Genomic DNA, 138,038 nt, shown 5'->3' with positions numbered 1-138,038 from the left:
AAAAACATAAATGAAATACAAAATACAGAATTAATAGTTTTAAGAAAAACATGAGATTTTGATAGTAAAACAATCGAAGGGATTACAATATAGTGTTACAGATCAATTTCGAATGCTAAAATCACAAGTAAAATATGAGAGAAAAGAAAAACTGATCTGAGAAAAATCCAATAAACGAAATATTAAAAAAAAATAACGTATAAGTCCGAATAGCTCAAGATGCAGAAAGCCGAAATTAAGGAAGTTGATGTTGAAAGAGACTTAAATGAACTGGTCCTCTATACACTTAAACGCTTCAGATCAGTCACCTTCGACCTTACATTAGCTTCATATGGATCAAATCCATTGAATACACAAATCGAGAGAAATGAATTACTAAGAAATAAAATGCAAAAATGAAAGCGCGGAAGTACCTTTGGAGGTCCAGGACTGATCGGACGGTTTGGACAAGAGGAGATCGTCAGGCAGATCGAGCTTGCCTTCCGCCATGGAACGGTCGAGAAGTGACGAAGTAGGGGAGGGAGGGAGATCGAGAAAGGGAGAAGAAGCACGCAGTGGATTGAAGCTCTGCTGCTACAAAGCCAATAGAGAGAGATAGAGAGCGAGATGCTTAGGTCTGGATTAGTTTTGAAATTTCAGAGAATCTAGGGTTTCGAAGAACAGTTTTGTACAACACTGAGAGCAGAGAGAGATAGAGGTCTGGGAGAGGAAAAGGGTGAGGGTTTGGGTGGTGGTCAGAACAGCCAAATCAACTAATCAAGTATAAGATTTCAGGTTGCTTGTTTAGTAGAATAAAATATTGTTATATAAAACTATCAGAATTTTAAATTAAATAATAGTAAAAAGATTTTTAGTTTTAGTTTTTTAGCTTGCTGGAGAGAAAGGCCTTGTAGAAAGGTTTCATAACAGAAAAAGCTCATGAGGTCTATTTTTTTGTTTGCGTTTAGCGGCCGTCAACTGGATAGAAACGCGATACCGTCCATGAAGTCAATGGGTCGGGTTGGTTTGGCTCTAATTTGCAATCCAAGCCCAACCTCTAATACGGCCCATGAGCTTTAATTATAAAGTTACAATTGTTGGGCTGATTTGTTATGCAACACTGTCTTAGGACTACTTTGGCATTGCTGTGCTATAAAAATAATCACTGTCAGATTTGATGTAAGAGAAATCAGCTGTAAGATAAAGCAGTTTGGTGTTTGGTAAACTTTTTGTTAAAAGTGTTGTTGGTACTGATTCCTCATATAATAAAAAAAAGATTGCCGCATAATCATTAAACATAACGCATCTTCAAAACTGATTCCTACATAATCAGAAAATGAAAGCACCTCATTAGTTGATTTCCCTTATAGCTTTCTCTCATAGTAATTTTTAACAATAAGTGATTTTTTCATAGTTTACCAAACAGGCTGGGCTTTTCAAAATTTTTTAAAAATCACTTATCACCCCAAATAAGTAATGCCAAACTGGCACTTAGCATGGATTAAGCTTAGAAATTGTCCTGGATTGACTTAGCTTAGTCTAAATTGGATAACACTTGTCCTGTGTTTGGTGTATATTTGGACGGGATTGGGACTAGGTTATTATAATTTTAAAAAATATGGCATATGGATTTATTTTTTCTTTTTCTCTTATCTGCATCTTCTTCCTTCTCTCTGCCCAGGACTCTTTCCTTCTCTTCTTCCTCCAAGCCAACTTCTTTCTCCTAGCTTGGCTTGCTCAATCCTTCAACCTCCTCAAGACTCGTGCTTCAAAAGTTTCCAATTTTACCCTTCAATAACAAGACCTCGAGGAACATTTCCTCTCTATCGACAATTCCATCCAATACAAACTCCACCAACTCCGAACAAATATATATATATATATATAATCAAATGGACGCATCACACTCCCACTCTGCAATCACAACCAAGTTTCAAAGAAACTGAATTGAATTTCTATGATAATTCTAAAGAAATCAAATTCAATCCCACTGACCCCCAAGATCTGTAAATCCATCAAACCAAAAATATGGGAAGAGTTTTTAGATAAGGGTCACTTTTGTTTATAATAGGATTAAATTACTCAAATTTTGTTTTGTTTTTTTCTGAGTTTAAGTGTGGGTGGTGCAGAAGGTTGAAGAAGATACAATGGACAGAAACCCAGGAGAACACAAAAACAATAACAAGAGAGGCCACTGAAAAGCACCCTAACTCAACTCAGAACCTGACAAAGAAACTCTTATGAACAAACAATAGGCAGGCAGCAAAACAGATGCTAAAATCGAAGACGAAACCCCTCAAAGGGCACACCACCACATCCTAACAACTACCACCAGTGTTGCTACTGTCGCTACCGTTGAAACATAGACAAAATATCAAACACCATGTATCACAACTCTACTAAAGAGAGACTTGATCCAACGTCATTACTGTCGTCGTCACCTAAACAGAGACAACACCAGTCACCTAGACCATTACAAAAACAACCAAACAAAACAAAAACACAAACAGACCTATATCCAAACAAATCAAGGTTAAAAACTCAAGATCTAAGTAGATCTAGGGAGGAGAAGAGGAATGGGAGAGAAGGGCCAGCAAAAAGCCCCTGGAAAGTGGAAAGAGAGGGAGGGAAAAAGATGGGAGAAGAGGAGAGGAAAGGAGAAGATGGGCGGAGGGGAGGAGGGGCAATGGCCACCTCACCCTAACTTAGAAAAAATTGGTTGTCGACAAGGAAAAAGATGGAGGGTTTCGGCTTGGGGTTTTTTGGCAAGGAGAAAGAGTTTCCTTTGTCAACAATTTTACTATCAAATTAATCTTATTTTTGTTTTTTTTTTAAATAATTATTTTTGCGATCTAATATTTGACTACATAGACATCATATTAATCACGTGAATTAACAGTTGTTTTATGAACAACAAATAAGATTTTCTTTAAAGAACACTCAACTTTCTAAATATAGAACAATTTAAACTTGACATATGTCTACATAATTAAAATATAAGTTCATCAAGTCTATGAAATAAAATATTGTTGTATTTATTTTTTTTAAGTGAAATTATATTATATTTTGAATTTTTTAAGGTTAAAATATTTAGAAAATTAATTCACAAAGGTTGAAATAAAAATAATATCAAAAAAAAATTTGGAGTTAACATTTTTTAAACAATTTAATAAAGGTACAAACTCATATTATGAGTCAGCGTGGTTGAAAGAAAAAATTGTTTGAATTTGAACAATACATGAATAATTGTATTTTGAATTTTGAAGAGGAGAAATTTGGTGGAGATGGCCTAAGTGGAAAATGTAATTAGCCCAAAAACTAATGGTTTCAAATTTAATTTGGTAAAAATCCTCTCGTGGCAAGCTAAATTAAAGCCACAAAAACCTCATTACAATACACAAAATGTTGCTAAACAAGTAAATGAATATTAGGACTATGGTAAAACAATAAACAAAATAACAGTGGTCATAATCGGGCTTAAAATTTGAGTGGATTCAGCGGATTGGGTTAGGACCCAGTCAACAGGGCCTTGTTTTGGATTCTTCTATAACGACACATGCGTTAGTTTAAGATCACAAGTCCCAATTGAAAACGCCTTACAGGTTAAGGGTTACAGAACAAGATCATAACTTGATCCAATCAACTTCACAAAATCAATGTAGCAAAAAACATTAACAATTTTCAAATCCAAGAGCAACACGAGCAACTTACAATTACAAAACCGAAAGAGAAAGAAAGAAAAAAGTTTTAATTTATTGTTTTCTTGCATTATTATCTTGGGGTACGAAATCTGCAGCAGCAGCAGCTGCTTGCCTCTTCTTCCTTCTCCTCAACCTCTCGCACACCAGAGCTCTCTCTAGCTGCTCCACCCTCTGCGACAGCGAGCTCAGCATCCGAGTTTGGATCTCATTCCTCTCGAAAAGCTCCACCATCATACCCATCATCTTTTCATTGTCCTCCACCATCCTTTCCAGAAGCTCTCTGCTTCTCTTGTTCTCCTCTCTGTCTCTAACCCCAAATCCAATGCCATTGCCTCCCTCATCTTCAGCTTTCACAATCTCCATACCATCCTCCTCCTCCTCCTCTTGCTTCACCAACGGATTTTCCTCAGCATCCTCTATCATCGAATTCTGTGGATTATACGACGACACAGACTGGCTCTCACTTTCACCTTCTTCTTCACTTTCATCTCCAACAATTTCTCTAATCTCATTCACATTTGTCACTCCATCTGTCTCAGCAGTTTGTTCCAAAGATGGCAAATTCAGAGTTCCATTCAGAGATTTAGGGGCTGCATTTGAATTGCAATCTTCTTCACGGGCTGCAGATTGCAAGTCCTGGGTTTGATCCACTGGGGCCGTTTTACCACCTTCAAAATCCTCCCCTGAATCTTTATCCTCCACGGCTCCTCCAACTGTTTCAGAAATTGATTCCCCATTATCAATCCCTGATGCTTCCCCAACCTCACCCAGAGTATGATCATCATCAGCAACCGCAGCGTCCACTCTCTCCTGCAAAGCAATCGCCTTCTTGATCACGGCCCTCCTGAAATCCCTAACTCCAGGGTCGACGCCCTTCACCGAATCCAACCTGAACAGCAAGCTCATCAGCGTCTCGTTCACCTTCAACCGCTCCTTGGCCTCCCTTTTCATCAATTCCACCGTCTCTTTCTTCGAAATCCGCTTCTCGATCTCGTCGACGTCGCCTTTGATCGCCGCGATCTTCTTCACGCTTTTCCTCACCTGGAAGCCTCTGAACGCCTTCTGGATCTTCTGTGCCGAGGCCGACCGGTTGCGCTCCAACCCGACGAATTGGACCGGGATCGAGACAACCTTCGGCGACGGCGTCGCTTGGCGCTGGACTGGGACTTGGCGAAAGCTCGGGGAGTAGCCATGGTGTGGCGCGAAACTATTCCAGTGTCTTTTGAAGTACGAATTATCCATGGGTTGGACAAGAATCTTCAAATCTTGAATCGAATTACAACGACAACTTCGAGTGTAGAAGAAGATAGTTTTCTAGGGAAACTTTCTAATTTGGCGATGAGGAAGGAAGTGGGTTTCGGGTATTTATGGAGAAAGGAGGAATTTGATCGGCGTCCAGGAGGGGCGGGAAAGTTCCAGAAGGTTCAAGTAAGATTCTAGAGAGTGGGCTTTTGTAAAGGAGAATATAAGTTCTAGCTTTCTTTCGATTCTTCTTATTTGCCGCGTCAAATTTGGACTTCACGTGATCACGTGCTTCCTATATATACCCTGCCACGTAGAATCTCTTTACCAAGGGGGATTAATTTTCTTCTTTCTTCACCCAGAAGAAAAAAAATAGGAAATTTGTTTTCTATGTAAAGGCTGGAAAGCTCTTCCTTTCTCCTTCTCCTATACAAATCCAAAATACTTATGTGGTAATTTTCTGACCCCCAAAAAAAAAAAAAAAAAAAAAAGGTGGTAATTTAAAGTAATTTTAATACAAGAAACCCAACTGCTAACGTAACCAAAATCTCTCTAAATTTTGATATCTTAAAATATTGATTTACACACATAATTCTTCGGATCAGAAAATAATAAGGGAGATTCACTATTATACCCAATATAGGGGCCCAAATTATAAAAATACCCTATATAAAATGAACTTTAGAAACACACCCAAAGCCCATTTACAACATAACAAAAAAGCTTTTAACTTCTTATAAATTACAAAACTGCCATCAATTTCTTAAAACAAGCCCAACCCCAAAATCTCATAAAAATACCCAAAGCACTCAATAGGGCATCAAAGTAATTTAATAATCAATATTAAATTCAATAAGGCTAGCTATCATTTTTTGGGTTTTTTTTGGGTTTGTTTATAGGAATTCAATTGTGTAGGGTTTATTTATAATATTAGTGCTAGAAATGGGTATATCACTAAATATCTCAAATAATTAATACAAAACTAGAGGGATAATGTTGAACTTGATCAAGTGACATTTTCACATCATGGGTCGTTAACTTAGGTCTCTGTGGGTTTTGATAGAATATAACATCAAATATCAAAATCATGCAACAGTTGGTTTTGAGGAAGAACAGCAATTAGAACACCGTTTCTACAGTTCTAGCATTATAGAAAATTCATTCTGCTTGGTATTTTGATGCCTGCCCGTTTTAAAAGTTCTGCCGAAGCATCCTTCGCCTTTGAAAGAACTTCTTCCTGTTCAGTTACAAGAGAGAGAGATGAGATGTTGTAGTTTATATAGTCGCTTGCAGAAAATCCAGTTGCATCGTAACATATGGATCACTAGCATACTATTTCATAAACCAAACTAGCAAACATAGCTAACTTTATTGTCTAGCACATTCACAGTTAATTTTGTGTGGAAATTGGGCTTGGCTATCCACAATTGGTCTTTATTCAACCCGGATCGTTTAATAAGAGAAAAGTATGACAGAATACCTCATCCACATTCAGAATCTTCTTGTCCTGCATAATCCACTCACCGTTGCACATTACAGACACTACATTTTCAGTTCGCATACAGTACACGAGGCTGGAAATGCTGCATATGTAGTATGGCAAAATATTAATCTACCTGAATAGGTATGTTGCAGGAAAAGAAATGGAGCTAAATTTTATGAATTTATCGCTTATTAGATTGGAACCATATCCACTGAAAACCCAAACAATGACTTAGAAAAGCGTAATCCTGACTGATGGCCACACATTAGTCCATAAATCTTGAACTATCCCATTGATCATGAGTCATGATAATGGAAACTGTCAAAAAGTCTGTATAAGAATATTAGACACATGCATAATCCGCAACATACTAGGATACAAATTGTTAGAAGCCAGTTAGAAGATCTTTCTTCATATATGAATTTTAAGGATCACTCCTTTGAGGAAGGTTCTTACCTGTCATGGAGAGGAACCATGGTCCAAGAGGAAGGATTGATAACAACCAAGTCAGCCTGCCATATCATGGAATAAGGAAGCTAATCAGCCTTTTTAAAAATATTAATTTGTTGGGAACTTGGGATATAACGAATGCATATGTTGTGACTTAAGTAAAAGAGAAAGTTGTATGAGAGATGAAGAAAGACACGAGAAACTAAACAGAGCCAAAAGTCCAACCTTTTTCCCAACCTCAAGGGATCCTATTTCATCATCCCAGAGTACTGATTTTGCCCCATTTATAGTCGCCAGCTTGAGAACTGTTTCAGCAGGAAGAGCGGTAGGATCAGTTGTCCCATTTGTATGAACTTCCCGTCCTTTGTTAATCAGAGAAGCCAGGTACATCTCATCAACTGGAAGGAAGAAAATTCAAGCATGAAATTCCAGGTCCAAACATTAAATTTTCCAACGTTCAAACCCAGAAATAAGGAAGAGGTGCAAGAATAATCAGGAAAGCAACCTATGCTCATTCTATTATTTGAGGGCGCCCCATCTGTTCCCAAAGAGACACAGATGCCAGCATCAAGCATCTCTCTAATAGGTGCAAATCCAAGCATTCGCATTGCAGCAGCGGGGCAGTGAGATACTTTGACCCCGCCCCTTGAAAGGCAATCAATCTAAACATACAGAATAAGAGTTACATACCAATTTACAATATAAGAACAAGATTTTAACCAATATAATAGCATAAATAACACTTCACAGGCTTGAAAACTCATAAGGTCTAACTGTTAGACAAACACAAGCCTCATCCTACTCTTATTTTGTGTATAAGACAGTACAAACAAGAAAAACCATTTGATGAGTTCTACCAAATTTGCATTAGTTCAACACAAGAATAGAAACAGCAACTCACCTCAGCATGGTTAACCCAAACTGTATGAGCCGCTAGCAAATTGTCCTGAAGAAACTGTATCTTCTCCAAGTGCGTGACTGTTCCATGGTCAACTTTTCTCGTCTCTGTCACAAATTGATTCTCATATGCTATCTCTGCAACATGCTAAGCATTGGAAACATGAGTTTAGTGAATGTTAAATTTCAACATCAACCATAATGTATCCTAGAAAGTAGAGAGATAAATGAGTAGTACCATGTGAATGCCAGTTTTCAGTTCTTTGGCAGTATCTCTTGTTGCAAGCAGTAATCCATCAGTTGCATTCATAATTTGCCTAATTCCTAACCACACTCTGATGCGTCCATCTCCCGTATTATGGTGCTTCTTGTAAAGCTCTTTTTGAGACTGTGCCGAGTGAGTGAGGACATTAATTTCAGTGAGTGAGTGAGCTCTTCTTTTAAAGTGTTTGAACAGTGAGTGAGTGAGTGAGAACATTAATTTCAGCTAAACATAACCAACCAAAACCGAGTAACTTAGAATACAAGTTATGTCATTAGTCAAGAAGTATATGCTCAAACCTGGATACAATCATCGGTGCTCCGACTGGCCCAAGAAGCGGGCAAGCCGTCACCGGCGTCCATGATGGATTCAGCCAAACATGCCCTTAAGCCCAGTAACTCCACTGCCCTTGCCATTCCTGACGCATGTTGCCCTCCTGCTTCAGCAAAACAAGTAACCTAAATTCAAACAAGGAAAGCCAATGACAGGCCTTCAAATTCAGCATTTGTAGCTCACTAGTTTGTGGCAACTCAAAAACAAAAACAAATTAAAATTAAAAAACCTAATAGAAAAGAGAAAGCTTACACCAGAGTGAATGAGCTCAATGCCACAAAGCAGAGTGGAAATATATGAATCTTCCTCGCTCATATTGGACTCGTACGGCCAAATCCGATGGTGCAACCAAGTCATCAAATCCACATCATCGGCTATCCCTCTTCCCAGCTGCTGAGATGTGTGCACGTGCGTGTTGATCAATCCTATTTTAAACATTTTCAATTATTTCAGTATTTTGAAAAATAAACATGGAAATTATGAACCAGTGGGAGGGAGGACCAGGGAGGACGATTTGGCCGTTGAGATCGAAAATCTGATGGGCGAGAGAAGAGAACTGGTGAAGAATATCGGAAGATTGACCGACGGCTACGATTGCGTCTCGCTCGATGACGACCCCACCGTTGCGGAAGACTCGGGCGTCGGGGTCCATGGTGACGATGGTGGCATTGTGAAGTATAGTTACTGCAACTGATTTGGTCTGCTGCGCCTCCATCGCTTTCTCAATCTTACCCGCCCTCCTTATACTTGTGGATTTCTTACGGCGCCTTTCGAATTAAAAATATGGAGTCTGCGATTTTGTTGCAAATGTCAAAGTAGAGTTCAATTGAAAAGGAAGGATCACCTTCGAAGGCTCCATATTTTCAATTCGTTTAATCTCATCTGTATAGGAAAATCTGCACCTTTTTCTCCCCAATTGCTAAAAGCAGAAAGGTATTTATATTATTATTATTAAACAAATGCCCAATATTAGCTCTTTCAATTTCATATATTTTTTGTGTAAATCATTTTCATAATGACTTGAAGGTTGCCGCTGGTTACCCTGGTTTTGGTTTGTTGGCTGTTGGCTTGCTGCCCTTTCCCGGTAGCTTTCGCTCTTTTTTTGTTGGGCCCCTTTCTCTTGTTGGGCTCTTATCCCTCTCTGTTTCTTTCTTGTTTTTTTTTCCCTTTTTTTTATTGGAAAAGATGTTTTATTCAAAACCAAAGAAAGTATGGCGTCTTTGGTCTTGTATGGAAGTCTTGGCTGAATCAGTTGCTCCTTCCATTTTTTTTTGACTTGATCACTCAATAATTTATCCATAATCTATCTTCTAAGAATAATATTTGTCAATTATATTTACAACTAGCCTCCCTACCTACCCTTATAGGTGTGCCAATATGCCTTTTTTTATATATATTATATCTTCATCTATAGAGAATTTTGTTTGTACATGTACTCTTATGTTCTTTTTTGTTCTTTTACGCAGTTGACACTTTAAAATGAAATAGTTGTGTTTTGAATTGTTCAGAGTATAAACATATTAGACCAAGCACTTCATGCATCTTACCGCTTGATAAATGTCCTCCAATGAAATTAAGCTGTTTTGGGACGTTTGCTTTTGGCAACTAGTCAATTTCCTATCTTTGGACTTCTACCTAACAAACAAATAAAAGATATCCATATCAATTTAGTGAACGGATAGAGCAGCACCTGGTCGTGTAGGGCATCAAGTGTCAATTCTCTGGAAGCAAAGGAGTACATAAAACAAAATTTTAAGGCTCGTTTGATAATTATATATTTTTTTTTAGCGCTAAAAAATAGAGGAAAAATAGAAAGAATGGAAGTGAGAATAAAAATAAAAATTGGATTAAGAGGGAACATGAGATGGGAGGATAGGAGGGAGAAGTAACAAAAGTGAAAACAAAAACTAAAAACTGAAATATATTTTAAATTATTTTCATTTTTGTTACTCCTCCCTACCATCCTCCCCTCTCATCCTCTCTTTCAATCTCATCCTAAGTCCTATTTTCACTCTCATTTTCCTCTATACTCTAACACAAAAAAATAAAAATTTAAAAACTAAAATTATAATGGTTATCAAACGAACCTTAGTTGTTTATTTTATTATTATTATTATTATTATTATTTTTCGGCTGACAAACTATAGAGTGAGTAAATTAAAAATGTTTGTTTTGACAAAAAAAACAAAAGCATTATTGTTACTAAAGAAATGGGTTTACCAACTCCACCAGGCCTGAACCAAGTATTCTGGCACAACCAAACAAAATGAGAAGAAGAATAAAAAGAAAAACAAATAAAGAAAAGTCTAATGTCAACTTTGATGAATGGCATGCGTGGTGGTGACATAATGGATATGGGATTGTAGTATACACGTATTTTCAATGGTGTGTGAACTGTGAAGTGGGTTCATTAGCTAGCTATTATTGCTGATTAAGAATTAAGACCAACTTATCTCCAACTTAATTAAAATTAAACACCAGTATTCAACGAGATTGTTAATTAAAACCCTTCCAATTTGCTGCGTTCATACCCAACCCAAGTTATATATATTATTATATAACCAATTACCAACTGTAAATAATGATTATATACAATTAAACAAACACATACGATTAAACAAACTGTAAATGATATTCCCATTTCTTCCGTCCTCTCTCTCATGCATTCATCACACCAATCACGTACAAAAACTAATAATTAAATGAAAGTAAAAAAGAAGAAAAACTAGTGGCGTAACTATATTGATTGAAGAAGAGGAACGGCATGCAATCAACTAATATTATATTTTAGGTGATTGAAATATCAATCATGTTATTTATTTATATTATAATACGTGAATCAATAATATTACGTTACCAACAAGTGGCTGTTACACTAGATAAATTCTTCTCTTGAACACAACAAGTGGCCGCTGATCCCACCGCTAACAACCAAAGTTTCTCTCCGACCCACACCAGAACTAGATTTACCTGGTTCCTTACATAAACTGCTGAGATTAGCAAAAGGAAGATAATGAAATATAACTATCAATCAGGACACCTATGTATTACCGACCTTAAGGTGGCTAATCAAATTGCAAAAACAGTCTGTGTCTTGATAATATTAAGTTGTAATGAATCATTTGGACTGTAGCGAGGGGTCAATTAACGTAGGGTTCAGCCCTCTTCATATCCCAGGCATAGCTTGGTCCCTAAAATATTCGTGATCTTATCTTTCCCCTTTTCATCAAATCATATCATACAAGAAGATGACATAATTACTTTTAGCATATATTAGCCCCTTGTTTGCAAGTTGCTACCGACTTGCTCCTAATCTCTATTATTTATAACATTATCAAGAAACCTCCTCAATTTCTTAATTACCCCTAATTTGCATATGATAATTTATGCTTCATCATATTGCAAGCAGCACGATGATTGAGATGGAATCTAAAAGCTCAAAATACAAATACAAAAATTTATACCAACCGCTATATTACAACAAGGTTCTTGACAGACTGAAGAAAATTTCAATCCCACAAAATTTATTATTGCAAACGCAAATACATACAACCCAAGCAAGCTACACCATTAATACACATTATAATCAGAACTGATTTATAGCAACCATCCGAGACGGGCTAAGAAGATGGTAAGAGCCATAACGCTTAGCCAAGCCACACCCTTGAGGAACCTTTGGGTTACCACAATCGTCCATTTCCATCAGCACCTTGTAGAACACTTCAACGTTACAAGGCAGCACAAGAGGACCTTGGCTGTCGTACCCGAATTCCGACTCAGCTTCTTCAAGTAGCATCTTGAAGAGAGGATGGTTTGCATATTCGGTTTTCACCACGAACCTTTGCTTTTGGGGTCCCACGTAGACGGAGAAGCAGCCCTCGGGAGCGACTTGGCGCCTGCTGGCGCGCTTCTCTTCCCTTTCGGGGACCCCGAGGTTGATATGCGGGCAGGACCTGCTCTTGATTGTCAGAGCAGGCACCATAGTAGTAGTAGTAGTAGTCAAGTTGCGGCCACGGCCTATTGATTTGCATCGCTCCCAGGTTTTGACTATCAAGCCCTTCTTACCCTTTTCCTTCATCACATCCAAAGATGACTGGAAATTACAATGAATAAAGAAAGAGAAGATGTATATGGATGTTGGGTTTAAAAACCACACACAACACCACCCTCTTCCATGAATTTAATTGCAAGGAGAAATCTTCTTCTACTTTGTATTATGAACAAAATAATAAAGGGCACACAAAAAAGTTGTGAACGGGTCGGATCCAGTTTAACCCCGGTCGTAGACCAAATAAACCATGACCTTCACTCTTGGGATCATTGTGTTACTCATACTTTCTCAATGAACAAAAACAAATGGATCATGCAAAAAGAGGGACTGCCTAGCCCCCAAAATAAGGAAAAATATGGATGAAGCCCGCCCCAAAAAGAATCACAAGAATTTGATCAAGTTGTAGTGGTGGTTAAGGTGGGCATTAGAAAGAGGGAGTGTTTTGAAGAATGCCAGAAGGGTAGGGAAATTAAAGGGAGGATATAAAGGGGAAGAGGAAGGAAGCAGAGAAAAGCTTCACGAGATAAGCTTTGCGTCTTTGATGGGGCAATCTCAGCATGGAGAGGCGGTATATAAAGCCCACATGTATCATAGTTTATTCTTAAATATACCCCCTTGTCAACGCCACACAGGCCCTATTTTTCTCTCTGTTAAATAATTCTTTAATTTTATTCGATGTAATGACATTAATAAAGAGAGCTTCAGTATTTTATTAATTTCAACTGTTTATTTTATAGATATTCATTTAATGTTTATTTTAACAAAAAAATCATTTGAATTCAAAATTATTTGACCAATCAATTAGATTGTTGTTATTATAATGTTTTCTTAAAGCACTGTGTTGGTCTTTAATTAGATGCCAAGCTTTTTCCTAAAAGTATTTAAGAATTTCTCAATAGAAGAGGACTGAACATCAATATATCCGAAAAATATAAAATGAGTAATTTATCAAAAATAACTTACATTATTGAGTGGTACTATATGAACACATCAGGGGTGAACAAGTAGCAGTTTACACCATTACTGGCAGTAAGAATTTTTTTGTTGTTGAGAAATTCTATGATTGCATTTATAATTCAGCCAAAAAAGTCACTAGTCACAAAAGGTCCATTACAATAACGGAGCGGTCTAATATCAAAATTAAGACAATCTGGTGTATCTCCATTAACGATCAGGCAAGATCGAAGAAACTCTGGCATAGGCATCCCAACTAAGATTGCAAACTTAGAATAATAAAAAAAAGATAAATTTTGAAAAAATCAAACCATAACAATACAAATAAAACTCTCACAAAGATGAGATGAAAAGCTCTCACAAAGTCAACTTTTCTATTTTCATAATTGTAATTGAATTGACCTATTCAGTGTTCATATATGGCAGAAGGCAATTCGCTTGGTACTTGCATTAATACACTACTCATTATGGATTTGTTGACAGTTAGTAGCATTTTCGTTAGTGCAGATATATATGAGGGCTGATCGAATCAGAAAAACCTGTGCTCAACCAGAAAAACCTCTATTATTCAATGAACCTAACCCCATTCTATATGTCACGTGAAAAATAAGTATACAAAACAAGCCTACACTACAGGGCACCAACTATATATAATGGGTCAAGTGGCCAATAAAGAGTACCTTTGGCTTTCACGCGTATGTGCCTTTTCTTTTTATATATATTCTTGTGAATTTTATTTCAACATAATAATGCTCATACGTGTGCCAATGGATTTTATTTATTTATTATTTTATTTTAGAATATAAAAAGATAATGGATAGTTGTGTTTTATAAAAATAAGATTTATTATCTGATTTTTTTTAAAATTTTTTAATATGAAAAATTGTGAATTTACCATATTATCTTCATTTAATTAATAATTTCAATTCTTAATGTTTGTATTAACAAAGGGTATTTTCTAATATTTTGAATGTTTCACCATTCTCTACCTTTTGTTTTATAGATGGAGATGAATATATATGCTTGCTTTATAATTTTATAAAGAGTGTTACTAAACGAACCCTAAAATTAACTGAGTATACCATAAGATATAAGTACACTATAATATTTAAAATAAAATATAAAATTAACTAAGTACACCCTATTTCACTACCAAAAATACCCACAGTACTCCCTATACAAATGAAATAATTGAAAATATTTATTCATAAAACTAAAATATTAAAAACCAACCCAGTCCCTCACTCTCCCTCTCCTCCCACAATCACCTCCACACCCAACCCCCACCCGTGGCCCGCCCATTCCTTCCTCCACCACCACCCATCTCCAAGTTCTACACCCTCCCTCCCACACATCCCTTTGTACCCAACCCCATACCCAAGGCCCCGAAAATTTATCAAGGTACCCAACCCCCTGCCGTACCCCCAGATTATCATCTTGATGACCATCGTACATCAAGTGGGCTTAGCACACTTATATTCTTTTATTCATCATGTCAACTAAATCCATGACAATGTCATTTCCATCTCGATCAATCAAAAGAGCTTTCCTACTTATATGAGCCAAATTCATGTCATCGTGCTCTTTGACTTTCCTAGGTGTGTTCCCATATGAAAGATGAATGTTGCCCTCTCTTGAAATTAAGTATAAATGAAGCCAAGGTGGTGGGGTTTCTTTTGTTTTTTTTTGTTTTAGTTATTTTTCTTTTATTAGTTGCATACTGGAATCAATATGTGACAACATTTCTTTTATTATGGTTGAAGATGGTGAGGAGGGTGTATTTATTAAAATTACATTAGTTTCACAATTAAAAAAAAATATATATATATATTCTTTTTGGTCATTTTATATTAGGGTAAATTAGTAATTCAATAAATAGTTTGGTAGTAAGGTGTATTTAGTTAATTTTAAGGTTCGTTTAGTAGCACTCTTTTATAAATTAAATCTCAAATTTCCAAATATAATCGTACTTGTTTGTGGCGTCAGTACTGATAATTAAAATGTTGGTTGGCTGCTGACTTATCCCTCACATAAATCTATAATTTTATTCATTTTTAAAGAATTTGTTGTGACATTATATGGATGTGTTGAATCACTAATCATTTTATTCCTTTTTATATATAATGTATTAATTTGTGGAAATATAAATATATTTGGCTAACATGTAGTTAGATACGGGATTTCGAGCTTATGCATTAGAGAATATACATTTATCTGCATTTCATAAAATCTCAAACATTCAAATCATCTAACAACTTGAAGCAAGCCACATAAGCTACAGGATAGATTTGTAATTTTCTTTGAAAATTGACGGTAACAATCCCTCCGTCTCTCAACCCCAGTATCCATAATCCTCATCATGACTATAACTCCATTAAGGGCTACGCAGCCATCTTCCAACACTTACCAGATTTCCTCCTTTCGAGCCGCATCTAATTTCTATTCCTATTCATCCTCCTCATGATTGCTTGTCATCAGCTTCCGTGGCCACCCCCCAATATTTCCATCCTCCTCCATATCCCTAATATCTTTTCATGATAAAAATGAATTTATTTATTTATTTATAATTTCACTCATATATTCTTTTTTTTATTTTTTTTATTTATGATGGTAGATCCCCTCACCCTATCCTTTAACAGATTTTCCAACTTGAGATCAGGAGGATTATTATAAAATTGGTATTGTGAAAGTGACCTTCTATTTGTGTAAATCACATAGTCAGTTGAGAAGCAGGCTTGGTAATCTGAAATAGGTTGGTGTTTCTCAGGACCGAGTTAGGAATTTCTAATTATTCATTAGAAAAAGAAAGGAAAAAGATTGAGAGTGACGATGAAGTTGGTTCTGAGGAGAAAACAAGGAGTAACGAATGCCGTTATCGTTAAAAAGGCAAAAAAACATATTTAGCTGATTTGGCTTACTTTAAGTCGTTAGATGATTTAAATATTTGAAATTTTATGAAATGATGATAAATACGTACTCTCTAAATTCGGGATTCTTAAATATGCAAAGGCGGAACATACCTCATATATTTAAACATCAATCTTTCTCTTTAAGAAAATAAATAGAATTTTATTTACATCTAAGAAACTATAAAAACTTATCCCTTATAGATATGATGTGATACAGTACTATGGCGGCACTAAAGATTAGTCTGGACTGGAGAGTTTCATGTCATTAGGCCATTAAATTAACTTACAGTACCTGTAATTTCAACGCCAACTATTCAAGTGAAAGTTGAAATCTCCACCAGCGACAAAATAAGTGGAAAATCCTTCTACCCTGCGACATCACTGAAAGCTTAATTTTGTATATATAATATATTTGTCGGTCTGAAAACTGAATTTGCCAAATTGTCCATAAAAAAAGTTGAAGTGACAACTTAATAATTATATCTAATTAATAGACGAAACGACGATTAAGAAAGTGACGACTTATGTTGAGCTAGATATATGACGATTAAACCTCATCCATGTGTTGGATTCATATTAGAAAAGTACCTCAACAAACTAAAATATAAGCACTACTAATAGTAATAGTATCGATGCATTTTGAGATGCTACTACTAGTTACTAATTATGTTGGGGCAATATCTAACATTGGTTCAAGCTCTCTTCTGGTTGCTGAAGTTTATGCCTTGTTGAAAGATTTGCAATATCTAATTTCTAAAGGTTTCAAGTTTGCCAGGGTGAAACGAGATTCCAAGTTTCCCAGAACATTTCCTTTGTGCAAGATCAATTTGAACACCTAAGCTTTCATCACGTTTTGCGTTAAATTATGCTCTTGCAAGACTAGGGATGCACTCTCTTCTCCGTCAAGCTTCGGAGCCCTTAGCTTTGGATCGTTTTGGGGGTGGGGGTTTAATTAGAGGTGACTCCCTTGAGTCTTGTGAGAATATTATCATGATATGTGACAATATTCAACGAATCTTTTGTCTGAATGCAATAACATGGACCAAATTGATGTGTAGACTAAAAGATGAATGATCATATTAATTTATTTGAGAGTTTAAGGACTAAAATAAGAACTTCAAAAAAATTAAGGGATCGTTTGTGATAAAAATCTTTTTATTTAATCACTGCACATACTTTACAAAGTGGATAATGCTTCCCTCCTTGCCCATAAGGAGGAATTCCTCCTTACCTACTAATGTGGCTCAGCCACAATCTGACACGTGTCTCTCTTTTTAAGAATAGGGCTAACAATAAAAGACACCCTGTTGGTTTAGGTTGGTTCTCAATATGGACTCCAGGTATCAATTTTATCAATTTACACCCTTACGTTTGCAATATAGTCCAATTTCATCATTACGTTAAGTTGACCGTGTAGTCAATCGTTAAATGCTGACGTGTCAAATGTAGGATCCACCTACCTACAAAAAAAAATAAAATAAAATAATAAAATAACATTCTAACCAAAAAAAAAAAAAAAACTTTAAAAAATCAACTACATAAAATCCCAGCCCCTCTTAAAACCCGAAATGATGTGTAAAATAACATTCTAACAACAACAAAAAAATTTTTAAAAATCAACTTAAAAAATCTCAGCCCTCTTGATCCATATCGTCTTCCTCTAATTCTTTCCTCTTTTCTATCTTCCACCACGAACAGGATCTCCAACCGACAGACCCAGCATTGCCGCCAGCCGCCGGAAACCAGGGCAGACTACAAATCTGGAAAATTTCCAGCCGCTGCCATTGTTAAGTTTTTTTAAAAAAAAATTAAAAATTAAAAATTAAAAAAACCCAACCCAGCAGCTCCCCCCTCATCATCCTTCTTCCACTTCCTTCTCTTCCATTACACCCACCTCCAGAACAGATCCGTCATGGCTGCGCTCACAATCGCGCCTTCGAATGTGGATACCAAAGAATAAGAGTCACAACGTGCAAGACCCAGATGATGTCAAAGACCCAAAAAACCTAGTGGTGAAAATGCAGATGGAGGAAGAGAAATTGAACAAAGGGATTTAAGCCCCAAAAGGGCCCTTGCAGATCTGCCCAGAAATAAAAAATGGAGCAAGAGAAATTGAACAAAGGGATCTTAAGCCCCAAAAGGGCCCTTGCAGATTTGCCTAGAAATAAAAAATGCAATGGCTCAAGTGAGGGAAAGGGGACCAGGAATTGGGCCACTGTGTCATTCAAACCTCCAAATATTTGCACTGCAATTTCAGAAAAAATAGGTGGTGGTGCATGTGGTTTCAAGTTTCAACAGCTTATGTAAACATGAGGATGAAGGACAAATTGTTTGCCAGTGCCCACAGAATTACACATCCATTGATACAAATGATGAGTGGAAAGGATGCATGCAAAACTTCGTTCCCCAAAATTGCGATGAAACCTCAACAGAAACACATCATTTCGGGTTTCAAGAGGGGCTGGGATTTTTTTAAGTTGATTTTTTAAAGTTTTTTTTTTTTTGTTAGAATGTTATTTTATTATTTTAAATAATTTTTTTTTGTTAGTAGGTGGGTCTCGCAGTAGACACATCAGCATTTTACGATACTACACGATCAACTTAATGGAAGGATGAAATTGGACGATGTTGCAAACGTAAGGGTGTAAATTGATAAAATTGATACTCTAGAGTCCATATTAAGAACCACCCCTAATCAGCAGGGTGTCTTTTATCGTTAGCCCTTAAGAATAATTAAAGTGCAAAATAAACTTTTGAGAATATAGGACGAGTGTTAGTTTGTGGGAATTGGGAATTGGGTTTTAAACTAGTAAGTGGGAATTGGGATAGTCGAAGAGAGGGAGGAGGGAGACAGAGAGATAGTGAGATAACAGGGATAACGTCAATTTAGAAAATAAAAATTTTGATGTGTTATATTTTAAGTCGTTAGGATAAAGATATGTTAATTTTTCATATATATTGTTTGTGCAAATATTTACACGAGAGAATATTTGAGAGAGATTCTTCCACAGCCTCCTCTTTCTTGTTCATCGGTTTATGTCAAATAGATTGGAGTCAACGGACCACGCCCATGTGTGAGGGGTGGCTTGGCCATGTAGGGGAGAGAGAGAGAGAGAGAGAGAGAGAGAGAGAGAAGAATTTTGCCAGGGTTTTTAGAATTACCTTTTGTGTGTTGCATAGCCATCTATTTATAGACTCCTTGCTTGACTAAAGTTTGAAGAATAATTCCTTATTTAATTAGGATAATTCTTACCCAAAAATAAGTGATATGATAAATCAATGTAATTAATTAGGGTAATTAGTTGACCTAAGGAATATTCCTTTTTCATGTGTCACCTTCTTATTGGTTGTCGAAAATATGTATTTCCACATGTATTAAGATATTTCAAATATTTCTTTTTTTATTCTTCTTCAATATGAAGGTATTTATAAAGAAATATAAAGATGTGTTAACCATAAATACAATAGGAAATAAATCTCAATTACAATAGAACTAAATAAATGGATAAGAAACCAAAATCTTAACTAAATAATTACTTGCCAACGAAGTGTACATGCTAACTATTTTGGAGTCCTAGTTTCTTTATAGAAATACATGGAAAACGACAAAAGCAAAACGATACAACCAAAGTTAAGTAGATTTGAAGACCGGATATCTCGTATGAAGATATAACCAAAACTTAATAAATTGGAAAGTCATATGCCTCGAAATAAGAGATATGAAAATAAAAAAGAAGAAACGACCAAACGATACAAACAAACTTAAATAGTTATGGAAACGTCACTCTTTATCGGTCCGTATTCCCTCACACCCTTTTTTGTTTACTTCATGTTGTAACTTCCATTACCCTTATCAAGTTATAACTATTTCCTTTTTTTTAAAAGGCTATAAGAACTGATTTTAATTTAAACTAGCCTCTCCGTACACTCTTTTGGGGAGAGGCTTTTTTTAAAAACTTTTAAATTTATTTTAGAATTAAAAAAAATAATGGGCAGTTGTGTTCCATAAAAATATGATCAATTATCTGATTTTTCTTTTAATTTTAATTTTTTTAAATATGAAAAAGTGTGAATTTATCATATTATTCTTATTTAATTAATATTTTTAATTTTTAATATTTGCATTAACCAAGGAAGTTTTATAGTATTTTGAATATTTTACCATTTTCTGTATTTTACTTTATATATATAATTAAATACGATTTAAAATATGAACTAAAATACAATTTAGAAAGAAAATTGTTATTGTGCACCCCCTTAAAATACAATTTATATCTTAAGATTCTGAATAACACCTTCTTCTTTTTTTAAAGTGCTTTCCTCACAAATCAAATGTCGTTTTGAAAATCTTGGACAATTATTTATTTATTTTTAAATGAGAGAAAAAAAACCTGGAGTGCCAATTGAGCGAGTAACCGCCGTACACGAACCCGATGTGCATGCAAAATTAATATCCACGTGCAAAACTAGTTCTTTCGGCTATAGACTTCCTATTCCTACTCTATTCCTATAACAGAGTCGCGCCACTTCGCCGCATAAACGTCTGCGAGCCAGAATATATCGCTTCATCTTCTTCTCTCTCTGTCGTTCTATTTATCCCTTCGATTTCAAAATCCTTAAAATTCTCTCCCATTCTTTAGCCCCCCAAAGAAACCCTAAACCACCCAAAACCATAATTCTCCGTCGCTGTAAATCTCTCACATTGTCCTTCAAACCATGGCTGCCGCTACCGTATCCGTCAAGCAAGAAATCACGGAGAAAACCAATCAAATTCCCAATCCTTCGCCTATTTACCTAAGCAGCGATAGTAGTAGCGCTAGTTCCGTTAACTCTTCGGACGTTGAAGACCTAGACAGCGGTTCCTTATTGGGTTCCGTAGCGAGCAAGTTGAAGAAAAATCGTGATTTGGCAGGAGGCGAAGGAGCTCCGGCAACGAAGAAGCTGAAAAGTAAGGGAAACGCGGGTTTCACGTTCCCTCTAGGGTTTCTGCATCCTCTTACGCCTTTGGAAATTGCCAAGGCGGTGCCTCTGGCTCAGGTTTCGGCAGAGAACGTTGCGAAGAGTGTTGGTGTAAATAGTAATAATAATAATGATAACGAAGTGGGTCTGGTTCTACGGAGTTGCAAGCAGTTTTGGAAAGCAGGGGATTATGAGGGTGGCAGTGAAGGCATTGCCAATTCTGGGTTCTCTTCTGGTACAAAAGTGCTGCACGCGTTGTTTTGTTTTCCAAGTGTTTGATTGTTTGTTTTCTGCTCTGCATGTTTTTGCATGTCTTTGTTTGACTGTTTTAGGCTTTTGGCTTTGTGCTTTTGATGTTAATCTTCTTTTTGTGCTTTTGGCTTTTGCAGTTGGAATGGACCATGTCAGGGTTCATCCCAAGTTTCTCCATTCAAATGCCACCAGTCATAAGTGGGCTCTGGGAGGTACATTATCACTAAAGTTGAAAGTTGAATTTATACTTATTGGTTCTTTATTGGCTTTGCTTTTAAATGAATAGAAAGAATGCGACTAACTGTGATACTCTGTTTGCAGCTTTTGCAGAGCTTCTAGACAACGCCTTGGATGAGGTAATTGAACATCTTTTATCTTGCTTTCAGAAAATTGAAGGAATATTGATTTGTTTTTCAATCCTAATGTTTTTTTTGGGGCCAGATTTGCTATGGAGCCAGTTATGTTCACATTGACATGCTGAGAAATAAGAAAGATGGCAGTGAGATGTTGATGGTTGAAGGTACATTACTCCATATGTTTTGTCATTCTTTCCTAATAAACTAGTGGCATCGATAGCGTGGATGTCTTTTCGTATTCACGCAGTCCCATCTGTGCTGTTTTTGCCTTCACAGTTGAATTTTACCATTCCCAAATTCTTTTGCTTTTACTTAGAACATGACCCCAACTCTGTTATACAAATGCTAATGCTTTGTTTTTATTTAACCCTTTGAATACAGATAATGGTGGTGGAATGGCTCCTGATAAAATGCGACAATGCATGTCTCTTGGGTATTCCGCAAAAAGCAAAATGGCAAATACTATTGGTCAATGTGAGCTGCAGCATAACTTACATGAGACTATAATTTGAAAATTTTATAAGTAAAGGGGTAGTGAATAAGTATTATAACGGAAGATTGTTTCAATTATCATAGTCTCATTGTTTTAATGATTTCAATCTCTCTTTTTCTTTTAGATGGCAATGGGTTCAAGACGAGTACTATGAGGCTTGGAGCAGATGTTATAGTGTTTTCTCGTTGTCGGGGGATTGATGGGGGAAGGTTTGGTTTTCATCAGTCTAAATTAAAATCTGGCTTTAAATTTTTTGATTGTTTTCGGTCTTAAGTTTTGCATGAGACTTTTGTTACTGCCCGTTTTACGTTTTTCTGCTGCTTCACATATGTTTGATTGTCTAAATGAAATTTAACTGACTTGTCTTCTTTTCTCTTAGCCCGACACAGACCATAGGAATGCTATCCTATTCATTTTTGAGGGATACTGGAAAAGAAGATATTGTGGTTCCCATCGTAAGAACAGCAGTTCTTCATTTTTTTTTGTTTTTGTTTTGGTAAATAATGGCAACAACAATTTCAACCATTCTTGACTTATGTTTTGTAATTGTATTTTTGTTACTTAAATCAAAAGAAATCAAACTAAAAGTAGCTTTAAATTTCTTACAGATTATTATTAAAGGACTCAAACTCTTTACATCTCCTAAACGCTTTTCTCGTTTGTTTGAGTGTCGTGAACTCAAGGATTTGATTGTTAGCATAAGCTGTGATGTTTTTTCAGAAGAAGATTAACAAAAGACGTTGTAGTTAATTGAGGATGAATATTTTATAGGAGAAGCTTATCACTAGGAAAATTGGAGAAATTATGTAAATTGATCAGTTGCCACCACAAAACATTTATTTTGCATGAATTCCTTTGAAGTATTCTCTTAACTATGATTCAATTTTACGGTAAGGTTGACTACGAGAAAACAGGTCAAGGATGGAACAGGATGGTGCGGGGTTCTCTAGATGATTGGGAGAGAAACCTAGCGACCATAGTGCAGTGGTCTCCATATTTAAGCGAAGCAGTTCTTCTTCAGCAGGTGAGTCTATTTCTTGTTTTGATAAATCACATGTCATTTCATAGCTATGCTTCAGGTGACCAAAGAAAAAAGTGTTATTTATCTCTTTCTTTGTTGTGCTCTGTAGTTCACGCTCTTTAAAGAGCATGGTACGCGTATCATAATCTACAACCTTTGGGAAGATGATGAAGGACAACTGGAACTTGATTTCGATACTGATCCCCATGTGAGATTTTGACTCTGAATTCATATAAACTTAAAGGGTGCCTGCACTGTCAGATTTGGGTTCTTATCTTTCATGTTTGAAATGACAGGACATTCAAATTAGAGGAGTCAATAGGGATGAGAAGAAGATTCATATGGCAAAACAATATCCCAACTCTAGACACTTCTTAACTTATAGACATTCGTTACGGGTATGTTTGAAGAGATCATTCAACATGAATGAATGTTGGCATTCATTGTGATAGAACTGCAATTCTTGAAGAGATTTTAACATACGGTCTTACATCAGTAACCATACCATCTTTTTCATTTTTGCCAGAGTTATGCATCAATTCTCTATCTCAAGCTTCCATATAACTTCAGAATTATTCTCCGTGGGAAAGATGTTGAACATCATAACATAGTGAATGACATGATGTTAACTAAGGAGGTAACATACAGACCTCTGCATCTTCCGGAGGGAATCCCAAAAGATGTAAATGTAATGCTTTCGAAACTTAGTCTTGGAATTAGCATTATTTTCTGTTTTCGAGTTTACAAATATGCTGATTTTTCTCTTATTTTTACAGATGATTGCCAATGTCACTCTTGGTTTTGTAAAGGATGCGCGATTTCATATTGATGTCCAAGGGTTCAATGTTTATCATAAAAATCGACTGATTAAGGTTTGCTGTCTGTGTCTTCTTTATCAATTTGTAGCATTTATTCCATGATAAAGCCTTCAATTTGTCCCATATCATGGTTGGTTTTGGTAGAATAATGCACAGGAAGGACTTCGTTCTTGTAATATTACCAGTATATTCTACCTTCTTGTCTTGTTTTTCCTAAACTAAAAAAAAAAAAAATCTTATTTTTCAGCCGTTTTGGAGGGTTTGGAATGCTGCTGGCAGTGATGGTCGTGGAGTTATAGGTATTTTGTAAAACATTTCTTGTGTTTTCTTTTGGTGTTGCAGTGACTAATCATAATATGGATAAGTTATGTTACCCCACTCTTGTCATCTCTCTGTAATAGGTGTGCTGGAAGCTAATTTTGTTGAACCAGCTCACGACAAACAGGGCTTTGAGCGGACAATTGTTCTTTCAAGACTTGAGGCACGATTGGTTGCAATGCAGAAAGATTTCTGGTTTGTTCTTTTCCTTCATGCCACTTAAGTAACTTGATGTTGAATGTATTTAAGTTACTGTGATCCGTTTTTCCTAGGTCTAAAAATTGCCAGATTGTTGGGTATGCTCCAAGAAGACGTTCGAGTGATTTTTCAGAAAGAGAACCTTTAGCATCTAATCAAGAGAAATCCGCAGGCACAAAGCAGAATTGCCCTGGTTCTAGTACTGGGGGAGTTATGAAAATGTCCAGTGAGAAACTTGAAAAAGGATCATCACCTACGGACGCTTCAAGTGAAGATGAGGCATCATATGCTTCTATTGAACCTCAGCAAGACCCTGCTTCAGACGCAAGGGGCCATCAAATGCTTAGGCATTCACACTCCAAGGCATTTTTTTTCCCATTACTTCTCACTTTGTCGTGGGCTGGGCACAAATGAAAAAATAAATGTCGTGGATATATTGGCACTCCAAAAAAGTCATCCTATACTCCTCCATGTGCAATTTCTCCCTTACCTTCTTATAAAGGAGAAGTGCATGAGAACTTTTTTGGAGTGCCAATAACCGCTCCCTATATAAATGGTTAAGTCTATCTGGTTTTCTCTTTTTTTAGTAATAACTCTATATCAATTGTCAAGCGTTAGACAGTCAAAAGATTGTTGTGTTCACTAATATTTGCTAAGCACTACCTCAAGCTGCTCATATGCCTAATTGTCTTGCTAATTATTTCTCAACCATAGTTTATCTGTATATGATGTTATATTTCTTGGCACCAAAGAAAGAGTCAATAGCCACTCCATACTCCATCCATCTCAATAATCAAAGAACTGATTTGTGCTTGTACCTAAAAAACAACTGACTTGTGCAGTATTTTTTTTGTTTTCCAAATACTCCTTTGTCTTTTTATTTTTTCTACCTGTATTGCTTATATTCTCTCCCATTAACAGACACCCGCTACAAAAGGAGCGGAGCAAGTTTCTACTGCTGGAAATGTTGAGTGTTCAACTAAGTCGAAAAAAAATTCTCATGAAGCCATCGAAAGGTGGTGTCAACAGTTCTATGAAATTAAGCTTCCATGTTGTTTGCCTGTGCCAGTAGTCTTTATATCCAAAATCGACCATTTGACTGTTTCCTTTTCTTTTTGCAGATTGAAGGAAACTGGTGGTCCGACAATGCTTAAATTGCTAAAGGACCTCAGTTCTGAGAAAGCTAGGTGTAAATCACTTGAAAATGAAGTGAGTGCACGACGGTTGCTTTAAATAGTTATCTTAAATTTGTATTTGCATTTGCATTTAATATATCGTATATTTATGATATACTGTTGATCAACGTTAAAAGAGTACCAAGATCATTCCACAGATTGGATGCCTTGAAATAAAATTTAGATCACTAGGACTTATGAAGAAATGAAACTTTATATTCAGTAGAAGGGCACGCTGCATCATTTATTATATGTTGCTTTCTGGTTGTAGATTATATTATTATTATGACTTACTGAATTTTTATACTTTATGCTTTTGGCTTGTCTTCAAAATCAGCTTCAGCAGGAAAAACATAAAACAGAAGAGTTGGAGAAAGAGCAATCAGCTTTAATTGAAATATTAGTGGCAGAAAAGGCTGAGCGAGAAAAGGAGGAGGAAAGACTGAGGAAAAGTCTGACAGTGAGGATTTCTCGCCAACCATTTTAGCACCTTCACTTGTCTATTCTCTGAGATAATTTTATTTATTTATTGTTTTCTGTCTGCAGAATGCGTCTAACACCATCGATCACCTGCTTGAGAAGGTGAGAAAGCTAGAAGGAACGAAGCTATTAAAGTGCAAAGTTGAAAGCGAATGAAACGCTAGCAGCGTGAGAGTCCGGTCTCAATTTTACATGTACATATATTTATAGTCAGAAGCAGTAAATTCCAATGAATAGAAGGCTAGAGTGTACTTTACCTGGAAACAATTGCAGGATTTGTGCAGTTAGAATCTTAGAATTGGAAAGGAAAAAAAAAGAGTTGATGCTGACAACTGAATGAACTCAAGCCCTGTATATGGCATGTGGCATGGTAGGACTATGATCAGCAACTTTTCTATGACCTAGAGATTAGTTTTAGTCTTTGTTTCCTCCCTTTGCGTACAAGTTTTTCATTTCAGCATTTAACGAGGAGCCTTTCCTCAAAACAAATGGAGTTTTGACACGTGCTTCTATTCAATTTTAAAGAGCAAAGCTATGCTTTTAACATATCTGTAATATTCATTTCAACGTCCAAAGGGGCTTTTGAAATTGTCGCACTCCGGAAATTCAAAAGGAATTATTATTATTTGTTTTTTGGGATAGTAGAAGACACATTTTTGGACTTGGGTTTTGTCCTTTCAAGGCTTAATTTAATTTTAATATGACCTTATCACCTTTAAACAATCATTCTAATTTGCTAGTGGTGGAGGGGGGCTCACTAGTCACAAGCTAACATAATAAAACAGATGTTTCTGCCTTTCTGGGCAGGGGATTTATGTAAAATATTGTTATATCCAAATGTTTTCCATCTCATACATAAAACAGAAGCTTTTCTTTACCATGGAAAATAAGCTTTTTTGACCATGGTAAGCAATAATATATGGAACATAGTATTATTGTAGATTTGTGAAGTAAAACAAATAGTGAGACTAAAACTATGGTTTCTGGTTTTGAGGGCTACCAGGAGGGGATGGAGGAATGTATGGTGGTATCCAAGTTCTGGGGTCTCTAAGATTGAATGCAGGTGGTGGAGGAGGAGCAAAGACTTTAGGGATATAAGGTATCCAAGTTCTTGGGTCGCCTAAGTTAAATGCAGGTGGAGAGTTTGGGGCCAAAGGATTTGGGGATGGAGAAAAAGGAGGGAATTGTGGGAATGGGAATGGCAAAGATGGTGGGAATGGGAAAGGCAAAGATGTTAGAGGTGGCAAAGGAGGAAAGGGAAGTGATGGCAATGGTGGTAGTGGAGGGAATGGCAATTGAGGCCAAGGGAAGAAGCCATATGGTGGGAAGTAAGGGAGAAAGAACTTGGAAGAGTTGAAGGAACTTGCCAATTCCTCTTTCTTATCTCCACATAAGCTCACATTCTTCTTAGATGGCCTGAAACTCAAGGCATTCATGCTGTATATACACAGATTGTCTTGCTTTGACTTCACTGATATCTCATCTGCTGTTGTTTTTAGACCAGGAACATTGCAGGCTGAGGATGAGCTTCCTATCAAGTTTGCCTGGCACATGGACTTCATTGCAAAGCCATCTATGCAGTTAACTCCATCAACAACAGGTATTTCCAACTTGTACACTCCATACTTATCTGTGGTTCTGTTGACCTCAAAATTGATATCTTCTGCTGTTCTGGGTGAGTTTCCTCTGAATTTGCATTTTATAAGAACATCCACTCCTGATCAGTTAAACACAAGCAATTAAAGCACTAATATAAAACAATTAATTACTTTTTTTATTTTATATACAAGCGATATTGGGGGAGGGGGAACCGAATCTAGGACCTCGTGTGTGCAAAAGTAAATGCTCTTAACCACCTGAGCTACAAACCTCTCTTACGACAATTAATTACTTAAAAGACTGCCAGCTAGTAACTTGGAATGAAACTATGCTCTGTTTTGGGGCCTTGAAGATCATTAATTTTACCTGGCAGAAAGTAGCTGCTTCTGGAGAATGTGTTGGTTGAACAGGTATCACAATAAACTGCTCCCACAACCGTGATCCGGGCTTTTGGTGTTCTTGATTGAGCTGCAAGAGCAAGTGACTGTGTAGCAAGATATGTTAGAAGGAGGAAAATAATTGGATGATCCATGGAAGAAAACATGGGAGAGGAAGAAGGAAGCTTCCAGTAAAAGCATGTATTGCCTATGGACTATACTAGGTTGTACTTAACCCAGTGCATCTAAAGCAAATATTATATAGCTGGAGGCTCAAGCTCTGTGTGCATATAATGTGCCCGTGAGTATTTGGTGTTAGGACCAACTGTAATCATAGAGATGAAATGCTTTATCTATTCAGAACAAAACAAAGACATGTGAAGAACCCTTTTGGCAGATTGTCAGGTAAGAGGGATAGAGGCCGGGGGGGCTTTTAATTCTGTTGCAGATTTAACAGCTAGTGGAAATTGAACTAGGGCTTACATGATTTTCTCGATGGCAAAAAAGTCCTAAGGTTTTTAAATGGCTCAATTGCTGGTTGTGGGGGCACGGGACCTGTCTCTTTTTTGTGACAATTTTGCATTCGACACTACTTTTTTGTGACAATTTGAAGGAAATTTATGTCATGCACAACTCTCCATAACTAGCCTTAGCTCACACATCACATGATATGGTGCCTCTCATATTCTCAAGGCTTCAAAATTGTTTGGGTTTCATAGTTTTGTCTCTTTAGCAAAACAGATGCTTATTAATGCTTATGCATGGACCATGGTTAAGGACAAGTTCTACTATTCTTATTGTTATACGTTTAGCATTCTCGTTGGCTTAATCATCGCTGGAATTAGATTTTGTGCATATTATTTTAGATCTTGAAATCGTCCTTGAATCTGTGCTGGTGTACGTTTTTTTATCTGCCATGGTGTCCTCTTTCATATATTGTCTTATTAAATTCCAAATTTGGTTTTTTGGTTTTATTTTGGTGGTAAATAACATCGGTTTCATGTTATCTTGGTAATAACAACAGTTCTCAGTGGCTTCGCCACAGCAGTAAATCAAAGCCTCTCTCAGTTGCTTGGGCTTTGTTCCCGAAACAAGAATTGGGTCCGATTGTAAACGTTTGTTCGAAAAGCCCAAAAGCAAAATTTCTTTTCGTCTGTTGTTTTTGCAAATTACAAAACAGGTTTTGGATGACGTAGCAATCAGTGATAGTTGTTGTGGGTCAGGATTTGGCCATGGCCCGCCATGGGACATACTGTAGCCGACATCATCACTGTGTGCAGTGCAGCAGCAGGAATGTAGGTGGCCGATCAACAAAACATTATAATTGTAAGTATTTAAGTTTGAAGAGCCACTTTACCTGATCGATAAAAAACGACATTAATTCCTGGTAGAAAATTATTCACAGCGGCCAAAACTACAGATACCAAAACAAAATGCCAAAATCATGTCGATTACAGGCTTGATTATCCTCAACTAATGGCTGAGAATGTCCATATAGAAGACCTCAAAATCTGAACTTTTTTTTTTATATATATGGGAGAATTTCCATTGGAGTAGAAAATGCAAGTGAAATTAACATAAAGCATTCCAATGTATTTCAACTGGACATCATCATGAAAATCACTTCTGAAGCTCACTCCTTCTTCTCTTCCTTTTTTTTTTTGTCTTTCTTTCTTGTGACATGTCAACTAGAGGTGCTAATCCGATCAGAGCCAGAGGGCCCCAGCCTCCTTGAGAAGTGGGACCAGGGAGCCATTGATATGGGAAGCCATGACTCTGTCCATGGTGCCGATGAGCTTACCGCCAATAAAAACCACCGGAACAGCCGGCGAGTTGCCGAGCAACCTCATGAGAGCCCTCTCGATCTCCTTCCCTCTGGGGTCCTGGTCCAGCTCATACACCGTCGGATTGACCCCCATCCCGCAGAAGAGCCTCTTGACAGCATGGCACATGCAGCAGCTGCTCACACTGAATATTACCACCGCGCTCTTCGCCGCCAGCCTCGCCACCCGCTCCAGTGGGTCCCCCATGCTCATCCTCACCGGCACATAGTAACCCCACGACGCCTCTGCCTGCTGATAATGCATCATTATAATAATATTGCACTACTCTTACTCTCTCTCCTCTCAATTAACAAAACTCACAAACCAAACTTGAAGATTATTGAAAAATGCTCACAAAACCCACAAACCAAACTTGAAGACTGTTGAAAAATGCAGAAGACAAGAGAAGAAGAGACCAGAGAAGTTGTTGTTTGAGACAAAAGAGTGTGAGAAGGTGTTGCACAACTTAGACAAGTGAAGAGTGGGATGGGGATTTTATAGGGAAGGTGATGAGGGGTAATATGGTAATTGCGAAGGGAGGGGGGTTGTGTTTAAAAGGGTTAATTGGTTTGTCTGTTTGTTGTCGCAGGGCGTGCTAAGGGGACCTCGTGGATTTTGCTTTAAAAGGATTGTTGTCTGTACAACAACGTACAAGGACGAGGAGCGTAGACGTAGACAAAGTAGAAATACGTCGTAGGGGATGGTAGTAGAAGCGGCGGTGTCAGGGGAGGAAGGAGGCGTATGGGGTATTTTTGTCTACGGTAGGGTGTAGGGGAGGGCAATTGGCAGCTCCATTTTAAGCTAAAATTAAGCGCTTTTTCAGGTTTTGTTGGAAACACAGGCTTTTTAGTAGAAAAGGCAAGGCATCCACACACAGAGCAGAGAGATATTAGACGGCTGCGTTGGTCCTTGTTGTCGGGTGTAGTTTATATATGACCAAAACTGCTTTTACAATTCTGACGTGACCCTTACGCGCATGTCTGCCTCTTTTTTCTTTCTTTTCATTTGGATTTTTGGATTTTGGATTTTGGATTTGGATTCGAAGAAGAACAGAGAACATGATGATCATGATCAACGGTTCTTGGGTTTGTGAATTTTCACCTCTTCCAGCAACAGTGCAGTTGTGCAAATCCCATCCCATGAAAAAGTAGTGCTGCAACATCTAGCATGCCATGCATTATGCCAGTGTGTGTGTGTCAATTATTTTTTTCCTTCTTTTTTTGTGGAATTGTGTCTGCTTAATGAATTAATTATAGTTAATGGCTTTTACTTTAGTTTTGATGAGGTTCTGGTAACGCATGCAATTGCAATACCCCAAAACACTTCAACCCTCCTGCATGCGTTATTTTTTGATACTAGTGTACATATATATATATACATACTTGATTACTATTAACTTTTAGTTTTCATGTTCATTTTTACCTTTTATATACGTTACATATATTAAGATAAGTTTGATTTGGGTCAATTTGGGATTGAAATATTAAAATATATGTAAATGTAAAAACAGCGAGAACAACACCAACAACAAAACCTGGGATTTAGTAGTGTCCAAGTAAGGCAATGACAAAGCAACAGTTGACTTGGATATCGATTTTAGAGAGAGAACAGAAACAAAACACAAAAAAGAATAGAGAGCAAGGCGTGGCCTGCTGCAGAGCAGACTCACAGTCGGGCGGCGGGTACAGTTTGCACATGCAGCGGGATGTGGGCGTATTTTTACTCTCTCTCTCTCTCTCTCTCTCTCTCTCTCTATTATTCTATAGATTTTGGGTTTAATTTAGTTGGGGGTTGGGCTGGGGTCTTTAGGTCTCGACCACAAAATTTACTTTAAATTCTGTGCTTCTCTCTTCTTTCACGCTTTTAAATTGCAACAACAGTGGTAGCTAGTTAAGCCTTAAGAAAGAATGCAGAGGCAGCAGAACGTTCCCTTGGCCTGGCTCCTCAGTTTACTCGAAAACTCATTACTTTTTACAAGTCAATAAGTAAGTAAAGGATTTCGCATTGTTCTCAGTCCGAACATTGATTTAGATGTAGAATAATAATCTTAGATAAAGGAACTATTCAGAGCATGTTTTATCATTTGGGGTTATTTATTGTAGACTTCCCTGAATTTGGCCCCAAGTTGTAATTGGGTCCGTGAACTTTTTTTTTGAGGTAATTACATCTACTAACTAGATAAATAGTTCCAATTGGGTCATACCGTCCAAGTCTGTCAATTTGTCCGTCAAAATGAGGGGTAAAAGCATCATTTTGAGCTGTAGAGGTAATTGTTTCAAGGGTTTTTAACTGTAGATGTCCCTGAACTTTGCTCCCAATTGCAATTGGGTCCGTGAACTTTTTTTTTGAGGCAATTACATTCTTTAACTCGACAAGTAGTTCCAATTGATTCTTGCCATTACAAAGTATAAGAGCTAAAAACTTAGAAACCACAAAAAAGACGGTCTTGTTGGATTTGGCCACATCTACCAAAGTCGTGGCGTAGCTGGCTGCTGTGGTGGCGTTCATTATGGCTCCAAGGGCATCGTCGCTGTTACGGCTGTAGCGGGGGAGGAGAGCTTAAGGGGATGGGGTTGCGGTTGGGTTATGGGTTTTGCAGGTTGGGAGATGGGAGGTGGGTTGCAGGTTGGGTTGAGATCTGGGTTTTGAGGGGGTGGGCTAAGGAGGAGGGGGAATGAGCTGTGGGAGAGAGGGAGAGACAGAGAGGGAGAGCTGAGAGAGGGGGACAGATTCTGTTACGGCAAGACTCAATTGGAACAACTTGTCGAGTTAAATGATGTAATTGCCTCAAAAAAGAAAGTTCACGGACCCAATTGCAACTGGGAGCAAAGTTCAGGGACGTCTGCAGTTTAAAATCCTTATAACAATTACCTCTGCAACTCAAAAGGACACTTTTACCCTTCATTTTAATGGAAAAATTGACAGACTTGGATGACATGACCCAATTGGAACAATTTGTGAAGTTAATTAAAGGATGGAATTGCCTTAAAAAAAAGTTCACAAACCCAATTGCAAGTGGGGGCAAAGTTCAGAAACGTTTACAGTTAAAAATTCTATCTTTTGTTGTCCAAAGATAATATATATTTTAAACTTTTTAAATTACACAAACAATTACGAATAAGCAATATGGAAGAAGTTGGAAGGGAAGTATGAAACAAGGGATGGGATGGAAAGAGAAGTTCATAACTGTCTACATTGCTAATGATACCTTCATTTGCACCTTGCCCCATAGACTGCATCTGATTTTTTTAATCTTTTTTTGTTGTCAAAGGACTGCATCTGAGTCTAATCTGTACTATATTAATTGATAAGATATAATTTGTCAACTATTTTTTTCAAAGTTTCCATATGCTTGTATTTTCATTTTCTTTTAGCAATGGCGATATTCTAAAACTATTCAAATGTATAAGAAGGGGTTCGAACTTGAGTGGAAAAAATTGAGTTTGACACATTGCTTTGGCAAATTGAAGAAATGAAACACATTTCCATTATGCCCTTCTTTACCTTGACATTGAAAGGAAATAGACACATTTCCTTTTCTTAGCCCGAGAGAGAGAGAGAGAGAGAGAGAGAGAGAGAGAGAGAGAGAGAGAGTACCTTACTGACTACGATGGGCTGAAGCCTAGGGAGAGTTTTGGGGATTAAAAAAATCAAACCTATATATTTAACTTTTTTTAAACATAGCCAATATGTATGAGTTTGTCCATAAAAGTTCAATTTTTCATGAGTTTAGTTGCAAGACATCAATAAAAATACACATTAAAATATGTACAATTTCACTTATGTTGTCGAACATATTTTTTATTTTATAATATGTGCCTTTTGGTATTATTATTAATATGTAATTTTTTTTTAAAATGTTAAACCTTATCAGAAATTATCATGTAGTCATGCATTCGAGGTCTTAGGTTCGATTCCTCCCCTCCACAAATATCGCTTGTATAAAAAGAAAAAAAGCGTACTGAAATTTAGTCAATGAAATTATGAATTAGCGTGATTTATATGATTTAATGTATACTTTTATTTCTATAAAGACTATATAAATTGTAATATATATATCATTAGATTTTAAGGTAATAACTTTAGCTAGTCACCGTTGAAAAATTCAAATTCATGGTTCCGTCCTTGATTAAGAGAGAGAGAGAGAGAGAGAGAGAGAGAGAGGACAACTACAATGAGGTTTAAATAGTAATTAACAATCATTTAAATAAACAAATTAAAATAAAATACTCCCTTGATTTCCTATCACAATATATTGTTATTCCACATTTGTGGAATTTCTGATATACATTAATGTTTAACATTTTAAAACAAAAAATATCGTATCTATGATTGGCATATGAATGCAATCTTCCCTTTACATCACCAAATTTCTTAAGAACATTCACGTTGAATTATAGGAAAACATGTTAGAAACCAACCTGTTACAATAGAAAGGCTCAATAGGCTAAGTTTAGTTCACGAAAATGGACTAACATAAGACACAAAGTTCAAAATCACAATCCACTCTTGCCAAGTCAGAATGATTCTATAGCGAGAGCCTTATATTATAAGCCAGGGCAACAATGACACAAAACACCAAAGCCAACACAGCCCAACATACGTAACACACAACAATAGAAAGCCCAAATCAAATCAAAAGTTCCTAGCCTAACGCTGGTGAGCTTTCATTTGATTAAGAAGACAAAAACATTAACCTAGCAGATTGAGGGAATTCAAATGTAAAAGATAAGATTTTGAAGGAAAGGAGAAAGATTTGAAGAAATCCCTTATTGGGTTTTTGAAATTTGGCGCTCTCCTTGCAAACCGATCAAAACTTGGTGTGAGATTTCTATACGATCAAAACCCAAATAAGTCCAACATATAGTTTACAAGATACATAAATCCCGATCTGCCAAAACTGAACAGAAAGGAACACAAAGAAAACAGAAAATTTGCTCAAAATTAATCCATCTCTAGAAAAAAAAATTCCGCCAGCTGGCATGATTTAATCGATCAAGACATTGGGAATTCGTTGTTCAAAATTATCACGTCCTCCTCCTCATCATTGAAGTAGGGTTCCCATCGAACAAGTCATCAATCAAATTCTCAATATCCTCCGGTTGGTACTTTATATACTTCTCTGCCTGCTTCGTCCCCTCCAAGTACTGCCTGAACCTCCCCCAGAAGGACCGGTACGCAGGGATCACCACCGCCGAAACCGAAACCCTAAGCTCCGACTGCAGCTGCTCGTCGCTCACCACCCACGTGCTCTGCGTCTTGTGTATCTCGTCGAACAGCGTGTTGAAACACTTAAACCTCTCCTTGATCACCGTCTTCGACACCTTCCCGCTCACCTGCAAACCCTCATGGTTCACGCACTGCAACACCTTCCCCCACGTCTCCCGCTGGTAGTTCTTGTGGTAACCTCTCAGGTCCGTTGACCGCTTCCGGCACCATGTGTCGCCCATCAGTTGGTGGATCTCAGTGGACCCCTTCACCTTCTGCATGATGTACCGCCCGTTGTTCATCAAGAAAATGAAGCGCAGCGCCGGGTCCCTGTACAGCCTGGACTTCATGTCCAGGTTGCTGTCCAACATGTCCATAACCGTAAGTAACTGCATTTGGAACGGGGACGACGTCGTTCCGGGGGTCCCGTGCGTCTTTTCGAATTCCACGAACACTTGCTCTAGCGAGTCCTTGTACTCGCAGGTGTATTTTAGATAGTTCATGACGTAGCGCGTCAAGGGGTGCACTGCGCCACTCGGCACCGGAGTTTTTCCGTTGTCGCTCTTGATCGAGTTTTCGAGATCGCATAAGATACTCACGGCTACCTCGCCGAGGCGGTTCCTCGCCGCCTCGGCCTCCGAGATCAGCTCATTCCCGATGTCCTCCGGGTACGAGTCTCGGATCGCCGGGACCAGATCCCGGAGCGTCTCGTACATGTCAAGCATCGTGAAGAGCTTCTCCGGCGACCGCTTCGTCAGGACGACGGCGTCGGCGAAGTTGAAGAGCTGGATCGCGACGGCTCGGGCGAGGTTGCAGAATAGGGACTCGGATAGGGATTTGTGGCCGGAGAACACGGCGTCGCAGAGCTTCCGCTCGCGGGAGAAAAGGATGGAGGAGCAGAGCTTGACGACGCTGATCCACGTGGCGATCTCCGCCTGGAGGGACTCCCACGACATTCTCTGGACCTCGTCGATGCTGATGCTTTCGTAGCCGATATCGTTGAGCGCCGATTTGAAGGCGTTGCGCCGCGAGATGCTGTAGACCATGCAGCACTCGTTCTCGTAGCCGGCGGCGATCATGGTGGTGGCGATTTTGTTCATGGTGGAGATGCTCTCCTCGGAGAAAGAGGGAAACTCATCAAGGCGGTCTGGTTCGGGTTGTGGTTGCTGTCCCCGAACTGAATCGTGACTGGAGCCGCTGCTGTTGCTGTTGAAGGAGGATAGCTTGGAGGTGATCTTGCTGGAGAAGCTCTGCTCCAGATTATAATCGGATTTGGCAGAATTCGCATCTTGCTGATCGAGGAGGAGGAGGTTACGAAACTCCTCGTCCAATAGGGCCATGGCACGTTGCAGGACTGTGCTGGTCCGGTTCAAGGCCGAACCGGTTTTGGAACTGGAAGAGAAATCGTCCAACATTGTTGAAATTCTGGAAATGCGGGTCACGGCGTTGATGAAAGATTGGTCGTCGTCTTCGTTCTCGCCGAACCTGGCCAGGCTGCGGCCGTATTTGTTTATCATGGACTCGACCGTTTTGGATAGCGACTCGACGGAGTCGGGGACCTCCAGCTCCTCCGTCGGGTCGGTGTTGCCATTTTGTTTGGCTTCGGAGAAAGAGCCCAGGAAGCGATCGACTTCTTCCAGAACCTCGGAGAGGCTGAATTCGGTGGCTGTTTGATTGGAGGAGTTGGGGTCTTGATCCGGGTCCTGGGATTCGGGTGGAGCTTCTTCATCAATGGTTTCGTAGCGTCTTGGTGTGATTGGACTCGAAAAGAGGATGTTCTTCTTGCTCGAATGTCTTGGAAAACTGACGGACTTTTCAGGCGCCGCTGCGTTTTTCTCCATCAAGTCCGTTCCCACCAAGCACTGCCTTAAATCAATTCTCCAGACAGATAAATTGCGTTGCAATGCAATTGGGCAAGCTTTTCTTCTTCCTTTAGTTTTTATTTTTTTAATAAAATAAATTTAATTTCAGTTAATTTTGATAGCTGCCCTGCAACAAAGAAAATGGAATTTTTGGAAAAGTGGGAAAATTAGGATCCACAACAAGAGCAAACCAAAATTAGTGAAGGAGAGATATGCGGAGATAGGAATGGATTTTGATTTTTTTGGGGGGAGATGTTAATGTTTTTCGGGAGGTGGAAGTTGGTCTGTTGACCGTTAACCTGCACTTTCTCATTTGTGCTTCCCACCACTATTCCACTCTTCTTGCATCAATCACTCTTGTTTATAATTAATTTATTCCAAAATATGTTAAATATTATCCGACCAATCCAATCGTGCATCCTCATGTTGAATTAGTTGCACAAAAATAATAATATCGTGTGCAAAAGAAAATTCAGGTTTGGAATTGGGAGGAGTGGGCACGTTCTCTAGTTTACCAATTTCAATGTTTGTCATACGGGAGCTTTCGATGTTTCTTTTCAATGTAAGGCAAGCCCAATGTACAATTGAAGGCTTGGCCTAATATTGGGTTCTCCTGGATGCATTCATGTTAATGTTCAATGTTTCTCCTGAATATATTCTTATTACGGGATCGTCTTTGAAAAAAATATTAAAAATTCAAGTGATTCTTGAACTTATGTGCTTTTGCAAAAAGCTCGTTTGGGAGTGTTTCTTCTTGAAGGGCTTATGCTAGTAGCGCCTTATACTAGTAGCGTTTGTGACATAAGCGCTTCTACAAAGAAGCAGTTTGTCGTTTGGATGTCACATTTAAATGTGTTTTTACACTACATAAAAGCGTTATTGATATTTTGTTGAGTGTTTGGTTTTCTTTGTTTGGATATCCTTCTCCTCACTGTCTTTCTGTCTCTTTCCCTTTCCCTCATGTATAAAATCATTCATTTTCATTCATTTTATTATATCATGTCTATGGCCATGTGACATTGCAACAAAGATTTTCGACAAACCCAACACACATTTGGGCTTACTTCTTCTTCTGCTCCAACCTCAGAAGCCGATAACATTCCATATAAAATAGCAATTAACGTAAGCTAACCCATCTCTTGTTACGCTTGTTCATTTTGGTTTTTCATTGTTTTTCTCGAAAGATTTTGTCTTTCTTACATTGTTCTCTGTTCTAGTTGTTAAAGACAACACACAGTTGTGCTTACTTCTTCTTCTGCTTCAACCTCAGAAGCCGATAACATTACATATAAAATAGCAATCAACGTAAGCTAACCCATCTCTTGTTACGCTTGTTCATTTTGGTTTTTCATTGTTTTTCTCAAAAGATTTTGTCTTTCTTACATTGTTCTCTGTTCTAGTTATTAAAGACAACACACAGTTGGGCTTACTTCCTCTTCTGCTTCAACCTCAGAAGCCGATAACATTCCATATAAAATACATAAGCTAACCCATCTCTTGTTACGCTTGTTCATTCTGGTTTTTCATTGTTTATCTCGGAAAGATTTTGTCTTTCTTACATTGTTCTCTGTTCTAGTTGTTAAAGACTAATCTTGATGTATCCTTTGAGACTGAACTTTCAAGAAGCAGAGGTTGGTTGGTTTCAATCAATTATTATGTTCTCTCTGTTTTGCTGCCCTTGCACTCGTAATTTTCCTTGTTCATTTTAGCGGATCATAAATATGATGGCTTAAAGTTGCAATTTTTATCATTGGTCCATGATATAGATGTAAAAGGGATGTCAAATTAATGAACAACAGTATTTTAATTGGGGTGTTTATTAGATATTTTCAGTTTAATAAAATTAAATATGGGTATTTTCGGTATTTTAAAAGTTTCATTAAAGGGAGCCAAGTGCTTCCCGTGTTTTTGTCCTGCAACGCTTTTAAGAAGAAGCACATCTCATCTCAAGTGCTTCTTCTAAAACCACTCCAAGTGCTTTTGGATCTCACCCAAAGCGCTTTTATAATTTTTGCCAAACACCATTTTTAAAAGACAGAAGCGCTTTTATCTATTTAGAAACGCTTTTCACTGTTCTAAAAGCACTCCCAAACGAGCCCTAAATGTTACTAGAAACTTTTTTGGTTGTCAAAAAATGCTTTTAGCCATTTAGAAACACTCAAATAAGCCCTAAATTGGACTAGTGTTTTAATTATGAATTTAATGGGATGAACTGAATGACAAAGGCAAAAAGAGGAAAATAAATAGCATTCCTCTTGGACTGAAATCCGAAATAACCAAGCCCCACTGTCCCTGGCTAAGACATGGGTCTCAATGAACATGACTCAAAGGTAAGTAGACCGGCCCACCAAACGAAGCCAAAAATCCTAAAATGGCCTAGCAATCTAGAAGAATTTGTGTATTTGTCTAGACTCTAGAGCTGGGGGAATGCACCAACCCCCCAAGTAGGAGTTATGTTGTCATAATATCATCTAAAGACTGCAAATGATACACGTTACAATCCCATGTATTTAATCCCAACGAGTACCATACTTGACTATGGAGGAGTATTAATATTAGCACATGCGCATAGGGAGGGATGCCCCAATCTCCCAGCATTTCTATCATCCATTTCGCCTACCAAATTACCAATGCATTATGTTCATTTTCCTTTTTTTTATTTTTATTTTGCTTAAACAAGCAAGATCGAAAGAGACGATAATTGACTACATAACATATTCTTAATCACTTGAATTATAAATTTTTAATTATTAAAATCCAACAACTTATGTTCGCAATGCCATAGCCGCCTACGGGGAAAATTAATAAAAGGTTTTACCAAAAAAATAAGTTGGAAATTCTTTACGTATGGGCCAAGGCCCAATACACTTATTTTTGCAGCCGGTCATGGATGGCCATAAAGAAAAAAAAATAAAAAAAAAGAAGGGACCTTCCTATGTAAAATCTGACAACGTAAAAAAGGAACCTTCACTGTAGTCTGACAGGAATAATAAAAATTGGGATGTATTATCACGATTTAGAATCTTAGCTACAGCAATCAATCATGACCCTTCATTCCCATTTTGTTTCTGCATGCCGTTCGAATATTGTCGGTGCTATGCTATTTCTACTTCTCTACCATCCATCCATCATCATCATCATCATCATGGGATACGTACAGCACAAGTCCAAAATTTTATAGACCAGACGTGTGGCATCTCTTAAGTGTGGAACATTTTTGTTGAGAGAGATATGCTAATCAAATCTGACCAAGGGAAAAAAAGAGAGAAAAGGAACATTTTAGATGGAGTCAATCCTTCTTGTCATCATCTGAACTCTTTCACAATGGTGGATTCAGAAATTTTCCTTCTATGGATTAACGTCTAAAAGGTTAAAAATATAAAATATTATATACAAAATAGACCAACAAAAAAAAAAATGAAATGATAATATTATAATTTACAATTAATAGAAAAAAATCACATTGCAATTGTCCACGACGAGTTTTCATATTCTGAAAACGTTGCATTATATAATCATTATCAATATAAACAAACACATCTTTCTTAATATAAACAAATAAGCTATTACTCAACCATTGATTTCCCATTCGGTTGTGAATTGGACCTTTCACAATATTCATAGCAAAAAATGCTTTCTCCACAGAAACTGTTGCGAAAGGTAAACTTAAGACTAATATGATAAGCAAATAATCATATTAAATGTTCTATGCAATCATTTCTCCATCATTTTTCTTACAAGGCTGCCAATCCTTTCAATTGAGAAAAATTGCTCATCGTATGAGTATGATGAATATAAATCACAAGTTGATCTTCAAGTGCCAAGAGGTCTCGATGAGTAAAATCTTGAGAATAAAATTTAGCAAAACGAAGTAGCTTTTGAAACAAAAGCTATGAATGAATTATCTGAACTCAAACATGCCAAATAAAGAAGTAACTCAGTACTTACCTCACTAAAGCGATGATTTAATTCTGCAAGTTGCCCCTTAATGATTTGAACAAAGATATCCACACGATAATGATGGAGGCGTGTTATTATAGGAGATGGAGGCGTGTTATTATAGGAGCTCTCCAATGTGATCTCCATTCAGCTACATATGCATCATCCATGTTTGAAACCTCAATATCATGTTTGCCACAAAAGGAAGATACTTGATCAAGCAAGGCTTCAAATGCATTCTCTCTCATGTGTTGTAGTTGCTCCTTGAAATCTGTGACTAAAGTCATTGCATTCCCAATATCTTAGTCTTTCCTTTATATGCTTCTAACTAATCATTTGTGGCTCCCAATATAGATCGTATGAAAAATAGGTGAAATACGAACTTAAAAGATTGTATTTCTCTCAATGACCTATTTGCTTCACCAATATTATGTTGGAATTTTAAAAAAGGTTTAAAAAATTTAACCGTTTTGATTGATTTAATTGTAATAACCCAAAACAAAAATTCTTAGTTAATTAGTAATTTATTTAGAGAAAAGATAATTTTGCCCTCGGAATATTTTATTAAGAAAAAGGTGACTTTTTGATCGAGAAGGAATTTGACAATTCCACTTACACCGTTGCGTAGAGCACGGTGAAATGAGTTCATAGACACGTAGTGGGCCCGAATCGGAGTTGTAACGAGAGAGTTATGGTCAAAAGAGTCTCAGTGGCACAACCGTAAATATTTCGAAGTTGGATTTATAAAAACCAGCTCAGCCTTCTCTCTCCTCGTGCCGACCTCCCTCCCTCTCCCGCGTCCCTCTCCTTCGTATCTCCGGCCACCGACCACGGCTGTGGACGGGGCTGGTACCAAAACGACCGGGACGACGTCCTCTTCCTTCCTCGACCGTTCCCCGCCGACGACGTGACCTCTGTTTTTCATAGGGGAATCACAACAGGCATTGATGATTTGATCCATAGGAGGCAAAACCTCTGTTTTTCTCTCCGTCTTCCAATGCAATGAACCTAATTATCTTAAACAAAACAAAAAATAGAGAGAAAAATGAAAAGAATGGGGAGGTTGAGCTGGGTCTCCATCTAATGAGTTTTTTTGTTTAAAATAATTTTAGCTTTTAAAAAAATTCAGATTTTTTTAATAAAATTATTGTTTTAAATTTAAATATTACAATAAATATTTTTTAGTTCGACGACACAGTACCAAATATAGGTCTTCACTATTTTTACAATCCAGCTTCTTAGTAGGTCAGTACTTAATCCAGCTTAGGTCAATCCGAGCTAATCTGAGACAGTCCCAAAATTTAATCCAGTTCATAACAGTCCGCTATGCCAAACGACCCCTAAAAGGACTAATTTGCCCCTCATTTTAATGGAAAAAGGTAACATAAATTAGTCTAGGACTTTTGTTACAAATGAAAGTAGAATTGAGAGACTTTGAAAGCCACTTAAAAAGTTGAGGGACTAAAGCTCAAATGGCTCCTAAAAAGCCTTTATTATATTAAGTAGTTGATAAGTTAAAAAAATTGATCATCTTCTTCAACATGCTTGCTTCCATTGCGTAATGGACGAAACCTCAAGTTGGTACTAGGTGCGAAAGTGTGTATACGGAGGCACACACGCATGTCATATTCCCGCGTGGGTGTGGGCCAACCCATGAACCGGACCCGTTTGGCACAAAAGCCTACACTGGTACAGTCTTTGTGTAGTCCGCCAATCCCGCCATTTGACACGTTTTTGCGCTTAACCGGCTCCCATCCCATCCACACCACTTGTTCTTGAGCATTTTATTTTTCTTACTTTTACAACGTTGCTGGCCTCTCCATCTGTCTGAAAAACTAAACACCCTAAGATTTACCTTGCTCGGTTAAAATTTAACTTTTTGCGAAAATCTAGAGAGAAGAAAGATACAGAGTTGCCATTTGTATTTTTTGGTCAAAGTCTCCTCAGAGAGAAAGAGGGAGGGAAGTGTTGTTGTTGTGCGTGTACAGTAGGAGGAGAAGACAAAGCCGGCTCTTTTTGTTTTAGTTCTGTTTCACTACCCCATTATCAGATTCTTTTACGCACCAAAAGGATTGGGATTTTTTTTTTTCTTCTTGCTCATTCTCTTCCTCTTTGTTATCGTTTTTGGTGTTTGTGGACTTGGATTCGTTTGCTTTTTGTCCTTTAGATAGCGTCTGCATCTGCCTGATCGCTTCAACAAAGAGGAAAAGAAAGACAGAGAGTTGCCCAGATATTTGAATGGGCCTCGGATTGGGTTGTTGTAAAACTGGGATTGGAAAACCAAACTCTGATTGAGCTTTGGATACATCTGGGATAAATTTTCTTTCTTTTTTTTATCCTTCAATTTTTGGATTGGAAACGAGTTAAAAATAAGTGTGCTTTTTGATTTGGGGAAATGGGTTGTTTCCCTTGTTTCGATTCGAAGGAGGAAGAGAAGCTGAATAATCCAGTGAATGAAATTGAGGACCGGAAGCAGGGTCAACCAACGGTCTCTTCTAACATTTCCAGATTGCCTTCTGGTTAGTTGTAGGCAGTTTTCATTCTTTCATTAAATCCTTATTATTTGGTAATTTCAATGTCTTGTTGCTTGATCTGATCTGGGTATTTCTTATTCATTCGTTTTTATGAAGAACATGCTGCGGATGCCTTCTTCTTTTAGTTATTTGGTTTTGTTGTATATTACTTTGCTGCATGATTGATTGTTTGATTAAGTTTGTGAGTTCTAAATTTGATATGTTTTAGGTAGACCCCACCAGATTTTGACATAGTTCATAAAGACTCTTCCTATCTTTTGTAAAATTAGATCTCATGATGACTTTGATTGTTCAGGTCAATCTGATTGGTAGCCAGTGGTGGTGTCCCAAGTTGTAGCTTATTTGCATAATTGAAGAACTAACATAGATATTCATAATTTCATCCAATTGAATACAGTACAACTGAATTTTATAACATGTCCTTTATATGTTTTAGAACATGCCAAATTTCGATCATTTCCTATTGGGATTGTGGTTTCATTGAGTTTCCTTTGTTGCAAATCCAATGGATCTTTGGCTTTGAGTGTTTTGTTGAACTCAGGGAGGTCAAGGGGAGACTGATATGATACTTAGGGATCTACACTAATTTGTTACAATTGTATTTGCAGGAGCAGACAGAATGAGATCAAGAAGCAATGGAGGCTCCAGAAGGGACCTGGGGTCTAAATTGCCTGATCTCAAGGATGTACCTGGGGTACAAATTGCTGCTCAGATTTTCACTTTTCGTGAACTTGTGACTGCAACAAAGAATTTCAGGCCAGAGTCTTTCATAGGGGAAGGAGGATTTGGGCGTGTATACAAGGGGCAACTTGAGAGTAGTGGTCAGGTAAATTATTTTGCCGTTGCATGATCTGTTATTTATACGGAGATCAGGTATTACAGGATTGAGTTTTTGAAATGAAGCAAATGAGGCAATCAGTACAGGAAACATGAGTGAGATATTGAACATTAGTAAGCTGGTGGAATCAGTATATCAAAATAATAATAAAAATTTAGCAATTATATTCTATAGCTGTATGAAGTACTAACAAAGACTGCTAGGTTTTGCTTTATTATTTCAACAACAAAAAGAGAACTAAATTACCAATGACGAGGCTATAATGTGAGCTAGATTCTAGAGTTTTCAGTGTCATAAGGATGGTTATTAGACACTGTTAGAAAACAAAAAAGAAAAGCACGGTTGTTAAACTTCTCATTCAGAATCTAGAATGCTATAATTCTCGGTCCCATATCATATTTTCCAATCCATCTCAAAACGCCAAGGTTACACAATGCTTGTGATATCCATCATGAATTATTAAATATTTGCAAAAATTGCAAAAATTCCACCTCGACTTTGAGGGCTATGTGCCGGCAAGCCACCTCCCCTCAGCCAGCCTGATTTCTCCTTCTCCTGGACAGCATGACCCCTGCAACCCACATTCTCTCATCCCATCCAACCCATTCCCCCTGCCCTCAGCGTTCTTTCCCTTCAATCTCCCATGGGGCTGCACTTTTATCTTTTCAGTTGTTTATTTATTTATATTATCTCAAGTTTTTATTTATAGATTCTAATAGATTTAGAATTTATTTTATTTTATAATTATATTTTTTCATGGGTGAGGTATTGACGAGAATGCCCCTGAAAATGCGTCCAGTTTAAGTCATGTGATGAATTTTGATGTAAATTCCCACATAAGGTGACAGAGGTGCCACATTAGCGCAAAAAGTAAAGTTTGGATGACAAATTGTTGAAATTTTTTTTTTTTTCATTGGGTGGCTATTGCACAGCCCCCTCCAGGGAGCATTTGTGCTATTTTGCAATTTTGTCTATATATTTAGACTGCAGATTCACTCTGACATTTCTAATAGGTCATGTATGTGCAGCATGATTTCACAGTATTTACCACATGTGACATGTTTGAGATGATTTTGGATTCTTAACTTTGTTTTATGGCTTTAACAGGTGGTTGCTGTTAAGCAGTTGGATAGGAACGGACTTCAGGGTAACAGAGAATTTCTGGTTGAGGTTCTCATGCTCAGTCTTCTGCATCACCCCAACCTAGTGAATCTGATTGGGTACTGTGCTGATGGAGATCAGCGGCTTCTTGTTTATGAATTTATGCCCTTAGGATCATTGGAAGATCACCTTCATGGTATCTTTTCCTTTTTGTTTCCCCTCTTCTTTTGGCTTATTGTCTGTTTCTCGCATTACGAGCTTTTTACTTTCTAATTTCTGTTTCATTAATGGCAAATACATGTGATGCATGCTATGTGGAAGTGCTTTTTCAACAGTTTCTTTTTCTAAAAAGGAAAAAATGTGGGAATATTTACAACTTTGGAATGAGTGGTGAATTTTGAAGTATTACATATAGAAATATAAGTATTTTCTTTTATCAAATGTCGTCTCAGTAGGAAAAAGAAAAACATTTGTTTATATTGCTTATGGTGATTTACTTATGTTGATTTAAAAGATGCAAATAATCTAACAGAATTGTATCCAAACGATTTGAATGAATCACCTTTAATAGTATGTTGATTCCTGTGCAGATCTTCCACCTGATAGGGAACCATTGGACTGGAACACAAGAATGAAAATAGCTTCTGGTGCAGCCAAAGGATTGGAATACCTGCATGACAAGGCAAACCCTCCAGTTATTTACAGGGACTTCAAATCATCCAACATATTGCTGGAAGAAGGATTTCACCCAAAGCTTTCAGATTTTGGGCTTGCAAAGCTTGGTCCCACCGAAGACAAGTCACATGTGTCGACCAGGGTGATGGGCACTTATGGTTATTGTGCTCCCGAGTATGCAATGACTGGACAATTGACGGTAAAGTCTGACGTCTACAGTTTTGGGGTAGTCTTTCTGGAGCTGATTACTGGACGTAAGTCCATTGATAGCAACCGGCCCCATGGAGAACAGAACCTTATCACATGGGTAATTTTTACTTGGCATAATTGCCTGAAACTTATCTTCTTGTTGTGCAGGCTGTGGGGCTGCCAAGCATGGTTTCTGTGTTGGTGAAAATAACTGAACGGCAGTGGTTTTATGTCTGTGCAGGCACGTCCGTTGTTCAATGATCGAAGGAAGTTTTCAAAATTGGCAGATCCAAGACTGCAGGGTCGGTATCCAATGCGGGGTCTCTACCAAGCTTTAGCTGTGGCATCCATGTGCATCCAGGAACAGGCTGCCACACGACCTCTCATTGGGGATGTGGTCACTGCTCTGTCTTACCTAGCCAACCAGTCATACGACCCTAACATGGCTTCAGGGCATGGCCACAGAGGATCTGGAGAAAAGGATGAGAGAAGACACAGAGATGAGAGAGGTGGAAGGATATTGAAGAATGAGGAAGGGGGAGGATCTGGACGCAGATGGGATTTAGATGGTTCTGAGAAGGACGATTCCCCGAAGGAAACTGCGAGGATGCTAAACCGGGATTTGGATAGAGAACGAGCTGTTGCCGAGGCCAAGATGTGGGGAGAGAATTGGCGAGAGAAAAGACGACAGAGTGCACAAGGCAGTTTTGATGGCACTAATTTGTAGTGCCATATTGTACAAGGCACCGTCTTTGCCATTAGTTCCTTGCCTCCTTTCTCAGCAGACCAACATGTTTTCTAGTTTAACCATTTTTATTTTCCTTTCCTCTTATCCAAACATGAAGAAGAAGAAGGAACCCATAAATGGAAATTGTACATTATCTTCTAGGAGAATGAGAACAGAAGGAACAGGACGTATTTAAAAATTTTGAGAGTAAACACGTCTGGGTAATGCTATATGATTCTTCTGTCTCTTGTGCTCGTAGTGTTTTTTAAACAAAAAAATTGAATATCTGTGGTCTGTCTCTGCACTCCAGTCTTTTTCAACCAGAGTTTTATCGAGTATTTTACATGTTTCTTTGGTGATGCGTTCATGCATGTGTTCAATTACTTTATGTCCAAAAGAAACCGGATTAATTTGCACTTTATTCTTCTTTCCTGCCTTTCTTATCCTTATTAAAGTATTGCTCTTCGCCACGGTTAAAACTTATCTTTTTATGTTCCTTTTTAATTGAACTTCCAAAAAAATTAAAGTATAGAAAATAATATACAATTTATCTTTTTTGGATATTGAAAGAACTCTCAAGTTCGAATTTTGACAATCCTTGATGTTAAGCCGTGGTTAATGTCCGTGGCATATATAGAGCCAGGGCATGGGCCATGAATGAGAGAGAAGGTGATGCACCTTTAATTTTCTAATTTTTTTGTTATGAAACAGAAGTTTAGGGAGATGGGAGGGCTAGAGTAATGCACCATTAATTGAAGTACTCTCACATGTTATATTAATTAGAGTAATTCTAGCAGGATGACATTTTTAGACGGACCACATTAGCCAATGCATCACATCACATTATACGGCATGTGGTAATTAATTCACTTATCAAGTCAAATTTCTGGTTAATAACTTGATCATAGATTCATAGGCATACTCTCATATCACAATTAAGTATTATTATTATTATTATTATTATTATTATTATTATTATTAATATAATTATGATAATAATAATGAGTAGAATTGAAGCCAAGCCAAGCGTACGGTATAGTATAGCTGTAGCTTTCTTCCCACCCTCGTCGGTTACTTCTTAATACATCGATAGCACTGCCCACAGTTCCACGCATGGACACAGCGAATTAATAAGCATTTAGCAGAGACAAACATTAACAAAAGGGACCAAAGCACATGTGAAACGACATGCATTACTGGCCTGGAGCGGGCGCTACCTACACTACACACACACACACACATGAAACGACGCCGGATTCATCATGACTTGTGTGTATATAATTATGCACATGATGCTGCAGCAGTGTTATCCACCTCCACGCTTTTGTCGTGGTCACGCGGAGGAGGATCCACCGGATGAACCTCGGACGTTGCTAATGTGGTTAAACCGACAACGTTTTTCACGTGCTGATCAGCAGCTGGTATCTTTTTCTCATCATCTTCTATGGGTTTGCGGTTTCTGTAGATTGCATAGAGCAGCATCTGAAGTAACCCCAGAATAAAACCCAACACGTTTGGAATCTACAAAGAAAAAAATCAGAGAGGAAAATGATCGATCATTAAAATGATATACTAATTAAGTGAATAATATAAATGGAAAATAAAATATGTTTACTCACTGCAATACAAATGTCCTTGAGGAAAAGACCATAGGAAAACCACATTACGGCACTCAATGTAAGGAAAAATGATAAGCTAAATGGCATGAATTCCACACTCCTTGTTCGGATGACCTGTGCCTGCAATTTATATATACTTAAATTAATAAATTAAAAGAGAGTAATTATAATTTATATGGGATTGATATTTAAGTTAGGTAAAATTACCACAATACTTAAGGGGGCAGCAAAAACAATGACAGAAATGGCGACATTGATCCAGCCAAGAACTGGGACCCGGTATTCACTTCTCACAGCAAAGTGTGAAAGGACAAGGATCGAGCAGAAGAGCCCCACGTTCATAAAACCAAATAGTTTCAGGGTGAATTTCTGCCAAAAACAAAATAATATTTGTTGAATCAGAACCTAATTAATTAAGACATTAATTACGTTACGTTACGTTACGTTACGTTAAATGATTAAGTGTCGTACCCTAGCATCCTTTGGTGCATAAAAAATGAACATGACGATGTAGATTGTTTCTATCACAGTTCCGAAGGAGTTAATGGTGATGAGAAGCATAGCATTCTTTTTCAGCAACGCATAGTAGAACCAAAGCATCCCACTGAACAATGCTACCAGATATGGCACCGATTGGAAACCTTGAGTTGATTTTTTCTTGTAAATTCCATAAAATGTGGGCCTACAACAACCACCAAAAAAGTATAAAGATATTTAATAAATATAACTGTGTGTGTATCCCTTTCTAAATAAATATATATATGTGTATGTGTCACTTACACTGGGGCTAGGTAAACCAAGAACGAGATTACATTTCCTGTCATCAAAAGAAATTATATTAATTATCAACCGGTCACACTTCTTTGTAAATTGTTAGATATTTATGTAAGTGTGGTCATTCAAATGGAATTTCTAAACTAACCAAGATTACAATAGAAGAAAGGGAAAAAAAAAAAACAGTTTAATTATCTAAGTGATGAGGAAAGGTTGATCATCCAAGATAACACTGCTTTGCAATGTTACTTAAATATAAAAACTTACCCGTAAAGGAACTAGAAGAAAAAATTGGACAACTAATTGTCAAATTTATAAAATTTATGGTTGTGTGGATTTAAATTCCTCCTCTGGATTTTGCCAAAGATGAACGAATGCCAATTAAGAAATAAAGATGACTCATAACCGAGAAGAATATGACAATAACAAACAAGTGTATGTGACACTCAACAAATATATATATATATATATATATATGACGCCTGCATCATATTTTTGTCTTGCTCTATATCTCAAAGAATGAAGATGTGAATTATGCCAATTGGCCAGGCAGTTTGAATTCCCCTTCTCCTGCATTAGAGATATGACCTTTGCCAAAATAAATATATATCTCAAAGTATAATGCATGTCTGTTTACCTAGGATACCAAATGTGAATGCCCAAGGATGGTGGCTGTCTGCTAGTGCACCCATGATAGCAAACTCAAAGTGAAACTCTCTCTCTCACAAAATGAAAACTAAAAGGATAGAAGAAGAAGCTTAGACTCAGTTGGTGATGATATGAGTAACCCTAGAACTCTCTCTTCCTCTCTCTCCCTCTCTCAATTCTCAATTCTCAATTCTCAATTCTCATGCAGAGAGAGAAAATGAATGGAGAAGTAGTGAGTGGTAAGGAGGATGGTTGATGGGTTTGCGCAGCTTTGTTTATATACACACATAAAGTGGGAAAGAAGAAAATAAAAAAGATAAAAGGAGAGAGGAGAAATAAGTAAGGGGTGTGCGTATTGAACTCATTCTGGTTGCATGACAGATGGAGGATTAGTAGGTGGTGTACCATAAACTCATTCACTGAACCACAAATACAAGGCCCACGTGCCCCACCCCATCGCGTGGCAATAGAGCTAGCACTCACTACACTAGCTATGCACTTTTGATAGGAATTAGGATCACCCCCCATTGTTAATTGTTTATTAATATCACCCTAAAATGAATTAGGAAGAGATGATTCTTTTTTAATATAGGCGATAATTTAAATTATTATAAATTTATATAATTTAGGGAGAGGAGTACCCGAATTAAGGTGCAGAGTGAAGGACTCACTACTCTAGTCAACTGGCCTAACCCATGTATATAAAAAGAGATGATTTTTAAGTTCAAGTGTTTGGTTGTTTATTAATTAAGTTTAGAGGGGCTATTAATTTTACCATAACATGAATCCCACGCTCGTTGAGAAAGAGTAGTTAAACTTAATTAGTGGCTTTGCTCTAACTAAAAGAGGAAAATGATTTTTCACGTTACTTTCCTCCTCATAGCGCAAAAGTTAAAGCTATACCATTCACGTGACCTATCTCATCTCTCCATTTCCAAACAGAGTGTGCCTTCCTCTGCCTTTGAGAGCCGTTTCTCCATTTATTCTGAGGCATTAACGAAACACGCCTTGCCGCGTCAGCCCTAGCTGTCATTTGTATATTTCTCACAAGTCACACACAAATGACAATGTTGTTTTGCAAAGCTTTTGATCCAGGCCGTTGATGTTTGTTTGGTAGCGGGGGTAGCTTCTTCACTGTTCATGCAATTAACCAGGTTTCGTGTGCATCGGGGATCTCAGTGTCAGTGTGCATGACTTTTTTCCTCTTCAAGTAATCAAATTTCCAAGGGCTGCCCAGCTTTTTCATATTGTTTGCGGTTATGAGAGGGAGCGAGATTTTAAGTTAAGACAAAAATATTAAATTATGATGTTGTTGTTTCATTCTTGCCTCTATTATTTGCTTGGTGGATGGGAGCCTCTGGACACACAGATATGTACCAGCTGGTTTATTATAGGACGTGAATATATGCGATTTGATTGCCATGTTTTCTTCTCTAAGAATAAATATATAAATCGTGTATATGCTTTATCCTTTTTAGTAATATTATCATGGCTAAACTTGTTTATCAAATTACGTGTCAGTACATATAACCGTATCCCAAAAGACTTAGTACGTAATTAAAATAATAAGCAAGTTAATTACGTGAATATTTCAATTTTGAACTATATTTTCAAATAAAAATCTAATTAATTGAGGTCTACGAAAATCGGAGTCGTTGGACAATATAGCCTACTAAAGGATATGAAAAGGAGAAGTTTCTTTCTATCTCCTAAAAGCCAAATGTTAAGGTGAGTGTGGTGGCTTTATGACGTAAGAGTCCTTGCCTCCTGATATGATTTGGCCTTTTTATCTCATGATCATGATCATGAGACACCAATAATGCAGTGATATAGACACATTCATTCATGCGTTGCCACCAATATTGTTAAGCAATCAAATATGACAACGTTTTTATATACTAGCAGCTGGCTCGCTCTCTCTCGCTAGCTCCTTACCTTACAGAATAGATCGACGATTAAAGATCAAAAGGGATGTCAATTTAATCTTGAATTTGCTTTTTTTTTTTTTTTTTTTGGGTGGTATTTATCACCCACCATATTAAAATTTTGCCTTATCATTTCATGAATCTTCAGAAAGGAAAAGAAGAAGAAAAAAAAAAAAAAAAAAGGCTTGGATGTCGAACACGGGGGTATGAATGATTGCAATTTGTTATCGATCTCATCAATGAAATTAAAGCTGCCATTAGTATGAAAAAGAGAATGCTTACATGTACATATTGACAAACATGAAGAATATTCCTATGATTTTTCTTCTTCATGCATTGTCGACCTTGAAATGAAGTCAACCTTTTCTCTGAACCAAAAAAAAAAAAAAGGAATTAAAAATATAATTATAACGCCACCTACACCCTACTTGAAATTAAGTAGTTGTAGGGTGGTAAATTTTTCAATGATAGGAGGTAAAATAGGAGAGCTACCACCTAAGCTTTTGGGGTTGAATTTTTATGAAGGAATTATAAAGCTTCATCATGATAGGTGATTAGGATAGAACTCTTGGATGATCGTGATTCGTCACGATTACTCATGACTAATTAATCAATTAATTTGTTATTAATTTGTGGTTGATCGATGAGAAGCCTCATGATTGGACCAAATGTCTTCATTTCTTCATTCAAATTTAGAGTATTATTCATTCCAATCCGATCCTAGCAACTAAACGAAGCCTTAGTCTCTTGTCAATGCATTTACGACATTTCATTTCTGATTTTCAGTCAAATATATCTTAGATAGTGGCGATGGTGTTGCCTTCATTTCGTGCTATTGGTGGGAGTCAGTTCGGCAGGTCATAGCAAACCAAAGAGATAAGGCAAAGGTACACCATGACGAATGAGATAATCTTGAGGAATAGGAATGGGAAGGAAGAGGGTTGAGCGCTTTTGATCATGTTGGGGTCAAATTGATTATAAAAAAATAAAAAAAATTTCTTTTTGTAGCTGTGTGTGCCCAACAACATTGGATTCAAATCACAAAAGCCTGCCCTCTAAAGATGTTGAAATTATTTGATTACGTGAAGTGCAAGCAGGGGGTCTTTGTTGCGCCCTAATCTGTTTACTGTAAAAGATCTGAGTCCTCAATACTGGAATTACGTGCATGGCACATAATATACTCTCTTTTGGTAGCTATCCTATTTCAATTCATGACTGGGTCCAACGTAAGATGAGAGGTCCGACTCCAAATTTTCAAACAAGGCTACCTAACTAATTTAAATTATTTTTGTTGACTTTGAGTTTAGAAGTGCAAAACTTTTGCCTAAATCTTTATATTCTTATTTTCCTTCAATTTTGTTGGCCTAATAAGAGAGGGGAATATTGTGAGTTGGTAGCAAAATAATAAAAAGAAAGATAGCGAGATTCGAAAAGAGTACCAATATTTTCAATTACATTTTAATACTACATGATGTAGCAATAATTAACTTTTTGGGATATAAAATTATTAATTGACATGATATATACAAATCACTTGACATACATGTGGTATTAAAATGTGATTAAAAAAAATATAGCTTGCTTAATAGTTTAATTTTGATCAGTTTTACTACCAAAATAAAGAGGAAACACAAACCGAACCAACCCACTATTGAGCGAATTGGCGGGTTAGACCTAAGTCCAAAACTCTTTTTATCCTTTGTTATGTTTGCCTTAGTTATTTATCCCGATTACCAAATACCAAGATGTAACAGTACAATTTGGTTCGGTTCAATTAAAGCGCTTCGATATATACCAAATTGAACAAAACTAATTTTGATTTGGTTCATTCATTCCAAAATTACACTTGTTTAGGGTATTATGTTGGGGAGTGTTTCTAAAGGGCTAAAGCGGTTCCTAATAACCAAATGCTCTTCTAATAGTGCTTAGCATAAAAACTTATAAGTGCTTTTTGTCATAAAAGCGTAGCACTCATAAACCACTTGCAAGTGCTTCCTTAGATTTTATATAAATAAATTTACATATTCTAATAGGAAAAATGCTAGGCTTACCACATTTTTCATACCACCTCTCTAATAGAGGTGAGCCCCATTGTATTGGTGGGCTCCACCTCTATTAGAGATGTGGTACATAATGTGATATAAAAATATGGTAAGCCTAGCATTGCCTTTCTAATAGAAGTGCAAAAGCATTCCCAAACAAACTCTTAGTATTATTAAAATTGAATTACACTACTCGAATTAGTTTGAATTTGCCGGTTTGAACCGTTGGAGCGGTTTTTTTTCTCACCTCCTAATTTAACATGAAGTAATTCAATGCATATTACAACTTTCGGAATGGGCAATGTGAAACGTACATTGTTATAAAAACTGATAAAGCACGTTTTCTAACAATATGGTTCTATGGTGTAGTGGTTAGCACTCTGGACTTTGAATCCAGCGACCTGGGTTCGACTCCCGGTAGGACCTCTTTTTTGTCAAAATTTCATTTTCATCCTTTTCTCTTAAAATTATCCTTTCCCATCGGGAATCGGGATCATTTAATTCTTTTGACCTTTATCTTCATTTCCTTCTCTCTCTCTCTCTCTCTCTCTCAATTCTCAATCTTTAGCTAGTGTATTGACAAACAGAAATGGCGAACTACACAACCCTAGAAATTGTTCAAGAAAACCCAAACTCAGCCGTCTTCTACCTTTACCTGAATCGCCCAAACCATCGAAACGCTCTATCGCGCGACTTCTTTACCGAATTCCCCAGAGCCCTCTCATCCCTCGACCAAAACCCAGACGTCAACGTCATCGTTCTCAGCGGTGCCGGCAACCACTTCTGCGCCGGAATCGACCTCAAAACCCTAACATCGATCTCCGACCAGTTCGTCTCCGGAGACCGAGGCCGTGCCGGAGAGAAGTTCCGTAGAGAAATCAAGGAACTGCAGGAGGCGATCACGGCGATCGAGCGGTGCCGGAAGCCCGTGGTCGCATCAATCCACGGGGCGTGCATAGGTGGCGGTGTTGATATCGTGACCGCCTGTGACATAAGGTATTGCAGCAAGGACGCGTTCTTTTCGGTGAAAGAGGTGGACTTGGCGATCACGGCGGACCTCGGGACGCTTCAGAGGCTACCCAGCATCGTCGGGTATGGTAACGCGCTTGAATTAGCGCTTACGGGTCGGACCTTTTGGAGTTCGGAGGCTAAGGAGCTGGGCCTGGTCTCTAGAGTGTTCGGCTCCAGGGAGGAGTTGGATAACGGCGTACGTGTCGTCGCTGAGGGTAAGTTTGTCATTCCTGAAACAATGAAATTATGATTAGTAATTATTGTTTTTTTACTTTTAAATTTTAATTAAGTAAATTGTATGCAGGAATTGGGTTGAAATCTCCACTTGCGGTTAGAGGGACGAAAGCAGTGTTGCAGAGAAGTAGGGAGCTGAATGTGGAGCAAGGCTTGGATTATGTTGCCACGTGGAATTCGGCGATGTTGTTATCTGATGATTTAAGTGAGGCGGTCTCTGCCTACGCGCAAAAGAGAGAGCCTATTTTTGCTAAACTCTGAATCTGTAGCTCACTTCAATTTTGTTGTTTAATAAATGGAAAATACTTCCTCGCTCCTACATAATATATTTGTATTTAAAAAAATTTACAAAGTAAAACGTGTGACATGCATACCAAAGTCAACTTGTCACTGATATGACTGATTATGTTTTTAAAGTAACTAAGCACTCCCACGAAATTATTTAGATAATAAAAAACTCCAATATCATTCTCGCATAAGATGTGTACCCGATGCAATATCCTTAATAAATTACATCATTCAATAATTTCATAGCATCTACAATCATTCCCTTTATTTTTTAAGTTAAAAATTAGTTAAAAATAGACAAAAGCTATTTTAAAAATTCTCTATAAAATTTGAATTTCAATCATACTCATTAGTTTAGAGAGTTATAAATACTATAATTATTTTTTAATTCAATATAATTGATCCATCTCTATACAAAATAATTAAAAGTTTTAAAATATGTATAAAACAAAGCAACATTAAATTATAGGGAGCTATTAGGAGTCCTTTCTCTCTCATCAGATTTAGGAGCTCCTAAAGGTCTTCTTATTTTAAGAGGTGGATATGGAGCACGGTTGGAGTTGTATTTTTCTAATTTCTCCCTAAAATTTGTCTAAGAATGTGGTTTAGGGAGTTCATTATAAATGTTCTGAGTATAAATTTACATATTTTATTGTTATAATAATTATTTGGTTGGCTATGGGCTCCCATCAAAACTATGGACCCAACAAGTCCACATCACACAACAATCGCCAAGAGATAAATTGATAGATGCCATGCCAGCAATGATTTATTTTCTTGGTCCATTCTACTGCCGTTTATACTATTTTCGTTTCTCCCCTGAACTTAGTCTGCAAAATAAATATTAAAATCCTTACTTTCTTTACAATTTAAAATATGATTGTACTTTATACCAAAAGAAGAAAACAAACAAAGTCCTTATAAAAAAAGTCGTTCTTTGTTTGCAAGTGGAATTTTTTGTTAGTCCACTTCATTCTGACTAGGAATTGGAGAAACCCAAATTAGTTCTCAGGCACTACTTGGTGACGGGGTGTCTTGAGGGTTCAATCAACCGTGGTAATATTTATTACTATTACAAAATTGTAAAATCATGACTCTAAATAGACGATGGTGAAGTTTAAAAACGTCGTGTTTTAAAAGATGATGGTTTTGCAAAACTGTCGTAGTATACCATCTTATACACCACTAAAATTAATTTCGGTGGTCTCGATTTTTAAAACACAACGCTTGTAAATATGACTGTGGACAGCTTGTGGAGGTCTGAGACGACCCCGTCGCAAGAAGCTTGGCGACCCCAAATGCACACAAAGTGCTCAACGAAAGGCCAAAAAGACCTGTGAACAGGGAAAAAAAAAAAAACAACAACAACAACAACTTCAGTAGAAGAGAAGTGGAAGCACGCAGCGGAGAAAGCATCCTTTGCTGGCAACAAAAAACTAAAAAAATAAAAAGTGGTAGACGAGATACTGATGCAGCACTAAGAGCATCCACAATGGGGGGTGTATAATGGGGTGTATGTTAAATATATACCCGTTGTGATCGGAATCACCCGCAATGGGGGGTGTAAATGAATGTATAATTATATCACCACCATGATATGTAAATTTAGATGCAAATGTACATTTTTTTTTACATCTCTTGCAGGTAGGACACAGCTGAGAAAAGGATAGAAAAAATGGAGAAAAGTATTTACATCTTTAGATTTATATCGTTTCCCATTGGAGCAAAAAACGTATTTACACCTCCCCCGGAGGTGTAAAAGGAATGTAAAAATGGCTTTACACCCCCGAAAATACACCCCTAACCCTCTTCCCTCCCCCTAACCCTTTTCCAAAACAAAGTGATGGGCATGTAGTTGTAGCAACAAAAAACTAAATATAAAAAATATAAATTAAAAAAAAGTAGGCCAATGCACACGGGCTGGTCGGAGTCTTCTTTTTTTTTTTTGGGTCAAACGGGCTGGTCTAAGGTGGCATTTGGGGTTGCTGCGATTAATAAAAATTTTGTGCTCCAACCTGTTTGGTAAATCCAAGAAAGGCTGACTTATTTTAAAAGGGATTTTTGTAGAAATGTCGCTTGAATTTATACATCAGTTTTAATTTGTCACCTTAAAGAAAAATTTATGAGAAACGTCACGTTAACTTTTCAAAATCCATGATTTGTCATCTGACTTTAATATCATCTAATTTTCTATACATTTTAAAGGGTATTTTAGTCTTTTTATTTTAAAGGAAAAAAAGAGAAAAAAATATTAATTAATTAATTTACAAAAAAAAAAAAAGTTTCTCTTTCCTTCATACACTTCCACACCTCATCCTGCTCTCTCTTCCTCTCTCCTCTCCATTTCTCTTGATTCATGTTGTGCACGTCCCCCTCTCTCTCTCTACCCCACACCATCTCTCTTCTACCAACAACACCTTACGGCCAAATACCTCAAGCTGCACCAAGCCCCCACCTCGATATCCCCAATCAAAGTGGGTACATTTTGAAAATTTGGGTTGTTGATTTGTAAAAAAACATCATAGTTGTATTCGGTGGATTCTGAAAATTTGTGGCGTGGAGTTTGGATCGAACCTAAACTGGATTGGATGGGGTTGGTGGCTATCTTTGTGGGAATGAGGCCTAGTTTGGGATTACTGTCACTTTTAAAAAAAGTTGATTCTTCTGTACTTTAAAAATAATTAGCTGTAAAGTAAAACAACTCCATATTTGGTAAACAATATTTTTAAAAGTGTTGTTAGTACAAAAAGAAGTGTAAAAATTGTTTGGTAAATTTTAATATGAAATTATTGTATGATGTTGAAAGTGTATGTATTAATCATGTAGTGGTAGTAGTGGTGATGGAATGGAGGTGGTGGTGGATGTGGAGGTTTTGGAGGAGGTGGTGATGGTGGTGGTTGTGGTTGTGGAGGTAGTGAATGTAGTGGTGCAAGTGGTGGAGTTGGATGTGAAGTGGAGGTGGTGTCAGTTTTTAAAATGAATGATGATATTTTGAGATAGAGGTGGTTGTTGAAGAAAGAGAGGAGGAACGAGAGAAGAAGAGGGGGTGCGCGGTTGGTTGGGTGGAGGATAGAGTGGTGATGGTGGGTGTTGAAGATAGAGAGGGGGAAGAGAGAAGTTTTTTTTTTTCCTAATTTTTCTTTTCATTTTTAATTATTTAAAAGATATTTTTTTTTTATAATGAATTTTTCAATTTTTAAAATACCATTGAAAATTAAAAAGACTAAATTACCCTCATAAATAAATGAAAAATTGAATGGTGTTAAAAGTAGATGACAAATCATGAATTTTGAAAAATTAAAGTGACATTTCTCCTCAATTATTCTTTAAAAGTGACAAATTAAAACTAATGTATAACTTCATGTGACATTTCTACAAAAATTCCTTTTAAAAACTCAGGTCAGTGGCACCAGATTCTCAAAGCAGCCCAAGACCTGCTTCTTAAAGCTAATTTGAAAAAAAAATTACCGGTCCTTTAATGAATATTTCATATTCCCCATAAGGCCCCAAATAACTTTCTAAAATGACAACACATATCCTTAGGAAGGAATAGAATCTCGTCCGAATTGGTTCGCCACCGAGTCCAAATTCTCCAGTCCATCTTCTCTTCCTCTGAAGCTGATAGCCTCTTTGCCAAGAACGCCGCTCACGCCATAGCCATTGTCACCAAGAAAGGTAGTAGGTTTATACGGTTGTTCTTATGGCTTTCTGGTTCTTTATCTTTGATCAAAACGAAAGCGTGTGAGATTCTTGGGGCTTAGGGTTCCTAATTTTGGTCATTTGGTAATTTGCGTGCAAAGGTATATTTAAACCTCATAGTAGAATGTGGAGGAGTTCCACCCCTTGTAAAGCATCTGCAGGCACCGCCGCCGGCGAGAGAAGGGGATAATAACAGTCCTTTTTACTTTATAATTTTGAGGCTGGGTTTAGTGTTGAGTGCTTGCGATGGAGAGAGAGAGAGAGAGAGAGAGGTTGGGATGGGGATGGGGTGGCTGGCTGGTGATGAGAGCAGGGACTGGGAGACCTGAGATGGGGGTCGGGGTGGGGGTGTACGGTGGGAAGGGTTTGTTTCTTTTTTATGTTTAGGTTACTTTTTTAATTTTATTTTGTTTATATATTTGTTTACTTAACCCTTATTCTTAATTATTAAATTTTATTACAATAATAATTTAGAATTTGTGGAAAAATATGTGTGCTAAGTGTTAAAAAAAGAACAAATTTTTTTTTAAATTTAAACCCCGTACTTTTTTTTCTTCACCCCATATTCTAAGTTCACCTCAACTTTTAATTCAAATTTTCACAATTTCTAAGAAAACTCCACTATCTTCCTAAATTACCCCTAAATACACACCCAACATAAAAATAAAATAAAAAACTCATCAACCTCACGCCCCGCTATCTTGTCTTTTACCACTCTAAGTTCACCTCAACCTCACATTACTTAAAAGAGATAAAAAAAAAACACTTTTGTCAAATGTGTAGCATCATTATTTTATTATTTTTTATTTTCTTGTTCAACAAAGCAAACCCATGTGGCAATTTCCAGATTATATATCAATCAAAGGCTTAGGCAGCCATTGTTTCTTTGCTTCGCAGTCAAGGTCTAGGTTTTTTTTCCCTCCAGTCTTGTTTCTTTGATTATGATGATGATTATTATTATTTCTGATTTGTTTGTTTGATGATGATGATTATTATTATTATTTCTGAAGATGAGAGTATAGTATATTTCTTGGATTGAAAGAGAAGAGTATTTGGCAATAGGGTGTAGAGGAGTTTGTGGTTTTTTAAAACTTAATATGAAGAGTGGTGGGGTGTATAGGGTGTGTGTCTAGATGTACTAGGGTTAAGTATTATGTTAGATGACCTTGTTTTTTCTTTTTCTTTTTACACAATAATAAAACTTAATAGCTTAATGATTTAAGTATTGGAGTTAACAAAGAAACATGTGGGGTTTAAATAGAAAAACTCAAAACAAATAAAAAACAAAAAAAGATATGTAGTGAAGTTGGTTTCTTTTTGTTATTAAAAGAAAAAGGGAAAAGGAATAGTTTCATCATCATGTCCTCTTTGGTCATATACACACTAAAAGCACTTTTGATAAAAATTTACCAAACTCTTTGACTCTTCACAGCACTTTTTCTAATACACTTTACCAAACGCCTAACTGCTTTTATTAACATATGTTTATTCTCACAACACAGCAGAAACAGTTTTTTTTTAAAGCACAGCAATACCAAACTAGCCCTAAGTCTCTAACTCAAAAATATGGTCATTTCTTTTTTTGGTAATTAAAAATATGTTTATTTCATTAAGCAAGCAAGCACAAAAATCCAGGTTTTATTGTTCGTTGATCCTTTAATTAAATTATTGCTCTAATTTTTTGTTGATCGCTTAGACTACAGGGGTCCAAGAGATTTGTGATCACTCACCGTTAGATGTAAATTCAACGGTTCACTCACTCTTGCACTCCTTTTAAGAAACTTTTTTGAACTATTAGATTAATATCCAACTGTGAGTGACCACAAGCTCTTGAACTCCTGTTGTCGAAGAGATCGGGACTGTATTGTTTGTAACCTTATTATGTGTTGATGTGATTATTGCGATTTTTATCTGGAAATTGTAAAAGACAAAGAAAGAAAAGGAAGAAGAGATAGCTCAAAATCTTAAATTTTAGTGATGAATTTATCTATGAAGGGGTTCTCCAAAAAAAAAAAAAAAAAATTTCTTCTTCCGCTTATTAGATAGAGGGTATCTAGGGTAGGTTGGAGTTCATGGTAGAGTATTAGTGTGTAAAAAAATTATTTTTACATTTAAAAATAATTATTATATAGGAAATGACTCATTTGTCCTACAAAATGCTTTAATAGTTTAGCTTAAAAAGTTTCGACACTTTTATACTATGACCCTATAACCCATGCCACTGCTTCCAAGAAAGACTTCTGTCGAAATCGATAACCCAACTTCGTCGTCACATATCTCTCTTCCCTCGATAGTCGTTCGTTACTGGTACAAGACCTGGCGGTTTCGATTTGAAATCCTGAAACGACGGCATTATATAAGCGATTGTAGAGAAAAGTTAAAGCACAAGGCAACAGTGGTTGTTTCAGACCTGGCGGCTGCCGCTGTAGTCTGAAGCATCAAGCTTTTCAATCTGTCGGTGCAATTCAAATGTCGTCGGCGTGGCAGTGGTAGTGGCAGTTGGAGACTGTCATCGTCAGCACCGTCACTGGGTTTGCCACCATCTCCGCGATGCATCCTCTGGATGTCCGTACGAGATTTCAATTCCACGATGGTCGAATCTCCAATCTTCTAACTTACTAGAACACGATTCATGCCATTTATGCAATTTCATTTTTAAAAAAAATTATGATTTCACTTATGGGTCTTAGACTTATGTTGATTTACGAATTTTTGAAGTGTTTCATTTATTTTCCTGTTAATGACTTAGGCTCCGTTCAGTAACGTTTTAAGGGGTTGTTTTTATTTTCAGAGAACAAAAATGAGGCAAAAACACGTTTGGTGGCCCAAAAACAGAAAATACTGAGAATGTTTTCATAAAATGAAAATAAGTTCATGTGTCCTTGTAGAAAACAGAAAAAAGTTGTTTTCATTCTCATGAGAAACGTTTTCATAAAAATAACTCACATATTATTATTTCAAATTATATTATCAGACACGTTTTCATTGTTTTTGTTTTCTGAAGATGTTTTCTAATTAATCTACTAGACGCATTTTTATTTCCTGAAAACGCAAATTTGTTTTCTTGTTTTCATTCTCTGAAAATAGTCTAACAAAACATTCTCCGAAAACGTTACCAGACGGGCCCTTAGTTTTTCTATGCCATAAAGTTTCACATTGGCTTGGATTTTTGTGAAGCGACTTTGGGAACAGGTTGGTTGAAAATTAAATTCATTACTTCTATGTGTTTTTCTGTTTCTGTGGATTTTGGGGCTTCGGGGATTTTACTTTTGGGTTTTTATATAATCAATGTTGTTTTGTTCCTTAGTTTTGAGAATATATACGCAAATTTTCTTTGGTTTGACATTTGCCATAAATAGGTGCTTGGGAATCGACTATCGAGAGAGTAACTCTGAATTTGGGAAAGAGAGTCAAAACAGATGAATAAGAACAAGACTGTAAATTTCGTCTTGTGTTATTCACAGTGCTTGCTTATGTAGCCCGTGTCTATGAGTGTAGGTATTTTGATTGTCGTCGTAATACATTTCAGATTTAAGTATTTGGTTTCTTGAAACTTTGTTTCTAGTTGTGGTTTCTGTTCTCTAGCCCATATGTGATCTATAATTTCCTGATACGCATGCCTGCTTAAGACAGATAAAAGAACGTAAGTATAGGTGGGTGTGGGTAGTGGAGGATTTTGAAACTTTGAATTCTTAGATGACCCCTGAAGTAGAGTTTTCTTCCCCCTTCCTTAATGTAGTAGTTATAGTGTTTTATGACTGTGATGTTTGAAATATAAATGGACTTTGTTTTAAAGTCTTTCATTGTTGCTTGTGCGTGGGGTTGGTTTGGAGATGAGATGCGCAGCAAAGAGCAATTTGTGTAATTGTGTTTCTGTATTCATTTGCATATGTATAACAACAATGACATGATGATGATGGCGATTTGTGGACTCGGAGTGTTTTCTAAGAGTTGGTTTTGTTTTCACTCTCAATGTCATTCCTGCATTTTATCTTGTCTTTTAACTCTAGAAAACAAACACATGAACCTTGAAATTTTTTTATGTCTATGTCCCTGAATTTGGCTGACTTTCTTTTTCCCTTATTTGTTTTTTTATGTGCAGCTCTTTTGAACTATAAGTTGAGTCAGAGTATTTCTTTTACTTGATCAAATAAGTCTCTCCAGGAATTGCAACAAAAAAAAAAAGGTAATGGCTCTAAGCTTTAGGATTTTCTATTGAAAGCCTACAATATTTGTTGTATTATAAGTCTGGAATGTATTGAACTTGGTGTTCTAATATAAGTATGTCACTGAATCTCTGCTTTTCTGCAAAAAGTTCATTTCAGTAACTTTGAGTCCCAGAAAATTGAGTTCTCATAGAATTCAAATTTCTTCATTACATTCAGTAAAAACGGTGGTATCCACCACTTGGATTTTGTTCCTCCTGAATGGTTGTTTAATACCTTGGCTGCTGATGCCAAGGTCAGCATTCGGTTATAATAATATTAGTTCTTTTCTTGGAATTTTTTTTTTTCATTTCTTAGTCTTTTGGGAAGAAGTAAGAGAGATTTGAATCCTGTTTGTTCATTGCTCAAACAATTTCTAATTAGAAAGATGTGCTATGTATTGATCCTAATCTTGTTTTCCTGTAGGATCTTGAAAACAAATTAACAGGTTCTTTGATTAATTTTTTTCACAAGGTAATTTCATTTTATTCACTTAAGTAATTTTGTTATTGGGTGCTTCTTTTTTTTTTTATGGAGCAGGGAAGGCATTGAAAGAGAGGGAAAAAGCTGCCGAAAAGACTGAGATTTTGGAAAAGATACAGGAGAAGGGGCATTGGACTATAACGATTAAAGGGAGGAAGAAAGGCTTTGCTATATGTTGAGTACAGAACAAGAAAGGAAAGAGAAAAGGTTGATATTAGTAACCGTGTAATTCAGGTATCATCTATGGATGTGGTAGAATTTGTGCGCAATCACATGTCGTTCCGTTGTTTCTAATTCTATGTAATAAAATTGAATCTTCAAGTTTTATGAAAGAAATAATTTTTGAGTATATATATTTATTAATAAAGTGTTATAATTAGTTTTCTAGTTAAAATCGTTGTATAGAATTATAGGAAACAAAAAACTAAAATGTAATAGCTTGGGAACTTATTACACGATATATTTAAAGATAATAAAACGATGGTTTTATGGAAAAAACTGTCACATATAATCAATGACCCTTTTTAACACAATATTGTTGTCTTTAAATAAAATCAATGACGCTTTTTAACAAAATACCGACGACTTTACTCATAAATGACGACGGTTTTAACAAAATACCGTCGTCTTTATCCATAAATAACGACTTAACCCATAAACAACGATGGTTTTTAACAAAAGATTGTTATCTTTACATCCGAACAACGACGGTTTTACTAAAAACCGTTGTCTTTACAGATAAACAACGATGGTGAAAAGCTGTTGTAGTTTGATACTACAAAAGATTGCGGTCAATTTAACAATGGTTTTCAAAGCATCACAACAACGGTGGATCACCATCATCTATTTCATTTTCTGTAGTAGTGTATGTAAATGATCTGATAGCTATTAAAGGTTCTTTCATTATAACTCATCATTGTAATATTTCATTATAGTCTTTCTGCTAATCAGTCATTCACTTATGAACTTAACCAGTCCAATAATGTTCGGATAGGGTCATTTCGCTTTCAAACAGAAAGAGAAATCATACGTTTTCCTCACCACTATGCTTTGTGTGCAATACATATATAGGAACAATAGGAAAACAAAAAGGAATGCTTATTAGAGAAATGCCTCATATTTTATGCAATCCTTCTACTTGAAGTCTTTTAGAATTCTAATTGACCAGTGTAGGAGTCTTATCAAATATTGAAAGAAGTCTCAAAGTGTCACAGATCGATATTCTGCAACAAAATTTTGTCATTTAAGTGTCAAACGCACATTTTTTTTAGATGGTAGGCGAGGGGGTAGTGTGTTTTTCATGAACTCTCACCTAGACATATCTTGATTCTCTATATGTTTCACGTGAAATCAGTTGCACCAATAATCTTGAAAATAATTGGCGAATAAAGTGAACGAAAAGGAAAGAGAACGGATCATGTTTGCAAAAGTTGTTGGATTTAAAAACAAACAAAAAAAAAACAAAAACAAAATTTTGAGGCAAGCATTAGTGCTCCACTCACACCAAGCCTTGGTTGCTTTGATGATGCATTGTCATTTTCCATATAGCAGTGAGCTACATCACTTTTGTTAGTGACCATTGATTTTTTAATTCCAGACAGTTCCTTCTTTTGTTTTGTTGGTTTGAAAAATCCAGACAGTTCTACACTATCCTATTCCCGTCAAGTCCGGGGTTCCCCAACATATGACAATAACAAATATTCTGGTCTGCATTTATGGAAGAAGTTTTTGTTAATCAAGGGCGAAGAGAAAGGGGATGAGAAGAAAATATCGTTAGGCTAAAAGTTAGTTATTATTCACGTGAATGAATTTAGATATGAAAAAATTTGAATGATTCTCTTTCGAATAAGGGTGGAGCTAAGCTTAGGCTAGAGTGGGCTTCAGCCTAGGAGAAAATTAATAAAATATTGAACATGGTCTTATTATTATAGGGTTGTTCCTACTCAAATAAATATTAGCCCACACATGCATTGTTTTTTATTTATTTTTAATAAACTAAAAATAACTCAATCTAAATAAAGTAAATAATAGTTCAGTCCTCTATTTAAAATCAGTCCAATCCTTAAGCATATAGGAAATAATAAACATCAATCCAAACCTATATAAATTTAATTAGAAGCAGAACTCATGCTAAGGCTCTACCAACTTGAGCTATTCTAATCGTAGTGATATTGGGTTATACCCATAAAGAGCAAACATTATAAATAAATAAAATCTAGCCACCCAAAACACCATATTTGAACCTTGTGAGCCTAGAGGAAATAGCTCTCCTCCTCTAAAAAATTGTACCAACCCATCTTCAGTGGGTTTTTCAATCTTGGTAAGTTTTTCTCTTTTTTTCTTTTTTATATTCAATTTCTAATTTTAATTGTTGTTAAATTTTTATGATTTAGGATTTGAGTGAAAACTTTTGGAGATTGTTGATATATGTTTTTGCAACTTGAATTATTAATTAGCATATATGATTTTTGGTGTCTAGTATTTCTTGTTAGGATATCATGTCACATTATGATAATAGACTGGTAAAGAAAGGAAAAACTATTTATTCATTCTTCAAAAAAAGTGGTGACGATAACAAAGATACACCTTCTGCATCTAATGTTGATACTTCAATTTCTGAGGAACTTACTAAACTCGGAACTCATTATGATTCTTATTCGGATTTATTAAATATGTTTAATGCATCTTGTACAATTGTTGAGAACTTGATTAAGGATGGAGCCACTAATTCTATACGTGGGGAAGCATCTTGTACGTTCAAAGCGATAACATCTTACGAGTTCATAATATATCTCCTCTATAAAATAAAATAAAATTTAGTCCACCCTTATAAAAATTCCTGAGTCCGCCATTACTCTCCAACTGAGCAAAACATACCATATCTATGAAGAGTGTGTGTGGGTGTATGTGTATTTCTTCACATACAATTTGAACACTGTCTTACGCATTATGTGAAATGAAAATCTTCGGTTGAGATCTAGACGAGTCTCGAACAGTCAAACCTTAAACCCTGGCCAAGAATATGATAAACATCAGCATTCCCTCATCAACAATGAAATGCTAATTAAAGTTGCCGCGGTTTGCGAATATCTTGGACATGCATGGTCAAAGTTGACTCGGAGCAAAACAAAACAATTCCTAAGTACGCAAAATTAGAAAAATACTAAATGAAGTTTAAGCATATTCCTTTGAACTCGAAAACCCCAAGCCGCAAAAATTTAGCGAAATAAAACAAAAACCAAGATTCCGCGCGAATTCCTCGTTCTTTCAATGAACACAAAGAAAAAATTAAAATTAAGCCCCTTAGGAATGGAAGATTCTTTCTCCTTTTTTTTTTTTTTCCTTTTTTTTTTTAAAAAAGACAAAAAATTAGTTGGCAATTGGGATGTGTCTGTTATTTTAGTATCGGTGAACCTTGTTAAATACGCCCTATCACTTTCCAAGCTTGTGTGTTCTGTGGACCAAGTGCCAATTTTCTAAGCGTCCCCATTTCTTGAATTCGAAAGCTTGCTTGCAATTTTGCAAGTTCGCAAATTTGCAAGAGCAAATGTCTCTCAGAGCCGTGCATGTCTTAAATGTTCCTAGTCTCCACCAAGTCACAGAAAATGCAGCATTGGCCCTCCATTCTTCACGCTTGGCTCAAGGTGATCACCATTAAATCAAATTGCTTTGAATTCAAACAAAATAAAAAATGAAAATAGAAAGTGGTTTTGATCTTGATCTTGGGTTTTGTGAATAGGTGTGAAAGATGAAGGTGAAGTAACCATATGTGGATACGAATGGCCCAAGTTCATGGTGATGGGACACAGAGGCAGCGGGATGAACATGCTACAATCTTATGATACAAGGCTCAAATGCATCAAAGAGAATTCTATTCTCTCTTTCAATTCTGCCGCTAAATTCCCTATCGATTTCGTCGAGTTTGACGTTCAGGTAAAAGCATAATCGTTGTGCTTAATGGGCACCCAAAAGAAAACAATTCATGAAAAGTAGCAATCTTGCTGCAGTTCGTTTTCTTATTTTACTATAACACATGTTCCTTGGCTTGTCATGGAATTTGGGGCTACAAAATCAATGTTAAATTATTCATTTAAATTTAGGGTACTGATTGCTCTGCTTCTTTTTCTTTTCTGTTCTTTTGTTCCATTTTCTTACTTGTACATTTGGGTGAGTGAAAAACCCTTTAGAAGAAACTGTAAACAAAAGCTATTTTTGTAGGTGACCAAAGATGACTATCCAGTCATTTTTCATGACAACTTCATTGGCGCTGAGGACAAGGTTAGTTCTACTTCTCTATATATATCTCCCAATGCTCTAATCCCATCAATTCTTTTATTTTTTTTAATTTTTTTTTTCATACCATACTGAATATTCATCCTATTTGTAATTTGGTTTCAGGGTGTTTTCAAGGAGCAAAGGGTTACAGACATAACTCTGCTGGAATTTCTTTCCTATGGACCTCAGAAGGAGGCAGGAAAGGTAATCAAAATTGGAGATTGTCCTGTTTTCAGATTGATAAATAATATGCATGCATGATGCATGGAAGGTAGAATATTGTCTAGGATGAATATTCAGGTCATTCATTCCCATATCCAGGTTGAGAGGCCTATGCTTAGAAAAGTAAAAGATGGAAGAATTTTTGAGTGGAAGGTAGAAAAGGATGACTCCCTATGCACATTGCAAGAGGTGTTCCAGAAAGTTGAACATTCCAAGGGTTTCAATATAGAATTGAAGTTTGATGATCAGATAGTCTACAAAGAGGAAAAACTCGAGCATGTTCTTCGAGTGATCTTGCAGGTAAGAATGTTTCTTTAGCATGTTTTATAGCACATTGCAATTAATATTGTTGTTTTAAGCAGATAATATTTCCCGAACTTTCTTTGAACAGGTGGTAAATAAGTTCGCCAAAGACAGACCAATCCTGTTTTCAAGCTTTCAACCTGATGCTGCACTTTTGATGAGAAAATTGCAGAGCACATACCCTGTAAGATCACATTCCAAACTTCCCCATAGACTGCCTTAAATGGAAAGTCTTCCGTAAAAATGTTTCATAAGATTGAATGATTTTCAATGGCTTACTTTTTGAAGCTGTAATGTATGTGATCCAGGTATATTTCCTCACAAATGGAGGGTCTGAAATTTATGCGGATGTTCGAAGGAATTCGATGGAAGAGGCCATTAAGGTTTGCTTGCGGGGCGGTTTGCACGGAATTGTATCAGAAGTAAAAGCTATCTTCAGAAATCCAGGAGCAGTGACCAGGATCAAAGAGGCCAAACTTGGCATTATAACCTATGGACAATTAAAGTAAGCCGTTTTTCAGAGTTTTTCATTAGGTTTTTTTTTTAAAAAATAAAAATATATATCAGAAACTTGTCCAATTAATAATGAGATATGTTGGTGGTTCTTGCAGCAATGTGGCAGAGGCTGTTTACATGCAAATTCTAATGGGCGTGGAGGGAGTGATTGTTGACCTTGTTCCAGAGATCACAGAGGCAGTTTTCGTGTAGAACTACCCAATATCATCCTACAAAGGAAGGGTAGCTCATTTCTTCTCAGAGCAGGAACTTGAACTTGCTTTCCTAGTAGAGGTTATGCCAGAGTAGATACGACTTTTGAGGGCCATCATCATCAACATGGCCAGCCAGAACCAGATGAAAATCTTGTGTATAGAGTAACAGTTTTTTACTGACAAAACCCTAGTTTTTAGTTGTATCCAAATGGTTTCTCAAATGGAAGATGAGTTTGGAGTTCAAATCATCAACAAAATTTCATAAATAAAGTCACCATATTTTTTAATTTCCATCTCATTAGATACCATAATAGGAGACTTTACACTTTTGGAGGCCAACCCATAATTAATTATATTAATTCAGCTAAAGTTTTACCATCTCTAGCCCAACCCATACAATACGTTCACAATTCTGGCTGGGCTGGAGTGGCCCAGATTAACACAATAAATAATATTTCTTGAAGGGAAATATCAAGAATCCGCTGTAGCACAAATTGAATTGGAATTTGACTAATCCGGGTTCGAATCCCGGCAGCGGAATAACTTTTTTTTTTCTCTTTCTTTTTTAGTGTTTTAGAACCTCTTGAAAGAAAGAAATAAATAAATAAAGTTAAAAAGACAATGTAATATATACTCTTGTAAGTTTCGTAGAATAAGTAATTACATGGGGGTTATATCAAGTGGGCCAGTTGGTTCACATCACACATGCCCAAAGACACCGATCTTTTGCTAGCATTGCATTTGATGGGCCTTTTGAGGAAGGTTCTTTCAAGTGTGCAAGGGCAAAGTTTGAAGATACGAAAGTTTGCAAGAAAAATAAAAGCATAAAAGAAAGAAAGCGGACAAGCAAACTACACACTGAAATCATTTGCCAAGTCTAATTAGGAAAATTAATCACGACATTGAAATTACAAGGATGATTATGTTGCTACATCATTGTCATCTTTGTTCATTCAACTCTTCCGTAATTACACATATCATACAAACCCTAGGGCTTGAGAGACGGCTAATCTGATAGCTTGCTTGCTTCAGGGCTGGCTGGTTGAGAGACTTGAAAAAGAAGAAAATGAGCTCAACCGATGAGTCTATGCGCAATGCATGTGTAAGAAGCAATGACCTCAGGAAGGCATCGGCATCATTAGACAAACATAGAGCTTTGGTCAACTTTGAATTTGTTTAATCCTTCACACCTTGTTCTAGAAATTCGTCTCATTGGGTATTTGTTTACTTGTGGATCCATGCATCACATTTATTTTATAAATTTGTACTCAAACATGGCTAGAGAGTCTATGTCACAAGCGGCGGTTGCTTGCTTATATTTTTAATGGCATGATATGATATCACACTCATCCATTTTCTTCTGGGACAAAGGCATATATTAATTTTTCATGATCATTACGAAACCCCCGAGTATAATATAAAGTTTTGTTTCCATAATTAATTATATAAAAAAATGAAGTCTGTCGTTGTAATGAGACAGCACTTAGAAAATGGGAAATGATGTGCAAACATTAAAGAAAAGGAAGCATACATAATTCTAAAATGATTGACATAAAGGAAGTGAGAGAGTGAGAGAGGAGAGCACTATTTCTTCTTCATCCACGTCGTCATCTGCCCTTTTTCTATTTGGTGCTCCACTTTCCAGCTAATAAATAATTAATCTGTTGCTAATACTGTTTCCAATTTCAATTATTCATTTAATTAATTGCCTTTAAAGGCTACTATTTTATTGCAAGAAAACCCTAAATTGTCACAAGGGTTTGGTTTTCCTTGTAAGTAACCCTATTGATTGGGTTGTTTTCTTTTTTTCTCCAAATCAAATTTGAAAAAACCATTAGGATGGTGTGTAAGAACCATTAGGATGCTTCAAATGAGGGCAACCCTGAAAAAAGATGAATGAATTCCCAGAAAAGTAAAAAGAGTGAGGCAGTGGAAGAAAACCAAGCCACACCGCAAAATGAATACCAAAAATTAAAAGGGATTTAATAATAATAATAATAATTGCAGGAGGAAAGCAGAAAGGCATTTTCCCAGTGAAGAACATATTTTACTCAAAACACAATAATTGCAGGCTTTGACGTTTCTCTCTATACCCCCTTCAAACCCTCTTCAAAACCCACACGCAACCTCCTTTGACCTCTCTTATAATTCAAAAGGCAACCCCCCAACAGCAATAACAATTTAAACCACAGCCGCAATTTGCCTCACGAAACCCAAACTCATCTCCTTTCATTTCTTCTTCTTTTTTTAAAAAAATAGATAAAGAAAATAATTCAGTCCTTAAAATAATAATAATAATAATAATAATAATAATAATAATTTATGGGTGAAAGCTGTTGCCCTTCTCCATACGGAGTCGGGCTTTAATTCATTCGTCAATGTTTGAGGCTCCCGTTTAACTACAATCTCAACCGGCCCACGTTATCCCCACTTCCTTTTTTATTGTTCCATAACCAACCCTGGCAAGTCAGAGATACTACCATTCTGCCATTGCCTTTAACATAATTCATTTTCAAATTCAATCAATCGAATCGAGTAATTATAGAATACTACGGTAGTACGGTCACTTCGCTATACTACCATAACATTCTATAATTTCTCCAATCCAATCACTTTAATTGTATGATTTTTCTGAATTGGACAAATCCTCCAAGGTTTTGTTTTGAATCATTTTCACAATAGTTTTTGAATCAAATTTATACCATTTTAGTCAAGGATGGAGCCACTCTTAGATTGAGTGGGCTCTATCTAGCTCAGTACAATTTTCGGAAAAAACGTCAATTTGGTGTTATCTTTTTAGGAAATTCATCAATTAACCTACCCCATCTATGCAAGAATTAATATACTACTTTCAAACAACTCCTTATACAAAGTCATTTAGCCACCCACATATAATAGAGATAAGAAATAAATTATAACCTAGTGAAAAATTCCAACCCTGTCTTTGCTTGTACTAATACCTACATTTGATATAATTTAGCTAGTGACTCAATTTTTTTTTTATATTGAAAATTAGTGACTCCTTCTACTAATACCTAAACATGATTTAATCTTTTTATTCAAAAAATAAAAAATTTACTAGTTATTTTTCATTAGCAGTATTTATTTTCTTTCTAATATTAGAAGATGTTGGAAATTCATTTTTCACTTCTCTAAGGACAAACTCACTAGAGTAATTCGTCGTCGGTTTATGTAAGAATCAGTTAATACAAGGATAGGAGTGTCTTTTCAAGAAAAGAGATTCTTTAGACGATTTCTCCTAAAATTTCCATCTGATAGAAAATAGTGAGACAAGAAGATTGAGGAAATCTTGAAATGGGGCATCGCTTGAAGGTGGCATTTTTGTCAGTTACCCTAAATCCGACGTGGGTGCCCGTCGTTTTGGAGGCAAGTAGGCCCCTGACCTTTATTCCCTCACCCACCCCCACCCCCACGAGCCATAACATCACCCCGATTACCAAAATGCCCTTCCCAAATTCAACCAAAAATATTCTTTTTCAAATTTCAATCACCGATGGAACACCAAGATAAGGCACATGATATATTAGTTAATAGATTCCAAAGCGCAGTGGACCAATATGGGCCTATGGGTTAGGACCCATTTACCCATTACCCGTCCAAGCAGCATCTTTTTTCCATCTTTTATACGAAATATATTAAGTTACCTTCACACGCATCCCTATGCGTGCACCCTACAATGCCATAAAACAAATATTGGTCCCCCTTTATGACTCAAATTTGAAAATAAAAATATATATATATAATAAAGGAAATTCATTTTAAATCTTTTTTATTTTTCTGCCAAAAATATTCCTTGTGTTGATTCAATTATTATTATTATTATTTTGGTAATATATGACATTTGACTTTGATTCGTTTATAATTCTTTTATTTTTGGGTTTGATATAATCCATAAAATATTGAGAACTTTCTTTTAACCTGGCTTGATATTTCAAATTGTTAGGTTCATTTGAGAGTGATTATTGGCCTACAATAATTACTTTTATAGAGAATCCCTTATCCATATAATCACTTAAAAAGTAATTTTATAGAGAAACATATGAGAGGTGCTTCTTCCCAAAATACTTAAAATTACTACAAGTGATTATACGGGCTCATTTGGGATTCTACATACGTCAATAATCACTTCTCTATATAATCACGTTAAGTGGTTTTAAGTGATTTTATGGAGAAACACATGAGAGTTGCTTCTCTCCTAAATCACTTAAAATCACTTAAAGTGATTATATAGAGAAGCACGTGTCCTATCTAGAAGTGGTTTTAATCTATTCATAATTACTCTTAAAAAGGAGCACGTGAGATGTGCTTCTCTCTATAATTAATTATGGGTTAGAATCACTCCCAAAGAAGTCCTGTATTGTCCACACACAAAAAAATTGTTAGCACATAAAATATGAGGAATTTAAGTATTTCTTTGTTGAAATTCTATCACTTCCAATATTATTTGTAATATATATATATTATGATTAATCATTGAGACAACCTTAATTATTTCCATCAAGCTTTCATTTTCTCTTTGGATTTAGATGGTGAAAGCTAGTGGAGGAAATCAAAGATTGATTGAGATAGTTGAGGCCGATGTATGAAATCAAATGTAGATATAGATAATTAAGGTTAATGGAGAAAATCAAGGTTGATAAGGAAAATTATGGGTGATGGAGATACTCAATGGTGGAGATGATTTAGCTGATTGAGAAAATCAAGGATTGATAGGGATAATTAAGGCTCGTTGATTTTGTAAAAAATGAAGCCAAAATCATAGGACACAAAAGGTCTTTTAGCTATTTCAAAGAGTTACACTTTCTAATTACCATTTTGTTATTATAAATTTATAGTTAACTAGAAAAAAAAAATATGGTTTGACATCAATTTGCTATTATTTAATATTAAGCCATAGATATTAATAAGGAATCTTGACTAGTGATGAGGTGTCAAATCGCCTAATTTAAGGTCTCCATTGCCATGATAATAACCATTTGAAATAGGCTAAAGGACTTTTGTGTCACACACAAAGTGACAAGTCGAATAAAATTGTAAAATTAACAAACTTTTATAAAATAGAAAAAGACATTTATAAAAATATAAAATAAAATAAAAAAAAGATTTACATTTTTTCACAAAAGTCTCTTTATTTATTCTCAGCCTCAGGCTAGTTTTGGTTTATTCCAAAAGGAAACGCAGACATTAATAATATTCCGTAGTCCGTACTTTCCACTGGGCTGAGCGCTGGTGCAGCACCCAACAGTTTTGTTTCCCCCGCGATGGCACGGCACCATAACTATTCTGTTGACGAAGGCTACAACCGTAATTTCATGCCCCAATGCCTTTAACTCCTTGGTTCAAGTACAGCTGTCAGCATGACATAACATGACTTCACCCTTACGGGTCCGTAACCTTTGCTGCAACTAATACCTTCTGCCTTCCTGTACTTCGGACTTTGCTCATCAAACTTTCAAAATGACCATAATACCCTTCTAGCCTTCCATACTCAATTTTCGCTCGGATGTGGGTTAGGTAAGTTGGTTAATACAGTGTGTTCACTCTCTTGCAACCGAGCTAGCTTGATCTCGCTCCCCTTATATCAAAGTAGTTTAGAATATATTTTACACAAATCTGATTCTTTCGTGAGATGACCAAAATGCACCTCCGCGCCGTCCAAACATCTACATGTCCAATTAACTTAGGTAAACGTTAAAAACATGACTGAAATTGAGTATGGGAAGCTTGGAAAAGATTGAAAAAGGGTGTTAACAAGTTCGGTTATTTCCACACACAAAGGTGAGGTCGAGTACAACAAGGCTTAAAAATGAGAAGCATTTGGGTTTCGTTCAAATGGAGAACTTTAACCTTTTCGTAGAGCCCTCAACTTTTGTTAAAATAGCGTCAAAGGAAAGGAGATTGAGTCTAGTTTACGCCAAATGGGTCGTCCTATTCTCTCTCTCTCTCTCTCTCCTTGTATCTAAGACCCATTACTATAAAAGAAGCCACACTTTCTCTCCTTGATACCCACCCCCATTAATCTTCACACCCTCAACGCAACTTTTTCTCTTCTTTTTTTCCACCAGGACTCTTTTCCTTCTTGTTCTTGTTCTCTCTTGTTCTTGTCCAATATCTTCTTTGTTTATGTGCTCTAATGGACTATAAGAACTTGCCATGACTTTGCATCTAACTCAATCCGTTTGATTTTGAGTTCCAAGTTGAACTATAACTGTGCTTGGGATAAAACTAAAGGCTTGAGCTTTCAGTTAATTTCTTGTGGTGTCTCAGAATCAAGATGGAGAGGCTTAATTTTGTAAAGAATGGTGTGCTTAGATTGCCTCCTGGGTTTCGCTTCCACCCCACGGATGAAGAGCTGGTTCTTCAGTACTTGAAGCGCAAGGTGTTCTCTTGCCCCTTGCCTGCCTCTATCATCCCTGAGGTTGAAGTTTGCAAGGCTGACCCTTGGGATTTGCCAGGTTTGTTTCACATTTCTCAAACTTCAATTTTGTTGAATTGGTTTCTTTTTATTATTATTGTATTGTACCAAACCACAATGCCATATGCCTATCAATCAAAAACCCAAATCGTAATAACATGGAAATGGTCTTGAAGGAAGAAAATTCGACAGAGAATTGAAAGACAGTGAAAACCCAAATCGTATTAAGTGTTGTTTCTGATGCATGTACGGCTTGTGTGGGTTTAGGTGATTGTGAGCAAGAGAGGTACTTCTTCAGCACTAGGGAAGCCAAGTACCCCAATGGGAGCAGATCAAACAGAGCAACCGGTTCTGGGTATTGGAAGGCAACTGGGTTAGACAAGCAAATTGTGACTTCTAGGGGCAACCAAGTTGTGGGTATGAAGAAAACTCTGGTTTTTTATAGAGGAAAGCCTCCCCATGGCACTAGGACTGATTGGATTATGCATGAATATCGCCTTGTTTTGGCTGAAAATACAGGCCCCAATGCCCCACGAGAAAAGAACTCAACCCAAGTGAGCTTTTTGTTCTATTTAGTGTTGTTTGCTCTGTACCAATTGTCTCTTGCATGAGCAGTTCAACTAAAAATTTCAAGAAATCCATTTCAAATAGTCTTCTATGATGCTTTACAAACCAAAAAGCACACATTTTCTTTTTCCAGTGTATTATGTTATCATTGTTAATAATGTTTTTTTTCTTCTTTTAGTTGCAGAGCCCTGTGGTGCCAATGGACAATTGGGTCCTCTGCCGCATATTCTTGAAGAAAAGAGGTGGTAAAAATGAGGAGGAGCAAGTTCAACAACCCTGCAATGACCGAGTGATTCGGAAACCCAAGACTGCCAGGCCTGTTTTCTACGATTTCATGACAAAAGACAGAGCGAATTTGAGCCTTGCACCTAGTTCCTCCTCCTCAGGTTCCAGCGGAGTCACAGAGGTCGTTTCTAGTGATCAAGTGGATGATCATGAAGAAAGCAGTAGTTGCAATAGTTTTCCTTACTTTAGAAGAAAACAGTAGCAATTTAGTCAAGAATCCCCTTAAATTAGTCGTCTGTGTACCGGTAATTAGGCTTCTGGTTGCTTTATCAGAATAACCATCTAGGAAATCCAAGTCTTGGGTCCTTTTAAGTTTATAATGCAGCAAAAGATGTCCACAGAAGAAAATCGGCAGTAACTTGTAGTCGGTAATATGAAGAGCAATGTGTGTGAACAGATGGTTTTATCGCTATGTAATCAAATCCCAAATTTTCTAATATCTGATGTTTCATTTTATTTCCAGTATCTGAATTGAATTTTTTGGAGAAGCAAGCACACTCGTAATCTGAACATGTTGTGCAAATCATGCAGCATAATTTCTTTATAGAAAAGCCATGCTATTTTCAAGAGGAATAATAAGTGTTGAAAAGAGACTCCCAAGGTAAAAAGCAAGCGAAAGTGTACATCAATAACATGAAATTTCCGAAAGCCTTCCTTAGATTTTGGGAGGAGCAGAAGAATTAGAATATTTTTATCTTCGCAAAGATCAGCTTCGCACGAGGTTCCCTTTCTCCCTTTGGGGAAAGTAAAATCACTCAAAGGGAACCCAATTCCTAAGCATTGTTTTCAAGTGGATCGAATCTCCAAGAACTCCAAGCCGTCACACAAATCTTCAAATGTACTCCAATCTGCATCACGGAATCTAATTCCAAGAAAACAGACATTCTGACATAGTATTCCACAAACATTTCTTACAATTGTGTACTATTTTAAGTGTCCTACAAGAAAAGAGGGCCTATGAGAGTAGGTTCGGCGGTGCAGGGGAACAGGGTTAACTAAGTTTTGAATCTTCAAGACCAGTTGGTGAGAGTGGAGGGACTAAAAAACCACACAGAGGATTATTGTTCACAAGGGACAGCTGCGTTTGAAAAGAAAATGTGGGAAATGGCCAGTTGGAGGGTCCCAAGTTAAGAAAACTGATCCATCGGCCATGACCTTAAATTTCCTAAAGCATATCATTTCTTGCACATTCCTGCTAGTTTACGTAAACGGTACCTCTTAATCCAACAGTTTAAACTATCAAACACACATTGTCAAACATGTTAATGATGGGAAGCATTTTATATACAAGTTTTCCTTACAACTTGCAAAAAAGTAAACTCACTCACTCTCAAGAAAAATATCAAATCACTCATCTCTAATTTTGCTGCTCTGCTATGGCTGTAAAAACACGGCGGTGAAAAATACCAAATCATTCATCTGTACACACACGTGTCATACATGCAAGAGCCACGAGCCTGATATAGTTGACTCCATCATCAGTAATATTTTTATCAAAGACATAAACAAAGTACACACAACTCATCATACTTATGATTTTTTTGCATAATACAATAATCATTAACGATGTTCTCAGTTTGCATACGCATGTGAGGTCGTTGGCCAGAATAGTGAATTCGTCCCTTGTCATCCAAGTTTTAGACATCAATCAACATAACATATAGAGTATCTTCTCAAGTGTTAGATAAAAAAATGAGTGCTTGTAACATTGGTGTTGACAAGGGCAATTTGTGAATACGATTATGAGAAAAATAAGAGAGAAAAAAAAGTGTAAAATATGATGGAACAAAACCTACAAGGTAGGTTGTTGTCCTATACAGACATGAGACATGGAGGATGAGATCAGAGGGTAGATAGGATTGCAAACCCATGAGAGAGTGCCAAGTGGACATCAGGTGGACAAGGGACGGCATAATAGTAAGCCTTTGATTATCAGTCTGATTAATTTGGCATGCTATAAACAGATAGGAGAAACAAAAATAATATTAATAGATAAGGGAAAATAAAATATGCCGACCAGAGTTTCTTGTGACAGTGGTTTAGAATCTCCTAAGGCTTTTGGAGTTCTTCACGTCACTTTTTCTATATATTAATTTCATTTTCATGACAGAACCAAAAAAAAAAAAAACAGAAAAAAAAGAAGAAGAAATTTGTGTGTATGTAAGAGAGAGGGAGAGAGGGTTGAGATGGGATTGGATTGGATTGTGGATTGCTGACTTGGGTTCTCAAATTGTCAATCACGTGGGCAGCCCGTCATGGTAGACCACACACTACAGCTAAACTGATTAGGTCAATCACAAAAAGAAACACTAGAAGGGCTGAGAGGGCAATTTGAGTCTGTGCCACGGAGGGGCATTTATGACATTTTGAAAGAATTACCAAGCAGACAGGGAATGTATTATCAATTTGTGTATGTTGACCAGTTCCCAAAACCAACCACTTGTATATGTTTTTTTTTTGGTTTTGGAGAAATTTTGAAAGGGTTGCTTGGTATCTATGCAACAGAGACATGTCCAATTTTAAAACCACTCTCAATGGCATGGTCAAATCAAAAACATTTAAATTAAATTAATGTGGGTGGACCTCTTAATTTATTATAATGAGAATCTATAAATACCTTAATTAACTGGCATAATTTACGCCCAACTGTGATGAATATGATGAGGTGAATGGTAAAATAAAGCCATATTAAAAAGCAAAACCTAATTACATCTACACACACAACCAAATTTCAAAAGGTATCCAAAGCCTGAGAATCTCGTGATGGAGGGTCAAGATTTTTTATTTTTGTTTCTTTCTTTTAAATATTGATCGTTGATGCACTTAACAAGTGGGTAGGTGCCCTTTGGCAAAAGGAAATGCCTCCCAACACGGCAGCTATTTGCCACAGCTCACCATCAACCCATTTAAAAGCTAATACCAACTACTATTGCACAAGATGTGAACTGTGTGCCCAGTTGAATTAAATGGGTCCATGTTTTTATTTATTTATTTATTTTTTGTGTGGCTTTGGCAATCCAAGAGGTTGCCTCAGCATTCAAGGACTTTAGAGTGCTGAGCTCATTGACAGATAATACGGGACGGCAACAACCCTCCTGCGTGATGAATTGAGTAGTTTCTTGCCTTTTCCCCGGTACTAGCAGGTACCTTTTTTTTCTTTTAGCTTCTGTAAAGTGCCAAAATATGGAGTAAGATTATGAATTTGCTTCCTTTTGGCAGCAGAAAAGTGAGACATTTCAACATCCCACAGATGCATTAACTTGTCAAAATCTCAAATTTCCTTGCAGCAACAAGTCTTGTAAAAAAGACAAGACAGTACACATGAGCTGAACGCACATAAGATTTTTCCCAGAAGCCGCACATGTAATGGGCATCATGGTTGCGTGCAAAACTATAAATTCATCTCACTGATTGTCTTTGGAGTATCTCTGTTGATATTCCGTGAGTTAATAGCGACATACGCAGAAACGAAAATAGACTAATTTACCAACTTGTTTAATGTCAAAATCAGTCTTATAACAACATAACAAGGGGGCTGGAAAGGAAGTTTTCAACCATTATTTCCGCAGTTTTCGTGTCCGCATTTCATCCCAACCCCGTTTTCTTATAAATAAAACATGGACCACGCATCATCCTGCGACAAATTCAGTATTATCATGCGTAAGAGAATTTGGAAGTGCAAAGATTCCCTCTAGAAGGGACTTTTCAAACACTACTTAGAAGTAAATATTACGACAGCGCTACAGATATTTCCGCCGCAAGGAAAATAGTGATAAGATGCATAACTTAAGATGTGCTGAAACCCCAACAGCCAATCTCAGCTTAAGGCCTACTATCAAATATGCAATCCTATTCCGCTTTAGACTCAGCGCGGCTTGCATTGACTCTACTGAATGATGTGCTCAGAGACACAATCCTACGAAGCAACAACGGTACCATAAAACCAATAAGATTCAGGTTTGAGATGCACATCGTCAGCAAGCAATTTCGGAACAGTCTTATGGACCATCAAAATTCATCATAGTTATCCTGGTTACACATGATTATAATCGTATTTAGTCAATGACTTAAAAGCTTCCTTACATAATGCTCAGCTCTAGAAATAGAAAGATAAAAAAGGAGGTTCAGGATAGTATTCATTTGAAGGTTATAACACATGGTTGATATTTAGAGGCCCAAGGATGACCAAACTAACACCTCCAAGTTTGCCTAGCATTCTACCTCATTATTGGCTATTTGTGCTATCTTTCTCAGAGACTCCACTGGCAGCAGCTCCTGATGATTGTGAAGTAGGTGTTTCTGCACATGCCCTCAGAACAGCCTCATTCTGCAAGAAAAGGGGCATTTCCAGAAGTTCAATATGAGTTAAATAGAGGATCTTCAAAGTGTGTAACACAACATATAAATCCCAACAAAGATTTCGGAGTGTACAAATACAAATCAACAAAGCGGCTGTGATTTCATCCAGGCTTATGTATAATTAGTAGCTCCTTATGCGACCCACCACCAGACATGTTTGTAAATGGAAGCAGATATTACATAAGCACATGGGTAAGATCATGCAAGTAGATTATCATTGGAATGGATGTACTGCTCATACGAGGTGAACTGACCAATTTAGAACAGAAACACATTATACAAGCAGCCAAAATAAGCACTCAGCGTATGCAATAGAATAGATATACATAAAGAACCCGTAAAAATTACAATAGAATTAGACAGGCTCAATCATTGATGACTAGGGTCCAAAATATGCTTGAAACAAATAACCAAAATTCAAAGGAAAAACAATTAGCCTTGTACCTATCTTCCATCAAACTACGAAAAATTCAAACTTTTTTTGCAAATATCTCACATAGTTTCCTTCATAGGCATTTCACCTAATAGGCCTTGTTAACTGACCATAAATTATGATCACATGAAAGAAGATGACAGGACAGCATTTCTCCCATTCAATACAATGCTGGATGGCCATCTATCAAGACCAAGCTTAATCCTTTTTCCTGTAATTTCTCTCTCAAAAGTATGCTTGAGAAAACCAAACCGGGAATCTCATTTTTCAATTGCCAAAACTCAAGAGCCCTTCAGCATATGCCGGGGTTTATGCACATTACGACTTTCAAGCACAAGACACATCCACAAAACAATGGCGGATTATACTGCCTGGCCAGTGGCCTCTAATTACGTAACCCATAACTTTTAAAATCAAATATTCCGATTTAAAGCAAGTAAATAGGTCCGACATCGACGGTATTACTAAAACCTTAAACCCTAATCAGAGACTGAGAAATCAGAAATGGTATTATTAACTGAAGGGAGAGAAGAGAACCTGCCAAACACGGAGGAGGCGCTTCTTGGCGTTGGCTTTACGGGTGGTGGTCAGCTTTATTCTCTTCCACACTAGACCTCCAGAATCGTGCTTCTTCACTATCTCCAGCACTCGCGTCCCCCAAAACGCACCCGCCATCTCTCTCTCTTTCTGTCTCTCACGCTCGCTCTCTTTTTTTGCCGTCTCTTTTGTCTCTATTGGATTGGTTGGGTTAGTACATAGTATGGGCTTCATGGACCACAGCACTTGGAAAATAATATGGGCTGAGCCCAAATCTCTAGACCAATCTAGCCCATTTTGCTCATTTGACAAGCTCTCTTTTGTGTGTGTTTTTGTTTTTTTTGTTTTTTTTGTTTTTTTTGTTTTTTTTGTTTTTTTCTTTCTTGCTTTGTTAATGGCATGCACGTTTGTGGAATGCGCGCATTATTTTTCACCAGCAGTTAGAAGCATGCATTTGTTTTTAGGTCAATAGAAGCATGCATGGGGAATGCGCGCATTATTTTTCATTTTCAAACTTCTTTTCCACGCACCAGCATGCCCTTCTTTTATTATATTTACTTAAGTTTTCCACTTCTCTGCCTTCATTTATTTATTTATTTTATATACAAACAATATTAAGAGAGGAGAATTTTTTTCACACACGCAATCAAGATGTCATAAGGGTTCGAACTTGAGACTATTGGTCTTCAAATAGTGGCGGAGCCAGGATTTCACATGAGAGAAGGCCCTTGTATAAAACTTGTCTTCTCTTCATAATTGTCATGAATTTCATTTTTTAAATTGGTTATTTCATCATCTACACTATTAAATACTTCAAATTTAAAAATTTATATTCCAACAAAGAGAAGAAATAGAAAAGAAAAAAAATCATAAATCAAAATACTAAGGTACCTACTTGTACTGCTCATACATGGATATTGTTAGCTTATTACATACAGTCTTCAGATAAAATTCTCAGCATTCAGTTCAATATTTTTTTTGGTCGTCTAATGAATAATAACCAGATAAAACCCAAAAAAGTTATGACGGCTGTGGGATTTGAACCCACGCCCTTTCGGACCAGAGCCTAAATCTGGCGCCTTAGACCACTCGGCCAAACCGTCTTATTGGTAAGAGTTTGGCCTAACTTCATAAATATATGTTGCCACGTTATAGCAACATTCGTTTGAAGATTGTTATGGGCTTGAGTTCGACTTACTGGTCTCTTGGGCTTCATTCAGAACCATGGACTTTATTGTCATTATAAATGGAGAAAACGTAATTTTTGGTCCCTATAATTTATCACTTTTATCATTAAGGTCTATGTGATTTTAATTTGGTCATTTTTGCCCACGTGGTTTCAATTTGGTCATTTTTTCCCATGTGGTTTCAATTTGAAGCAATTCAAGGGCAATTCTCAATTTTTATCGAATTTTTAAGAAAAACCTACAAATTGCTCCATCTATTATACAAACCGTTAATAAATAACGTGGATTCCATGAGGCCAAAATATATAATAAACAATTCTTTTGTTTTTTAAATAATAAAAAATATACTTATATTAAATAAATTTAAATTTAATGATTCTTTTAAAAGATTAAAATAATTTAAAATACAACAACGCTCCCAACTCTGCAGCCACTATCTTCCCCAATTAACCTACACCAACCTCACCCACCCCCGACCTCTCTACCTTAGAGCAACTCCACCCATTTGCCCTTAGTCATGGCAAGGGGGAAGCTAGGGCAGCCACTATTCACGTGAATAGTGGTTGCCCTTGCAAATAGTATTTTGTGTTTCCACCCATTGCCATGGCTAAGGGCAATTCCTATTCATTTTTTTGTTTTTTTCACAAATTTTTTAATGAAAATAATTAATTTGGATAATATTTTCGGATAAGATTTCCGGGTTCCTACGTGTCAAGACTATTCATAATCGGATAAAATTTCCGGATAAGATTTTTGGGTTCAAATTTCGGATGAATTTCAAAATTCAAAATTCAGATAAATTTTTGGGTTCAAAATTCAGATAAATTTGGGTTCAAATTTCGGATGAATTTCAAATTTCAGATAAGATTTTCATCCAATCAAATCAAGCCACGTCGCATGTCTATATTGCCAAAATTTTCTATAAAACCACAGGCTCAGCTCATACCTTTTACACCACATCTTTCTATATTTTCATTTCTCAGAGTTTAGAATTCATACTCCATTCATTCTCAATGGAAGATTTTAGGAGATGCTTGGAGTGGCAAGAGCGAGAAACAAATGAGAGAAACCGTAGAGCAGATGAAATCAATGAGTTGCAGAGACAAGTCGATGAACAAGTTGTCATAGCAGTGGCTTTGCAAGATGAAGAGAACCAAGGTCGCCGCCGTGGTTCACAAGTCGGCCGCCGCCGGAATGTGGACAGACATAGGCATTCTCGGGGTAAGAATCTTTTGGAAGATTATTTTATCCCAACTTCTTTGTACTCTGATGTTGATTTTCGAAGGCGATTTAGAATGCAACCCTATTTGTTCAATAAAGTCATGCATGATATTTGCAATTATGATGCATACTTTGTTCAAAAGTGTGATGCTGTGGGATTTTGGGGCTTCTTCCGGAGCAAAAGCTTACAGCTGTTATACGAATGTTGGCGTATGGAGCATCTACTGATCAGGTGGATGAGATTGCCCGGATGGGGAAGTCCACTATGCTGGAGGCTTTGGTAAGATTTTGTCAAGCAGTTGAAACTCTGTACACTAGGGACTACCTGCGTAGACCTACTCCCAGGGACCTCCAACGGCTTCTACAAAAAGCCGAAGCTCGAGGATTTCCAGGAATAAGTGGTAGTATCGACTGCATGCACTGGCAATGGAAGAATTGCCCAACTGCCTTGCAAGGTGATTACAGAAATAGAAAATGCCAAAAAAGTATCATCCTGGAAGCCGTTGCTCGCTTCGACACATGGGTTTGACATGCCTTCTTTGGAGTTGCCAGATCCCAAAATAACCTCAACGTGCTGGGTCAATCCCCGGTCTTCAACGATGTATTGAGAGGCCAGAGCCCCAATATCACCTATCAAGTCAACAATACAGTGTACTAGACGGGGTATTATCTAGCTGACGGCATCTAGTCGAGGTGGACCACTTTTGTCAAATCTATTCTGAATCCCCGATCCCAGAAGCAAAAATTATTTGCTACCTATTAAGAATGATACATGAAAAATGTCGAAAGGTGTTTTGGCATCCTACAAGCTCGGTGGTTGATTATTCGAGGTGCGGCCCGTATGTTTGATGAGGAGATCCTCAGAAGCATTATGATGACTTGCATCATCCTCCATAATATGATTGTGGATGATGAGTACGATTATGATGCTTTAGAGGTCTACGAACCAGATCCAATGAACACAACCTTGTCACGGATTTATGAAAGGCTCATGGGGCCAAGTGGAGAACCGTTTGAGCAGGAACCGTTGGTGAGGGATGGTCGTTTGATGACTTGGATGATAGATCGATATACAGAGATGCAATCTTCGTATATTCATGAAATGCGTCAAGTTGACTTGATGGAGCATCTATGGGCGGTGAAAGGCAAGGAAGATGAATGATGGAGCATAGATGCTTTGGTTATGTTTTATTTAGTTATGATTTGGTTGTGTTGTTTTTATTTATTTATTATGCTTTGGTTGTGGTTTGTTATTATTATTGCACCTTGTTTTTAGTTTTGTTATTTTAATTTTGTTTTGTTTTTTGTATAGAATATGTTGAATAAAAAGGTATTTTATTGAATGCTTTGTTTATTAAATAAAGAAATCCAATACAAGTCATTAAGAATTACTACTATTAAAATAAAATACATGAATTACAACAACTTTAATAGAAAACATGAAAAATACAAATACATAAAAGGTATGCCAACTAATTTAATGGTTTCCATCATTTAACCAATCCGTGTTGCTAGGCCCATCATTCCGGAAAAGTCTTCTTCTCATAACATCCCTTCGTTCTAGCTTCCAAAATTGTTTTGTTTCAGGGGAAATATGACTTGTATCCATCACCATGGTTTCTTGATCCGTCTTGTCCATATCTTTTTTGCGCAAATACTCCCTTTCTCGTGCATACTCGGCTTGAATTGCCAACTCGTTATCTTGACATTTCTGCTCCATTTAAATTCTTATGCCGTTCTGCCTTCCAATTTCCTCCAAAAACTTTGAATTATTATTGCTTGACTTACCTGCTTTCTTTGTCTTCGTAGCCTTTCGGCCAATGGGCCTCCTTTTCGATGGGTGAGTCTTGACTCATAGGGGAATCGAGAGGTGAATCCGATGTCATTGAATCACAGAGTGGTGTCTCGTTTAACACAACCGCGAGACCCATCGGAATAATTATGAAGTGTTTGCAATATTTCACCACCTCCCAACATTCATGATGGTTGAAACTTTTTTTGCCACCCCCGGTTGCACCGAACCACATCTGTGCTTGAATCATCTATTTAACAAAAAAATGGAAATGCAAGAAATATTTAAAATATATTGGATATGCAAGTAACAAAAAAAATAATAATGGAAATGCAATTAACCTTACAAATAAATTAGAAGTGCAAGAAAATTAAGAAACAATTGGAAATGCAAGAAATATTAACAACATATTGAAAATGCAAGAAATATTAACAACATATTGAAAATGCAAGAAATATTAACAAAATATTGAAAATGCAAGAAACATTAACAAAATATTGAAAATGCAAGAAATATTAACATCAAATTGAAAATGCAAGAAATATTAACAACATATTGAAAATACAAGAAATATTAACAAAATATTGAAAATGCAAGAAATATTTACAACATATTGAAAATGCAAGAAATATTAACAAAATATTGAAAATACAAGAAATATTAACAAAATATTGAAAATGCAATAAATATTAACAAACTATATATATATTAGGAGATTAAACTTAATAAAACGAAAATTATAAAATACTTACCTAGTTAGTACGATTTTCCCCGCTTCTATAGTTGTTTATCGCTTTTGTCAAGGCATCTCTCCATTTTTCCAACTCTTTATTGAGAATTTTCCACATACTAGATAATGACATCTTCATACGAGTCGACCCCGGAATTTTTTCACAAAATTCGACATGAATTTTTTTCCACATATGAAAAAATTTCATCTTATTGCCGGACACGAGACAATGACAAATTTGGAGCCAAGCCTCCCACAAGGAAACATCTTCCATGATGCTCCAAGCCCCTCCAGTTTCGGTAGAAGAAGGCATAAAAATAAGAAATAAAACTATAAGGTGAAAGAGAGGAAAATATTGAATAAAGAGTGAATAATAATAGAAGTATAATAAGAAAAAATCTCCTCGTGTAATAAGAAAAAATTGATTATGGATTATTATTTGTTTTCTTTAGTATATCAATCAATTCTCATTCAACCCAGCAATATTCAAGACCCAAGTCCAAGTGCAAAAGAACCCCATTATCTCAGTTTTTAAGTTCACACTTTGCAACTTAATCTTCAAGATCAAGACCTGTTGATGCGAAAAAGTGGTTTGACACGTGGCTCGCCCAACTTAGTGATATTGTGTCTTCGGAAGGGAGTTAGTCTTCGAAAAATCAAGTTCCTGCAAAAGGACACGTTCGGTAAGACCCTGGGGTACCGGTGTGGTACCGGCCGAAGGCTCTCCGATGCTTAAGTAAGTACGGATTTAGTAAATGTCAGATTACAGATCAAGCGGTAGCGTACCGTTGGTTCTTCCGTCCCCTCCTTTTGGGAATATGGGTCTCCTTATATAGGCATTGGGAGGCGTGCACTATGTTCATATTTCCGATGTGGGATTGTAGGAGCTGGTCGTGAGCATGACACGTGTCCTAGGGCAAAAGCATCAAGATGTATAGGATTCGGTAGGGGCCATACCGAAGGGCCTGTAGTGACAGGTGTCGATTCCGTCCACGTGTCAGGTGGCCATTGGTTCTTAATATACGGTATAAACAGTAGTCCCCCAAGTTCTCATCCGAAGGTTCTTCGGAAGGGAATTTGGTTCTCCCCTGATGGTTCGTAGAAGCCCTGCCGTTCGGCAAGTTCGTTTGGGAGAGGCTCCCCTTAGACCGAAGGGTCGCCGATGCTGAGAGGGGTGAAGGCAGAGAAGCTTCGTTTTCTGCGCCTGGCGTGCAGAGACGCTTCGTCTTCTGTACCCGGCGTGCAGCCTATGCCACCATTCATTGGGCGACACGTGGCTAGCGAAGTAACGCCTGACGGCGGCATTTATGAGCCGTTTGGTTTCCCGAGGTGTACCGTTGTAGCCATCTTCCTATAAATTGAGGCTGCTCCAAGCGTAAAACTCACTTTGCATTTTAAAGTTGACGCGAGAGCTCTGCGTAGGCGATTTTCGAAGGCTGTAAACGGCAATCGAGGCGATTTTCAAAGGAGTTATCAGCAATCAAGGCGATTCCCGAGGCGTTTGAACGGCAACCAGGTCTTCCCATAATACTCGAGGTAAGATACCGTTCGGTAGCCTCATAATGTTTTCTTGTATTTCCGTGCGTGCTTTCGTAGCATAGGCTTAGCCGATCATTAGTAGGACCCTCCTTCGGTGGTCTAGTGAGCTATAGGTAGTGGCGTAGACATCGGTAGGGTAGTTTATGACACAACCACCTTAGCCTTCCTTTCCCTGTTTTGTAGATGTCTGCTAGCGAGTCGTCCTTCGGCAGTGAGCCCAATGCGTTCGATGGGGAGTTGTCGTCGGGCTGGGACACGTCCAGCGGGGCTGCGAGCCTCGAAGCCGAGGGTGGAGAGGACACCGATGTAGAGATACTCGGTGAGGAGGTGAACTCCGTTCCCACCCACGGCATCGGCAAGGGACTGATGACGGGGCAACCGCATCCCTTGGCCGCGGTATATAAGGACGGTACCCGCGTTGGTGTCTTCGATCAGCCGGAGGCCTCTACATCCGGTCGTGATGAGGTCGTTGCCGGTCCTTCTCGGCCGAGGGTGACGATCGTCCACCGGGAGCGATCTAGGATACCGGTGGGCGTACCAAAGAAGACCCTATTCGGGGTCGATTATATGGAGCCGAACAAGCTTACCGAATCAGAGCTTGAAAAGATTAGGGCCGAGTACCTCATTCCGGACTCGGTGAAGATGAGGATTCCGAGCCCTACCGAATCCCTCAGCGATCCTGGGGATGGTGAAGTCGCCTTCTTCACCGACATGCTTCTGCAGGGGATCAGGTTGCCGTTGCAGCCAGCTGTGCAGAAGATACTTGCCCAGATCGAGTATGCCCCGGGCCAGTACAACCCTAACTTCTGGGTGGCCCTGATGGGGGTGATAGCTGCTTTCGGGATTGTCGGGGAGGGGGAGCCTTCCTACGAGCAATTTTCGTATCTCTACAGCATCACCAAGTCGAAGAGTGCCGATCATGGTGGCTGGGTTCAGGCGAACTGCCTGAAGGCTTCCGAGCGGGGTCACTTCATCTGCTCGGTGCCGACTTCCCAGAAGTCGTGGAGGAATCAGCGGGTGCTACTCTCTGGTGATTGGGAATCACCATCGGAAGTACGTCCGCAGTTCCCGGTACCCACGACGTTCCAAATCGCCGGTAGGTTTCTTAGTTACAGATCGGTAGGCTGTATTTCTGTTTTCTTTTTATATTTATTTACTACCTCTCTCTTCGGTCAGGCAAAATCAAGCAGCCGACTCCCACACAAAGTGAGATTCGGCAGATCGACAGGGTGAGGCTGAAGGTTCCTGCTGCCGATCGAGTCTACCCGCGCTTCCTCTTCACCAACAATCTGATCAGAGCCGGGCTCGTCGACCCTGCCGAGAGTATGTTTGCTTGCGCTTTTCCTCTTTTTTGTTTTTGTGCATGCGGACTGATTGATTGTCTTTTTTTTTTGCCAGTGACGGACGCAAGGAAGGCTGCCGAGGCCAAGAAGATGAATGAATCTTCCAGCCCGAGGCACCTCCCCTTCGGCAACTGGCGGATCTCGAGGATGTAACCCTCGCCGAGCGGCTGCGGCAGCTGGGTGCCGAACCCGCTGCCTGGCCGACTGCTGTAATCCCGGCGCCGAGGCAGTCAGATGCCAAAGCTGCCGCCTCCAGAGCCGCTGGAAAACGGCAGGTGACGATGGACTTGGAAGCCTCTCCCGCTTCCAAGCGGAGCCGTCCTTCGGAGGCTTCGAGGGCCGTCTTCGCGGCGGAGGACGAGGACGGGCCTACCGAGGCCGTCACCATCGCCTGCCCTTCGAAGACGGTGCAATTCGTCAACCATATGATCCTCGGGTCTCAGATGGAGCTACTGGAGGTTGACGAATTGCCGAAGAAGCTTCTTCGGGAGTAGGCCGGACGCGCCTTTCGGCTGCAGGCATCGGTCAGAAATCTTTTCCTCCATTTGTATTTTCATTCCTTTTGTGCCAAGTGGGGCTTCTTTCTGACTTCGTTGTGTGTGCAGGCGTCCATGGAGATGTGGCTCTGCGTCAAGCGGGCCATCTCTGCTGCCGAACGGGCTAAGAAAGCCTACAACGACAGCAGGGCCAAGGTTGCCGAAGCGGGCAAGGCTCTCCAGGACCACGCCCAGCTGCTGAGGGAGAAAGAGGCCGCCGAACGGCGAGCCCTCGCTTCGGAGGCGAAGGCGGAAGAGACGCGGGTGGCTTTGGAGGCAGCGCGGGAGGCAGCGCGGGATGCCGAGGCCGCTTCGGAGGCGGTCCAAGATGCCCTTGAAGAATCTGAGCGGACCAAGGCTGCGGAGATTGAGGCTGCCGTTCGGTCAGCCGTCCAGAAATATCGCTCCTCTGAAGAGTTCACCACCCTTCTGGACCGGAAAGTGGGCTCGGAGATGGCGGATATGTTGTACCGATTCAAACGGTACAACCCTGGGCAGAAGCTGAACTTGAACTTCGCCGCCGATCCTCCTCCCCTTCCGGAGGGTATTACCGAAGAAATGATCGAGGATTATGAAGGGGAGGACGCCGCCGAGGGACCTGGTGCTGCCGAGGCCACTGCAGAGGGCGAAGCCACTGCCTGAGGGCATTTTTAATCTTGTATCGTGCAACTTAGTTTGTAATTTTTAATTTTTTGGTTCTTATTTCGAACATCTTGATGCCGAGGGCATCACTTAATTTGATTTTAAACTATTCAAATGCCAATTGTTCAAGTGTTGATTTTAATCCGCGTGAGTACGCTTTGTTTGCTAATTGCCGTAGGCCAATTGCCGATAGAACGTTAATTCTGAACTTCACACGTCATAATTGCTAATTACCGTAGGCTAATTGCCGATAGAACGTGAAATTCGAAGGGTAAAAAAATCTCGACAATCACTTATTGCCGTAGGCTAATATTGATGCCGTGGGATATTAACACTTAACTGCCGTGGGCTAGTAGGACAATTAAAGAGAGGCTGAAGTAATAGTGCCGAAGACTTTCTATTAATCATTTGCGAAGAACAAATACATTGAGTAATTACAGTTCCAACCTGCCGTAGGCTAGGTCACTTGTAGTAGTACTTGAGATGTTCTACGTTCCAAGGATGGCCGAGGGCCTTGCCGTTGGAGCCTCTTAGTCGGTAGGTTCCCGAGCGAAGGATACCGATGATTTCATAAGGTCCTTCCCAGGAAGGTCCGAGGGTTCCTTCCGTGGTATCCTTCGTCGCAAGCGATACCTTGCGCATGACCCAGTCCCCGATTTGGAAAGAGCGGAGTCTGACCCTAGAGTCGTAATACCGAGACACACGCTGTTTGTAGGCTTCATTCCGGAGGTTGGCTTGCGCTCGGTGCTCCTCGAGTAGGTCAAGGCTTAGAGACATAGCCTCTTCGTTCTGCTTCGGTGCGAAGGTTTCCGTTCGGTTGGACGGTTCGCCGATTTCCACAGGCACCACTGCTTCCGAACCAAAAGCCAGGAAAAAGGGGGTTTCTCCAGTGGACGTTCGATACGACGTCCGAATGGCCCACAGTGCTTCGGGAAGCTTCTCTGGCCATGCTCCTTTGGCCTTGTCTAGCTGCCGTTTCAGTAGCTTCTTTACTATTTTGTTTATTGCTTCAACCTGACCGTTCGACTGGGGATGGGCTGGTGATGCGAAAAACAAGTTGATTTTCAAGCGGGTGCAAAATTGCCTGAAGAGTTCCGAATCAAATTGCCTGCCGTTATCGGTAATGATTGCATATGGGATACCGAATCAACAACAAATATGAGTCCAGACGAATTCCTCCATCCTTGCTGCCGTTATGGTTGTCAAAGGTTCGGCTTCCACCCATTTTGTGAAGTAGTCAACGGCAACCACTGCATATTTGACCTGCCTCTTGCCTTGCGGCATTGGACCGATCAGGTCTAGTCCCCATTGTGCGAAAGGCCAAGGACTTACAATCGGTGTTAATGGTTCGGCAGGGACATGCGGAACGTTACCGAAGCGCTGGCATTTGTCACACCTTTTCACCAGTGAATTAGCGTCTTGGTGCATGGTTGGCTAAAAGTATCCCTGCCGAAAGGCTTCATAGGCGAGGGATCGGGACCCGGAATGGTCGCCACACACACCATTATGAATTTTCTGAAGGACGTAGTCCACCTGCTCTGCCGTAAGGCATTTGAGGTATGGGGTGGTGTAGCCACGTTTGCAGAGCACATCGTTGATGACTGTGTATCTTGCTGATCGGTATCTGAGCTTCCGCGCCTGGGCCTTGTCCTTAGGATGGGTGCCGTTCGTCAGGTACAAGTAGATATGAGACATCCATGTATCCTCATACATCTCCACTGGTACACGCTTCGGAGGCTACCGTGCTCGGTCGGGCAAGAATCTCCACTGGTACCTTTCTTCTGACCTTGTCGTTTATTGTCGAAGCCAGGCGTGCCAGTGCATCGGCATGGCTGTTTTCGCCTCTGGGGTTCTGTTTGATCTCGTATGCTTGGAAACTTCGGAGTAGCCGGTGGGCGGTTGAAAGGTAGGCATACATGGAGGCATCCTTGGCGACGAAGTCTGCCGTTACCTGGTTCACAATGAGCTGGGAGTCGCTGTGAATTCGGATTTGCTCTGCATTCATGCTCTTGGCTAACCGAAGGCCGGCCAAGAGGGCTTCATATTCCGCTTCATTGTTAGAGGTCCGGAAGTCGAATCGGAGGGCGTACTCCATCTTGAGCCGTCCGGTGTTGTCAGCACCAAGCCTGCTTCCCATCCTTGTTGGTTTGTCGAGCCATCGACGTGCAAAACCCATATTGGAGTTGGGCTGTCAAACCGTTCGGCGTTCAGCTCGTCCGGCAAGACGGTCTCGGTAACCTCCTCGGGCGTCGGTTGTGCCGTTGATAGGGTGAGCTCGGAGATAAAATCGACGACAGCCTGGCCCTTTTCGGCGGGCCTCGGGACGAACTGTATGTCGAATTCCCCGAGTTCGATCGCCCATTTGATCAATCGGCCAGAAATTTCTGGTTTCTGGAGCACTTGCCGGAGCGGTTGGTTGGTCAGGACTTTGATCCCGTGTGCCTGGAAGTATGGCCGAAGTCTTCGTGCCGAGACAACAAGGGCTAGAGCCAGCTGCTCTAATGGTGGATACCGAAGTTCAGCGCTCTGGAGTGCCTTGCTGACATAGAAAATTGGTAACTCTGCCTTCTCCGGTTTCCGAATCAATACCGAGCTGACGGCAGTTCCGGATACCGAAAGGTATAGGTAGAGAATTTCTCCAGGCAGCGGTTTTGACAACAGGGGGGCTTTGCTCATATAGTTCTTTAAGTCTTGAAATGCGTTATCGCATTCGGCAGTCCATGTGATATCCCGTTTGCCCCCTTTCAAGGCTTTGAAGAACGGTGCACATTTATCGGTAGCTTTCGATATGAAGCGGGTCAAGGCGGCCACGCGTCCGGTAAGGCTCTGAATGTCCTTCGTCGTCTTCGGCCTCTCCATATCGATGATTGCTTTTATTTTCTCGGGATTCGCTTCGATCCCCCTCTGACTGATCATGAATCCGAGGAATTTCCCGGAAGATACACCGAAGGCGCATTTCTTCGGGTTCAGTCTCATCCGGTAGTCTTTCAGTATGCCGAACATAATCGATAAGTTCTGTAGGTGATCTTCGGCAGTTCTGCTTTTTACCAACATGTCGTCAACATAAACCTCCATGATGTTGCCGATGTAACCGGCGAAGATTTTGTTGACGAGCCTTTGATATGTTGCCCCCGCGTTCTTCAGACCGAACGGCATGACATTATAACAGTACAACCCTTTGTCCGTTATGAATGCGGTGTGTTCGCTATCGGGAGGGTGCATGAATATCTGATTATAGCCGGAATAGGCATCCATAAAGCTCAGCAGTTCGTGGCCGGCAGTGGCGTCCACGAGCTGGTCTATCCGTGGTAACGGAAAGCTGTCCTTCGGGCAGGCCTTGTTGAGATCGGTATAGTCTTGGCACATTCGCCCCCCGCCGGTGGTCTTTCTCACCATCACGGAATTTGCCAGCCATACCGGATACGTTGCCCCCCGGATGAAGCCGATGGTTTGAAGTTTATCGACCTCTGTGCGCATTGCTTCGTACCGTTCGGCATCGTATGATCGGCGCTTCTGCCTCACGGGCTTATAAGCGGGGGAAATGGTGAGTTTATGGCTGATGACCTCCGGGTCGATGCCGGGCATATCTTCATAAGACCATGCGAATACTTCCGAATGGTGCCGCAAGAAGTTTATGAATTGCGTTCGGAGGTCTGCAGTGAGTCTTGTGCCGATCCTAACCTGTCGATCGGGCTGTTCATGGTTTAAGGTTACCGTCTCCAATTCCTCGGCAGGTTGCGTGTGAGGTGTGGGGGACTCATCTCTAGGGTCGTTGACCAGTCCCATACCGTTCGGTAACCCCTGCACAGTCATGGTCTCGTTGGGGAGTTTGAAAGAGGTTGCCTTGAGTGCCGTAGCGTAGCAAGTCCGCGCACTCAACTGATTTCCCCGGATTGCTCCCGTGCCGTTCGGGGTTGGGAACTTCATCAGTAGCATGTGGGGCGAAACATGCGCCTTGATCCTTGTAAGTGCCGTTCGGCCAACGATGACGTTGTATGCCGTCGGGCAGTCAACGTTGAGGAAATGATCGTATGTCGTCGCCCTTCTTGGCGCCGTGCCAAATGTAATTGGCAGTTTAACGCTGCCGATTGGTTGGACCAGGTCCCCGGAGAAACTCAGCAAAGGTGTCAACTGCCGGTTGACCAAGTTGTCGCTGATTCCCATCTCTCTGAAAGCTTCGGCAAAGATCACGCTCACGGAGCTCCCGGTATCGATCAGCACTCGCCCTACATCGTAGTCGCCGATTTCAGCTCGGATGATCATCGGGTCGTCGTGGGGATAAAGGATTCCCTCCTCTTCCTCTTTGCTAAAGGTGATCGGTCCCCAGTGGACTTTCGGTATTTCCTGGTGCCGATTCACCTCGATGCCGAGCACCTGAGGAAACTGCGCGGCGCGCACATACTGTTTCATCGAGCGGTGGCTCATCCCCGCAACGGTAGGTCCCCCACTGATAGTGCTTATCATGCTTATCTGTCGAGTGGGGTTCGGCACCGGCGACGGTGGCTGCCGGGCGATATACTGGTCCAATTTCCCCTCTCGGATTAGCCGCTCCACAATCTTTCTCAGGCTTATACAATCTTCTGTATTGTGGCTGTTGTGTCACACCCCGGGACTGGCTCCGCCGTAGCACGATATTGTCCGCTTTGGACCTCTCTCACAGCCCGCACGGTTTTGTTTCTGGGAGCTCACGAGCAACTTCCCAGGGTGGTCACCCATCCTGGGATTGCTCCAGCCTCCAACTCGCTTAACTTCGGAGTTCCTACGAACCCGAAGCTAGTGAGCTCCCACAAGGCCTCGTGCTAGATAGATGCGAGGTGTGCCATATAAGGCACATCACCCCCTCTCCGTTTGGTCGATGTGGGATCTCACAATCCACCCCCCTTAAGGGATCCGACATCCTCGTCGGCACACTCGCACCACACGGCAGAGTGGCTCCGATACCAAATTGTCACACCCCGGACCGGCTCCGCCGTAGCGCGATATTGTCCGCTTTGGGCCTGGCTACATTCTCACCAGCCCGCACGGTTTTGTTTCTGGGAGCTCACGAAGCAACTTCCCAGGGTGGTCACCTATCCTGGGATTGCTCCAGCCTCCAACTCGCTTAACTTCGGAGTTCTTACAACTCCGAAGCCAGTGAGCTCCCAAAAGGCCTCGTCCAAGTTGGGGGCTTCCTACACCTAGCACGATATTGTCCGCTCTGGGCCCACTCGACAGTGTCCCGCACGGGTTTGTTTCTGGGAGCTCACGAAGCAACTTCCCAGGGTGGTCACCCATCATGGGATTGCTCCAGCCTCCAACTCGCTTAACTTCGGAGTTCCTACGAACCCGAAGCCAGTGAGCTCCCACAAGGCCTCGTGCTAGATGGATGCGGGTGTGCATATATAAGGCACATCACCCCCTCTCCGCTGGTTGATGTGGGATCTTACATGTTGTGCTGATGGTATCGGCAGAATTTACCGGTTTCCCGGTTGTCGTGCCGATTGGGTCTTCGAATATTCGGTTTGGGTATTATTTCTTGTTCGTTCATCAGAACGGCCTTATAGGTGGTATTCAGTAGGGTAAAGACCTCGTTGCCGTGGTCACGATTGGGTAGGGGTCCTCGGTTGTCGTTGCGACCATACCGCCCTTTTCCCCTCTTCGGCTGATCTCTTCGATCGGCACGGTTGTCTTTCCGCTTATGGTCTGCCGAATATGAGTGGACCCTCTTGTAGGACTGCGTCTTTGCCGGATAAGCGTTTGGCTCTGTATCCTCTCGGCGTGCCGAAACACTGGGTTTCGAGTTGAAGTACTCGGATAAGCGTTTGCTTCATCAGCTCATCATACGTGCGCCAGTTGCTGCTGTGTACCAAGTATCGGAAATGCGATGACCAAAGGCCACTCTTGAAGGCGCCGTAGGCTGCCCTATCATCTGTTTCCGGGCACCTTGAGTATTCGTGACTGAAGCGCGCCGCATACTCCCTCAATGGCTCGTCCTCTCTCTGCCGAATTGTGTACAAATCGTCGGCAGAGTAAAGGCGGTCCGTTTGGATCATGAAGTGATTGAGGAAAATTTGTTTTAGCTCGTCAAAAGAATCTACCGTTTTCGGCTCCAACCGGTAGAACCAGTTCAGGGCTGCTTCGGTAAGTGAAGACGGGAATAGCAGACACTGCCCCTCATCGCTCAGACCCTTGCATCCTACATACCAGTGTAGAACGGTATGCGCAATGGCTGCACTTCCCGATCCTGTCGAGAGCGTCGGATGCGTCTTGTGAACGGCCCGGGCCGAAGCTTTCCCCACTCAGGTTCCTGGGAGCGAGCCTTGTCGTTTTCCATTTTCCGGACCTTCTGAAAAAGGAGTCGGACAACAGGGTCTCGGCTTGGTATTTCCTCAGAACCATAGTCTTCCGAGCGTCTTCGCGGGCTCACAGAGTTATCCCCCGAGTATTTGGTTGGTGCCGAACGGTAGGTGGAAGTTTGCGTGTTGGAAGGGATGTACTCGGACGCCGACTCCTCAGTGGTGTCCAGGCCCCTGACCCTCCGAATAGGCGATTTGCTTCCTAGGGCGTTCATCTGGGATTCCCTTAGTCGAGCGCTAACCCTGATCGGAGACCTCTGTCTCTCCGCATCCCGATCGTTAAGCCTGTGTCGGCAATCGGAGTAGACCTTCTTAGGGACATGTGGTTGATCCCGTGGTGTCAGCACCACTAACTGTTTGGAAGGCGCGGGCGTTGCCCTCGCAGCCTTTCCATACTTCCTTCTCCTATGGGGGGTTCCCAAGCTCTCGGAAGAGTGAGTTGTCTGGATGTTTTGCGCGTGCTGTTGGTGCAGCAGCTGTTGGGTTTCGTCCACTTTGGACGAAAGGTGGTGGTTGTGCTCCTGAAGCCTAGCCATGTCCTTCCGCAGGGACGCGATTTGGGCTACTAGCTCGGCTTCGGCGGTTGTTTGGATTGAGGGGGCGTTTCCGAAAGGGGTGCATGGGGGTAGCGCTGGGCTAGCCCCAGTTTGCCTTCCGAACGACATCCCTTCCTCCAATAGAAAATTGGGTACTGAAGTGGTCCCCATGTGTATAGGGGATTGTGGGTTGATGATTTTTGTTTCGTTTCCCACAGACGGCGCCAAACTGTTGATGCGAAAAAGTGGTTTGACACGTGGCTTGCCCAACTTAGTGATATTATGTCTTCGGAAGGGAGTTAGTCTTCGGAAGATCGAGTTCCTGCAAAAAGGATACGTTCGGTAAGACCTTGGGGTACCGGTGCGGTACCGGCCGAAGGCTCTCCGATGCTTAAGTAAGTACGGATTTAGTAAATATCATATTACAGATCAAGCGATAGCGTACCGTTGATCGTTCTGTCCCTCTCTTTTGGGAATAGGGGTCTCCTTATATAGGCCTAGGGAGGCGTGCATTATGTTCATATTTCTGATGTGGGACTGTAGGAAGCATCAAGATGTATAGGGTTCGGTAGGGTACATGCCGAAGGGCCTGTAATGTCAAGTTGTCGATTCCGTCCACGTGTCAGGTGGTCATTGGTCGTTAATATACAGTATAAACACATAGATTTGTTTATGTGTAGTTTTTTTGATTTGGGCTTTGTCCCTATATTACCAAAAAAACAAATAAATTAAAGGGCCCCATTTTCATGACTTTACTTTATTTTTCATACGTCAACTTCAAGCGGGAATTAATTCCATTTTTGGAATGTGGGAATACCTCTTGATATTTACTAAAACAACCAACGAATCTAAATTACTACCTTATTTTCGAAGTCAAAAATGGACTTCTCTTGCCCCGTACAAGTTTTTGCACCAAAACAACACAAACCGCCATTAGGTGGAGTTGATAGTTGAAGGCTAAAGCAGACTGGACCCCAAAACATCGAATACCTTTCCTCCACTTTGGATGGCTACAAAAAACAAACCTATTGATTTGATTCAATTTTATATCAACAAACAAACATTGCCTCGTTTGTGGTAGTTGGGTGCACATTGTCCACTAATCCGCCCCCCACCATAGCACTGCCTGCCTACCTACCTTCCTTTTTCTTTATCTGCAAAGGACCTAACCTACCCTCTCTGTGCTATTTATCAAAATTAATTAATTTATCTTTTAATTGACATTAATCATTTTTTAATTATCTCTTGTCGTTAACAATCTTTTCAAACTACACCTTGTGCTTTCTGCGGCTGTCCACGCCTCCAAGCGTTTTGGTTATTGACCGCCAACCAGGGACTTCCAACCTAATTACGACTTTACCTTTTTATTTTGCTGTCATTATTTAATAATGAAAGTCAAATAATAAGTGTACAAAAAACTATATTTTTTATTTACACTTATTTTAAGAGCATTTTGCTTTTCAAAAATAAAATAAAATAAAAGCAATAGTGGTAAATGGAGTTTCTCACACGAAAAATATTAGGCTTATCAAAATTTTCATATCATATTGTATATCATCTTTAATAGAAGTGGACCCTATTATATTGGTGGACTCCACCTTTATTAAAAAAATATAAAATATAATATAAAAATATAATAAACCTAGCATTATTCTTCTCACACGTCCTATCAAAGTGTTATAAAGTTGGAACTACCACTCATCGTAATATTACATTTTTCCGAAGCCGCAGAACTTGGTGGAAGTTCCAAATTAAAGAAATGATAAAAAGGGAAAATGAAATAAATAATAAAAGGTCGAAAGAACGGAGAGAAAACAAAATACAGAATTATTAAAACGAAAGGTAATTGAAGAAAGAGCGGTGGCTGCTGTTTCCCTTCACGCTCATTTTTACACATCTCGTCGCCGATCCGATCCCCACTCCAAACCCGCCAACAAGGTTCGTCTCTCTCCCAAATTCCTAGGCCCTCTGATTTGTTTCCCCATCAATTTTGATCTGATCTTTTGTTTCCTTATGTCCAGTAATCGTTTTGTTCTTCCACATATGCTCAGTGCTTTCACTGAAAATTTCAGTTCCTAAATAGTTTTTTTTTTCGTTCTGTTTATTTATTTATTTGGTGGTCAGTTTGATTTTGAGGAAAAGAGGCAACGATGTTGGGGATTTTAAGGCAAAAGGTGGGAGCTGGAAGCTCATCTGCTATGGTACACCCTAATATTTCTGCAATTCTTTATTGTGGTTTTGATTATGGAAGACACTTCATTGCTTTACCCTTAATATGATTTGTTCACCCAATATTTGTGATGGTTCAGATTTTGGGGCAGTCCATGCAGAGGATCCGCCCCACCACATCGGCATTGAGAGCTTTTTCATCTTCCGCAAAAGAGGTAAAGTTAGTTTTCGGATTAGACTCCCAATTTTACTGTCCTGCTTGTTCACATCACTTTTGGGCATTAGTTTTTATTTGTACCTATGCTCAGTGGCATGTCTTCACTTTCCAGAGGCACTTAATATTTTTATGCAAATGAAAATTATGCACACAGATGACAGTGAGGGATGCTTTAAACTCTGCACTCGATGAGGAAATGTCTGCAGACCCGAAAGTGTTCTTGATGGGTGAAGAGGTGAGGATACATGGATAGGTTGTACTATTTTTTACTTAGAAACTGTTTTCTTAAGCTTGATCGTTGTTCTTTATGTTATGCAGGTTGGGGAATACCAAGGTGCTTACAAGGTTAGAATTATTTACTGAAGAAATACATTTGAATTCTCCTTTTTTCCTTCCTTTTCCATTACTATCCCATGTGAACTTACACATCTCTGACAGTTGGCCTTTATGCTCCATTGTATATAGATATCCAAAGGACTTCTCGACAAGTATGGCCCTGACAGAGTTCTTGATACCCCCATCACGGAGGTAATTCCTGTTACTTGACAAGCCATGCAAATTCTCTTTTGTTTACTTCTGTGGTTCTGTAAAATCATTAATTTCTTCCATTTTCTTTATTTCGCTCCTAGACTTCATGTTATGTTGGCCCTGTATGTTTATTTACATTAGTGAAAGTAGCTGACTTATCTCATTTAATGTTTACAGGCTGGGTTCACTGGGATTGGAGTTGGTGCTGCTTACTATGGTTTGAAACCTGTTGTAGAGTTTATGACCTTTAACTTCTCAATGCAGGTTGGAGGATTTTTCTTTGGTTATAAACTTCTGACATTTTTGTACTTGAGTTTAATGTTATATGGTTGATGTCTTGACACTGAAGGTTGTTTTGGATAGTCTGAAACTATTGCCATCTAAAATGCTGACATGGGCACTTATCGAATTTGTTCATATTATAATTGTAGCAAATCTTGTCGTGGTCTTGTTCTATAGAAAATCCAGATACCTTCCATTCAAGGAGAAGTGTTCTTGATTTATTTCACCATGAAATGGATTCAAGTTTTTTACTAATGAAATTTTCTGCTTTCATGCTGCTGCCCTGTAGCCCTTGGTAGGCTGAGTTGGTGTAACGATATGCCTTTTTAACCTCTAATCGTTTACTTAAGATTTTATTGTATAAAATTAAGAATTGAACATTTTTGGAGTTCTTTAAGTGGTGCTGGAAGGATTAGATGTTATATTAAACAAAGGTCCCTCTTGATTGAGAGAGAGAGAGGGGGAGAGAGAGAGAGAGAGATTGAGAGGTTTCCCTAGAGGATTTCAGATGTTTCACCTTCTAAGACTGTTAAGTTGAAAAGGATGAGAACTTTGAAATCTTTTTTTTGGCTGCATTATATCTATTTACTTACAGGTATTTTACAGTCTTGTTCTTATCAGCCTGCTAGATCATTTAGTCCTATTTATAATTCTTTAGAGGATTATATATTTTCTGTTGTTATTTTGAATCTCAGTTAGGGCTTTTGTTGCAGGCAATTGACCACATCATCAATTCTGCAGCAAAATCAAATTATATGTCTGCGGGCCAAATAAATGTCCCCATTGTTTTCAGAGGACCAAACGGTGCTGCTGCTGGTGTTGGTGCCCAGCACTCTCAAGTAATGTTCTTCAAGCCATTTATTTTACATCTCTCGGCTACTTTGTTACATGGCCATCTTTCATATGTTACCATTTAGTTAGTGTGAATTGCGAATGAATTTTGACAATTAATGATAAGTGTTTTGATCTAGTGTTATGCAGCATGGTATGCTGCCGTCCCTGGGTTGAAAGTTTTGACCCCTTATTCATCTGAAGATGCTCGTGGGCTCCTAAAAGCTGCCATTAGGGACCCTGATCCTGTTGTTTTCCTTGAGAATGAGTTGCTGTAAGTAATTCACTGCAGATTGTCATGTTTATGTTGTTTGTTTTCTTGTCAAACATTATGGGTTTGATGTTTCGCTGTAATTTTTTGTTTCAGATATGGTGAGTCATTTCCTGTTTCAGCTGAAGTTCTTGATTCCAGTTTTTGCCTTCCAATAGGGAAAGCTAAGGTGATCACTGAGCTAATGGAAATGCATCTGAAAGATGCTTGTTGCTTGCACTCTTAATTCCACGTTTTTTTGTTCTCTATCAATGATGATTGCCTTCTAATCGTAATATAATTAAACTCAGATTGAGAAAGAAGGAAAGGATGTCACTATTACAGCTTTTTCAAAAATGGTCGGCTATGCTCTGCAGGTTTGTTTACTTTACCTCCTTCTGCTGCCTGGATGTGGTGCATGTAATAATAGGGTGTAATTTTTGCTATTAAGTTAGATCATAGTTACTTGGTAAGGGAACGAGAGAGTACGTGTATAGCAGGTTAACTAAATTAAATATGTAATCTAAAATTAAGAAAGAACTTTAATTAAGGGGAGTTTATTTCATTGGAAAAATATAAGGGGAGTAATTTAATTTATTATTTATTTAATGATAAAATTAGTTGGAAGTTCACAGGGTCTTTGAAAGACCCGTGCCTTCATTTCCAACAGGTGCCTCTTTGGAACATCCCCTTCCTTTATTAAATTGAAGGACCCAATGCCGTCCTCCCCTTTGCTACATTTATGACCCAATTTCAAAGCTCCCATCGCTCTCTCCCTCCATTGCTCTTTCCCTCCATTGCGCTCTCTCTCTCTCCATCCCTGTCTTCACATCTCTCCCAGTACTGGTTCTCCTTAACAAATGCAGTTCGTTGAATATTTTGATCCAGGTGGGGGGTGGGGCGAGAGCAAATTAGGTAAGTATGAGTTAGAGCTGGATTGACGTGACAGATGCTTAATAAGTGGTACTTAATAATTTAGAGGAATTTGAAATGGAACTTGCATGAAACTTTATCATAGCTTTGACAAGAAGCGCCTAGTTGCTGCCGTGAAATACTGTTGCCTTTATAATTGTTCAACATTCCATTAGTGGTTTGCCTGCCGATTTGTAGACACATTTCTTTTACTTTTATTTTATGTCTGCATAAGAGAGAATATAGAAAGTGGATTTTATAGGCACTTCTATTAATTCTTGCTTATATAGTCTTTGGTTTGCAGCCAGACTCTCTCTCTCTCCTCCCCCCCTCTCTCCTTTCCTCCCTTACATTTGTGATTTAATTCTGTTGGTTTTTTCAGGCGGCTGAGATACTCGCTAAGGAAGGAATCAGTGCTGAGGTAAATTTATATTGGTAACAACACAATCTTGTTCGTACTCTAGCAATAGAGACATTATTGACTATTTGTTTTATTACAGGTCATAAATTTGCGGTCAATTCGTCCTCTGGACAGGAACACCATCAATGCTTCGGTAAGGAAAACCAACAGGCTGGTAACAGTTGAAGAAGGGTTTCCTCAGCATGGTGTTGGTGCTGAAATCTGGTCTGTCTCTTTACACTCATGTATGTTCCCTGCTGAGTGAATTTCAGACACTTTTTATACTTAACACTCTGTACTTCTTAACAGCACATCTGTTGTTGAGGATAGCTTTGGCTATCTTGATGCACCGGTTGAGAGAATTGCTGGGGCTGATGTTCCGATGCCTTATGCTGCTAATTTGGAGAGATTGGCTGTTCCTCAGGTGAGTTCCCTTCCGATTTTTATGGTTTGGTATCAATTATCAGTGTACTGTGTATTTCCACTGTTGGCACTGAATTATGGTTGAACTGCCTTATAGTTGGTCAATAGGTGCAATAGTTATTTAGTTGTTGGCTCTTTGCCATTAATTGGGCTGTAGGCTAGGCTGCATTGCCATTTACATCTTTGGTTAATTGTTTTTACAGGTAGAAGATATTGTTCGTGCGGCAAAGAGAGCGTGCTACAGATCGGCGTCATTGGCTGCAAGTGCTTAATTTTACTACTCGAATGCAGAAATTTCTCCCAATCAAGGTTAGTTGAAGGGTTCTTTCATGGTTCATGGAATGATTTGGTGCGTGCATGATATGGTTATTGTATGCGTGCTACAGATCTGTATGTACCAACATTCTTTAATCAAAGTTTTAGGTTATTCTATGGTTCATAGAGTGTTTAGGGTTTTAATAAAGTGAGTTTCTTTATCTGTCTGAATAATTCTTTAATTTTCTTTCAGGAGATATAGAGATTGTACATTATTTCTCCTCATCCTGTGGGGAGGAACTGCTTGTCAAATAACTGGTAGATCATCCTGTGCGGGGAGGAACTGCTTGTGAAATAACTCGGGAGAACATTGACAAGAGCGAGGAATTTTTTTGACTCTGTTTTGTCCTTGATATTTGTGGCTGTCAACATTAAACTGATCGCATTTTGGAAGCCATTTTCAGGGTTTTGTACTTGGAATTTCTATACCACACCATCTTATTCCAGAAATGTTAATGGTGCTGCTTCAGTGTTTATCTTCCAATGGCATTTGTATTGGCTACCTTTTGTTAATCATTCATTGTTGATGTACTTTTCTGAGGCTTATGTTCGTTAGAACCAAAGCAAAATAAGTGAGAAAAAATATTAGAAAGGAGAAAAAATAATTTGAATTTTGAAATGATACGCATGTTCTAGTTGTATGTTCGTTTTGAGTTTGCAGGGTACAAACCAATTGAGCAAATATCAGAAGCTAGTTTTGTCGACTTTCCTAGTGTGCTTTGTGTTTTATCGTGGAAATATGAATCACAAGGTCAATTGGCTGCATAATGAAATTAGTGAGTTAATCAATGCAATCCTAAACACCAAATGTGTCGTTTTAAAATCTTTTTTGACCTAGGGTAAATGCTCTGAACCACTTGAACTACAAAACGAGCCTTAAGAACAGTGTTTAAACATTAACAACTCTCTTAGCTTCTTCTAATGTTTGGGGGCAAAACTATAGTTGCGGTTCATTGGATTGTCCTTTCTTTATTGAATTTGATAGATACCTTGGTCTCAAAGCTTGACTAATTTATGAATGCTAAAGTGTTGGTCAGCCCATTGGTTGGGGCAAGGCCTCCAAGCCACAAAATAAACGCTGACTAAAGATTCTCTCCACTGCAAAACAAATTTGTTTGTCTTTCTGTATTGGTATGTAGGTGGTGGGGGTGGGTGCAAATATGATATCCCACTGAATACTGGATGTTGGGGTTGGTGTTGTTGAGTTGGGAGAGTAGGAAGGAATGTATTTAAAACACTCTCGTACTTTGCAAGTTGTCCAGTTACAGTGCTCTCTGCTGGTGGTTGGGTGATGTAAGGCTGACATCCACGAGTTTAGAGTCTTTAGACCAACTCTATTATTATTAGTTTGGTTTTCTCTTCCAAAATGAAAATAATATACTACTAATTGCTGGCTGCTGCTGCTGATACAGAAAATGATTAAGGACATCCTCATCAAATCAAATAATAACATATCTAAGTGTTATATGGCGAATTGAAAAAAAAGAAAAGTTTTGGGGTAAACCCGTTATAATTCCTAATCTTATCATATGATGGAGGTCTCTTGAGATAAGATGACTCTTTTCGGAGTATTTGTCTCACATAAAAAAAGATTAGTCTTACATCAATAGTTTAAATAATTTTGGGTATCTCCGCCCACATCCAACTAATTATGGGTTGAATCTTGACTTTCTAACGGTCGCATAGAATTTTTTGCTTCTCCACCTAGCTGGCTTGTGGTTAGGTGGTATCTTTCTTGGCTATCATCTTTTATGTTGTTTGCCCAGGGTGTTTTTCCCCTGTTCTTGAATGAAGATGCATTTCGTCCCAAAAAAGAAAAAAAAAACGGTCGCATAGAAAGAACTGAATAAGGAGACAATGAGTTTTAAGAAACAAGAAGTAAAAGGGGGTAAACCCTCCTCATAAAATGAATTTAAAGTTGTAAATTCTTGCAGTGATACACCATCGAGACATGTATTCATTAAACTGGAAATCTTTTTATTCTTTCTTTTATCCAATTATATGTATATAAGTAAATTATATATACACACATGAAACTCAGAAATTTAAGTGTTGGTAGTAGTAGAGTAAAAAAGAGTGGGAACCTTTGTATGCATTACTTATAAACGTTGGTAACCATGCGTTTGAGGTTCTAGGGCCTCGGGGATGGTGGAAATGCTGGTGGAGGTGGTGGTGGGCTGGCGGGTCGACCAGCTTGTTCGTGGATGACCACCTTCTCCACATACAAACCTACGCATGAACATGTTAATTTATCAGACCCCAGAAAAAAAAACAGAAATGCATATTAGCAAATCAAGCAGGACATGAAATTATTTGTGATCAAAAGTACTTCAAAATTAGAAGAGACGGAATATATGCACTTGCCAGTAAAACCAATGGTTTTAGAGATCATTATGATATAAATTGCGAGCAGAGCAAAACCCAACAAGCGCTGGTTTACTTTGATGATCATCTTGCTTCTCTTGCTGGTTATTTGCAGCTCAGGAAGACAGAGAGCTATATATATATATACTGCGTCAAATCACATGCTGATCCATATGGTTGAAAAAACCGGATTTTGAACATTAAGCGGTTCCCCTTCTTAATTTGTTTTTATTTTCTACGACGACTTTCTGTGCCACATGCTAATTTCCAGGTGCTTGGCACGAAGGAATTGAATTCTTCAAGGGACGTTTCGTAGTGTTTCTAAATTGGGCCTGGAAATTGTTTTATGTGATAAACATGATTAATAATAGCTTGATAAAGTTTGACCAAATTTAAATAAAAAAACCTTGATAAAGTAAACAATCATATAGCCAAAAGTTATACACACCCCATCACAAAAGCATATATGCAACTCAGTCAATAATAAGGACAAGCATTCATTAACTTGGGATATCAAAAGTTAATACAAGGTAAGCGTGAAACTTCCCATTGGATGCCACTGGTGGTATTCCACCGCAATCATTCTCTCTGATATGTTTTAACTTTTTTCATATGAGAATGCATGATTGACACTTTGGTATTCCCCATTTTTTTTGTTTTTTTGTTTTGTTTTTGTTTTTGTTTTTGTTTTTGTTTTTGTAATCCATATATAGCTAAATATATGTTTAACAGTATTTAACAAGAAAAACCAAAAAGATTGATTTTTGTTGTTTCATGTGAAGATGCAAGGCAAGGCACCCATTGCCATTGGAGCAGATTGTCAAGGCATGGAAGAAAATAATAAAAGGAGGATAAAGTAGATAGAGGTTCATAATTTTGTACTTGTGACTTAAGAAACGCGCATTGTTGACCCAAACAAGGTCTTTTCTGCATGCTTTTCCAATTCCACCCCATTCCCTTCTTTCCATAATTTCATTCCATTCCGTTTCCCTTTGCTCCTTCATTCCTACCTCAACTTGCACTCACCAGCCAGCAGTCACCCTCACGACCTTTGACGCCGGTATTTGGGAACCTTTCAATTTTCAAACAACGCACCACTCAGAAATTGACAGTCACCCTCTCCCGTCTCTTCACCTTTCTTTTTTTCTTTCTCCAGTAATTTCCCATCACTTTTCCATTCTCATTTTCTTTTTAAGTAAATTTAGGTTTTGCCCATAAAAATACTTTCACTTTTGGAAAAAACCAAAGCTTTTTCAAAAAAGACAGAAAAACCTCCCAACTTTCAAACCAAAGACATACAAATGTAATAGATTCTTTAGGAAATCAAAAAATAAATAAGGGCAATTTTGTCCATTTTGGCTTCTTTTAAAAATTTTCTCTCTCCTTTGGTTTTTTCCAAAGTCTCCCTTCTTTTTATTCATTCAAATGATAGGCGGAGACTAACAACATACTTTTATAGCATGCTAACATACCATCTAACACCCAATTAATCATGTACATCGAACTTAAGACCTCGTATAATCAGTTGGAGACAATAATCATTGGACCAAACCAAACACTAGTCGGTCACGTTTTCATTATTTTCAGAACAAAAATAAATAACGTTTTCTTACCAAAAATTACATTGCCGTATCAATTGAGTGACATTTATGATTGTATATTAGAAAAAAGAAAGTGAATGCACATGGTGACTCTGTAGACGAGTCAACCAAAAAATGGTCAACCGTACTTATTTTTCGCATTAGCAGTTAATTTACCGCCACTTCTGTCTAGTATAAAAAACCAAAACAAACAAACAAAGACAAATTGACCAACTTTTTTCCTTTTCGCTTTTCGTTGGTCATCAAAATATAAATTGACCAGTTTACTAACATAATTAATTAAATCTAAATGACCGACATCTTTTCTTCTAAATTCTAATTCTCAGATTAACCATAATTAAACAACGAGTATAATTAAATAACAATAGTGAAATGGTGGTGGTGATGATGTAATATAATATTGATAATAAATAAAATTATTAATTTGTCAGATTAACATAACATAAGCATGAATGGCAGAATGGGGAAGTGGTTCATTCATCATATTAAACTTCTCTTCGTCTTCTTCCTCTTTATCATTGTCTATACCCATCTGTGGTTGAATTGAATTCGCAGAGAAACAAAGAGGGAGAGAGAGAGGGAGCGTTAGAAAGAAGAAAAGCATTAGCTTAGGGAGGCTTTTGGTCTACTGGGTCTGTTTCGTTCCACAAAATCACAGAGAGGAAGGCAATGAAAACCTCTCTCAGAAAGTTGCGAGGTTTCGCACTTCACAAGCACGATGCTAAGGACCGGAGAGATCTTCGGCCTTTGCCCCAATTGGACGAGCTAGCTCAGGCTGCACAGGTACGCCTCCTACTTTTCTATTTCGTTGCTCATAGATTACACCAACCCAAAACGGAAGCTTCAAGCTTTACGACGCTCATTGTACAAAGAGCTCAATTTGATCTAATTTGAATTCATTTTCACCGTGTGGCTGCACGGGATGCGAATTACAATATTAGGGTTTTGACAACGGCAGAGTCGTTTATTTAGGGCTTGAGGCTTGGTCGTGGATCTGGACCTTGATCTAATCTGAAATTACTTGCTAAATTTGTGTTTCAATTGTCAATTTAAGCTCTTCTGTTATGTTCAACTTGGTACATGTGTTTCAAATATAATTTTTGTTTTCTCAGTCTCCGTCTCTGCGGGCGCTTGTTTGTGCATAATTTAGCTTGTACTTATTTGCAATTAATTTTTTCATGTTTGTACAGGGAATGCAAGATATGAGGGACTGCTATGATAGCTTACTTTCTGCAGCTGCGGCCACAGCCAATAGCGCTTATGGTATCTATTTCTGTTTTCTGTTTCTTAAAAAATATTATATAAAAAGGGTCTATTTTTTGAACTTATTTGTATGCCTTCTCCACTTGTGCTGTGTATCGTCAAAACAAATAAACAGCATGGGAGAGAATGATAGTTACATGCTATTAGTGGGAAGCTTTATTAACTACCCTTAACAAGTTTGCTAACTTGTGTAATGCACATAAACTGGACTCTATGAAACAACAACATTTATTAGCAAAAGCTGATGAATAATTGGTTCTATATTCATCTAATAGAGTTTTAAAATTGATCCTTAGAATGCTAATTCAAAGTTTAATAGTCTTGTACATTCCAATTTATTTGTAGAATTTTCGGAGTCACTGCGGGAAATGGGTTCTTGTCTTCTTCAGAAAACTGCACTAAATGATGATGAAGAAAGTGGTGAGGTTCTAAATTCCCTTATGCATATATTTATGATTTGTGTTTAAGTAGTGGGTGATGTATTGTTTAGTCGTGCTTCACTGAGGACTGAGTTTGTCACCTTGATGTCTCCTGGGGAATAAGCAACCTGTTAATTTTTGTTTCTCCCTTTGGCATCCTAGTCACCTAAAATGTTTGCCTGGTATTATATTGAAATCATGCTCTTGGTGATTGTTTTAATCTTCAAATTTGAAATAGAAAAAAAATCAATATCAAAGTTCTAGGACCATAGTTTGGATCTGCATTGGAAGTCAGAGTGATTCCTTTTTTTTTTTTCTCATCTCAAATGCTTTTATTTTTATCAATTAAATCTTCAGGTAGGCTTGCTTCTGTTCGTGAATCCTGACTGACTTTTATTTATGAACTGGTATTAGACCCTAATAGTTGATTTGGTTTTCTTTAAGTACTGTAGGAATGCAAATGTGTTTGTCTATTTCCACATCTTTGCATTATTCTCTCTCTCTCTCTCTCTCTCTCTCTCTCTCTCTCTCGTACATATTTATGTCCTTGTGTATTTAGTAATTTTTTGTTGTTACAAAAACCACTTTCAGGAAATATAACTATTTATTTTTATTTTCCTTAATTGTCTTGCAGGTAGAGTTCTACTAAAGCTAGGGAAATTGCAATTTGAACTCCACAAACTTGTTGATAGCTATGTGAGGCCCTATTGTTATATGCAAACTAGTTAAGAAACCTTTCCTTGAGTTTTGCTCTACTAATAGTTTCATTGCTTTGCATATTACAGCGATCTCATATCTTCCAGACAATTGCAGTTCCATCAGAATCTCTTCTTAATGAACTTCAAACAGTTGAGGTGTGTTTGCTTGGACCCTTTGATCTAATAAGCTTATAGCAAGTGTTGTATGGGCACTTTTTTTTCATGCACAAGTTATACATTGCTGTAGGTGTTTCCATCCTATGTTTTAATTATCCATTTGTATGTTCTCTTCATTTCAAACCTTAACACTTTTCTTTTAGGCACGGGAGGACGGAAGGGGGTTGATTATTGTTGTCTCCTCCTAATTCTCCGTTACCTGTTTTAGTGTTGTTTAGACAATAATCTGCCCCAAATGCTTTATTTTTCCTTGGCAGACTTTTTATATCAGGGTTAGTGCTTGTGTGTGAACATTGCATTTACATATGTTAAAGTGATGTTTGTTCTTTCATGTTGATGCAGGAGATGAAGCGTCAATGTGATGAAAAAAGGTATTACAAACATCGTATGTTTTCATATAAATACATTTGTATATCTGTGTTTAGATGAATGTCCTCTCATATGGTGCATGATCTACAGAGATGTATATGAGTATATGATAAAGAGACAGAAAGAGAAAGGGAGGTCAAGAGGTGGAAAAGGAGAGAGCTTTTCTGTGCAGCAAATACAATTGGCTCGCGAAGAATACGATGAGGAGGCAACACTATTTATTTTCCGGTTGAAATCTCTGAAGCAAGGACAATCTCGTAGTCTTCTCACACAGGCAGCTCGTCATCATGCTGCTCAGGTTTTTTTTTTTCTTTTTCCTTCCGTTTTTCTTGTTCAAATTCATTAAATTGTTCTTAGTATTTTTTGTTTTTGTTTTTTTCATGCTTGAAACAGTTGTGCTTCTTCAAGAAGGCACTTAGATCTGTGGAGTCAGTAGAGCCACATGTGAAATTGGTAACCGAGCAGCAGCATATTGATTACGAGTTCAATGGGCTAGATGATGAAGGGGATGGCAACAACGATGATGATGATAATGACGATGATGATAGCGATGTGAATGATGATGGAGAATTGAGCTTTGACTATGGACAACATGACCATGATCAAGATGTTTCTACATCGCAAAATTCAATGGAGGTCTTGCTACAATTTAATCTACTTTTACTAAACTACATTTGTCCTGTTGAAATGCATTTAAAATATAATTCAGAATAGAGTTGGGAGAACCAGCTGTAGCTTTTTACCAAGGAAAATACTTTGAAACAGCTATGACCCAAAAAAGGGATTTTTTTTCTTTCTTTCTCAAACAGCTATATGTCGTGCATGTTTAAGTAACAGTATGAAAAATCAGTCTTAAAATAGTGCGCAAAACAGTCATTTCAGAAGCACTTTTATGCAATATATTCTTGCAACAAGCGTGATATTATAGGGATATGGATGGATGCATGAAGAGTAACTGGAGTTTTTTTGTTTTGTTTTTTTTTTGGTTTTGTCTTTTGTCCGGGTGAATGCTTAACTAGTTTTGAGCAAGAAGGGTCTGATTCCTGAACCACTTCAGTAGTTATTATTTTGGACATGGGGACCTTGTTGCCGTGTTCTCTTTTAAAATTTCTGAGACATTTTGACATAAATATTATACTATTTTGACATCAGCCTCAACTTTAATGCAGTTGGATCCGGTGGACATTACCTTTCCTAAAGTAGCACAAGTGGAAGCTCTCAAGGTAAACATACACTCTGTAATCAGTTCATCTGTTCACAAATATAGCAGGTCTGTAATACACTTTCTAGTCTGCTCTTTGTAATGCACTTGAGATGCATAGTTGGATTGGGTTGGCCTGAAAAGAAAAAAAAATATTGTTATTGAATCCTTCTATCTATTCTATCCTCTGATAAATTGCAAGAAGGTAAATGTCTGCTGTGGTATCTCTATACTCTTGGAAGTTCATATACCTTTATCTAGTCAAACTGTGTCTTGTTCGTATGACTCAAGGTTGTACCGTGAGCTTCTAATTCTAGTTTAGTTGTTGACTGGTTTTTTTCTTGCCTTTTTACCCCTCTGCACATCAGCACATGCTAAAGATACAATACAGTCCATTGCACAGTTCTAGAACCTGGAGACGTTTTATTACGATCAGTTCCTACATGGATGACTTAAAAACTTTATCTAGAAGATGCTTTGAGTTTCTACTAATTTGTTGTAGCTTACGAATCTCATGCTTATCATTTGACCTATTACCAGGACAGATTCCGTAGGAATTCATTTTCCTTTAAGGGTAGGACAGCAGTCAGCCAATCAGCTCCACTTTTTGCTGAAAATAACTCAGATCGAGCAGAAAAAATGAGACATAGGCAGCCATCATTCTCACGAAAGTTCCACTCGTATGCACTACCTACACCAATTGATAAGAAGAGTTCAGTTTCTACGGGATCAGATAATCCAGTGCCCCACACTGTACAGACAAGTTTAAGTGAGCGAACGCAGAATTTGTGGCATTCATCACCTTTGGAACCAAAGAACGAAAAAGCCATGGGAGATAAGAAAGTTTCTGGAATCAATTTTATGAATGTGCAGTCAGTACTCAAAGAGAGCAACAATAATATTGCATCGCATCGATTACCCCCTCCTCTCTCAGGTCGGTATTTGTTTTCGGAGCAGGTTCCACTGGCTGCTTCTGACTCGAAAGAAAGAAGAAGACAAGCATTCTCTGGTCCATTGACAAGTAAGCATTGGGCTTCCAAGCCCATCTCCTCAGATCACCACCAAATGTTTTCTGGACCTATATTACGAAATCCAGTGTCTCAACCTCTGTCATCTTCGCCTAAAGTATCCCCAAGTGCTTCACCTACCTTTATGTCCTCGCCTAAAATAAGTGAGCTTCATGAGCTTCCAAGGCCCCCTGCTAGTTCAACCTCTAAGTCTTCAAGACCTCTGGGTTTAGTTGGTCATTCAGCTCCCTTGGTTCCTAGAACACAAATGCAATCTGCAACAAATAAACCAGCGGTTTCACCTACAGCAGCAGCTCAATCTGCAACAAATAAACCAGTGGTGTCACCTACAGCAGCTCCTCTGCCAACACCTCCAACCGTCGCCCGTAGTTTCTCTATACCCTCGAGGGATCCTGGAGCTATGGAGTTTCATGTAACCGAACCACGAGAAGGTTCCCCTGTTCCTGAAATGGCTGAAGACAATGGTTCACCTCCTTTGAGTCCACTAGCCTTACCTAACACAGCTAAGTGATGGTCAGCCAGCTCTGCATTGTCATTTGGGCTGTTCAATTCAGAGGTAGTTTGAACACTCAAATACTGTTTCTTTCTATTAAGGTTAAAAATGAATGTTGAGGCTATGTTCTAACAAACTAATACTATTATGTGTTTCATTACCGAAAATAAACTTCTAGGGACTTGTAGATATCAATTGATCATACATTTAACATCTAGGTAACTAGTTGGGGAGATTATTATAAGAATCTTTCGTTTTGTTGGCTGTATAAATGGGATTTATGTACTTTTGGGACGTGGAACTTCTTTGTTTCTAAGTGGAAAAATATATTTTTTGAATGCAGGTGGGGATGGATTATTCATTTCGTGGTGATATTTTGTTTCTAACTAGGCAACAAATTGTTTTGGGGGGAGAAAGATTGTGTTTTCTTCCACTCGTAGAGGCGCACAAATGTAAATATATCTTTGTCCATGATATTTGTTAGTTGTTTATTGCCATTTTTACTAGCTAGTTATTTTGTGTTATTGGGCATATGGCATAAATTGTAAAATAATTGCCATCTTGTTCCATCATCTGAGGAATTTTGTAACTGTCCCCAGCAATTAATAGTTAATAATTCTCATTCTCCCTTATAGCCCACCCGTTTTTCCTCTCTTGTTATCATCTTCCCCAACTTTCTGATCGTTTTGGTAAAGAAATTTCCATAATGAATGGTTGATATAGAATTTGCCCAAGTGCTCTTTAAGATATCAGATACAAATCCAAACCCAAGTGAGGAGGAGGAAGATCTGTGTTGGCTACCCGCATATGTTATACCATGAGGCTTGGCTTAGTTTACACAGAACCTGCTTTGAGGTAGCTGGAGATTTGATGGAAATAATTACAGTAACAGTTCCTTTTAACTTTGGGTGAATTAAAGAAGCCAATGGTGTAGTAAGTTGTGGTAATCACATTAGTGAAACATAAAAGGCTGTCTCATAACAAAAGAAAAAGAAAAATGGACAATGTAAATACAAGTGGAGATGGAATTTTGGCAACCCTTTGTTGCCTTTTAGGTATAGCATATACTATATTAATGGTACACATCATTTGCAGCTCCCACTGGTATCGTATCTCACAAATCCCATCAGTTCTGGTCCTTCCAATCTTGGGTTATTCTTGAAACTACATCCAGACAAACAATAAAAACACAACCCACTAAGAACCAAACCTCAAAACTAAACAAACAGAAACAAAGTTTTTAATTCAATTTGCACATGCGAATGGTTAAATGTTAATCACCTTTCCTCTGAGAACTTGGAGAAAGGGCCCGAGGTTGGGAAAGTACCACATAAATCGTTGTTGGATACATCACTGCACAGGTTTATTTATTTATTTACTTTTAATTTAATGTAACCTGATGAGATTAGAGGAAGGTGGAGAAAGCAATTAAAGGGAAATGTTGGGTTATGAAGATGACTTACAGGATCTTCAGATTCTGAAGTTTGGTAAGTTCCCTTGGAATTCTTCCAGTCAGTCTGTTACCATTCAGTCTCCTGCATGGAAGGAGCACTTGATTAAATGAGCGTACTGCTAATTAAGGGGTAAAGAAGTTATTAATCAAAAAGGGCAGAGAGAAAAATGAGTGATGTGATGTGGTGCTTACAAGAATTTAAGATTGGAGAGGTTGGAAAGGGAGGGTGGGATGGCCCCAGAGAAGTTATTGTGGTAGAGATCCAAGCTCACAAGGCTCTTCAATCCTCCAAGCTCTTTTGGTATACAACCCATCAAGTTGTTCATGTACAATTCCCTATTATATTATATAACAAGAGAAACACACACCAACCCAATACTTGCCATCAGTCACTAAACTAAATGCTCCTCTTACAATATTAATTCCAGATGCATGATCATTTGTAATCCGACGGTGGTGGGCTGTCTGGCTGGTGGGGTTGGTGAGATTGATCATAAATGTGTCCACTGTTGTTGCCGTATAAGCCAACAATTCAAGTGATAAAGCATTGAACCCTTGTTTGTTTGTTTGCTTTTTATATATAGAATGAGACAAGCAAGCCAAAGAGGAAGAAAATATAAAACAGTGAAGCTGTAAATGGAATTGGGAGACTCACAGATACTGAAGGCGCTCGAGCTTCCCTAACTCGGGTACTAGACTGCCCGATAAGTTTGCATTTCCAAGGTCTCTGCGCATACAATTTTATTCTACACTAATTACTACTTCATCTTTACAAAATAAAATCAAACAACCCAAACAACTTCATATCAATCTTTTTTCATTTGCACAATACAAAAAGAGAAGGGAAAGAACAACAAAAGAAGCTGAACTGCACACAAAACGAGCATGGTTTTTCTTTGTTCTGTTTTTTTTTCCTTTTTAATTTCTTTTGAACTGTGTGTGAGCCGCCTGATCACGGGCTTCCAAGGAAGGGGGAATGAATCATATATAAAAACGAAATGCAGTGTACTTCCATATATTTTATACTCTATTTATAAGTAAACAAAAACAGCAACCTAGCTCATTAATAATTAATGTAAACCAAGTAGAATATTTTGGAGAATCTAATCTAAGAACCAGAGAGCAGATAAACACAATCCTTTGGGCTAAAAAAGAAGAAAATAAACACATAATCTTAACCAAAGCATTAAACAACTCAAAAAAAGAGGAGAAAGTGAAGAGATGAATTACAGTCGTGTGACCCGATTATCAGCGTCGCAAGTGACATGAAACCAAGTGCAGGGATCAACCAAGGTGGGATCCCAGCTCTGCAGAACACTCTTTGGGTCATTCACAGCTCTTCTCAACGCGTACAGAGCATCCCCTGTTTCATCCACAGACAGACAACATTAACACATTGGAGAGTTGCATATAATATACTTAAGATAGTGATTAACTTAAGGGACACTTGTGCATGTTTGTATACCTTCTAAGTTTGCACTTGTGGGTGCCAAAGGGCAGGAGAGAACAAGGGCAGCAGCAGCAACAAGATGAAGCAAACCCCAGATCGCCATTTTCTGAAGCTTAGTTGAAAGTGGGGGTTGAAACTTAAAAGCCTCAGTGGACCTTAAAAGATTCAAGATGCTTATGGGTACTTTCACAGAGAGAGTGTGTGTGTGTGTGTGTGAGAGAGAGAGAGAGAGAGAGAGAGAGAAAGAGAGAGAGAGAGAGTTTGTTTTGCCTCTTTTCTTCAAAGCAAGGAAGCAAGGAAGCAAGGAATCAAAACTTTGGTGGGGGAATTTATACAGCCCATTGAAAAGGACTCCTCCTCCTCCTTTCTGCACCAAAACAGTAATTACCAAAATTTAAATGGCGTGGGTCTTGTATTGTTTTCTTATATTATTTATATAATCTACACAGTTATATTCTTGCTTGTGTCCATTAGATAGCCCCTATCTTTTTGTCAACGAGACAAACCTGCCTCTCTTGTTTCTGTTTTTTTTTTTCTTTCTCCTATTCCACGTGCCAATGGCCATCCAAATTTGATCGATGCATATTTTTTTGCTTGCCAAATTTTTTTTTTCTAAATCAAGTTTTATTAATATAAAAAGCAAAATTCAATTAAATCACAGTGAATTTAAAAAATAAGTTCAAACAAATGCAACATAAAAAGACACGAAGATCGCTACAGTCATAAAACTCAAAACAAATATAAAACCCACCAAACGTTGAAGGACCACTGCCACTGCCGCCTCATGAAGAACGGTACATCACCACCATGACCAAGGAGGGGTGAAGGAACTGCAACTCCACAAGAACACACAAAAACATATACAAATTTGCAACAAATCCGAAAATCCTTCACAATACATAAAACCACCATCTCAACATGGATGACCTTGACTTTTGAGTGGCCTAGGGTCAAAAATTAAAATGTGACCCCCTTTTCTTTGTATGCAATCATAATTTAACAAGGATTTTTTTTTTGGTTGCTTCAATATAGTATTACTCAAATTATTGTTAAGAAAATACACATGCATGTTATAACAAACCAACCGAGGAGTCTCATTAAACTACATAAATCATAGAAAACCATCATATTATTGACAACAAAAAACCCATCAAATTAGAAGAACTAAACATTTTTCATGAAGGATTGGATTAATTGCATATTTGTTGTTCCAAAAAAAAATTATTAGTTTTAAAATATGGGGCCTTGTATTGTTAAAGATTTGAATTCGTTTTTATTTGGACCCTTATATTTTTTAACTTAAAAAAAAATACATATATTAAAAAATTTAGGCCCCATGATAAACTAACATATTCAGAGAGGTATGAAGAAGATATCTAAGGAAGAAGAAGGAAATAGAAACAGAGAGAAATGGTAAATCTAATTTTTGTATTGCTCCCTTTTTCGTTTTTGGTTACAGCACTTTTACACTTTATACCTGTTAAGTAAGGCTTAACTGTGTAACCAATCCAGCTGTCTAACTAATTCTACTAACAACCCACGTGCCTTGCACACCTGACTTACTAACTGTTTTAATATCAATAGTTAACATTTTCCCTACCTTGTTACATTCCCTAATCGAAGATGATTACAATGTCGTGAAAATATAGGACTATGTAATCCCTTTGTGAATACATCTGCCACTTGCTCTTCTGTAGGAACATACTGTACAAGTAAGTCTTTCTTTTGAACTTTCTCTCTCACAAAATGATAGTCAATGTCCAGATGTTTGATCCTAGAATGGTAGACAGGATTGGAGCTAAGTGCTAGGGCAGATATATTGTCACAATACACCAAAGGAGGATTAGGTAAAAAGAATTTCACATCTTGTAGCACTTGTCTGATCCAGGCAATATCTGCAGCAGTGTTTGCCAAGGCTCTATACTCTGCCTCTGTTGAGCTTCTGGAGACTGATCCCTGCTTTTTGGACTGCCAAAAGATGGGATTATTTCCTAAAAACACTACAGAACCTGTAGTAGATCTCCTAGTGTTGATGTCTCCAGCCCAGTCAGCATCACTATATGCTGATAGCTGCCAAGGATCACTTACTGAAGGACTGATACTAGTAAAATTAATCCCAAAGCTCAGAGTACCTTGAACATACCTCAAGATTCTTTTAACTAGCAACCAATGAACATCAGTAGGACTATTCATATACTGACACACTGTGTTTACTGCATAGGCCAAGTCAGGTCTTGTGAATGTCAAGTACTGTAGAGCTCCAACGACACTCCTAAACATGGTGGGATCAGATAACGGTTCACCACTGTCTGTCAGAATTTGATTGTGTGGTTTACACGAAGTTGAACAAGCTCTATAGGACTGCATCCCAGCTTTATGCAACAGATCCTTAGCATACTTTGTTTGACTCACAAACAGACCTCCTGAGACAGGGTATGTAATCTGCAATCCTAAGAAATAAGCAAGGCGACCCATGTCTTTCATTTCAAATACTGAACTCAAGTCATCAACCACAGTTTGAACCAAATTTGCATTAGAGCCAGTCAATATAATGTCATCGACATACAGCAGCAACACGATCACATCTGAACCTTCGTGTTTCACAAACAGACTAGGATCAGAATGAGATAATTTGAACCCCAGAGCAGGCAAGTATCCTGTGAATTTAGCATTCCAAGCCCTTGGAGCTTGCTTCAGACCATACAAGGATTTCTTGAGCTTACACACATACTCTGGATAAGCAGGATCTTCATACCCTTGTGGTTGACGCATAAACACCTCCTCCTCTAAATCTCCATGTAGGAAGGCATTTTTCACATCTAGTTGCCTTAATGACCAGTGATTCATAGCAGCAAGGCTTAAAATCAATCGAACTGTGGTATGCCTCACGACAGGGCTAAATGTTTCTCCAAAATCTAAACCTGGTTGTTGACTAAATCCCTGAGCAACCAGCCTTGCTTTGTACCTTGCAATAGATCCATCTGAATTCTTCTTTATTTTATATAGCCACTTACTACCAACAATATTTTTGTTGCCAGGATTGGTCTTCAAACTCCAAGTACCTTGTGATTGAAGGGCATCAATTTCCTCCTGCATAGCTCTCCTCCATTCAGCTGAGTACGAGACCACTTTATAACTACATGGTTCATCTAGCTCAACACTTGCAGTTAAACAGTGAAATAGCCTTGATATTCTTGAAAATGTTTTGGTCTAACAATACTAGACTTGGATCTAGTTTGCATAGCATGAGTGTTTACTGGTTCTAGATTAGGAGGAGGGGGAAGAGGGGAAGATGCTTCATAAGGTAGTATCGCCTGTAATTGCTGATTATTAAATACATGATGATCATTCTCATACTGTAATGAGGGAGATGCAATTGATATGGAACCATTTCTAGGAATAGATTGAGCAGGTACAGAGCTAGAGCTTAAGAAGACCCCATCCCCAGATAAATCATGACCTGCACACTCTGAATCTGGATGAGATTGCGATGGTAGAGAAATTATAAGAGGAGAGGTGTTCACAAAAGAAGATGAAATAGAAGACTGCTGTGGAGGAATGGAAGGCACAAAAGGATACACAGACTCATCATGAATGACATCCCTAGAGATCAGACATTTTCCAGTTGCACAATTGTAGCCAATAACCCCTTTATATCCAGTAGCATATCCCAGAAACACACACTGAGTAGTGCGAGGTTGTAGCTTGTGCACATTGTAATGGCGAAGATAAGGATATACAGCTGTACCAAAAACTCTCAAGGAGTGAATCTTAGGGTCCGTTCCAAACAATCAAAAAAACGGAGCTTGATTATCCAAGGTAGAACTAGGCATTCGATTTATTAAGTAAGCAGCATGAGCAGTAGCATGAAACCAAAACTTCCCTGGTAATGATGCTTCAGTCAACAGAGTAATAGCAGTTTCGATAATGTGCCTATTCTTTCTCTCCGCCATCCCATTTTGTTGGGGTGTGTATGGACAGGACACTTGATGAAAAATACCTTTGGATGAAAGAAACTTAGAAAATAAGTTGCTACTATATTCGCCACCCCTATCACTTTGTAAACACTGAATAGTTGCCTAAAACTGATTCTGAACATAAGCGGTGAAATGAAGAAACTTAGAGAAAACCTCTAATTTATTGAATAGTGGAAAAAGCCACAAGTAACCGGTACATTCATCCAGAAAACATACAAAGTACCTATAGCCATCTAGAGACTTGAAATGGGAAGGACCCCATACATCACTATGGATTCTAGAAAAAGGAATCCTAGTTTTAATATGAGTATCTGTAAAGGGCAGCCTGTGCATTTTCCCATGAAGACAAGAAGAGCAAATCATACTTGAATCATCATTTAAAGACTCTAACTGTGAATTCTTGAGTGTCAATTTGACGACGGCATTGGTGGGATGACCAAGTCTTCGATGCCACAAAGAGGAACTTGCTTTCTGACCAAGAAACGCCATTGCCTTGGACTGTGAAGGCAATGTACATGGGATGGGATAGATACCATTATGGCTCAGGCCTTGGAGTAGGATGGTCTTGGTACGCTTGTCCTGTATATAAAAACCGGAAGCATCAAAGCATATAAGACACTGATTGTCCTTGCACAACTGATTAACTGATAACAGGTTTGCAGACAATTTAGGCACATGAAAAACAGAGGGCATATGTAAAGAAGAAGAGTTGCAAGAAAGAGATGTAGTGCCAATATTCTGAATTTTCAAACCTTCGCCATTTCCCACTGTAACTTGTTCTGCAGATTCACAGGGAGTAACATGATGCAAAGAGGAGACATCTGCAACCATATGATGAGATGCACCACTGTCTGCAATCCAGACTTGATTAGGGATATAAGAGCTCTGTGCAGTCATAGTGGAGAGCTTAGGGGGTGGAGGTAGTCCCTGATAGGAGTAATTGGAACGATGGAAGCAATGAAGAGCTCTATGACCCTTTTTTCCACAGATCTGGCATTCAATCACTTGTGCAGAGCCCTGAGCGGGAGATGCATCATGCCTAAAATAACAGTTGGCAGCGGTATGACCCCGCTTGCAACAAATCTGACACTCAAGGACAATATTGCTCCTATGAAACGAGTTAGAACCAAACTTGGAGCCAGACATCTGAGAAGATGCAGATACCGGTTTACCAAATCCCCCATTAGAGAACTTTCCTCTACCAAAACCAGTAGACCCAGTGGACATCAGAGAGTTACTTGAACCAGACACACCACGTGGACTAGTATACCGATTATGAGCATTAGATGCATAAAAAGCAACTGTTGAACTAGAAGGAGTCGGTAGTAAACCCGTAGTATTAGACAGAGAAGGAGACATAGAAGCATACCCATTGGACGAAGAAGCCACAGGATTGTGAGAAGTAAGCATAGCAGAGTGGGTCAAAATTCTTGCTTCTACAGTTTGTTCAGCCGCGAGCAACTGAGCCCTGAAATCCTTTAAAGAAATGGAGGAATCTCTTGCAATCAAGGCAGTCTTGATCATATCGTATTCAGGAGGCAACCCATTGAGTGTAGCAATCATGAAATCGTCATATGAGACCTTCACACCGGCTTGAGCAAGCTGATCTCGAACATGCTTTAACCGAAGAAGAAATCTTTCAATAAAGTCCCCCCCTTTTTGAGCAGTTTGAAGCTCAGTCTTCAAGTGATTGATGCGGGCTCGGGAAACTGAGGCATAGCGATCCACCAAATTGAGCCAAGCCTCTCGAGCCGTCTTAGTCCCAATGACATATTCCAAAGCTTCATCCGATAGAGTGGCGATGAGCAAACTGAGAAGAGCCTTGTCAGTCTTCAACCAGTCCTTGTAACCCGCTGTGACTTGAGAAGTAACACCCTCTTCGTCCAAGATTGCAAACTTTGGAGGCTGAATGATAGAGCCATCAAAATACCCAAAAAGCTCATACCCTTGCAACACAGACTCCAATTGAAAACTCCACTTCAAGAAATTATTGTCACTAAGACGAATGGTAACCATACTGAGCAGACCATCAATCTTGATGGAGTAAGAAGAAGCCATGATGAATTAGAGAAAAAAAAAAAGGGAAGAAAATCAGAGGAAGCCCTAGAATTGGATTCGGGTAGAGGAAATAGAAAGAATCAGGAAGAGAATCAGAGAATTAGAGAAAGAGAAAGAGGGAAGGAGGGGATTGTAAAACAGAGAAAGCGCAGAACGGATCGATGGATTATGTGAAAGCCACTGAGGGCTCTGATACCATGTAAACTAACATATTCAGAGAGGTATGAAGAAGATATCTAAGGAAGAAGAAGGAAATAGTAACAGAGAGAAATGGTAAATCTAATTTCTGTATTGCTCCCTTTTTCGTTTTTGGTTACAGCACTTTTACACTTTATACCTGTTAAGTAAGGCTTAACTATGTAACCAATCCAGCTGTCTAACTAATTCTACTAACAACCCACGTGCCTTGCACACCTGACTTACTAACTGTTTTAATATCAATAGTTAACACGGAGGTCGTTGCCCTCGGGGTCCAGGCCCAGGGCCGGCCCTGCTCATCAACTTCATAAAAAAACGAAATCACCAAAACACCAAAACGAAAACAGCATCCAATCAAAAAACAAACCCGAGAATACACTTCCCAAAGCCAAAGAAACCAGCGACCTAAGGATGGAAGGAGATGGTGCAAGCACCTGAGCAAGTGCTCTACACACCTTCCGAAAGGTACGGGAAAATTCATGTTTGGGATTAGCCGTTGCAGCCTAATGGGATTGATAGGTCCAATAGGGCAGAAAAACTTTCTTGTAACGGGGGTAATATTGTTTTGCTATCCTCAAACAATAATGCAATGACATGTGAAAAAGTTATCCCGTTTGTCATTGTGCTATTAGGTGAAAATATCCGCGTTGCATGAAAGTCTCCCAGAGGAGCTACAAATGGAGGGAGGATTGCAAGTCTAGAGTTTGAGAGTTTGGTGTGGCGCTCTCAAATGTTGCTTATATAATTCTAGTGATTAAAAACAGTTATTTATGCACATGCGGTCATGTGTTTGAATCTTCCCTTTCTGCAATATCGCTTGTGTAATTTTTTTTCTTCATATTTTTGCTTCAATTAATTATTAACTTAATGCATATTTATAAAAATATGACTGAGAGTTGAGACAAACAAAATTTTCCATTCCCTCCCATTGTGTTCAATTCAACTTTGGAGTGTTTTCTTTGTCTTTTGTAGTAAAATTGAGAATAATAATGGGAAAACAGAGTTGAAAGAGGGTTTGCGTGCATGCCTGCCAGCTTTGACAAGAGAGATGGGTGGGAGAATCCAGACATATCTTTTAAACCCTGTCGCAGGCAAAACAATAGACTTGTTGTATAAAACTCTGCACAAATTATTATCAGTTGCAGGACGTCTCAAACAAAATAAAGGAAAAAAGAAAAATTGCAGGCGGTCCCATAAGCACTGCACAGTGCATAATTGAATTGAGGGATGATGTATATCATCTAAGTACTGATTCCGCAACAGAAGGAGAGACTTCTTTATAACCTGACACTGCTTTATCCAATTCTATAAACTTTTAATAATAATACTTTGTTTTGCTTGCTTTGCTTTAAACAAGTGCATGTTTTCTAGTTTGATTTATTTGGCTTTTGTTTTATTCCCCTTGGTTAAAGCATAGATAGATAGATAGATAGATATGGACAATTATAAAGAGCATTGGGGAATAATATTAATGCAACTTGGAAATCTGTGGTGGTGGTCGGGAATAACCCTAATTGGCCAATAAAATCTGTCTAAACTGGATTAATATAAAACTTTGATACCCAGATTCGGCATTGAGAGGCTTATCTTTTAAAGGAACAGGGTTCCATTAAACATTACCAAAGTCAACCAACTTGCACCAAGCAAATTTCTTGGCCTCCATTCCAAATTCTAGAAGGATGATCCGCTGCTCCAGTTCAATTGTTGTGCAGCACAAGGTTTTTAGAGAAAAACCCACATTCAATATTCAAGTTTTGATTCATTTAGACAGTGCACAGTAGTTTTGCTATGTAACTGCAGCAGGTCCACTCTGCCACCAAGAAAGAATTACAGAGAGATGTGGTGATTGTGTAGGCATGTGATGTGAGACTCGTCTTTTAATGGCTACTGTGACAATATATATATATATATATATATATATATAGAGAGAGAGAGAGAGAGAGAGAGAGAGAGAGGTGGGGGTCCATGTCTTGTTGGTTTTAAGTAGTCTCCATCTTCTTCACGAGTCCATGACTTTTTATGTGGTTGATTGATCTGGAACATGTACATGTGTGTGTGTATAACAGAAGTGTAGAGTGTTCCATTTATTAGATATATAATTAATGACAGATGAGTGTGGTTGTTGTTGGTGCTGGGTGGGGCACTCCAAAGACTTTTGGTGTGTATATGATCTTAGATATATAGGCATGGATCAATCATTCATGCATGCTCATTGCTCGCCACCACCACCTCTTCCTTCTCCTCCTTAAAAGAAGTGAGACTTGACAAAGCCAAAGCAAAGCACTAACACTCTCCCACTTCTTTTTTACTTCATCATAGAATTGGAAAAAGGTGGGAAAAAAGAAAAACAAACTGTGAAAAGCCATACATTTGATATTTCATCTTCTTCAAAGATAAAAGCTTTCTATATATACGGACCATTGAGTGTATAATCACTGCCACCCTGCCCCCCATTGCTTTAAGAGAGAGAGAGAGAGAGACAAAGGTTGACCATTGACTCCATCTAAAGCTAGATTCAAATCAGCCCATTACTTTTACCAAACTCCATTCAAATACATAAAATCTCAGTTTAAAAAAATCCAACTTACAGTTTTGACATGATGGCATGCATATACTTACAAATTTAGTAGTTAATTCCAGAGCAGGAGGAAGAAGGAGGGTCAAAAAAGTTATCTTTTTATTAGTTTTGAATGATGAATTATTGACTGATTGACAATCTTAATGATAAAGGCGAACAGCTTCCCGCTGCTTTTGACCTTCCCTACTCGAATTTGATTTGTACTTTATAAAGCTGGATCATCCAAAGTCACTTTTTCTAGTTGTCTCTGGGGCCTCTAAATAAGCTCTCATTTCAAATCTCTGGTACCAAATTGTAATCAAAGAATTCTAGTTTGAAAATGAAACTGCTAACATGTGACCCTAACAAAAAGTTCAAAAGAGAGAGAAACAAAGTTGCCAGCAAATTATTAGGTTTTGGTCACCGAAGAAAAGTAATGTTGGACCTGGTTCAAGGTAATTAACGGGCCGTTTACACAAATTTGGAAGCTCTGCCCGTGGCCTACCGTAATAAGCCTTCTTCTTTAAAAAAAACAAAAATATCGGAGAGTTTCGAATCTTGTCTCAAAAGAAAATTCATGAATCCGCTATTGATTTCACTCACGTATTACTCAAATTTGACGTACTTATGTAAGTGAATCTCACTGCTATGAGACATGTGATGGCCAACATGATTAGTAATTCAATTAAAACATCGAAGACTTATAATGATAAATAATTGGAATTGATAAGCTCTACATGACTTTAATATAAATACAATAATTCCAAGAGTGGATCAAAAGATATCACTCTCTATGAAATGAAAAGAGAATAGTATAAAGCTTACATGTACAAAACATGTAGAGGTTTTATTGGGCTTTAGAGATACGGATTTCATTTGATATATAGCAGTAGCTTCCTTCGCTTCGCTTATTTCTAAGCTTGTGGATCTTGTATTATTGTGGTAACTCGAAATCCTTTAACACACACCAAAAAAAAGGAAAAAAAAAAGAAAAAAAAAAGGTTAATTTAAACTAAGATTAATCAATGAATAAACAAGGATGATTGGTAATTTCATGGTAATTTCTTTGATTACTTGTTGAATTGGTGCGGTGTACAGTCCCTGCCAACAGATTATCTGAGACGTCCCTGCAGACAAAATCAAAGTTGAAACAATCCTCCTAATGGTTAGATCAAGAAGGAACACATGCCACCTTTTCTAGACGACTTAACAAAGGGAACCAATGAACTCACAAATGCTTCAGCTGCCCAAATCGAACCAGTTCAAGGACCACAAATGGTAGAGGGCCAGCGAGCCTGTTACTGTTTAATTCCCTGAAAAATAAAAAATAAAATAAAAGCACGGTTGACTGAGTAAGAAAGAAAATTAACAGATACGAATGCTTCTTATATATGTATATACAACAGATATGGACCTAGTCAAGTTGGTTAGAGCGGATGTGCTCCAAACTTTGCAATCGAGTTCAAATATTAAAAATAGAATATCGATTGTATCAAACTTACAGGATTTCCAAAGATGTCAAATTGCCAATATTTGGAGGAATACGTCCGGTCAAGCTATTGCTAAAGACCCTCCTGCCAGTAGAATCAATATACAGCCCCCCATATGATCAGAATTCAGAAATACCAACACCAATATTGTTGTTACGTTGAGCCAAATAATTCAAATGGTTTGAAGGAATTCAGACAACTCGAGGAAAATTGCATTTTTTAAGTGGAGATATAATATATTTACTTACAAGAACCTCAAGAAATGCAAGTTTCCAAATGATTTTGGAATTCTCCCTGTGAAATTGTTCTTGTAGAGGTCCAAGCTGACCAAGTTTCTTAAGTTACCAATTTCATTTGGAATAGATCCAGACAGTCTGTTGCCAAACACCTCCCTGCAATGCCATTAATAAATTAATTAATCAATGATTCATTATACTCAATCAAGAAGACTAATCTAATTTGTAGTTTGAGAGATGAGAAATTAAGAAGGTCTTACAAGTATTGAAGGTTAGTCAAGTTTCCAAGCTCAGGGATAAGAGGTCCTGACAGGCTTGCATTCCCAAGGTCCCTTCATATGTGAACAAAGCTAATTAGTAAAATTTGCATGAGCTGGGCAAGTTCAATGTTGTTAATTTTAAACCACTTACAGCCTTGTAACGCTGTTTTCGGAATTGCAAGTAACGTGGAAAAAGGTGCATGGGTTGACCAAAGTTGGGTCCCAGCTCTGAAGGACATTGTTTGGGTCGGTCAACTGGGTTTTCCAGGCATTCAGAATATCACCTGTTCAAAAATTAAGCGATGAAAAACCCAATTATTAAACCAACATAAGATGAATTTGGGTTAGACGCAAGTTTGGTCAGTTAGGCAGGACAGTGAGCCGGTCTCTTGCATCTAAGTTGGAATATCGCTTCCCGTAAATTAGATTAATAACATGAAATTGGGTTGAATTTTCCCATGATCGTGAATGAACATAACAAGACTTCAATTTGTTTGCATACCTTCAGAGTTGCAATCCACGGATGCAATGACTGCTGCTGCTGCAAGCAGAAAACCCAGCAAAACTCGACAACCCATCACGCAGAAGAAGAAATCAATCAACTCTATACACGATAAGGTTAAACTGCAACTCAAATGGCAGAGGAGGAGGAGCTGGGATTTTATGCAGAAGAGAATATAAGCCAACCAGTATTGACATTGATATATATAGATGAGGAGAAAAGGCAGACAATGTGCTGCTGTTGTTGGGACTATTAAATTCGTGACCAGCGGAATGCTTCAACACTGAACAAGGTTGAAGACAGGAAAAGTCCAGAGTCAACACAAGTTTGCCTAGAGAGACCGATATCTATAATGAGTGAGTGAATGTCAAACAATTCTGTAATATTTTACATTGTGAGTTTGTGACGTGAAGCCGTCCTTCCACTTCTAGAACAAGCTCGGGAGAGCAGAGGTTGCTGTTTATATGCAAGCGTGCACACCAATTAGAGAGAGACACAGACGGAGAAACAGAAGAAACAAATAATATTTGATTTGATGAAATAAAGACTGCAGAATTTATACATTTGCCTTGCGAGGAAAGAAACCAATATTTACAAACAAGAAGATAGGAGAAGCCCCAACTCAACATGGATCTGATCTAACCATCAGGAGCCTCAGTAGCCTTCACAAATCGACCCTTGACTCGCTTCCTAGTATCAGCTCTTGCTTTCCTTGACTCATATCTTATGTGCTTATCATATCTACTCACCAAAAAAAAAAGGGAACAACTCTATTATATAGTTATGTTGACGACAGGACCGCGTAAAGTATTAAAAGAAGACAAAATGGGCAACATACCTTCGGGTTTTCTTCTTCTCTTTGTAACGTAGCATAGCGTTGCCTCTGTTTTGTGCTAGTAGCTCCATGTCAGCCTTTGTGCCTACCGTTCTCAGACTGTCACCTCTCATCAGAAAAGATTGTTCCATAAAATTGAGATCTGTAGAAGCACCAGAGCCCTTGTCTTCACCAAAAGCTGACCCCAATGACGGCCGCCCAACAGGGATGTTGTTGCTCTCAGATGTTGCTGGCCCCTGACTGGGTGTGGGGTTATTGGAGTTGTTCTGCATTTTTGAATTATAAACATCACAATATTCCACTGCCCCCCTCACAATTAAAGAAGAAAAATTTGCATACATGAAGAAAAGCATAAGCCCTGATTACAGATGGTTTAGTGATATTCATGTATGTAAAATGTGTGAATGCCATGAATCAAAACTCCACTAACAATCAAAACACCTTTTGTTTACAATCTTGACCATTTCGTTAAAATTTCTACTCGAACTGCATAAAAAAGAGGGATTTAACACACGGCATTTTGTACATTTCTCAAGACTGAAAAGTGAGGTTCAACAAATCACATACAGGGGTGCTAGTGTATATTAGATAACAACTACACACTAGAAAGCTGTCAATATTGATTGAGATACTAAATACTTGAACATGACAAACGGTCGCACGAGAGGACTGTATGGTACTATTGATGTACATAAAATGCCTGAGGGAACTTTAGAAAAAAAAATTGATTGAACGAACAAATGAATACAGAAAGGACTCACACTGAATTTTATATCATCATGTCCAACAGGGCAGTTCATCTGGTACAAATCTCTGAACATTTTTGTATCAGTCAAAGATGTTTCTTTCATAAGTTCACCAAAATTCTTAATCATAAATCCTGAATCGTTTGAACCATATGTGACTTCCAATGGACCTGATTCTTCATGATCCCTCGACCGTCCTAAATGGAAATCCCATATCTGCAAGCCAGTAGCAAGTTAGCATGATTGTCATAGGTGCACCCAAAACACAATTGAAATCTACACCGTAGAATTATGAGTAAATTGCCTTGCAGGGGGATCTAAAGCAGATGAAACCTTTAATACTGCAAACAATTCACCCCTGTCAAAGCTAATATATGACTTGCAAATAGTAAACCAAAAAAGAAAAGAAAAAAGAAAGGGAACCATGAGAAATAAGAGTTCGCAATTGACATCTCATGAACTTGAAAAAACTACATCTCTTTTGTCTCGAACATGCCACTATACAATTTTCTAGATTTAGTATTAGACAGATGAAGGAATTATAAGAAGAATTGTTCACTACAAAAGGGATGAGAGCAGTAAACTAGAACAGAAACTTGTAACTCTTGTTTCCATTGTCTTCAAATGAACAAACGATGCAGATTCGTTATCAATGCGTTTTAACTAAGCTCAGTTTAGCAATTGAAGACAATACCTGACTGCTCTGACCATGGGGGTTGCTATTCCACAACATGTCACCGTCGACAATGCCACGGTTCTCTTCAGGCATCATAAGCAGAGACGTAAAGGGCGCTTGTTGCTGCAACAATGGCTGCGAAGTGGCAGCAGAAACTACAACCCCATCAACACCTCCATTCCTATTCCCCAGCTCAAGCGGTTCAAGACCTTCCCCGTTCCCATTTCCATTGTCCTCCTGCCAACCACTGCTTGGCGGCGTACGCGGCACCACCAAATTCTCTCCACCATCACCACAACCACCTCCATCGCCACCGCCACCGCTACCGTCCAAGTCTCTCTTAAGCAACTCCACCAGCTGCTTCTGTATCCCCTGCTTCTGCTTCCCGCTAATGCCCCCGGCACTCTGTCTCTTCACCATCAGCTCATCATTCGGGTAAACGACGCGGTTCTGGTTGTGGTTGGGCACCATCAAGTCCTGCAGGCCCATCCCACTCCAAGAAGAATCCAGGGAGGGCATACCCATATCCCAGTTCTGGAGCTGCGGGTCGGGTTGACCCGGAACGTTCTTGTCGTGGAGATCGAGGCCCAGCAGGGAGGCGAGCTGGAGCGCGGAGGGGCAGCCGGAGAAGCCCTCGAGAGGGGTGCGATCGTGTGCGGCCGAGACAGAGCAGCTACCGTGGGCGTCCCAATCGCACTCCTGGCAGAGAACGAGGTTGTCGGTAGAGCAGCGGACGGAGACGGGCTCGGACGCGCAATTATCACAGATCTGAGAGCGCACGTGCTTCCGGGAGAGCAAGTTGGCCGAGTGCACGTGCTGGTCGCAGAATAAGCAGAGCTTGGCGGAGTCGGCCTTACAGTAGAGAACCGCCGGCTGATCAGTGCAGAAATCGCAGGGCACGCCCTCCCCGCTTCTGGATTTCGGGCTCGCCATGCTAATTTTTCTTCCTTCCTAATCTCTATCGTCTTGAAGCAAACTATATCTATGGATTCTTCAAATCTGCTTTGCTTGCTGTTTAAGACTGATTTCAAAACACCCTTTGAGATAGGTTTTTTTTTTTTCCTTGCAGATTTTTTCAGAGTAGAAAATTTGTAATCAGCAAGAAATGACAAGGGAGTGTGTCTATCAATTTCGGCTTTTCGATTGTGATGGTGATTTTTTATATAAATATATTATTTTGCCAAAGTGGAAATGGGAGGTGCAGTGTATGATTGGGAAGACAATCTATATTTCTATCTTGGGAAGTCGCTGACATGTGTATTATTAAAATATATATAAAATATATTTTTGGGTGAACTGGGCGGGGGGAGGAACCCAATCAACACAACATAAAAGATTTATTCTTAACATGACCATCGTCGACACCTTTTTTTCTCAGGCCTGCCATTTTTTTAATTACTAGCTTCTTATTTTTTATTTATTTAATATCAATTTTTACCCCAACCTTATTTTTATTTTTATTTTTCTGCAAGAATTCACGTGTTTGTTGTAAATTGTAATTGATCTGGACGGTGGAGATGGGTCGTGGTACAATTGGGTTGGTCAGCGACAAAAAGGCAGGATCGCTATTAATACGAATGGGGATGGAAAAGCACGTGACTACGATGCGGGAAGAACGAGGGCACTTTTATTTTTATTTTTATTTCTTTTATATACAATGTAAAATCATAATAACATGTTTAAAAATAGAATTAATTATATTTTAGTCCTTGGAGATTTAAAGTCAGTATTGAAATGGGCTCCGAGATTTCAATTTCATTAATTTCATACCTTACATTTCAAAATATGACCAATTTACAACGGGAGTTATATTGACCGTCAAGTCTGACGTTAAATGCTGACGTGGCAATTGTGAGACCTATCACAAAATCAATTTCTCTCTCTTTCCCGTGTCTCTCTCTTCCCCTTCGACACAGTTACTGTTTGCAGAGTGACTGTTCGTCTTTCCTGCTACAGAACGCCGCCTTCCAGTCACCTCCGACTATGGGACCGATCAGAAAATGACCCACTAACCAGGGGTACAAATTTTATTCTCGGGCCCCAGCCAAAAACTGAGCGAAATTGGGTAAATCAGGGCCAAAACAGTCGGCCATTTTGGGGGTTTTAATTCAAACTCTCAATCATGAAATCGATCTAAACTACATATACCAACAGCAAGAACACGTGGAGGGGATGAAAAACCATACCTTAATTGACGTCAACGGCCACCGGAGTCGCTGCAATTGGCATCGGAAGGCGAAACCCTCATTCTCCCTTCCCAACCTCTCGTTGGCGTCATGAGGAACTGGAGAAGTCTGGCCTTGGCAGAGACATGGTTGCCGGAAGTAGCCAGTCATTTTTTGACTGATCCTGTAGTCGGAGGTGGCCATACAGCAGTGTTGTGTAGCCAGGAAGACGAACAGTCACTGTTTGCACAGTGACTGTGTCGAACGAGAAGAGAGAGACACAAGGAAGAGAGAGAAATAGGTTTTGTGGTGCGTCCCACAACTGCCACATCAGCATTTAACGTCTGACATGACGGTCAATGTAACGGCCAGTGTAAATTGGTTATATTTTGAAATGTCAGGTATGAAATTGATGAAATTGAAACTTCAGGGCCCATTTCGATATTGGCCCTAAATCTTTAGGGACTAAAATGTAATTAATCCTTAAAAATATTTGATGAAGAATAAAATGTTAAATTTTAATTCCATTTAATTTATGCTTTCTTTGGTTTTTGCTTTTTAACTACTCTTGCACGGTTATTACTATTAGGGCTACTCACTTCGAACATAAATCCAAGTTCAACATCTACTTTGCAATTTAGGTTAGAGTTTAGTTGAATTTGCTTTAATTCTATATCAACCTATTTCATAAGATAAAATCATACATCCTAAGTAGATTAATTTAAATGTTACATTCTGTCATCTATGAATCCTATGCAATTATCAATTCTTTCATCCAAACGGAGAATAAGTACAAGCAAAAAACCCTACATTGAGTTGGTAGAGCAAATGCCATATTTGTCTCCAGAAGTGAAAAAGTTCAATTCCAACATATAAAATAGAATTAAAATTATATGATTGAGTCATTTTAAGTGAGTATAATTTGAGCTACAAACTTGTCGCAAGAGTTAAAACCGTGGTGTCGGTATATATAGATATGAAGGAAGGGAGAAGATGATGGAACCAAGTTTGGATTTTGCTCAGTCAGCCTCACCCATGAATATGATACTTGGCTTCTATATTCGAGTCTCTCCTCCTGGGATAAATAAAGACTAAATAATTGAGCTTAAACATCCTGTTCTTGTTGGACCCCGCTTAATAATTGAGATTAGCAAAATATTGTTGTGTACGATCTATGATAACATGAAAATAAATGATGATGAGGATGCAGTGGGAATTGCGGCCTTCTCTTGGAGACTCACTTGCCTGTTGTCGTCATCCATGACGTAGTACCCACCGTCCTGGGGATTTTCATTTTGTCTGTAACGTAATATTGTTTCATTTTGTCTTTTCGTTATTAATTTATAACAAGATAATAATATCGACTACACCTTTTCTGAGCCAGAACGTTCTTTTTTTTTCTTTTTTTTTCTGTTCAATTAGTTTTGTACGGGTCTGGAAATTATATTAATTTATAGATTAATAATTTTAAATTTGAATTTTCATGATACATTAACATTGTGTGTGTAAGACTTCTCCTTTATATTCGTGATATATATAAGGCCTATGTTATAGGATAGTCCAAAAGTCTATTTTTATTTTATTCTGTATTATTAAACACAAAAAAGTTACACAGTAGTACATAAATTTTTTTTTAAAAATAAATAAATACAAATACGGGAGAAATTGATACTTTTGTGTCGTTGGTCGAAGGAGCCATTGCAACTGCCCTCTTGCACAAATGATGTAAAACTTAAGTGTCCCACCACCACCACCACCCAGCAGCATGTGAGAGAGGGCGGAACTAAGCCAAGACTGTGGTGGGGCTGTAGCCCAGGAAAACTTTGAAGAAAAAATATATTAAATCTATATTTATATGGTCCCCCAAAATTGCTACCTTTTGCTTTGAGCGAATCGTACAATTGCTTAGCAGTTTTGGTTTTTTTTCCCCCTCAAAGCATGCGGCCTTTTGCCTTTATTTTTTCGTTGACAAAGTCAATAATCATGTTTTATCCACACAAAAAAGGGAAAGCTTTTTAACATTGGACCAATAAAAACCCTCATGAGTCCTTCAATTCACAATTACATACAGCTGTAGGTAATTGAAACTCACAGGTGGGAAAAAGCTTTCAAAAACAGAACATTAACCTAATTATATGCTTTTTGTGTTTACAATTAATTTATATGTGAAACTTAATTATTTATATTTTTTCACTTTGTATTTGTGAAGCTTATTCAGTTGATGCCAAGAAACAAGAAATTTAAATAGATACACTTTTAATTATATTATTGAACATATATTAATTTTGATAATATATATTTTTTGGCAATATTTAATATGTATTTGTCTTATAAAGTTCATTGAAAATTAGTCAATGAAGAAAAAACAAAAATCATTAGAGTTCAAGCTAATAATTTTAACTAGACCACCCATCGAAAAATTTCTGATTCCGAATAACATTTTTTCCGAAACTTTTTAATTCTGACTACAAAACTAAATACTAATTTAAAGGAACAAAATACCATCACTTTTGTTTTGGCCTTGGTATATTTCTAGTTAAAAAAACACGTTTATTTTCTATACGAAGTCGTACGAGAGAACAAATGTTCAATTGCATGATGAAAAACGAGCTTCCATTGGTCCATTGCTTTTGCTTGATGTATCACTTTCATCATAAGTTTCAAAAAAAACACACATGTATTTTCTGCAAGTGTGGTCTTCGGAGTGTTTAAATTCAACCCATTGATAAAGATAGGACACTGACAGCAACGCCGTACCACGTGGTCGGGCCTGTTTTTGAGCTGACTTCTGTAAATTTTACACCTTTTTCTCAGTGATTTTATTCTTATATGGATCATTTTCCTACTTACTGAATTTTTCCAGTTATTTGTGTAAAAAACCATCATCTTACACATTTACATTGTTGAAACTCAACCCGCTGATAAAGGCACGACACTTTATTTGGTTGGCCTTAACACAAGTTATGCTTGGTTCAAGAACCTGAGGGACTTTCTACCATTTCACAATTTCGGTTATTTAATGATGTGCATGCCCTTTTTATGCATAGAAGGGAAATTATAAAAATTTATGTCGTCATGTTGTGAATTTGGATTACACATACAAGTATGTCGTCAAAAAAACCTCGCAAAAAAGAATTATTATTATTATTTTTTGGGTCAAAGCAAGAAAGCATTACTTATACACACTTAGAAACACTTGTAATAGTATGGCCACCATGTAACCAACCAAATCTATGTACAATGTACACAAGTATGTGAACCATGTAAGCTTGCACATACATCATGTATATACATATAACCACCCCAAGTTTTGAATTTCATACCATTTTTATCCACACTAAGTATGGCAACCATTTAGCAGAAATGGTTAAATATTGTCATGCCATTTTATTCACACCAAGAAAGAATGGCATATTTAGCAGATATGGTCGCTATACATGGAAGTATGTTGTGTATATGTACCATTCATTCTTTTACTATATGAATGCAATATCCATACATATCAAAATATATCTTCATCAAAAATAAATTATAATATCATAAAATGCAGAGAAATGTTATTTTCCAGTTGTACGGCTCTCTCTTCCTCCTTGGGTTATTAGCATCTCTTGCCCAAGGCATCAAGGTTGTGACACCTTTTAACAAGTACTTTGTTCGCATGGTTAACAACCTGGACAATAAAAAGCTGGACTTCAAATGCCGGATTTCTTTCTTGCTTTGTTTTTGGGGTTAAGGGGTCATCTTGTGCCAAGTTACATATGTCCTATATATATAGTACCCTTTTCAATTTCTGTTAAGAAGGAAAAATAAGGCTTATAAAACAAATCCTTGGATAATCAAGGATAATATTCCGATATTGATCTAAGACTTAAAAAACATGGGTACCACCCAAGACTACTTGAGAGCACACCAAAGATGCGGGCAAATCCAGTTAACACTCCATGTCGTACAAGAGAACCAAAAACACTATTTAATGACATATAAGCTCTCTATGTATGCTTAAAAGGAAATGGCAAATGCTTGTATATGTACGTCCATTGAACCATCCTAATGTCATGACACCAAGTATATGTGGTGAAACCACATAAAGCATATTGCAGGCTTAGCGCATATGGTCGCTATACATGCAAGTCTGTTGTGTATGTATCTATAAACGCACAAGGGATGCATTATATATCCATATACCTATCAAAATCTCTTCATTTAAAAAAAAGAAAACAGAAAAATGCAGAGAAAATCAATTTTCCAGTTCTATTGTTTTCTCTTCTTCCTTGGGTTAGCATCTGCTGCCCAACGAGACACTTCTGTCACACCTTTCAAGAAGTTCTTTGTACGCATTGTTAACAATCTGGACGCTAAAAAGCTTGACTTCGAATGCAAATCACAAGAAGATGTTATTGCGCGTAGCCTTGCTGCTCGTGGGGATGAGTTTGAATTTGGATTTCGTCTCGACATCCAATTAAGCACATATTATTTCTGCGATTTATGGTACTTGAATTACCATGTTGGTTTTCATGCATTTCAAGTTGATGAACAACTTTTGGACCTCTGTGGTGGAGTTCATTGCATATGGCAAGCGCAAGAGGATGGGATCTACTTGTATAACATCCCGCGGGGTAATTGGTTAAGGAAGTATTCTTGGGAGAAAATGGGAAAATGATTCTTAATAATTAATTTGTAGCTGTTAATAAGACTCAAAGCGCAAAAGCTTTCTTCACATTGTTTGTTTTATTTGTCTTGTAATAGCTTGTTATGTTTCTTCTTAAGTTAATGTTTCTTTCTTTCTTGGCCAAGTTATGTAGTACCTTTTTCAATTTCTGTTAAACAATGCTTATCAAATCCTTGGATACGGATAAAATTCCGATATTGATCATCTAAGACTGAAAAAAAAAAACTTAGAATTGCTTGAGAGTGGATGAAATTAAGCTGACACAACTCTAAACAAATTCATTTGCCAAATTAATTGATACTTTATTTGTGATGAACAACTTATCTGTACCTGGCCTGCATGATTTACGTACTTAAATGAAATGAAAAGATGAGGAAAAATTCACGTGAGAGTAGTTTAGGTGCGTAGTTGTGTTGGATGCATCTATAACATTTTCAAAAAGACATGGCATTTGTCTACATGGTGTTAGACAAATCAGAGTACATCAAAGAAATTGGATTAATTCCGACGAATGTATGGTGTGGCTGATAATTTTCTCCAACCAAGTTTTTGGCTTTAAAAGGGAGGTCCATGAGAGAGAGAAATTAAAGAAAAGGAAAGAAAAAAACAAACAAACTTGCTAATGCCAACAAGATAAGATACACGTCCAGACTCCGTGCACTGTATTTTTCTTCTTATTCCATGGGAAAGGACAGCCAGCATTCCAA

At 38.3% G+C, this 138,038-nt stretch overlaps 19 protein-coding genes and 2 non-coding genes across 22 annotated transcripts in view; 8 read left to right on the top strand and 13 right to left on the bottom strand.

Moving 5' to 3' along the window:
• The window catches only part of LOC117625398, a 7,683-nt gene extending 6,891 nt beyond the window's left edge, over nucleotides 1–792 (bottom strand). Inside the window, exon 1 of the mRNA XM_034356956.1 lies at nucleotides 414–792. Within this exon, the coding sequence (XP_034212847.1) occupies nucleotides 414–489 (76 nt within the window). The 5' untranslated portion in view covers nucleotides 490–792. The remainder of the gene's footprint in view (nucleotides 1–413) is intronic.
• A 2,772-nt stretch (nucleotides 793–3,564) lies between these two features.
• On the bottom strand, nucleotides 3,565–5,143 carry LOC117617485 (BAG family molecular chaperone regulator 6-like). The gene has a single exon (XM_034346906.1). The coding sequence runs from the start codon at nucleotides 4,920–4,922 to the stop codon at nucleotides 3,732–3,734; it is 1,191 nt and encodes a 396-aa protein (XP_034202797.1). The 5' UTR covers nucleotides 4,923–5,143; the 3' UTR covers nucleotides 3,565–3,731.
• Nucleotides 5,144–5,871: 728 nt separating this feature from the next.
• Nucleotides 5,872–9,347, bottom strand: LOC117638879 (5-methylthioadenosine/S-adenosylhomocysteine deaminase-like). Its single transcript, XM_034374041.1, has 10 exons — nucleotides 8,849–9,347; nucleotides 8,600–8,772; nucleotides 8,314–8,472; nucleotides 7,991–8,140; nucleotides 7,757–7,900; nucleotides 7,361–7,517; nucleotides 7,081–7,253; nucleotides 6,862–6,917; nucleotides 6,403–6,505; nucleotides 5,872–6,159 (listed from the first exon to the last, which is right to left on the bottom strand). The coding sequence occupies exons 1-10, from the start codon at nucleotides 9,060–9,062 to the stop codon at nucleotides 6,070–6,072; spliced, it is 1,419 nt and encodes a 472-aa protein (XP_034229932.1). The 5' UTR covers nucleotides 9,063–9,347; the 3' UTR covers nucleotides 5,872–6,069.
• Nucleotides 9,348–11,874: 2,527 nt separating this feature from the next.
• On the bottom strand, nucleotides 11,875–12,935 carry LOC117615657 (auxin-responsive protein SAUR32-like). The gene has a single exon (XM_034344781.1). The coding sequence runs from the start codon at nucleotides 12,423–12,425 to the stop codon at nucleotides 11,934–11,936; it is 492 nt and encodes a 163-aa protein (XP_034200672.1). The 5' UTR covers nucleotides 12,426–12,935; the 3' UTR covers nucleotides 11,875–11,933.
• A 7,975-nt stretch (nucleotides 12,936–20,910) lies between these two features.
• LOC117614680 (protein MICRORCHIDIA 7) lies at nucleotides 20,911–26,721 on the top strand. The gene is made up of 19 exons (XM_034343566.1): nucleotides 20,911–21,455; nucleotides 21,610–21,684; nucleotides 21,794–21,828; nucleotides 21,914–21,992; nucleotides 22,210–22,302; nucleotides 22,446–22,530; nucleotides 22,701–22,776; nucleotides 23,217–23,345; nucleotides 23,452–23,550; nucleotides 23,639–23,740; nucleotides 23,869–24,030; nucleotides 24,119–24,214; nucleotides 24,408–24,459; nucleotides 24,562–24,673; nucleotides 24,751–25,039; nucleotides 25,598–25,692; nucleotides 25,798–25,885; nucleotides 26,189–26,311; nucleotides 26,398–26,721. Exons 1-19 carry the CDS (start codon nucleotides 20,978–20,980, stop codon nucleotides 26,485–26,487), a joined length of 2,358 nt encoding a protein of 785 aa, XP_034199457.1. The 5' UTR covers nucleotides 20,911–20,977; the 3' UTR covers nucleotides 26,488–26,721.
• A 380-nt stretch (nucleotides 26,722–27,101) lies between these two features.
• Nucleotides 27,102–28,663, bottom strand: LOC117614883 (leucine-rich repeat extensin-like protein 3). Its single transcript, XM_034343808.1, has 2 exons — nucleotides 28,297–28,663; nucleotides 27,102–28,048 (listed from the first exon to the last, which is right to left on the bottom strand). The coding sequence occupies exons 1-2, from the start codon at nucleotides 28,472–28,474 to the stop codon at nucleotides 27,306–27,308; spliced, it is 921 nt and encodes a 306-aa protein (XP_034199699.1). The 5' UTR covers nucleotides 28,475–28,663; the 3' UTR covers nucleotides 27,102–27,305.
• Nucleotides 28,664–29,818: 1,155 nt separating this feature from the next.
• LOC117615233 (glutaredoxin-C1-like) lies at nucleotides 29,819–30,578 on the bottom strand. Its single transcript, XM_034344280.1, has one exon. It carries the CDS (start codon nucleotides 30,395–30,397, stop codon nucleotides 30,014–30,016), a length of 384 nt encoding a protein of 127 aa, XP_034200171.1. The 5' UTR covers nucleotides 30,398–30,578; the 3' UTR covers nucleotides 29,819–30,013.
• A 4,347-nt stretch (nucleotides 30,579–34,925) lies between these two features.
• Nucleotides 34,926–37,321, bottom strand: LOC117618290 (exocyst complex component EXO70B1). The gene has a single exon (XM_034347884.1). It carries the CDS (start codon nucleotides 37,177–37,179, stop codon nucleotides 35,158–35,160), a length of 2,022 nt encoding a protein of 673 aa, XP_034203775.1. The 5' UTR covers nucleotides 37,180–37,321; the 3' UTR covers nucleotides 34,926–35,157.
• A 5,643-nt stretch (nucleotides 37,322–42,964) lies between these two features.
• Nucleotides 42,965–47,490, top strand: LOC117626966 (serine/threonine-protein kinase PBS1). Its single transcript, XM_034358818.1, has 5 exons — nucleotides 42,965–43,658; nucleotides 44,282–44,499; nucleotides 45,619–45,808; nucleotides 46,203–46,594; nucleotides 46,718–47,490. The coding sequence occupies exons 1-5, from the start codon at nucleotides 43,535–43,537 to the stop codon at nucleotides 47,201–47,203; spliced, it is 1,410 nt and encodes a 469-aa protein (XP_034214709.1). The 5' UTR covers nucleotides 42,965–43,534; the 3' UTR covers nucleotides 47,204–47,490.
• A 640-nt stretch (nucleotides 47,491–48,130) lies between these two features.
• Nucleotides 48,131–50,568, bottom strand: LOC117613801 (bidirectional sugar transporter N3). Its single transcript, XM_034342375.1, has 6 exons — nucleotides 50,234–50,568; nucleotides 49,603–49,639; nucleotides 49,294–49,504; nucleotides 49,030–49,191; nucleotides 48,823–48,942; nucleotides 48,131–48,724 (listed from the first exon to the last, which is right to left on the bottom strand). Exons 1-6 carry the CDS (start codon nucleotides 50,286–50,288, stop codon nucleotides 48,485–48,487), a joined length of 825 nt encoding a protein of 274 aa, XP_034198266.1. The 5' UTR covers nucleotides 50,289–50,568; the 3' UTR covers nucleotides 48,131–48,484.
• A 3,997-nt stretch (nucleotides 50,569–54,565) lies between these two features.
• Nucleotides 54,566–54,637, top strand: TRNAQ-UUG. Its single transcript has one exon. It is a non-coding gene; the product is annotated as a tRNA-Gln (tRNA).
• Nucleotides 54,638–54,681: 44 nt separating this feature from the next.
• Nucleotides 54,682–55,782, top strand: LOC117638025 (delta(3,5)-Delta(2,4)-dienoyl-CoA isomerase, peroxisomal). Its single transcript, XM_034373112.1, has 2 exons — nucleotides 54,682–55,437; nucleotides 55,527–55,782. The coding sequence occupies exons 1-2, from the start codon at nucleotides 54,801–54,803 to the stop codon at nucleotides 55,715–55,717; spliced, it is 828 nt and encodes a 275-aa protein (XP_034229003.1). The 5' UTR covers nucleotides 54,682–54,800; the 3' UTR covers nucleotides 55,718–55,782.
• Nucleotides 55,783–67,568: 11,786 nt separating this feature from the next.
• On the top strand, nucleotides 67,569–69,928 carry LOC117614063 (glycerophosphodiester phosphodiesterase GDPD2-like). The gene is made up of 8 exons (XM_034342743.1): nucleotides 67,569–67,775; nucleotides 67,871–68,064; nucleotides 68,350–68,409; nucleotides 68,530–68,610; nucleotides 68,728–68,928; nucleotides 69,020–69,115; nucleotides 69,240–69,436; nucleotides 69,543–69,928. The coding sequence occupies exons 1-8, from the start codon at nucleotides 67,679–67,681 to the stop codon at nucleotides 69,637–69,639; spliced, it is 1,023 nt and encodes a 340-aa protein (XP_034198634.1). The 5' UTR covers nucleotides 67,569–67,678; the 3' UTR covers nucleotides 69,640–69,928.
• A 5,643-nt stretch (nucleotides 69,929–75,571) lies between these two features.
• LOC117615524 (NAC domain-containing protein 83-like) lies at nucleotides 75,572–77,394 on the top strand. Its single transcript, XM_034344623.1, has 3 exons — nucleotides 75,572–76,117; nucleotides 76,345–76,631; nucleotides 76,823–77,394. Exons 1-3 carry the CDS (start codon nucleotides 75,937–75,939, stop codon nucleotides 77,129–77,131), a joined length of 777 nt encoding a protein of 258 aa, XP_034200514.1. The 5' UTR covers nucleotides 75,572–75,936; the 3' UTR covers nucleotides 77,132–77,394.
• A 3,509-nt stretch (nucleotides 77,395–80,903) lies between these two features.
• LOC117614078 lies at nucleotides 80,904–82,447 on the bottom strand. The gene is made up of 2 exons (XM_034342761.1): nucleotides 82,259–82,447; nucleotides 80,904–81,256 (listed from the first exon to the last, which is right to left on the bottom strand). The coding sequence occupies exons 1-2, from the start codon at nucleotides 82,394–82,396 to the stop codon at nucleotides 81,155–81,157; spliced, it is 240 nt and encodes a 79-aa protein (XP_034198652.1). The 5' UTR covers nucleotides 82,397–82,447; the 3' UTR covers nucleotides 80,904–81,154.
• Nucleotides 82,448–83,281: 834 nt separating this feature from the next.
• On the bottom strand, nucleotides 83,282–83,361 carry TRNAL-UAG. The gene has a single exon. It is a non-coding gene; the product is annotated as a tRNA-Leu (tRNA).
• Nucleotides 83,362–99,863: 16,502 nt separating this feature from the next.
• LOC117613996 (pyruvate dehydrogenase E1 component subunit beta-1, mitochondrial) lies at nucleotides 99,864–104,979 on the top strand. Its single transcript, XM_034342662.1, has 16 exons — nucleotides 99,864–100,057; nucleotides 100,244–100,320; nucleotides 100,429–100,503; nucleotides 100,660–100,740; nucleotides 100,824–100,850; nucleotides 100,971–101,033; nucleotides 101,211–101,297; nucleotides 102,029–102,154; nucleotides 102,287–102,420; nucleotides 102,514–102,586; nucleotides 102,708–102,773; nucleotides 103,691–103,729; nucleotides 103,809–103,933; nucleotides 104,018–104,132; nucleotides 104,335–104,440; nucleotides 104,640–104,979. Exons 2-15 carry the CDS (start codon nucleotides 100,270–100,272, stop codon nucleotides 104,401–104,403), a joined length of 1,131 nt encoding a protein of 376 aa, XP_034198553.1. The 5' UTR covers nucleotides 99,864–100,057; nucleotides 100,244–100,269; the 3' UTR covers nucleotides 104,404–104,440; nucleotides 104,640–104,979.
• Nucleotides 104,980–108,853: 3,874 nt separating this feature from the next.
• LOC117636723 (uncharacterized protein At2g33490) lies at nucleotides 108,854–114,691 on the top strand. The gene is made up of 11 exons (XM_034371376.1): nucleotides 108,854–109,194; nucleotides 109,602–109,674; nucleotides 110,020–110,094; nucleotides 110,728–110,789; nucleotides 110,879–110,947; nucleotides 111,311–111,339; nucleotides 111,428–111,635; nucleotides 111,731–111,973; nucleotides 112,507–112,560; nucleotides 113,079–114,122; nucleotides 114,403–114,691. The coding sequence occupies exons 1-10, from the start codon at nucleotides 109,081–109,083 to the stop codon at nucleotides 114,075–114,077; spliced, it is 1,926 nt and encodes a 641-aa protein (XP_034227267.1). The 5' UTR covers nucleotides 108,854–109,080; the 3' UTR covers nucleotides 114,078–114,122; nucleotides 114,403–114,691.
• Nucleotides 114,692–114,951: 260 nt separating this feature from the next.
• On the bottom strand, nucleotides 114,952–117,332 carry LOC117637682 (leucine-rich repeat protein 1-like). The gene is made up of 7 exons (XM_034372650.1): nucleotides 116,978–117,332; nucleotides 116,743–116,875; nucleotides 116,168–116,239; nucleotides 115,705–115,848; nucleotides 115,523–115,594; nucleotides 115,341–115,412; nucleotides 114,952–115,223 (listed from the first exon to the last, which is right to left on the bottom strand). Exons 1-7 carry the CDS (start codon nucleotides 117,063–117,065, stop codon nucleotides 115,145–115,147), a joined length of 660 nt encoding a protein of 219 aa, XP_034228541.1. The 5' UTR covers nucleotides 117,066–117,332; the 3' UTR covers nucleotides 114,952–115,144.
• Nucleotides 117,333–126,456: 9,124 nt separating this feature from the next.
• LOC117613800 (leucine-rich repeat protein 1-like) lies at nucleotides 126,457–128,696 on the bottom strand. Its single transcript, XM_034342374.1, has 9 exons — nucleotides 128,632–128,696; nucleotides 128,241–128,391; nucleotides 127,890–128,022; nucleotides 127,739–127,810; nucleotides 127,491–127,634; nucleotides 127,255–127,326; nucleotides 126,985–127,065; nucleotides 126,827–126,879; nucleotides 126,457–126,707 (listed from the first exon to the last, which is right to left on the bottom strand). Exons 2-9 carry the CDS (start codon nucleotides 128,314–128,316, stop codon nucleotides 126,667–126,669), a joined length of 672 nt encoding a protein of 223 aa, XP_034198265.1. The 5' UTR covers nucleotides 128,317–128,391; nucleotides 128,632–128,696; the 3' UTR covers nucleotides 126,457–126,666.
• Nucleotides 128,567–131,728, bottom strand: LOC117613799 (zinc finger protein CONSTANS-LIKE 15-like). Of its 2 annotated transcripts, XR_004583803.1 has the most exons (5): nucleotides 130,516–131,728; nucleotides 129,837–130,037; nucleotides 129,079–129,341; nucleotides 128,803–128,981; nucleotides 128,567–128,696 (listed from the first exon to the last, which is right to left on the bottom strand). XR_004583803.1 is itself a non-coding variant. In XM_034342373.1 (4 exons), exons 1-4 carry the CDS (start codon nucleotides 131,428–131,430, stop codon nucleotides 128,879–128,881), a joined length of 1,482 nt encoding a protein of 493 aa, XP_034198264.1. In that variant the 5' UTR covers nucleotides 131,431–131,727; the 3' UTR covers nucleotides 128,745–128,878. The 2 variants fall into 2 exon arrangements, 1 of the variants encoding a protein (XP_034198264.1); XM_034342373.1 differs by lacking the exon at nucleotides 128,567–128,696 and having other exon boundaries at nucleotides 128,745–128,981; nucleotides 130,516–131,727.
• Nucleotides 131,729–138,038: the final 6,310 nt, after the last annotated feature.

The sequence above is a fragment of the Prunus dulcis genome, chromosome 1, assembly GCF_902201215.1.
Source record: "Prunus dulcis chromosome 1, ALMONDv2, whole genome shotgun sequence".
NCBI lineage: Eukaryota > Viridiplantae > Streptophyta > Magnoliopsida > Rosales > Rosaceae > Prunus > Prunus dulcis.
This window is presented reverse-complemented; position numbering and strand designations above follow the sequence as displayed.

Coding starts and splice junctions, on each gene's coding strand:
- LOC117614063 (XM_034342743.1), top strand. CDS start 67,679: ATGTCTCTCAGAGCCGTGCATGTCTTAAATGTTCCTAGTCTCCACCAA. Junction 68,410..68,529: donor TCATTGGCGCTGAGGACAAG/GTTAGTTCTACT, acceptor ATTTGGTTTCAG/GGTGTTTTCAAGGAGCAAAG. Junction 69,437..69,542: donor ATAACCTATGGACAATTAAA/GTAAGCCGTTTT, acceptor TGGTTCTTGCAG/CAATGTGGCAGAGGCTGTTT.
- LOC117638879 (XM_034374041.1), bottom strand. CDS start 9,062: ATGGAGGCGCAGCAGACCAAATCAGTTGCAGTAACTATACTTCACAAT. Junction 6,506..6,861: donor ATGGTTCCTCTCCATGACAG/GTAAGAACCTTC, acceptor CTACATATGCAG/CATTTCCAGCCTCGTGTACT. Junction 6,160..6,402: donor AGATTCTGAATGTGGATGAG/GTATTCTGTCAT, acceptor GTAACTGAACAG/GAAGAAGTTCTTTCAAAGGC.
- LOC117613799 (XM_034342373.1), bottom strand. CDS start 131,430: ATGGCGAGCCCGAAATCCAGAAGCGGGGAGGGCGTGCCCTGCGATTTC. Junction 130,038..130,515: donor CCCATGGTCAGAGCAGTCAG/GTATTGTCTTCA, acceptor ACTGGCTTGCAG/ATATGGGATTTCCATTTAGG. Junction 129,342..129,836: donor ATGATGATATAAAATTCAGT/GTGAGTCCTTTC, acceptor TCAAAAATGCAG/AACAACTCCAATAACCCCAC.
- LOC117614680 (XM_034343566.1), top strand. CDS start 20,978: ATGGCTGCCGCTACCGTATCCGTCAAGCAAGAAATCACGGAGAAAACC. Junction 23,741..23,868: donor CTTATAGACATTCGTTACGG/GTATGTTTGAAG, acceptor CATTTTTGCCAG/AGTTATGCATCAATTCTCTA. Junction 25,040..25,597: donor TTAGGCATTCACACTCCAAG/GCATTTTTTTTC, acceptor TCCCATTAACAG/ACACCCGCTACAAAAGGAGC.
- LOC117613800 (XM_034342374.1), bottom strand. CDS start 128,316: ATGGGTTGTCGAGTTTTGCTGGGTTTTCTGCTTGCAGCAGCAGCAGTC. Junction 126,880..126,984: donor TTTGGGCAGCTGAAGCATTT/GTGAGTTCATTG, acceptor TTTTGTCTGCAG/GGACGTCTCAGATAATCTGT. Junction 126,708..126,826: donor ACACCGCACCAATTCAACAA/GTAATCAAAGAA, acceptor TGTGTGTTAAAG/GATTTCGAGTTACCACAATA.
- LOC117613801 (XM_034342375.1), bottom strand. CDS start 50,288: ATGGGTGCACTAGCAGACAGCCACCATCCTTGGGCATTCACATTTGGT. Junction 49,192..49,293: donor ATGCACCAAAGGATGCTAGG/GTACGACACTTA, acceptor TGTTTTTGGCAG/AAATTCACCCTGAAACTATT. Junction 48,725..48,822: donor TCAAGGACATTTGTATTGCA/GTGAGTAAACAT, acceptor TTTTCTTTGTAG/ATTCCAAACGTGTTGGGTTT.
- LOC117638025 (XM_034373112.1), top strand. CDS start 54,801: ATGGCGAACTACACAACCCTAGAAATTGTTCAAGAAAACCCAAACTCA. Junction 55,438..55,526: donor CGTACGTGTCGTCGCTGAGG/GTAAGTTTGTCA, acceptor AATTGTATGCAG/GAATTGGGTTGAAATCTCCA.
- LOC117615233 (XM_034344280.1), bottom strand. CDS start 30,397: ATGATGCATTATCAGCAGGCAGAGGCGTCGTGGGGTTACTATGTGCCG.
- LOC117614078 (XM_034342761.1), bottom strand. CDS start 82,396: ATGGCGGGTGCGTTTTGGGGGACGCGAGTGCTGGAGATAGTGAAGAAG. Junction 81,257..82,258: donor GCCTCCTCCGTGTTTGGCAG/GTTCTCTTCTCT, acceptor CTTTTCTTGCAG/AATGAGGCTGTTCTGAGGGC.
- LOC117613996 (XM_034342662.1), top strand. CDS start 100,270: ATGTTGGGGATTTTAAGGCAAAAGGTGGGAGCTGGAAGCTCATCTGCT. Junction 100,504..100,659: donor TTTCATCTTCCGCAAAAGAG/GTAAAGTTAGTT, acceptor TTATGCACACAG/ATGACAGTGAGGGATGCTTT. Junction 103,934..104,017: donor GGTGTTGGTGCTGAAATCTG/GTCTGTCTCTTT, acceptor ACTTCTTAACAG/CACATCTGTTGTTGAGGATA.
- LOC117614883 (XM_034343808.1), bottom strand. CDS start 28,474: ATGTTTTCTTCCATGGATCATCCAATTATTTTCCTCCTTCTAACATAT. Junction 28,049..28,296: donor AAGCAGCTACTTTCTGCCAG/GTAAAATTAATG, acceptor TTAACTGATCAG/GAGTGGATGTTCTTATAAAA.
- LOC117615657 (XM_034344781.1), bottom strand. CDS start 12,425: ATGAAGGAAAAGGGTAAGAAGGGCTTGATAGTCAAAACCTGGGAGCGA.
- LOC117636723 (XM_034371376.1), top strand. CDS start 109,081: ATGAAAACCTCTCTCAGAAAGTTGCGAGGTTTCGCACTTCACAAGCAC. Junction 109,195..109,601: donor AGCTAGCTCAGGCTGCACAG/GTACGCCTCCTA, acceptor ATGTTTGTACAG/GGAATGCAAGATATGAGGGA. Junction 110,790..110,878: donor ACAAACTTGTTGATAGCTAT/GTGAGGCCCTAT, acceptor TGCATATTACAG/CGATCTCATATCTTCCAGAC.
- LOC117617485 (XM_034346906.1), bottom strand. CDS start 4,922: ATGGATAATTCGTACTTCAAAAGACACTGGAATAGTTTCGCGCCACAC.
- LOC117626966 (XM_034358818.1), top strand. CDS start 43,535: ATGGGTTGTTTCCCTTGTTTCGATTCGAAGGAGGAAGAGAAGCTGAAT. Junction 43,659..44,281: donor CATTTCCAGATTGCCTTCTG/GTTAGTTGTAGG, acceptor TTGTATTTGCAG/GAGCAGACAGAATGAGATCA. Junction 45,809..46,202: donor ATTGGAAGATCACCTTCATG/GTATCTTTTCCT, acceptor ATTCCTGTGCAG/ATCTTCCACCTGATAGGGAA.
- LOC117637682 (XM_034372650.1), bottom strand. CDS start 117,065: ATGGCGATCTGGGGTTTGCTTCATCTTGTTGCTGCTGCTGCCCTTGTT. Junction 116,240..116,742: donor GATAATCGGGTCACACGACT/GTAATTCATCTC, acceptor TTGTATGCGCAG/AGACCTTGGAAATGCAAACT. Junction 115,224..115,340: donor TCCAAGTTCTCAGAGGAAAG/GTGATTAACATT, acceptor GTCTGGATGTAG/TTTCAAGAATAACCCAAGAT.
- LOC117615524 (XM_034344623.1), top strand. CDS start 75,937: ATGGAGAGGCTTAATTTTGTAAAGAATGGTGTGCTTAGATTGCCTCCT. Junction 76,118..76,344: donor TGACCCTTGGGATTTGCCAG/GTTTGTTTCACA, acceptor GTGTGGGTTTAG/GTGATTGTGAGCAAGAGAGG. Junction 76,632..76,822: donor GAGAAAAGAACTCAACCCAA/GTGAGCTTTTTG, acceptor TTCTTCTTTTAG/TTGCAGAGCCCTGTGGTGCC.
- LOC117618290 (XM_034347884.1), bottom strand. CDS start 37,179: ATGGAGAAAAACGCAGCGGCGCCTGAAAAGTCCGTCAGTTTTCCAAGA.